General features: G+C 47.9%; 3 protein-coding genes across 3 annotated transcripts in view; 1 reads left to right on the forward strand and 2 right to left on the reverse strand.

Annotated features, from left to right (window-relative positions):
• Positions 1 to 7,428, reverse strand: part of LOC129345739 (uncharacterized) — a 13,775-nt gene extending 6,347 nt beyond the window's left edge. The window contains exons 1-2 of the mRNA XM_055002972.1: positions 7,327 to 7,428; positions 480 to 517 (exon numbers count right to left, since the gene is read on the reverse strand). Of these exons, the coding sequence (XP_054858947.1) occupies positions 480 to 517; positions 7,327 to 7,405 (117 nt within the window). The 5' untranslated portion in view covers positions 7,406 to 7,428. The remainder of the gene's footprint in view (positions 1 to 479; positions 518 to 7,326) is intronic.
• Positions 7,429 to 13,444: 6,016 nt separating this feature from the next.
• ANP32A (acidic nuclear phosphoprotein 32 family member A) lies at positions 13,445 to 31,695 on the forward strand. Its single transcript, XM_055002231.1, has 7 exons — positions 13,445 to 13,592; positions 23,570 to 23,719; positions 23,824 to 23,946; positions 25,781 to 25,982; positions 28,237 to 28,334; positions 28,603 to 28,663; positions 30,147 to 31,695. The coding sequence occupies exons 1-7, from the start codon at positions 13,539 to 13,541 to the stop codon at positions 30,206 to 30,208; spliced, it is 750 nt and encodes a 249-aa protein (XP_054858206.1). The 5' UTR covers positions 13,445 to 13,538; the 3' UTR covers positions 30,209 to 31,695.
• Positions 31,696 to 34,223: 2,528 nt separating this feature from the next.
• CORO2B (coronin 2B) lies at positions 34,224 to 119,745 on the reverse strand. Its single transcript, XM_055002880.1, has 12 exons — positions 119,590 to 119,745; positions 80,509 to 80,709; positions 63,089 to 63,205; positions 52,065 to 52,214; positions 48,065 to 48,229; positions 45,722 to 45,838; positions 42,466 to 42,570; positions 41,654 to 41,750; positions 40,648 to 40,760; positions 38,013 to 38,103; positions 36,795 to 36,934; positions 34,224 to 35,633 (listed from the first exon to the last, which is right to left on the reverse strand). Exons 1-12 carry the CDS (start codon positions 119,602 to 119,604, stop codon positions 35,496 to 35,498), a joined length of 1,449 nt encoding a protein of 482 aa, XP_054858855.1. The 5' UTR covers positions 119,605 to 119,745; the 3' UTR covers positions 34,224 to 35,495.
• Positions 119,746 to 121,896: the final 2,151 nt, after the last annotated feature.

Consider the following 121,896-nt stretch of genomic DNA (forward strand, 5'->3'; position numbering starts at 1 on the left):
ACTTTGAATATGGCATCAATTTGTTCCCCCCTCCACACACCCACACATTGATGAGAATGTCCACATAACAGTTTGTGCACAGAGACCTACGGGTATTGCACAAGCATTACATCAGAAAACTGGGGTATTGTTATCATATGGTTTCTGTATATACCTCTGGCCACTAACCCATTCTGGCCTACGTATGGACAATCATACATGGAGAATGGGGAGAACCAGCAATAGCTACCATGAATCTCACTCACATCAATACGTGAGAATGTCTGCACAGACCTAGCGGCCCCTAGACTCTGTCAGGATTAATGAGGTGCTGAAAATACAGTGTCTTAACAAGAAATGAATTCATCTTAATTGCACTGGCAGAGAAAAATGAACGCTGAACCATTTATGCCTACTATCCTGTTCAGAAAATACCTTGCATAAACTTGGAAACATCAGGAATATAACCCATTTCGCGAGTCTTTAAAATAAAAAGGTACCTGCATTAGTTTAACATTTTCATAAGTATGCTGCACACCTAAAAACAGAGAGAGAGAAATGTAAAATCAAAATCTGTCACTTAGCATAATGTCTGGATTTTAATCAATTTTACAATGGTGACACAGGCCGAGGATGTCTTTCTGTATTTCATATCCAACATAAGTCTTGGGTGTAAGTTGAGATACACCAATCCCCACAAATAGCACATTTTTGGGCATGTGCCGTAAACTAAGTTTGCAGATCTCCACGTCACCTCTGCCAAACTCTCAAACTACTGACAGCTCAGCTGCAATCTCAACATGTGAAATCATTCACCAAGTCAATAGAAAACCACAACAAAATTGGCGACCCACATAATTCAGTTGTTCACATCATTCTCCAGAGACAGAACAAAAATAATTGTTCATACCACAAAGTTATTTTGAAATATGAACATTATTTTACAGAGAGAAACATGTTCCAGTGAGAGGTTCCAAGTGGGAATTTAAAAAAAAATCAGAATTTGACGCAGTGTTCTTTAAAACTGGAGATCCTGCCTAAAGAAATCTTAAATGCCATTTTAAGATTATTAGTTATTAACTAACAACCCTGAGATCCAGTCAGAACATTGATTTTACCTATATAAATAAAAAATAAAATTAGCTTTGATGTTCAGTTTCATTTTATATCTTTTCCAAGTACACATAAAAGAGACAGAATTTTGAAAAGCAGTGTGATTTGTTCTGTAATTTTAAGGCCTCTGGCAAATTCAAGTTACACGGGAAGCTCATTTGGCTTGGTTAAATAACCAGCAGAAAGTGTGTGCGGGGATGGGTGACGGGGGTGGGGGTGGGGTTGTTACAAAAAGAGGTTGGTGTAACAAAAATCAGTTAACCCAGAGTGGGCATGAGATACTCCCAGCCAACAGCACGTGTTAGTGAATAAATCATGTTATTTCATCCTCTAAGGGGTGCAATATAGGAGATGTTAGCACCTATAGTGGGGATCCCTGGCCCCTCTTAAGCCCTAACAGGTGCTTTCTTTTTGTGAATTCTAAATTTGTGAATTCTAATTTAGCATTTCCGTGTCAGATACTATTTTACTTGTAGGATCAAATGCAAAACTGTTGATTTAGAATTCATTCACAAATTCAAGACAATGTACCCCCCTCCCCGACTGGTGAAGAGGGAACTTTGACTCCTTACTCAGTATAAGTGCCCACATATCCCTCCCCTTATAAAAGTTCTGTTTCACTATCTGATTCCACCCTGCATTAGATCTGATGTTTATTTTATTCTACTGTTGTTGGCTGGGAGCGATTCATACTTACTACGGACAAACTGATTTCTTTTTTCATTAGATCTTAGTTTACACCAGCCTCTCTTTGGAGAATCCCCTCTTTCCCGGACACACACTCACATTTTCTGTTGGGCATTTAGTCAGGCCAAACAGAAGTACATTTCTATGCATCTGTGGAAGGGAGGTCTGACAAAATTAAGAGAAATGAGAAAAAAGTTGTCAGCCAAATGTTCCTTGAAAACTAACACCAGAGGCGTCCTATAAAACTTCTTCCTCAGAACAGAGGGAAACACATTGATAGGAATATCCATAGGAATGCCCACATGTCTTCCTTCAATGTCATCTGCTTGTTATGGCCCCTATGTATGTCTCCTGGAAGAAATGTCTATACTGCAAGTGGGGTGAATCGTTGCCCTGGGTGGGGAAACGTGACTTGATTTTAAAAGCCCAGTCTACACGGGACTGTAGGTACTTGATCTTACAGCCTTCTGTGCAATTGTTTCTCTCCAAAAGGAAATGTATCTAGACAATGGAATGAACACAAGACACTGACCACTGCAGATCTTTCTGGGGGGGGGGGACAGGGATTTAAACACAAATTCAAATAAATAAGGTCCCAAAACTATCATAAGGGGATTATGAACAGAACCAAGGAAAGGGTGACTAATAGCGCAGTCCTAAAAAGAATTACTCCAGCCTAAGCCCACTGAAATCAATGAGTTTAAACTGGAGTAGGATTGCAGAGTCTTGTGGAATTGTTTAAACAAAATTCCAGTTTGCAAAGTGCAATGCCTCGTCGGTGATTGCTTTCTGATCTGCTCGTTCTGGAGGAAGGCTGTAAAAAGAAGATGACCTAGATGGCCAAGAATAAGCAGCTATCATCTTTTCAAATTTCTTCTGCACTGTTACAAGATAACAGATCGCATTGGATGGAAAACAGATCAATGTTCTTCTCTGTATTCCTTGCCCAGAAATCTACTGGCTGCCGTGAAACATCAAGTAAGATTTTATAAAAGAACATGCGCTGACAAAGAGCAACTTTAACTTTTTGGATGGTTAAAGGAACTGCTCCATTCCTGTACCAAAAGCGACTTAGTTTTAATGGAAACTGCCTTTGAACTGAGGTGGTGCAAAGATTCAATGTCTTCAGGAAGTTGACACTTGCCCTTTTATACAAAGATGCCCATTTCCCTTGTCTCTCAGCTGACAAGCCGTTACATGGCTGCACTTAACCTCATAAATCTAGGGCAAGTGGACAGGTTCTGGAAACAACTTACACTTAAATTACCACCATCTGTGACTGAGAAAGAGAGATCAATTGCAATTTTCCTTCCTTGATGTGGTTTTGTCAGCTGAGACCAAACAGTGATGGGAAACCAAGAGTTTTATTTATTGAATTTATTAAAACGGTTTAACTTGCTTTTCCATACAGTTCAAAACAGCTTACAAAACTACATAAAATACGCAATTTATCAAAATTGCACAGAAATTATTAAGCTTAAAAAAGTCACAACAGACCAATCCAAAATTTAAACATGTAGAGTAGCAGAAATCATTAACTTTCAAGCAGCAAAACCCAAAACATTTCTTCGGCAAATCATCGATGGAAGTTAGTCAGTTAAAGCTATATTAAAATCAACGAAAATCACAAATAGGAAGTCAACTAAAAGCTGAAACGAAACAGAAAAGGAGGCAGGCACACCACAGACAGCGAGCAAGTGAGAGAGAGGTTTTTAAGAGAAGAGACTGTCCACAAGATACTTATTTATTTCATTTACACCCAGGGCTTTTTTTCAGCTGGAACGCGGGGGAACGGAGTTCCGGAACCTCTTGAAAATGGTCACATGGCTGGTGGCCCCGCCCCCTGATCTCCAGACAGAGGGGAGTTGAGATTGCCCTCTGCCGAGGGCATTCTCAACTCCCCTCTGTCTGGAGATCAGGGGGCGGGGCCACCAGCCATGTGACCATTTTCTCCGAGGGCAACCCACTGAGTTCCACCACCGCTTTTCCCAGAAAAAAAGCCCTGTTTATACCCATCCTTTCTCCCCATTGAGGACCCAAAGTGTCTTATATCATTCTCCTCCTGTTTTATCCTCACAACAACCTTGTGAGAAGGGTTAGACTGAGAGTCTGTGACTGGCCCAAGGTCACTGTCAGGTTCTGGCAGTTAGATCCCCATAATACTCCCCTGCACACACTCCAGGGTATGAGTTAAAGTTACTTTATTAGAGATCCATCAGCATCAGCAAACACAGACAAGGGTATTGGTAGAAGTGAGCGTAAAGGTTTGGAGGGGTTAATTATAGGGCAAGTTCCCGCCTGTAGGATATGGACGGTTAGGATTCTGGTGCGAAGGAGCCAGGGGGAGGGAAGGGCTTTTGAGATAGGAGCAAAGAAGAACTGGAGGAGAGAAGCAAACAATGACGTCATTTTAGTTCCCAGGCCCAAGCCGGCTCTCAAGGACACATTTCTCAAGCGGCTGAGAAAACGAAAGTAGACACCACAGCTGGCACCTGTAAGATAAACAACTCCCAGCCAAACAGGCCTCTGATCTGTACTCTCAGAGGATCAGTGCAGAGCACAGAATACAGAAAAATACTCATGGCAAATATGTAAACAGACATATATGACAGTCACCCAGCAAGCTTCCGTGGCAGAGCGAGGATCTGAACCTCGGTATTCCAGATCCTACTCTGACACTCTAAACCTCTACCTCATGCTGCCAGGTATGAAATCCTGATACTGGAGGAACCGATGAGAAGACTGGGCAGGGGAAAGAGCTACTGTCCCCTCCTGGCCGTTCTCCCTTCTCTTGGTCTGATGGGCAGCCTCTGCTTCACCCCACTTCAAAGTGGGCATTCAAACGTAGTCTCAGGCTATATTGAGTTTCAAAAGTCCCTTTGAATTATGCCCAGAAACAAACCAGAAGCCAATATACACCTTTTAGCACAGGGAGCATGTGATTGCTGCAGCATGTGCCATCAACACTAGGTTATCAAACTAGGGGGGTTATCAAAGGCAGCCTCACAATCAGCACATTACAGTAAATCCGAAGAGCCTGTAACATTTCTTCCCAGAAAAAGGAAGCCACACGGGCATCCAAATTCAGAGCAGAAAAGTCTCCATCTTATCTGGTAGAGCTTCCGTTTGTTCAGTCTCATCCAGCCTGCCTCTGCTTCCAGGCACCTATTTATCCACAAGCCCAACCTAACTCAAATACAAAGGAGAAAAAGTTGAACGTCACCAGCATACTGGTGGCCAAGGTATCATGTTGATGACATCAGACTGATGTCAGGTATCATGTTGATGACATCAGACTGATGGTCCCTCAGCCCAGGGCCCCTGACTACCTAAGCAACCTGTTTCATGCAGATATTAAGAAGCACAGGGGACAAAACAGAACCCTGCAGTACAAGCCACAGGGGGTTAACGTTGCTTGCAACGACCTTCTGGAATCTGGAATTCTGGAACCTAGGAGCAGAACCACTATAGTACAGTGCCATGACCTCCTGATCGGTGTTTTAGAAAGATACTAGGATTGAGGGTATCAAAAACTTCCTCCTAAACTTTCACTTGGGAATGTCCAAGACATCAAGTGCACATATAGAGATGGTTCTTCTCAGTGATAGCTTTGCAACCTTCCTCTGTGGATTTCCAAAAGGCCTAGCTTGAGCAAGTGAACACCACAAATTCTTCAGGGTGGATTATAATATGTGATTTATATACCGCCCTTCAGGATGACTTAACACCCACTCAGAGCACTTCACAAAGTATGCCATTATTATCCCCACACAACAACAATCATCCTGTGAGATGGGTGGGGCTGAGAGAGCTCCTAGAAGCTGTGACTGACTCAAGGTCACCCAGCTGGCTTCAAGTGGAGGAGTGGGGAATCAAACCCAGTTTTCCAGATTAGAGTCCCGCGCTCTTAACCACTACACCAAACTGGCTCTCGTGACAGAAGGCATGCTTGCAGTATTTATAATGGATATAAGACTTACTAGCCACAGTCAGGTGCAGAGGTAAGTGTGCTTAACCCACTGAAATAAACAGACTAAGGTGTACTTAACTCTGCAGTGGATTGACGGTCATTACGGACACAGTTAGTCCTTAGTTTCTTGTGTGTGAACAAACTTTAACCACTACATTCTATTTCAAAAATATGTCTGTTTCACTGAAAGTGCTGGGTAAAGGGGTTCTAGGAATTGTTAACCTGTTTTCCAGTAATTACGTGGAAATTATCTGGGCACACATGACCCATTTGATCCTTAATCCTTTCCAATTCCACTTGTTTTTGCCCCAAACACAAGAAACAGTAACAATTGTGAAATTGACTACCAGGGGATATAGGGAAGGCAGCTAGGCTGGTCAGATGGGAGATAGACAGGTGGCCATGTTAGTCTCTCTGTAGCAGTAGAAAAGAGCAAGAGTCCAGTAGTACCTATAAGACTAACATTTGTGGTAGGATATGAGCTTTCGTGAGTTACAGCTCACTTCTTCAGATACCACTTTTGAAGAAGTGAGCTGTGACTCACAAAAGCTCATACCCTACCACAAATGCTGTTAGTTTCATAGGTGCTACTGGACTCTTGCTCTTTTCTGCTGGTCTGATGGAGGGCAGGTCCAGCTGTGGCCACTAGCCAGGGCCAGTTAGAAACACTTATGTATTCAGAGGCAGCAAACAGCTGAATGTCACTGTCAAGGAGGCAAAATCTTATCAGGGCCTCGGTCTCTTAGGCTTGGTCGTCTAGGGCGACTGTTTTGGCCGAGGAGTGAAGCAGGACTGGCCAGGATGGACCACACTGGCCGGGCACCAAGAAGGCGGTGGCTTGACAAGCCGAGTCACACTGGGAGGCAGCCCGCCCCCCTAGGGTTGCCAGCTCCAGGTCGGGAAATTCCTGGAGTCTTGGGGAATGAAGCCCAGAGGGCAGGATTAGGGGAAGGGAGGGACCTCAGCAGGGTTTGCCAGGTTCAGGTTGGGAAATTCCTGGAGATTTTAGGGGTGGAGCCCGGAAAGAGTGGAGTTTGGAGAGGGCCGGGGCCTCAATGGAGTATGATGCCATAGAGTCTACCCTCCAAAGCAGCCATTTTCTCCAGAGGAATTGATCTCTGTTGCCTGGAGATCAGTTGAAATTCCGGGAGATCTCCAGCCACCACCTGGACACCGGGAACCCTAATATAATACTATCAATTCCACCCTCAAAAGCAGCCATTTTCTCCAGGGGGAACTGATCTCTGTGGCCTGGAGACCAGTTGTAATTCCAGGAGCTCTCCAGCCACTACCTGTTGGCTGGCAACCCCGGGTAGGGTTGCTAACTTCCAGGAAGTAGCAGATCTGTGGTCGCCAGGCCACAGAGATCAGTTCTCCTGGAGAAAATGGCTACTTTGCGGGGTGGACTCTATGCAATTATGCCATGCCATGGTCCTTTCCCTCCGCAAACCCCACTTTCTCCAGGTTTCACCCCCCCCCAGACCTCCAGGAATGTCCCACCTTGGAGCTGGCAACCCTACCCCCCCCCCCGCCTCCCAGGAAAGGCCAAGTTTTCAGAGACCCCCTCCCGCACTCACTCCGGGCCGGGGCTCCCGGATGGAGGAAGCCGAGCAGGGCCCAGAGCAGCAGGAGGAGGCGGCGGCGGCGCCGCCCCATCCTCGTCCCCGGCGGCTACAGCGGACGGGCGACGGCGGAGCTCCTCATGGCGCGGCGAGGCCCGGCGGGAGAAGCAACCGTCGCCGCCCCTCCCCCACCGCCGGCCTCCTCGCGCGGCCGACAGAAGCCTTTTTAGTGGGGGGGGGAGAAGGCCGCCTAAGGCCCCTCGTCGCCCCCCTCAGAAGGGCCTGCGCAGCTCGCTCGAGCCGCGTCCCCCCAGCCAGCCCCCGAGGAAGGGCGGGACCGGCCGCGCAGGCCTCCCTCGCCATGGCCGCTCTTTTGTGAGGAAGGGCGGCGGCCTCGCATTTGCGCCTCACAATCCCGGGAAACCCATGCGGCGGAGAGAACGGGCTTGGGGGTCCCACGGGGAAGTCAGGCACGCTCAGCCCAACCTCCTCACAGGGCTGCTGGGAGGATTTAAAAAAATGGAGAAGAGGGAAAGATATAAGGTCGTTTGGTGTTGCCGTTGAGACGAAAAGTGGGCCGTAAAATGTATGTGTGACCAGGCTACGGCGACCCTACGAATGAAAGACCTCCAAAATGTCCTATCGATAACAGAGCCAGAGGACTTGATTCTCGAAAGCTTATGCTACAATAAAATTGGTTAGTCTTAAAGGTGCTACTGGACTCTTTTTGATTTTGCTACTACAAACACGGCTAACTTCTCTGGATCTAGAGCCAGAGGAGTGAGCCGTGTTACTCTGTAGTAGCAAAATAGTAGAGTCCAGTAACACCTCTAAGACTAACCAACTTTATTGTGGCATAAGCTTTCGAGAACCACAGCTCTCTTCGTCATATCTGATGGAGAGAGCTGTGGTTCTTGAAAGCTTATCTACAATAAAGTCGGTTAGTCTTAAAGGTGCTACTGGACTCTTTACTATCAGCAACAGACTTGCTCAGATTCAGAAAACTGGAGGACACGGCTTCTTTGATTGAGTCAAGCCATCTCGTTTTTTAGGTCTTACATAAATCAAGTACACAGACAATAAACAAGCTGAACCCGCCCCAGTTGTTGGTCCTCAGCTCCTGCTAGCTCCGCCTTGGCACCCCTTCTTCTCCTGACAAGTTCTATTTGGTGAATTTAATTTTTTGGCACCCCTCCCCTGCCACTACAGACCCTCACAGCATTTACTAATTTGGAATATATCAGTTGCAAGGCAAAACTGCTAGCTTTCAGTATATTTCAGTTAACCTGATAGTGTTTGGTAACAGAACTGTCAAAATTAAATGTGGAAGGGAAGAAGAAAATGGGATGCCGTTTATTAACAGCAGTGCACTTGTACTTAAACAAGACCAATTTGGAAGAGCCTCATGTTTCCTATTTCCTGCTGGATTCAACTTCTAATAAAGAATTGTTTATTTTGTTTACACAGCCTCCCTTTTTTTAACACTGGATTGCTCCTCTAAGTACATTTTATGTTGCATAAAATAATGGCAACGCTTCAAAAAAGGGAACTTAAAAAAACACAAATAGGGACCCCAACTCTACAGTAATAAGATACACAACATCAGTTTATTGATAATAGCCACACTCTGAAAAAGGCCTGCTTTAATAGTTTTTACCAGAGCTGATTTGATGTGCTCTTTTAGGATCACCACAACAGGAAAAAATCTTCACTGTGAACATTGATAAAAGGCAAGAAGGTTTACAGTATTGCTCAGCATGCCTGACAGAGGCCCCAGTGAAATGGAAGGAAAGCAGGCAAGATGGAAGATGCACCCACAAGCTGCCTTTTGGAAGGTAAAAAGATGTCAGGCAGGATCCAGGAAGATTTCCCACCTAATCTCATGTATGTCCCCTCCTTACTACAAACCCTGCCTCACATGGCTTTTATCAAGACAAGTTCCATGATTCTTCACCATAGATTGAGGGGGGGGGGAGTCAAAAGGCACCCCTCCCTTCTGCATCAAAGAAAAGCTGATTGGATCCAACCTAGTATTGCCATCACTTTTGTTAGTGACTGTAATCATCTAAAAGGATTTGGAATTAATATATCCCTTGTTTTTCACACTGGTTATATTACACTGAGGTTTTGAAATGTTCTGTTAAATCCACACTGAAATACAATTAACTATTTTAAGAACCAGTTATTTGCGGCTATTTGAGCTCTATGTGGTGCTCATGTGATGCATGATTTGATCATAAAACCTGTATATAGTGTATTTTCATTATCTGGGTTTCTTTCAGCTGGATTTAGAAAACAAGTTATTTCCCATTATTCTTTTGCAGCTTGAAATGCATTAACAGTTGGGAAAGGGTAAATGCACTTGTGTTTGGGGATACCCAAGATACCATAGAAATATGTGCTCCTTTGCAATGGCTGCAACAGAAAAAAGAGGCATTTCAATTTCTCATTGAACTCTGCTGCAACCACACTCTTCCAAAAGCTGTTATTTGCATCACTGGCGGCAAGAAGGCAAAATAGCAATGAGACTGTACAAGACTTGCAATGCAGATACAACGTGAGACTAAGAAAACTCCCCCTCCCCACAATATGCCACATACACCAACAGTTAGGCAAATGCTTCATTTGCACTAACACGTTCCAGAGATTTAATGTCAAATACCAAGAGCTGTATTTTATATTTAAGTGTTCTAAATATTTAAGTATTTGTTCTCAACAGCTGAAGGGTTGTGAAAGCCTTCTGTGTGCTTAAAATCGACACAGAACAGCAATAATCTTGTGATATTGCATAACACTCTGCACAGTAGCTCCACAGTAGACAACCTTGGCACCAAATAGAGGAAATAAACACATCAGCGGCTTCTTGGCGAACAACATCATTCTTAGTAGAATTATATCCTTCTATGTTTACTGAAGTCAATAGGCTTAAAGCAGCGCAACTCTGCTTAGGATGGCTCTGCCGTCTTGGTATCATCAGTGATCTTTGCATCTAATCTACAGAGGCAAATCTTTTCTGCTTAAAATCAAGGTCACAATCTGCTCATTGTCAGCACAACACGGACTGAATATCTGCATACCCAAGTAATGTGTATTCATGAATAGGAAATACATTTAGACTCTTAACTCCCTTAGACCTGAAAAGATCTCAGATTGCTTAGGCTTTTTCGTCAATTGATCTGGCCACCTCTAAAGGAGAGGGACAAAAGCAAGGACCACCATCTTTACAGCTGGGTTTTAGTAAAGGATTAAGCATGGCTTTTGTTCAACTCTGAGAAAATCCCAAGAGCCTGCAATGTCTCCAGAATTCCCCTACTGCATTGTCTGGACGGGGGAATGCTGGGATAACACAATCCCTTGCTGCTGCCTGAACCGTCAGCAAAGTCCACTGTTGGAACTGTTTATGCTGCCAATTAAAGCTGTCAAAACACTGACATTACGCCACCAACTTAAAAAGCACAAAACACAACTTGAATAGGAATTGACTAAGCTAAGATACAAGAGATGAATGACACGTGGACGCACACGTGAAGGGAGTTGCAAGTTAGCCAGGAAGCTGAGTTTTAAGAGATCAGAAGGCTTTGTCAATTTCCCCTCTCTACAGAGCCAGCAAAGAGCTTCTCAGAGGGTTTGCTAATTTCTTCTTTGCCTCCCCAAGGCTCTGTCAGTTTCACCTCCCCTTCTAGGAGGTGAAGAGGAAATAAACCCTTTGTTGGCTCTGTAGAGAGGGGAAATTGACAGAGCCTTCCAATCTCTTTTAAAACTCAGCTTCCCAGCTAACATTGCGACTCCCTTCATGTGAGCGTCCTCCTGTAATTTGTCTCTTGTAGTTTAGCTCTCAGGGGCTGTGTGCATCCAGCCAGTATTTCCAGCACCAACTTACAGCGCTAAGCCACAAGTGAAAATACAGAAAGCAAGCCCTCTGCTAGAGCACAAAATGTTCACATTAAGGAAGACCGGACACTTCTTGTACCACTGAACCAAAGTCTGTCTGTCTCTCTCTCTAGACCTTCATGTTTAAGCATAACCTTGTTTCAAGATGGACACTTCAAGCCTCCACAAAAGAGGAGACGCTGATTGCTGTGGCAAAAAGAACAGTAAAACAGTCTCTCCAGTTTCAGCAGGCACAGCGTAGCATGCAGTGTGGTCCAGCAGCACCACCTCTCCTGATCCTTCATGTTTACGCCCTGGAATTCCTCCAAAGTGAGTTTGCAAGTGCCAAGCATTCCTCTTACAAATACTCCAGTGTCTAGCAGGAGGCCTCTTCTCGACTCCGAGGAACAGTGAAGAGATGCAGAGGAAGGGAGACCTCTATCCCGAAACAAGACACTAGCTCCACAAGGGTGCCAACAACAGGCAATCTCATCAGACCAATGATAAAAGGACTGCCTATTCTTATACCAGGCTGCCTTACACCTCCTCTGAACTTCAGACAGAAGCATGGTCGCTATAGATTGCGCCCTCCTGCAGTTGCTTCAACTTCCCAATTTTTTGTCACCACACAGAAAGGAAGCTTGCTAAAATAATCAGCAGACACGAGCATGTGCGCAGATGATGTGATCTTCCTGTAGCAATTCTCATTCCACAGCCCTCACATGCTCCCCCAATGTAAGCATCCCAGTCCACAAATGCTCCCCTTTATTCCATGCTCCAAAACATGCTCCACATTCACCCCCAATGTTACTAACTCAAAAAATATTTTCCTTTATTCGGATTGAAAGCAGCACAGGTTACCGACCACCAGGAATTCCACTTATTTGTTTCAAGGCCAAGCTATTCCTGCCCACAATAATCTCCCTGAATGTGACCACCATCAACTTTAAGGTAGTCTCTACTCCCCCCCCCCCGCCCCACTTCTTGCAGGTGCTTCTTTGGCATTTAGGCACCCGAGCCCCTTCCTTTAAGGGCCAAACTTGAAATTCTGCTGTATCTAAAAACTCTTTAACAGGCATCTCATCCAACCTCTTCATAAAAATTTCTTTAAAAAGTGATGCTCCATTCTTCCTTGACAGCTTGCTCCATTGCTCAATTCCTCCTATGAGGCTCCCCCCAATACAACTTCTTGAAGTTTACTATCAATGCTTTTTGTCTTGTCCTCACTAGACAGGAAAACAAATTATTCCCACTTCTCATTAAAACTGTTGGCATATCCAAATGTTAGAAGTCAAAACAGAGTGCAGAGTTTCTTCCGTTCTTCAAATAAGAGGGCCTGCAGTCAGACCACCTTTTCTTTTCCATCTCAGGCTGCACGTGGTTCCCTTGCATTCAAAGCCAGTCTGCTCCTTCCAGGAACCGAACCTCCCTGCAGCTGGGGAAAAAAATATTTGAAATCCTAGGAGACAGCATTGCATTTCTAGTTATGAAAGTAACCTGGCAGCCTGGATTTCGTTCTTCCTCCTTATCACCACCACAGTCCTAAGGAAACTTATTTTTCCAGCTCACGTTCAAATATACTTTTCAGTTTATTCCCTCAACATTTCTCAAAAGCATCCCCCCCCCCAAACTCTTATCCCATCCAAAAGTTCTAAGCCCCAACACCAACTCCAAAGCTAAACCGATGGCTCCATCCTCTCAGTTCGTAAGGATCCTGAAAACTCCGCCCGTCGAAATCCTTTAGCGGGCATTCCTACCCGACAGCGGGCTGATCTCCTCCCAGGCATTTCCCCCCAGCCAGCATCCCTCGAGCACCCCCAAGCGACCACCGACACCGTCCCCCTCCCTCGCGTCCCAATGCCTCCGCCCCTCCCCACGCCGCGCCTCCGGGGCCGCCTCCTTCGCCGCAAGCGCTCCCGCTCTCGCCCCAGTCCGTCGCCTTCCGCGGCCAGCCCCGACTGCGCCTCTGCTCGCTCCTTCCCAGCCGGGCAGTCCCCCTCGGCCGGCAGCACGGCGCTCTCCCATTGGCTCGCGCCTCCTCCATCGGGCTCCCATTGGCTGCCCTGGGCATCCCTCGAGCGCCAGTTGGCTCCCTTCGCCCGTCCGTCACGGGGCAACTTTTTCTCCGCCAGCGCCCGCCTTCGCAGCGATCAGGCTAGTGTGCGCGCTTGTTGGCCGCGTTGGGGGATTCCGAAGCGAGCTGGTTGAGCGCTCAAAGTCCCTCTTGCCTCGCGCGCTGGCTTTGGTCGGGGGGGCGGGAGGGGGGGCGCTTTGGCTTGCTCCGTCGGTGTCAATACAAAAGAGGGAGCCCAGCGCCGCTCCGGGAGACGGGGCCAGCCTCCTGCGGAATCAGGGACATGGACATGAAGAAAAGGATCCACTTAGAGCTGCGGAATAGGACGCCCTCCGACGTAAGCCAGTGCAAGATGGGGGGCGGGGGGGGGGTACGAGAGGGATGGAGGAGGGGAGGGCGCTTTGGAGAGGGGGGCTCGTTAGGGGCCCGCGGCAAGAGGAGCCAGTGGCCGCGGAGAGCGCCGTCCGTGCCAGCTGCCGTCGCGGGTGCCGCCGCTGCCCTTGAGGTGCCCACGCTGCGCGTGGCTGTGCGCGCATCCACATGGAGGGGGGGGGGTTGCCCGCAGGTGCACGCCTTCCCGTCTAACCGCCCCCCCCTCCCCGCCGGGGCGAAGAGAGCGAGAGATGCCCCCCTCCGTTTCTAGGGGCAAGCCCGCTTGTTTGGTTGCCCGGCCCGGTGGCGGCAAAAAAGAACGCCCGGGGAAGGGCGCCGGGCGAGCCCCTCAGAAGCAGGGCCCGTCGAGGCGGCGTTCGGCGCAGAGTTTGCCGCTCCGGGGCGGGCGAGCGATCGGCGGCTCCCGCGGCTGCTTGGCGGTGGCTCGGGCGAGGGTGACTGCGGACTCCATATTTGCAACTTTGGAGTGCTCCTCATGAACGCGCCCTTTCTCTCCCGCCCTCCCCCTGCTCGCCTCTCCCCTCCCCAGATGCTGCCAGGCTGAAGCGGAGTTGTTGTTTTTCGCGCGGGGGGGGGGCGGGGGAGAGTTTGCCTTCGAGCTCCGAAGCCTTCAAAAGCTGGAGCGGATGCAAATCTGCTGGCCGACCCCCCCCCCCTTTCCCTGCAGCTGCATCCACCGCCCGCTCAGGGGAGGGAAAGTGGGGAAAGGGCGCACCCCCCTCTCCCCCGACGGGGCCGGCTGGCTGCTGGGCTCTTGCTCCGCGGGCTCCCCAACGAATCCAAAACTTTGTCCCGGGAGGGCACCTCGCAGTTCCCCGGGCAAACCGACCTCCGCCTGGTTTCCTTCGAGGGCTCGGTCCTCCCTTCTCTCCCCCCCCCCCCTACCCTGAAGCTAACCCTCGCGCGCCGGGCCGAGTTGGGGGCACCCGGCTCGAGGCGCTGTATCCCGCCGGCTCCCCGCTAGGCCGGGAGGGGGGTGGAGAGTCGGAGCGGAAAGGTGATGGCTCCGGAACTGGAGTGCCGCAGCTCCCCTCTGCCGGGAAGCGGCCTGACCCCCAACCCCACCCCGTTTGCAAGAGCGGGCTGTTATGTAAGGCTTTAAAGCCCGCGCAGCGATGGGGGGGGGGGCTCCCTTCGGCAAGCGCCTTCCTTCGGCAAGCCCCCCCCCGCCCCGCCGACGAGAGGACGCGCCTTAGCCGCCCCCTCCCCGGTGCGGCCGGGCAGGCGGGCTCCCTTCTGCCGGAGGCGCTGGCCTCGCCTTCCCTTCGCCTGGCGCTGCCGCCGCCCCTGAGCTCCCTCCTGGCCGCCTCTCCCGACGGGGGCAGCGCCGCGCGCTGGCGGCGGAGCAGGGACGCGGCGCCATCTTCCCCTGCCGACTTGCAGCGGCGAGGAAAGGCTGGGTAGGGAAGGGAAGCCGAGGCGGGGCGGGGGCAGCCCCGGGGCGCCGCTTTCGCGCGCGGGGGGCGACGTTTGCGCGGGGGGCCGCGCCGGGCCGGCGCCCGGTTCGCGCCCAGGAGCTTGGCGGGCAGAGGGCGCTTCCCTTCCCTGAGGGAGGGGCCGCGAGCCTCCTGCGCCGCCCCCCCCCGCTCCCTAGCACGGCCGCTGAGGCGCCCGGGGAGCCGGCGGGGGTCCCCACCCGCTTGCCGGAGCTGCCATTTTGTCCCTGGCCTGGGCGGGAGCGACGCCCGGGAGGCGGGCGAGGACGGCGAGCCCCGTGTCCCGCGCTCGGCGGGCCCGGCTTTGCTCGAGCTGCCCTGAGGGGGGACGCGACGCGCGGCCCCGTCGGGGTTGCGCCGCGGGAGGAGGGGGCTTCGCGCCCGCGCTGTCGCCGGAGGCTCCAGGGGCCCGGGCGGCCTCGGCTTCCCTGGGCCGGCCGCCGTGGCGCTCTCCCGCGAAGGCGGGCGGGGGGACGTGTTTGTCTCAAGATGGCTTCGTGTTATGCTGGGACTTGTTGGGTTCGGAGCGTTCCCTCGTGGCAGGGGGCGCGGAAGATGGTGGCGCTAATTGCCCTCGGGGGAGGGCGCCCAGCAAAATGAACGCCAGGCTGGCCCTCGGGGGGGGGGGCGGGAAGCAGGGGATTTGGAAGCCGGAGGGGGGGGGCAGCTGCTCCCAAGCTGCTTTCTGAGGCTGGCCTTTAAATATATACTCTTCAGAGGCCCAGCTTTCCCAAGGAGAGGCTGCAAAGATGTATACTCTCTGTAGACGCACAGCTTCCCCATCCAAAGGTTGCATAGGTGTCCAGCACAAAACAGATCCATTTCATTGACGTTTGGAGTTGTCCATTTTGTTGTTCTTTCTGAGGCTGGTCTTTAAATATATATCCAGAGGAGTTAGCCGTGTTAGTCTAGTAGCAAAATCAAAAAGAGTCCAGTAGCACCTTTAAGACTAACCAATTTTATTGCAGCATAAGCTTTCGAGAATCAAGTTCTCTTCGTCAGATGAGAACTTGATTCTTGAAAGCTTATGCTGCAATAAAATTGGTTAGTCTTAAAGGTGCTACTGGACTCTTTTTGATTTAAAAATATAGTCTCTGTAAATGTATAGTCACAGCTTTCCCATTGAAAGGTTGTGAAGTTGGTGTTTTTTTCATCATATACCTTTATTGGCATAACAACAGTCACAATATTGATAAGGTATCCGATCCATAACATGTAAAAACTTTCAACTGTACAAATCCATTCAGGCTACTAATTAAAATAAGTTTAAGAACTTCCACAAGAAATTTAGCAACTGCTTCAGTAAGGTTGCAAAGGTATATACTCTCTTCAGAGGCACCGCTTTTCCATCAAAAGGTTGCAAAGGTGACCAGCACAAAACATCCATTTCATTGATGCTTGGAGTTGTCCATTTCGTTGTTCTTTCTGAGGCTGGTCTTTAAATATATAGTCTCTGTAAATATATAGTCACAGCTTTCCCACTGAAAGGTTGCAAAGGTTTATTTTTTTCATGATATACCTTTATTGGCATTACAACCATCACAATATTGATAAGGTATCCGATCCATAACATGTAAAAACTTTCGACTATACAAATCCATTCAGGCTACTAATTAAAATAAGTTTAAGAACTTCCACAAGAAATTTAGCAACTGCTTCAGTAAGGTTGCAAAGGTATATACTCTCTTTACAGGCACCGCTTTTCCATCAAAAGGTTGCAAAGGTGACCAGCACAAAACATCCATTTCATTGATGCTTGGAATGGTCCACTTTGTGTTGCTCTGATATATTTTCCTGGGAAGGCAGGGAAGTAGAACAGAAATCGTTCTTGTTGGGAAAAGAGCAGAGATTGGGGGGGGGGGGCTTGCTCTCCAGGAAGTTCTCTGGTGGAGACCTTGCTGAAATGAATGGGACAAGTCAAGCTGGCAGTCTTTATAATTTAGAATGGCGCAGGATGTCTTTGGTATTAACACCCAGCATCCTAGTGAACTTGAATTCTGTGTGTTGTTGGGTGCAGCCTAAATATTTCATTTAGCAGACGACCCCCCCCCCCTCTTCTGCCGGTAGATTTGCATTAGAATTCCATAGGCTTCTCTCAACAGGAGTTTTTTTCCCAATGTGTAGAAGGGCTTGATACACAGTAACAAAGTTGGTTGTGTTCAGCCTTTTAAAATAGGTCCTCCTGTAGGCTTGCATTGCATTCGTTCCATAGTAGTACGAGTGCATTTTGGACCTGGTGTGGGTACCTGAGACTCTGAACTCCGTCACTACGCTGTTTGTTTCAGAGCCAAAGAATCACTAATTCACTTTGTGGGGTGATGAACCCCTGCCCCCCCCCCAGCTTAGAGCTGTAGAGAAGGACTGGAGGTGAGTGGGATCATACCTACCAAATAGTAAACACTGTAGGGGCCACAAGGATAATTCTTAGCTGACCTCCTGAGTCTGGAATTAAGGACCATCCTTGACCATGAGAGGGGCTTGGTGTGTCCCTGAAGCTCAGTGCCACATCAGAGACAAGACGCACGCGCACACACAGACCTGCCGCCATGTTGGTATAGTGTTGCAGCAACTGCAGGTTCTTGGCTGGCTACCAAGGTCAGCCAAGATGATCTGTGCCCCAAATGGGCTGATCCTCAAGAGCGTGGGGTAGTGTTGCCTTCTTGGTACCAGATGGTAAAACATGTAAAGTTAAAGATATCTTAACACACCCCACCTTTCTTTCATAATGAGATCGGAGGAGGCTTGCATAGTTTCCGGGGGGGGGGGCATCTCTTCTCTGGCTGATGAGACCCAGATCTTTGCTTCATTCAAGGGTGTTTCCTCCTGGGCCTTCAGGCTGTGGCATTGATAGACTTGAAAGTTACCTGCTGTGCCTTGGTAATTAAGAGCCTGGCATAAATTCTACCATGATTGGTTTTTAATTATATTAATTTTAACAAATTATTTTATTTGGGGAAAAAAATAAGTCTCAGACACAATAGAAATAAAACATATGACAACAATAGTGAAAATCTACACATAAGCAAGCATCCATAAAAGGTTTCCAATATCAAAAAATAAGTCCATCCACACTGTATTCCATACTTTCGAGTAGAGATAAAGTTGTCAAATCCTCCATCCATTGAATTATGAGAGGTGGGCATTTGTCTCTTCAATATTGTAATAAAAGTCTTAGCTACAGCAAGGGCACGGAGGGTCCATTTTCATTGACCATCAGGTAGGTTCTCTTCTCCCTTATTTGTGTAATTCCTACGTAGGTGGCTCATGGCCTGTTGGCCCTGTTAAGTCACTAGAAGTGATCTTTCTTTTCCTCCCTCCCTTTCTCTTTCCATATCTTTCCTTCCTTTCTTTCTCTTCCTTTCTCTTTCCTTCTTTCCATGTCTTTCTTTCCTTCTTTCCTTTCTTCTCCCAGCGTTTCAGTGTAGTGGCCTTAAGCAGACCTGTTTGTGAAATCGGAGACCAGTACGCAAAAAGAAATCGGATCCGCATGACTTGAATTCAAATTCTAGGTCAGACATGGGGCAGATAATTTTCCTCACTGCAGTGCTGTGAGAATAAACGGAAAGGCAGTGGTGGTTCTTTGGAAAGTCTTCTCTCAAGACCTGGCCTCAGAGCAGCGTGTCTGCGTAAGTCCAGTTAAGCCATGCCTCTGGATGACAAGTCAGTGAAGCAAGCATTCGAGAGGTATACATGTGCCGGCTTCACTTACCCTTGGGATGGAGGAAGTATGGAGGGCCTCCAGCAAAGACACTCTCTATTTTTCAGTGTTGGCTCTTGCCCACGGGCAGTCTGTTTGCTTTCACTTTAGAACATTTCTGAATAAGACCTAACACAGAAGCAACCCTCCGTTCTGCTTAAGACTGTGGTCTTATTGGATTGTAACGGAATACATGCTCAAGGGGATTCCAGAGGGAAAACCACGTTAGTCTGCTATAGCAAAATAAAATGAGAGTCCAGGTGCATAAATGTGGTTAGCCTAAGGAACCATTGGGCTACTGATTTGTTCTGCTCCCCCCTGGAACCCTGAAGACTATCAGCATTTAACCCATTCATTCATGAGACAGAGCTCACTTCCTCAGGTGGCCCAAAGGGGGCAGTGTGATCCTTACAGCATCTTAGCAGAGAAGAAAGATAATACATCTTTAGAGATGTTGAAAGGAGATGAAGGTCATGTCTGCTTTGGAGGTTATCATTAACACAAGTTGCATAAAAGGTGAGCAGAGTTGTCTCCCTGTCCAACAGCTTCCTGCGGAAATGCTTTCTAGACAAATGGGGCTGGTTCAGCAGCATTCATGTACAGCCCACTGATCCGTAGCGTCCCAGCCAGACATCTCTGACCCTTGTAGGGAGTATTTGTAAACAGGCGACTTCAGAAAAGCACGAACCCTGCTTTTGAAGAGTTCTGTTGCTGGTGAGGGGAGGTCACTTCTCTTCTTGGATGAATGGATCCTACCTAGAGCTCCTCTTTGGCCATTCCTCTGTGGTTCTCTTCCACCACTAGAGCGGAGTAGCTCTGAGATGTCTGAATTCAGCTGTTAGCCAGAATGCTGGACTTCTCATTGGGGAAGATGCTGAACTGATGGAAGGGATGTGCTTGGAAGCTTTTTGCTCTTGTAAGCAATGCAGCACCATGCTTGGCAGGAGCTTACCATGTTTGGGAGAATCGGTGTCCAGGCAAAGGGGCCGAGGTTCTTTCAGTGCCTGCATGCCACCAAAGGTCCTGTGTGTCAAGGACTCTGGGGCTTAAGCCAGGAGCTTCACTGCCTGAGCTACCTGGGACTCAGCATCCACACTGTGATTGGCAGGCGCTGTGAAGGCAGACCTGATACAAGCGTGAAGAGTCCAGCTGCTGCCTTTCCTTGCAGACCTCCTGCCTCCTTCACCGTTTTCATTTCCAGAAACTGACCTCTGAGCCCCTTCAGATTTATGCCGGGGTTCTTCCATCCCCAGCCCGGCTTTCATATCGTCAATTGGAGGGCAAAGGGGTGTGTGTGCGGTATATTGCCATTTGCTGCTCACGCTGGTCAGGCAGGCTAGTGGCCGATGGCTAGAAATTTGCCCTGTGCTTCTGTACCTTTTAGCAGGGAATTCAATTTCTTGCCAACGTGCTATTGTTGTTCAGTTTTCTCTCCAATAACCTTCCTTTTGCTGAGACAGCAAGGAGTCGCTGGCTTTGCTGAATGCAGTCGTTCAGCCATCTGGCCCCTAAAGGCTCTGCTGATGGGAGGGAGGGAGGGGTTCCTTCGGTACTCCAGAGGGAGAATCACATTCCTGCCTGGTGGAGGGTTCTCTGCTGCAGGCTTAAAAAAAAACACATTGATGTGAATTCTACACTTTTCGCCTGGTAAGCAGAGCCTGCCCACAAGAGGTGACTTCTAGTTTGTTTGTGCTTGGCAAACAGAAAATGGGGGGGGGGGCTTTTTAGCTGCAACGGCAAAGTGTGGAATCCTTGTGCCCCCTCCCCAAAAGGGGTTAACTGCTAACTTTGAACGCAGCTGGAGTAAAACGTAGTCTTTAGTATGATTTATGCAGCCTTAATGAGGGATTGTGTCTTGGTGAAATCTTCGGGCACAACCCATCAAAAAGGTCTCCCATTCAGTCTCACACTGGAGACCTCCCCTCCCCCCTCGATCCAGGTGGGGAAAGGGAGCTGCCGATGGACTGTTTTGCTCCTGTGTTGGTGGTTACAAAAACAATGCCCACCATGCCTTTCTGCCTGACATGAAACAACCGAGAGTCTGGCTACGTTTCTTAAAGACCTTATTCAGCATACTGCATTTCCTTAACCTATTTAAAGCTCTTGGTGGTAGGTTAGGGAAAGATTGGTTCCTTGGGCTGATCGTAATCTGGTAATCTTTCCCAGGCCCTGTGGTTGGTAATGCTGGAGGGGAGTTGTTGGCCTCTTCCTACCAACACGCAATTCCTTGACACTGTGCAGTTTGCCAGCTCCTGTGCTATGGAATTTCCCACCATGGATCCCTTAAAATGCATGGGAGTTGCACAGGAGAAACCAGCAGCTCTGACGGTGGTGGAAAGTGCTGTTGAGTCATAACTGACTTACGGTGACCCCTGGTGGGGTTTTCGTGGCAAGAGACTAACAGAGGTGGTTTGTCATTTCCTGCCTGTACAATCCTGGTCTTCATTGGAGGTCTTCCATCCAAGGCTGACCCTGGTTAGCTTCCAAGATCCGAGAAGATCAGGCTTCCCTGGGCTATCCAGGTCAGGGCAGCCAACAAGTGTAGCCTTCTGTGATTCCTTCTGTGATTCCTATCAGCAGAGGACTTCAGTGGTTTTGAGTGCTGGTGCAGATTCGCTAAAACCACTCAATGCTGTGATGCCGGTGTAGAGCATTGCACCAAGATGGTGACGATCATCTCCCCCCTCCCCATCCCGCAGGGATATCACATAAGTAGGGAGTGCCCCAAAGGGGCGTTTAATAAAGTGCCATTGTCAAGGGTTAGCTAAGGCTGATTAATGTGCTTTGAGCCACATAGAAGACAGGAAACCAAACATAGAGTGAAAGCAGTTTTGTTACTTGCTTAGCCCACAGCTCAGAGAGAGTGCATCTGAGAATGTGCGGAGTGCATATCTGCACCCCGCTGAATAACCACAGCCATAGCTCAACATACCGGGGTGTGTAGTGCCAGCTTTCCAAGTGCTGTTCTTTGGAGTGCTGCTCCCATCTCAGAAATGGTTTCATTGACCCAGAGCCCAGCCCAAGGAGAGCTGTTTTCATATGTCTCCAAGAAATCGCTCAGATCGGCTTTAGCAAACCTTTAGGAAACAAAAAGCCCACACACAACTGGGAAGGTAGCCGTTCAAGCTCCGTGAGCATCTTCGCTTCAGGCTGTGTCTGCATCATGTTCAGACATTTCCATGCTTGCCTAGTGCATTGCTATCCCTCTTCCAACCTGATGTGATAGTTCTCCCCCTCTTTATCTTCACAACCCTATGAGGAGGGTTAGGCTGACGGAGCGCCACTTGTCCGAGGTGACCCGGCAACCTTTCAGCGGCACAGAGATTTGTCCCCGATCTTCCCAGGTCCTGTTTCAGAGTGCTGTGTCACACTGGCATCCTTACAGTTTTATTGAAAAATGAGACCCATGCCGTAGGACGGCTGCAATTCCTCTTTTCAGTTGCGTAACAATAACCCAGCCTCTTGCTTTTTGTTTTTCCTCTTTGAGAAGTACCAGCACAGCCGAGCTGTCAGACGTGTGATTTCTCAATCTACTTGAAACTGGCTGTGAGGAGGGTATACGGATAAGGGCCAAAGGGGTCTCCTTGAGTATCAGCCTCCCCCAGTCAAAAATGCCCTGCAGCATTTTTTTTTGACCTGGAGGAGATGGCATGGTGGGGAGAGATCCTTGTAGGTTGACCCCCTGTGCATGCATGGAACTGGGGAGGGGTGCGGAGTCATGCAATAATCGGGTTATTTTGAGAGGTCAAAAACGGGACACGAGCAGCAGTAGGGCACCCGCTAAAAGGTCACTGCCAGGCTGGGCTCAGACAGGCAGGAACAAAGGGTAGATTCAGATGGTGAAGCCATGTGGGAGTGGCATGGTGTGTGTGCGTGCGCAGAGCTGTTCGTCTCCAGTGCATTCCTTGGTTGACGTTTCTCAAAAGGCTGAAGGAAAGGTGGGACCCTCCTGGCCCCGGCAAAAGCAAACTTCCTGGATGGAGTTCAGGGCAGGTTGTAATGAAGATCTAGCGGAACCAGTTTAGAAAGTAGTTTTTGGTTGGGTGAAAGAGTAGTATGACAGGTAGGTGGTGCCAGGACGCAGCAGCCCTTACAAGGCCTGGTAGTTCGCCCTTTCAAGAGAGGCGGGCAGCAAGTATGAACTGTTGCCAAGCAAGGCGAGGGTCATCCTTGAATCCCGTCAACTTGGGCGCTGCGCCGGAGTCACACAGGCCACTGTTTTAGCCTCCCTCAGTGCAACTAGCACCAAACGAATCCTCCAAGGACAGGCTTAAGGAACCGACTGCGTTGATCAAGGAGAAGAGACCAGACGTGTACGTTCCCGCTCATTTCAGCATCAAATGTCTAGATGCGCTCTCATTTCCCTCTGAAAAAACTGGACAGGCGACAGAGCTGGGTTTTTTATCTTGATCCTAAGTAGGCTGACTTGAAAGCAAGTTCCATTAGGGCTTGCTTTAGAGAAACTTGCTTGGGGTCACAGCCTTTGATGGCAGAGTGAGAATAGCCAAGGAGCTCAACACTAATAAGACACTGTCCTCACAACAGCTCGATTAGGCTGAGAGAAAGAGCAATTGGCCACAGATTGCCCAATTCATGGTTTAAGCCAGGGGTTGAAAATCGAGGGTTTTTGTATTTACTTTTAGGGCTAAATCAAGACCTAGAAGTTCTAGAACCAGCTCCTGCAGTTTGCAAGTACAGAAAAAACCTGAATATTGTTAATTGTTCTGTGATTGCTACTGAGGGTTATTTGACACCTAACCTTTGTGTGTGTTTAATTTTTATCTCCAGGTTAAAGAACTTGTGCTTGACAACTGTAGGTCAAATGAAGGCAAAATCGAAGGTCTCACAGATGAGTTTGAAGAGCTGGAATTCTTAAGTACAATCAACGTAGGACTCGCCTCGGTGGCAAACTTACCAAAGTTAAACAAACTTAAGAAGGTAGGCAGATGCTCTGTTTAAAAGGACGTTGTGCCAAATATTCAGGCTTCCTTGTGACAAAATAATTAAAACCCAGTTTTGGGGCTCAACTTTCTCCCTCTCAGCTCGAGTTAAGTGACAACAGAATCTCGGGAGGGCTGGAAGTATTGGCGGAGAAATGTCCAAACCTCACACATCTAAATCTCAGTGGCAACAAAATCAAGGATCTCAGTACAATAGAACCTCTGGTAAGTGTGTGCAAAGTAAGCCAACAGCTCAAGAAGATGAACATTTGGGCTCCTGTGGTTTTGGGGCGGGAGATTGTGTTGCCTGTAACTTTTTGAGGCTTGCAGTGACCCTTCTTGCCTTTTGGGTCCCTCCTCAACTTCCTTCCTGTGGTGTTGTGCTATTGGGGGGGGGAATGTCTTTGTTGTCTAGTCCCACTATTTAGGGTCCCCCCATATGCCCCTCCGCAATTACTCTCATTCTTTGTATTGTCGAAGGCTTTCACGGCCGGAGAACGATGGTTGTTGGGGGTTTTCCGGGCTGTCTTGCCGTGGTCTTGGCATTGTAGTTCCTGACGTTTCGCCAGCAGCTGTGGCTGGCATCTTCAGAGGTGTAGCACCAAAAGACAGAGATCTATCAGTGTCGACACTGAGAGATCTCTGTCTTTTGGTGCTACACCTCTGAAGATGCCAGCCACAGCTGCTGGCGAAACGTCAGGAACTACAATGCCAAGACCACGGCAAGACAGCCCGGAAAACCCCCAACAACCATAACTCTCATTCTTTCTTTGCCCTCAGGCCAATGGGTTCACAGTTGACTTACGACTGCCCATTTTTCTTGCTTTCTGATTGAGGAAACGAGCCCCGTGGCGCAGAGTGGTAAGCTGCAGTACTGCAGCCCAAGCTCTGCTCACGACCTGAGTTCGATCCTGGCGGAAGCTGGGTTCAGGTAGCTGGCTTGAGGTTGACTCAGCCTTCCATCCTTCCGAGGTTGGTAAAATGAGTACCCAGTTTCCTGGGGCTAAAGTGTAGATGACTGGGGAAGGCAATGGCAAACCACCGCATAACAAAACATCACAATGCGACGTCCCCCCCATGGGTCAGTAATGACTCAGCGCTTGCACAGGGGACTACCTTTACCTTTTACCTCTGGCTGAGGAAGGCCATGGAAGGTGCAATAGAAATGCTGTTTTCTGCCCCTACCCCGAGAAATTTGTAATCGTAAACCCCCAGCTTTGCCAGCAATTACGTTCGTTTTGCTGGCATAAAACAAAATATATTAATACATGTAAAACATCCAGTCAAGTTTTTAAGCAACTGCAATAAAGAGACAGCAGTCTGCAATTCTTAAATGAACACAATTTTGTCAGACCTGAGCTCTGCTCACACCTCTCAGCCACTGTAAATGCTTTCATCCCTGAATATTGGAGGCTGGGAATACTTTCTTAAAAGCTCAAGCCACAGTGGATTTCCCCTCTCCTTTTCTCTCTCTCTCGCCTTGCTGTGATTGTGTAACCGAGGGTGTCTTGTTCTGGATAAAGCAGCTGGCTGGCCACAGCTCCCTCTGGCGGACAGCTGAAGGATGGAATGAGAGGATTCTCGGTGCAGCCATTCTTTCCGATGGGCGCTTGAGATTTTGTATGCTTTGAAGCTGACAGTTGTGCAAAATCTCCAAACATCCATGGTTCTCAGCTGGAATGCTACATTGGCTTAAGTCCCCTGGGAATCTTAATAATAATAACATTTGACTTAAGTACCGCGTTTCAGGACAACTTAATGCCACACTCAAACTCAAAGTGTGTTATTATTATCCTCACAACCACCACCCTATGAGGTGGTTGGGGCTGCAAGAGCTCTGAGAGCGCTGTGACTAACCCAGGGTCACCCAGCTGCCTTCAAGCGGAGGAGCGGGGAATCAAACCCAGTTCTCCAGATTAGAGTCCTGCCACTCTTAACCACTACACTGAACTGGCTCTCTTGCGGCATGGAAGCCAGAGTAGCATCCTATATTGGGCTTATTTGTTTGGTGAAATTTGCCTCTGGGTACAGAGTTCAACCCTTTCCTTTTGTCTTTCAGGAAAAGCTAGAAAACCTGAAGAGTTTAGATCTTTTCAATTGTGAGGTAACCAACTTGAATGACTACAGAGACAACGTCTTCAAACTCCTGCCTCAGCTCACGTACCTGGATGGCTACGACCGGGATGACAAAGAGGCCCCGGATTCGGACGCTGAAGGCTATGTGGAAGGCCTCGACGATGAAGAGGAGGAAGATGAAGATGGTATTGGTTACTTTTGCCCAGGGCTTTTTTTCTGGGAAAAGAGGTGGTGGAACTCAGTGGGTTGCCCTTGGAGAAAATGGTCACATGGCTGGTGGCCCCGCCCCCTGATCTCCAGGCAGAGGGGAGTGTAGATTGCTGGAGCGGCATGGAGGGCAATCTAAACTCCCCTCTGTCTGGAGATCAGGGGGCGGGGCCACCAGCCATGTGACCATTTTCAAGAGGTTCCGGAACTCCGTTCCACCGCGTTCCTGCTGAAAAAAAGCCCTGTTTTTGCCTTGTCAGTGGGGATATCATGACACTGACAAAACCGGGGCACCTCCGCCCACTGACAAGCAACACCAACTATTATGGGAGGCAGAATTAAAGTCTAATTCTTAAATATTTGTAAAAATATTTTGTAGATTCTTATCAAAGTTTTAAATACTTAAAGTGCAAAGTGCTCAGTGTGGATACATACAAGGGTTCTAATACATAATACCAATATTACACAATTCCAATATACTCAATCAACGACCATAATAATTCTTAATCGTTTTTAACAGTCCAGCTGGTGTAGATATCAATTATTATGTTGTTATTTCCATTTTCAGAGTGTAGACCATCCTCCAGGTGGAAAAGGAGCTGTGAGCCGTCTTCCAAGAGCAGCCTACGGGTCTTATGCCAGCTGCTTATCAATTCCCGTTTCACAAAATATTTTTACAAATATTTAAGAATTAGACTTTAATTCTGCCTCCCATAATAGTTGGTGTTGCTTGTCAGTGGGGATATCATGGCAGCTTACAAAGCGTAGGAGTCAGAGATTGGGGACTAGGGTCTGGGAGACCCTGGGTTGAATCCCCGCTTGGCCATGGAAGCTTGCTGGGTGGCCTTTGGCCAGTCGCTCGCTCAGCGTAACTTACCCCCCCCCCCTCCCATCCTCTGGAAAAGCACGAGGGAGAGAGTTGGAGGTTTCCGGGGAAGGAGAATAGATGAAAGTGTCTCTCCCCCTGCTTTAGTGGAAATTTAATGTGGGATCCAGCCCAGCGAAGAGGTCTAAAGCATAGGATTGCCGTAGTGAATTCTACGGGTGGCTTTTTAACAGAGATTAGAAGATGAGCCTCTCATCAGCTGTTAGGCATGACAGTGAAATGGAACCTCTGTGCAGAGGGCAGTATACTTGGGTGGTGGGGAGTGCCCTCAAGTCATAGCTGACCTATGGCGACCCTTGCTGGGGTTTTCATGGCAAGAGACTAAAGTGGTTTGCCATTGCCTGCCTTTGTAGCCCTGGTCTTCATTGGAGGTCTCCCATCCAGTTACTAACTCAAGGCCGATCCTGCTTAGCTTCTCAGATGTGACGAGATCAGGCTCACCTGGGCTATCCAGGTCAGGGCATACTTTGAGTAATAACAATAATAACATTCAATTTATATACCACCCTTCAGGACAACTTAATGCCCACTCAGAGCGGTTTACAAAGTGTGTTATTCTCATGACAATCACCCTGTAAGGTGAGTGGGGCTTAGAGAGCTCTGAGAGAGCTGTGACTGACCCAAGGTCACCCAGCTGGCTTCAAGGGGAGGAGCGGGGAATCAAACCCTGCTCTGCAGATTACAGTCCTGCCGCTCCTAACCACTGCACAAAACTGGCTCTTGGTACTGGATTATGAGGGACAAACAGATCATGTAGGGGTGCTCTTGAGCCCTGTTTGAAAGCTTGCAGATGTGTCTGTCTGGCTGCTGTTGGGAATGGCTTTCTAACCCAACCATTCTGAGGCAGTTTGGCATGCTGAAGCCTGTTGATTTCAATGGCCTTATGGGAGAAAAGCAGGGGAGTAAATAAAAACAAAAAGACGTACCCAACTTTGCCTGTCTGCGATAGTCGTCTTGGGCCCTTCAACTGGACTTGAGTTCATAAGAATGCCAAAAGGGCAGAGATGCTTGAGCAAGACATGAATGTTCTCAATTTGAAGAAGAAAGGAGGCCATTGACAGAAGAGAAAGTCTAGTCTGAAGTTCTCTCACAGATGAGTCGGTAGGTGAGTTAGGAACAGCAGCCTAAAATGCAGAAATGAAGCCGGTAGAATGCCGTCCCGTCACACCGTTTCCATACCGGGGGATAGCTTCCCACCAAGAAATTTCTGCATTCTGGGCTGCAGTTCCAAATGCAAAGGGACAATAAAGAAAGGCCTGTTGCAATCGTATGGAAGCCCAGTGGGAAACTTGAAACTCCAGCACTGGGCAGCCAACTGACCTCATGACATTGCCTGTTTTTTGTAGAAGAGGAATACGATGAAGATGCTCAGGTAGTAGAAGATGAAGATGAGGAGGAGGAAGAGGAGGAAGGAGAGGAGGAGGATGTAACTGGGGAAGAGGAGGTAAGAATTTGATGTTCGGCATTGATGTGAATTTCTGGTAGTAGAACAGCCATAAATTCCCCGCAAGGGGGGCGTGACTTACTGCCTTGCATATTTTACTTTGAACTTTACCCTCCTGTGTAGAAAGGTTTTTTCCCCCCACCCCACCCACTGATGTGGGTTTTTCTCTTTCAAAATCAAGTTTCTTAATAGCTTTGCTTGTTTGGCAGAATCCCGGATGAGGAGTAAGCATTCCTTTCCCACTTTCTCTCTGTCTTCTCTTCCTCAGGAGGATGAAGAAGGTTATAATGATGGTGAAGTAGACGATGAAGAGGAGGAGGAGGAAGCTGGTAAGGACAGATCTCAGATAAGAGGAATACTCCCCTCTTTGTTGGCACTTGAAGTGCTCTCTGATAAGGCACTCTCTACACAATACTTCTGACACGTGTTCTTCACATGTCAGGAGACGCAATGTTTGCTGGGAAGCGTAGTTTTAAATGATAGAGCTGGCAGAGGGGATGGATTCTCTCACAGTCCGCTGCCGCCTCTGGTGTGCCGGACTGTCTCCCCTTCCAGAGCCTTTGCCCTACCGAAGCTTGGTTAATTCAGAGTTTTAAGCAGTGAGGGCTAACATTGCGTCTCCCGATGCTTGACGAACACCAGTCTTGTGCGGGCCCTTCTGTTGCTAATTGCGGGGCTGTCGAATTTGGCCGTCACGTAGCCACAGTCTGGTTTGTGGGACTGGGTCCCCGCTCCCCCAACTGCAAAGATAAACACTGGCCTTGGCTCTGTCGTGCACATAGTTGCTAGCTTTGCCATGGGACTTGCGGGGGGGGGGGTGTCCTGTGCTCTCCAACAGCTGTGTAGAAAGGAGAATTTCATTCTCCCAACATGCATGTTCCAGGGAGCAACAAACAGCATTTGTCAAAATTTTTCCATATTGCAGAACTAGTTATTGTGGCTTGGCCAGCATGGGTCTGGCAACACCACAATCAGTGTTCCCTCTAAGCTTTGCAGTGTTGTGAGCTAAAAATCTACTTTGTGAGCCGAAACAACAACTTTCATTAAAGTTTTGAGTGCACCTCCTTTAAAAATAAAAATTACAATCAAATTGTTTTGATTACAATCAAAACAATTTAACAATAAAAGCCATTAGGTGAAAGGGCCACAAAAATCAGAGTATACTTCTGTATGAAAATGGATATGTCCATGCTGATTACAAAGGGGTAGTTGTATTAGTCTGTTGCTGCAAAATAAAGCAGACATGCAATGGCACCTTAAAGACTAGCACATTTATTTCAAGATGAGCTTTTGTGAGTCAATGCTTACTTCTTCAGCCTCCTTCTGCACCAAGGCCAAGTTAAATGGGGCCTTCACCATGGTGGCGGCTGAGATGCCACCTCTCCTCCGCCCTCTGGGGCTGAGGGGATCCTAGTGATTTCAGGCTTCATGGGTCAGGCCAGACCCGATCACTCAGCTCTGCTCTGTTCCCCAGCTAGAGAGCCAGCAGTGGCTGGAGGCGCTCTCTGGCATCACCCTGGGGGCCAAACCAGCCACAGCCAGGAAGGGAGGAGAGAAGTGGGATGAGGCTCGATCCCTGCTCCATCCCTATAGGGCCCACCTGCAGATGCTGGCTGACTGGGAGGGCGGGGCCGCCTGAGGGTTAGTATCTGTGAGCTACATCTGAGAAGCTGTAAGCGGAGGAGTCAGAAGCCGTGAGCGATTGCTCACGTGCTCACATTAGCGAGAACACTGACCACAATGTGTCTTTATCGGGGGAGGGGGGCAGGTACCACAGCAGCCCCATAACCCACTGTGTAATTCCTTTTGCAGTGGAAGAAAGGGGGGAGAAGAGAAAACGAGAGGCAGACGACGAAGGAGACGAAGAGGATTAAGCTCGAAATAACCTATTTTGGAAAAACAAAATTTCCTATTGTGATTTGACTGTTTCTACCCTATATTCCCCTGCCCCAGACTTCTCCCCCACTCCCCAGAGTGTAATGTTGCTGTGGGGTTGAGAGAGAAATGATATTTGGGTGGGCAAGGGAATTAAAATATCATTTAAAAAAAATCCCTGCCACTCCTCCTTTCTGTTTCTGAAGAACTTCCTTTTGTGTCTGTCTTCTGCTTCCCATTCCTGCAATAGCAAATATAAGGCAAGTGGTAAATTTTCTTTCTTTTTTTGGAGTGGAACACTTTTGGACAATATTGGGTTTTTTAGAAAAAAAAGTTTTTTAAAGGTGAGCAAGAAGATTTCCAAGGGTGATGCAAGAGGAGTCTGAACGGAGATGGTGGCGAGATCTCTTGGGTCCTTAGAACTGATGGCTTTTGCCAGTCTCTGAGCATATTATAAGTATTTCCCCCCTTCTCTTCTGGATGCAGCAAAAGCATTCCAGCCACAGCAGCCGGTGTGCAAACAGCATCTTGATATATCAAGTGTTTTCTTTGTTGCCTATTTGTGAATGACTGCCATTTCCAGAAAAACAAACTTCCCCGTGACTTCCCGTAGGCAACTTTTTACTTTACTGTTTGTAAATAGTGACCAAATATATATATATTTCCTTTGTTATTTTTATTTGGTTTGAGGGTGACTTTTCAAATCTCTGGTGGGTTCCCCCCAGACTTTACTCTCCCTCCCATCTTTTGGGGTGCAGAAAAGTGAGGAAAGAGCATCTTGCATGGGGCGAGGGTACAAGAGCCATGTTTTTCCGTGCATTTTAGTGGGGCGCGGGCAGGCGAACCCCACATCCCCAGTGGAGTGTGCCCTTGCCTTATTTAGAGTATGCAGAACAGTCTTCTGTAAACGGCAGTCATTAAAATATCTATAAATATCTATAAAAAGTGTTTTGAATTTCCTGAGTTAACTGGTGACCTGAATTTGACTGTTGTAATAAAAAAAGGAAATGTTTGAACCCTTTTAACTAAGGTGTGTTCTATTTTGGTCTGTAAAATATTATATATAAATATATTAACACTTCCTTGATATTTTAAGTGACGAGGCTCCGTTTTGACTTGTGTTCTCTAATACTCTGAAGATTTTTACAAACCTTTAAATACAGGGGGGACACGGGTGCATGTCTGGCCCAAGGCGATTTCTTTTCATACACTCAAGCACGGAATGCGATTACGAAAAGTTGTATTTTCTTACGTAGTTGGGAAGCCAGTGAAGTTGACTGCAAAGTACATAGCTGTATGTACAGTTTTAATTTCATATCCCTCTTCAGAAGTGGCACTAGAAGCAACTTCTATGTCCTAGTCAATATCTCATCTGTATATATATAGAAAACAAAAACATGCAACCTTCCATCTCTCCTCATGGAGCCAAACTTTTGCGTTTGATGTCTTGTTTGTCATTGAATTTCAATAAATCTCTTTTATACAATTTTTCCCCCCCTGTGGCTTATTGGAGGAAAAAAATGGGCCATGTGACGATCTAGTGCTCGCCTTCAAATCTTACTTGTTTTTAAAAAAAATAAGAATTGGTTCCTGATTATTCGTAGCAACGTTTTAAATAACACTGTATGCGTTTTTTCAACGGTATAGCCACAATAACTAAAGGCCAGCGATATAGACGGGGGCAATATACATCTGCGCACCAGGTCCCAGGGCAGCCTCACTACCAAAGACCGGGACTGGAGGCGTTGGGAAGGAGACCTGGATGCAGAAAGGCAAGTTTGGCAGCAGTGATGCACAGTTGTTTTCAAGGCCACTCTTAGGAGCGGTTGCAGGGGAGCAGAGGGAAATATAAAAGGCTCGGCCCAGGGCTGCAGTGAAAAGCTGTTTTGCTGGGTACTAGCGGTTTGCCGAGGACACGTTTTGAAAAGAGATGAGGAACCTGCCCAGAAAAAAATACCCACCCCCTCTTTCTCCAAGGCTTCTGGACTTCTCTTCCATGCTTGAACCCCCAAGGTCCCAATTCCCCTTACTTTGGATGAGCACCCCACCCGACACAGAAAGTAAAAGAAAACACCACCACCAACTGGCTTGGTATCTTTTAATTTTTATTTTGTCACTATTTGTGTGGCAGCATAAATAATAAGCGAGTGAAAGAGCGCTGGGGTGGAGCAGAAGGGGGTCAGGTTAGCATTAGGCACAGAACACCATGTAAACATTGCCAGGAGTGGGGGAGGAAAGAGATGCCTGGGGCCTTGCCGGTGCTCGAGGGACCGAGAATACGCACTTCTGGCAACCCGGGTGGAATTTGGAAGGAAAGCAGTGTGGTGTGCCAAGTGAGGGCGACACAGTGCCAAGATGGCTTAGCTGGACCAAAGAGGGAGCTTTCTGCAGGGGCAACTTTTCTCGATCCCACGTCTCTTCCGCTCGGCTCTCTAATGGGATGCAAGCCGTATCTGGTCATGATCCACAGCTCTGCTCTGTAGCAGTAATCCGTTGCTGAGCCCAAGCGTGGGTCTGGAGTTGTATCATTCGGAGATGTATTTGCTTGCAAGTGGTTTCTCAGGACACGCCACCCGCCCTGCTTGTTGAGCTTATCCCCCGAGATGGATCTACTAGGAATCTTCTGGGGCCTATGTCCTTGGATCAGCTTTGAGGAAGTTGCATTGATCAATGACACAGGCAATGTTTCCATGTGAACAATTTTTGTCTTACAGCAGGCTTGGGCCGTAAGTTTGGCATTCCATAGGGAATCCCCCTCTGTAAACCCAGGGCCTTGTACCTGCTAGGCAATTTTAATTGCCTGGATTCCACAGGACTGTATAGTAGGGAAGACAAAAGTACGTTGTGGAAGCTTCATTAGATTGGTGACCAGCAATGGAGAGAAATGTGAAGCGCACTCCACTGGCAGTAAGCCCTACCCTAAGAAAGGCAAAATCAAATTCCTTTGGGGATGTTTCGAGATGACAACTGCAAGTGCTCTAGGAATCCTAAATCTATTGGGAAACACAGGACAGCAGTCAGATGAATGTAACCATCTCATACGTTTATGTGGAACAGGCGTCAGTTGGGCTTAGTTGCAAACAAATGCTCCGAGCAGGGCTCATTTCGAGGGGAAACGCGCAGGAACGCAGTTCCGGCAGTTCCCCAAAGAAGTCACATGTCAGATGGCCCTGCCCACCTGACTCTTGGCTATTTTGGGCCCGTTTCGTCCTGGATTGGGGCTGAAATGGCCTGGATCGGGCCTCTGACGGGTGGTGGATCACTCCAGCAGCAACCTGAACCTGACCATTTTGGGCCCCTTTTGGGCCATTTTCAGCCCCTTTTGCCATTTTGGGCCCAATTTCGACCCTGAATGGCCAGGATTGGGTCCAAAACAGCCAGGATAGGTGATGTCAGGGGGTGTGGCATATGCAAATCAGTTATGCCAGTGACATTTCTGGTGATGGAAAGGGGCGTGGCATGTGCTAATGAGTTCCTCCAGCTCTTTTTCTACGAAATGATCCCTGGCTCCAAGTTAAGCGCATCCTTATTTCTCCAGCTGAACATAACTGGGCTTAAAATATAGTTAATTTGACACGGCTTGTTCAGCTGGTACATTCTCAATTTGTTACGAGCGGAGGTGCACCTTAGAGGCTGCTTTACCAAAAGTTAGTGGGTTGGATTCTATGAACTAGAAGCAGAAGGCATTTACAGAGAGACGTTTTCTCCCTTTTCCCTGTACCGTCCCTGCTAAATTTGGCTGGATAAAGTTTTTAGCTCACCTCCATTTCACATTTTAGGCTGTTGGCTGATCTTTAAAAAATGGGCTCCCACCATTCAGCCAAAGCTAGGCACAGATTTAAAAAACCCACTGATTTCAATGAAGAGAGTGAAACATCTTTAATATGGATATGTTTATATGATCCATGGTTAACATGGATATAAATTGGGTTTAGAGGATCATAATTATCCCCACGACAATCACCCTGTGAGGTGGGTGGGGCTGGTGGAGCTCCGGGCGGGGGGGGGGGGGGGGGCTGTGGCTGACCCAGGGTCACCTAGTTGGTTTCCAAACTGGCTGGGTGACCTTGGGCAGGTCATGGCTTCTCGGGGCATTCTTGGCCTCGCTCACCTCACAGGGTGATTGTCCTGAGGATAACAACAACACACTTTGTAAACCGCTCTGAGTGGGTGTTCTGAGGGGCAGTACATAAATTGAATGTTGTTATTGTTTACACTGAAGCAGACCCTTCCTTGGTCCTTGTTGTCCATCACTGTAGCCTAGACTGGCAGCTGCTCTCCAGGGTCTTTGGCCTTCCCCCATTCCCTCGTCCCTAAGGGACTGATCCTGGTAATTAAACCTGGGGCTTTCTGCATGCAAAGCAGGTGCTATATAACGCAATCAGATTCCCCCCCATGGGACTTGAGAGTTTCCGCTTGATTCTCATACTAAGTTTGTGGGTAAAACTTCTACAAGGGAGTAAGTGCAAGAGAGACACATTGCAGTGTCTCTAGGGGGAAAAAAACACCCCATTTGTATAGTACCTGAACAGCCAGGGTGAATGGTGAGACACCAGCACTACATGGGGCCAGCATCACCCACTGCAAAAGGAGAAATTCCTGGTGGAGCTCGGTGGTGTTCCTGCATGCTTGTGACCAGAGAGGAGCTGCTTCGCTACAGCACAGACAGGGCCAGCCTGTTTGTGAGAGCAACCAGTGGCCCGTTGGCAAGGGCACCAAGGAAACAGGGCAGTTTACGTCGTCTCCTGCCTCCATCACCCTCTCCAGCATCGCAAAAGACTTTCTTCTTGCACTGTGCAGACTTTGGGGGCTCTCCCCAGGAGAATTAATTCTTTGCTGATCCTTGTACTTTTGTTGAATTCCAGTTTTCTACCCAGTGTGTTTTGCATAGGAAACAAAAGAATACTAGTAAATAAGTCCAGTTGTTTTCCTTACGTGTGTGTACCTGCTCCCCCACCCCCAGGAAGTGTGACGTTTACATTAAGAGCCGTGCCCTTTGGTTAATGCCGCGACTTACTTTCAGCACTGAGAAACAAGATTATTCTACTTACTCCAAGAGAAACTCTGGGATATAAATAGAAGCCTCGTACTGTTTCATGCCGTCATTCTCAGCTATATCTTAGAGGGAGTGTCTTTTAGTGCTAGTTAAAGACTGTGCAAGAAGCACAGACTTCCAGTGAACCCAGGGCACGTCGCACAGTCTCTGGCTCATATCTTGTGTTAAGTGCAAGACAGAAGAATTAAAAGACTGGGTAGAAACAGAGAGTTTGTTTAGAAAAAGTCCTTTTAGAGTTCATTGTTCTTCGGGCAATTGCGCAAGTTTTTCAGCTCCAGTTGCAGCTGTCTAATTTTGATATCCTTCTGGGAAAGTTCACCTTTCAGCCGCCGGATCTCATCCTGTTGTCGGAAGAACATTCGGAGGAGCTGGAGGTGGGGGAGAAAGAGAGAGAAGTTCAAGGCTGCCCTGTCATTTATAGGATGAGGATAGCTTGGAGCACTGGTGCTACAACAATATGTATCTCTGTGGCATCTGACACCAGTAATGGAGACATGCCATTCTCCCCTCTTTGGTAAATGTGGCACTGTGCCATTTGCAAAGGCAAGCGTGGGAAGAGGTGTGCTTTCGACACTGTCCTCTTGGCCCTGCAAAGTCCATGAAGATGTCCTCTCAAAGCCTCAATGGCCTGCTCAAAAAATCAGAGTGATTATGAATAGAAAACAGAATCATAGGATCATCGAGTTTGAAGGGCCCTCCAGGGTCATCTAGTCCAACCCCCTGCACAATGCAGGAAATTCACAACTACCTCCCCTCCCACACTCTCCCAGCGACCCTTTCTCCACGCCCAGAAGATGGTAAAAAACCTCTAGGATCCTTGACCAGACTGGCCTGAAGAAAATTGCTTCCTGACCCCAAAGTGGCGATCGGCATTACTCTGGTCGTGTGAAAAAGGGCCATGAGAACTAAGCACTGATGCAACCCTTCCTGCCCTCCCTCTCATGATCTGCTTAGGTTCACAGCATTGCTGTCATATGGCCATCTAGCCTCTGCTTAAAAAAGACATGATGCTTTATGCACCACGTCTAAATGCACCATCAGCGCACAGAGAGATTTGGCATCTGCCGGGATCCGTGGCTTCAGGTGGGACCCACTGCTGCCGACTCCCTCCTCACGCATCTCCTCTGGTGCCTACACTTACACCCTTCCACTGCCTGCTTGTGAGTGCTTTGCCACCTCTGCTCCCAGCTGCATATGCTGCCTAGCGCTGCTGGAGAAGGACAAGTGGGTGGTGCACAACGCATCAGTATTCCTGGTGGCTGCGGCCACGGCACTCCCATTTGCACCCACCACTCAGCATCATCAGAGAAAGGGCAGGCAGGCAGTGTGAGCAGCTGTGACTGCTGGTGGCGGAAGAGCTTGTGAGTGGCAAAGGAAGGACATGCAGGCAGGTGGGGGCACATGGGTGGGAGGACAAAATGGCGAGCACAGCAATGGGTATGGGGGACCCTGAGCGCTCCCTGCCCAGGGCCCCCCCAAATCCTGGAACAGGCCCTGAAACTAGAGACAACTGTTATGTAATTCCTTACCTCATTCTCTGTTCGGGGGGGTACGTTTTCCAAGAGATCTATCCCATTCACGACAACACTCTTTTTCTCTCTTACAGGTGCCTTAAAAATGGCTTTGGATGTTTTCTTATAGCCTTCCTTTAAAGACATCAGTATGGGATCTTTAAAAGAAAAATGAGAGAGATGTCCAAGATGGTGCAAGAAACTCTCTCTGCCTTTTCCTCCTATCTCAGATTGTTACTTTTTAAAAGTCTGTTGGGTTCAGCACCAGGACTGAAACTTATTTGAGCCAGTTCTTGCTAGTCTGTACTGTTTGTACTAGCTGGGTAAATACTAGCTGTTGGAGGGCTAGAACAAACTGCCCAATCTGAGAAGTGCATTCCATGATTCTGGAGCATGCAAGTGGGACCAAGTCATCTTAATTTCCCTGACATCACAGCAGCTTACCCTGTTCTGCTCTTTAGTGCCACCAACATAGCTGGCCAGAAGGTGGTACTGCAGCTCCTTCAGCCTTCCAACCTATCTGGAAAAGCTAACAAGCCCCAGCTTGGTTCCTCATCCTATTTTTTAAACACTTTTCATCCCATTCTTGGGTTTAAATGGAAACCCTTTGTGTACTAGAACATAATTTTCAATATTGTTACATTTTTTTAAAAAATCCGCAAGGTGAAACATTCACAGAAGAAACCGTTCAGCATTTCCTTTTGAAGCTAATGTTCAAACAATAAATATCCAAATATCCCATTTGAAAATGTTTGGGATCTGCCACATAGTTTGAACTTCGGATCTGAAGGCGTGTATCCAATCAAACTCTACCAGAATGCATAAGGATTTCCTCTGCATTCCCTTCTCCCAGACGGGTTATGCATGGAGTTTCAGGCTATATCTGGGAAAAGACTTTGTGGGTCAGACAGGCTGCAGCGAGATGAGGAACTGGGCAAAACTGCCCCCCCCCGTCTTCTGCTTGTGTGTTCTGTGATTCCACGCATCATCTTCCCAGGAAGGGAAAGGAAAAGGGAAGGAGAAATACGGAAAAGGGAACACAGAGAAATTTGTGTCCGCCACTGCATTCCGCTAGCGGCTGGTTGGATACAACTCCAAACTCTGACAAGTTTAAAGATTACGGTTTTTATATCAGATCCTGAAGTTTCCTGAAATGAGCGGATACTCTTCACTCTTCAGCTCAGGTTAGGCATTTCTAAACGGCTGCACGGGGTGATGCGGTTCTGGCACTTTTACCCCTGTTGGTTCCGCTCAGCCATTCATCCGGATTGAGGGCTGGTTCTGTTCCTGGCGTCATGGGATAAATATCCTCTTGGTATGTTTCGGACTAAAATGACAGAAGAGAAAGGTATAGATGGCTATAAAGGGAGATCAGACAGATTCATGGAGCGCAGGTCTGTCGGTGGCTACTCACGATGCTGTCTAAAGGGAAACCTGCACGTTTAGAGGCAGCAAAGCTCTGAATCTCCGTGCTAGGGCAATCTCAAGGGAAGGCCGTGTCCCCTATGCCATTTGTGACTCTCCAGAATAACTAGTCGGCCACTTTGTGAAACAGCAAGCTGGACTAGATGGACCACCGGTCTGATCCAGCAGGGCTTTTATGTTGTTCTTATATTCCAGCTGCTCTGAAATAGTTAACCAGCAAAAGTCATTTTTTTAACACTACAGTAGGGGTGTGCAAAGGCACACCGTTTCAGTATTCTTGTTTTGGTTATTACTGAAACAAGAAACCGTTTCGGTAATCGCTAATACCGAAATGGCAAGCCGTTTCGGTATTCGCGATTCGGTAATCATTTCAGTATTTCGGCTTGTTTTGGTAATGCATTTCAATGGGAAAAAGCCTCCCCCAGGCTTCTCTGAAGCCTGGGGGAGGCATTTTCCCACCTAATCAAGCCAAACTTGGTGGGGACCTTCCCCTAACTCCTCTCTAACAACCCCCCAAGTTTCAGACAGTTTGGACTTTGGGGGGCCATGTTATGGGCCCCCAAACCAGGTCCCCCTATCCTCGCTTAAAAGGGAAAGGTTTTCGCTTGCTGCTGCTAATCTCTTATTTTGCGCTTGCTGCTGCTGGTCTTCATTATTTCCTATGGGGAAAAATGAAGAGGCAGGCTTGTCTTGCCAGGGGTGGCATTTTGCATGTAAAATGCCTCCAACCCTCAGGGGCCCTTCTCCCACCTTTCCCCCACCCCCCACCAAGGCTCAGCCTGCTCCCACTTGGGGGGCCTCCCAAAGTAGGTGCTCTTCCCCCCCCTTTCTCCATTATTTCCAGCTGGGAAATAACAGAGGCTTGTCTTGCCAGGGGTGGCATTTTGCATGCAAAATGCCCCCAACCCTCAGGGGCCCTTCTCCCACCTTTCCTCCCACCCCCCACCAAGGCCTCCCAAAGTAGGTGCTCTCAGCCCCCAAAGTCCACCCCCTACAGCCACACACATACCCAATTCCCCCCCCAGATGCCACACACAGACCCAGATCCCCACAATAGCCCCTCACAGACCCAAATCCACCCCAGTAGCCCCACACCCATAACCCCAGGAACAGGCTGGCCAGCCCTCTCCCTTTGTTCCCTATGCTGGGAACTTCTAAACTCTCTTTCCCAGGGCAATTCTGCACAGCCCAGGGGTGCCACAATGGTGGGCACACTTCTGAGCGCCAGCTGGTCCCTGTGAAAGAGCACCTGAACCACAGACACCCTCCCTCAAATTCCCCCACCACCTACAGAGATGGCTGGCCAGCCAGCCCCATTGTTCCCTATGATGGGAACCAACTGCACAACAAAGAATAAAACACGAACAACACAAAATAAAGTTTTTTAAAAATTATTTTCTCCCTTTCAAAGTACAAGTAGGCAAAGCATTATGACACATTACACCAGCAGTCCCCCACACAGAAAATTTAAAACACAACTCACTTAACGTCAGAGAATCACAAAACACGATTCCTGTCAAAAACACTTTATTTCTTGAACAGCTTTAGGATACACAGCAGGGGGGCGCACCAAAGGGCATGGCAGCAGTATCTTACACAAAAATAACACAACTCACTTAACATCAGAAAATCACCCCAAAATATTGCTGTCAAAAACATTTTTTTCTTTAACTGCTTTAGGTTACACAGTAGGAGGGCACAACAGGGCATGAAAGCAGTGTACTACACAAAATAATACAACCCACTTCACCGTTTTTGACAGCAATTGTGTTTGGGTGATTCTCTGATGTGAAGTCAGTTGTGTTATTTTTGTGTGTAATGTGTCATAATGCTTTGCCTACTTGTACTTTGAAAGTGAAAAAATATTTTTTTAAAAACTTTATTTTGTGTTGTTGCAGAGGCAGGCAATGGCAGACCACCTCTGTTAGTCTCTTGCCATGAAAACCCCACCAGGGGTCGCCATAAGTTAACTCTAACTTGAGGGCACTCCCCACCACCAAACAGCAAGAGCATGCACAAAAAAGAGCAGTTCTTTACCCCTGCAGAAGCTGAAGATTATCCGCAACAGACCCTCCCTCATTCTCAGAATGATGCTAACGTGGACTTTTTGACCAGTTGGGTGATCCCTCTCCCCGGTTTCTATTTGGAATGGAAATCATACCCAAACGTCCTCAGTTATATCAATTTCTCCCCCCCCCCAAGAGCCCGTGTTCCTGCAGCAGAGGCAGCTGCTCCATGTGTTTGCGGACAGAAAAGAGATAATCAAGGCAAGAAAAGGTTAACAGAGTCCTGGCCTTGCAGAGCATGACAGAGGAAGCCCGAGAGTGCAGAAAATGTACAAGCAGAGCTTTACACAAAATTTGAGTTTGCCTACAAAAGGTTGCTCAGAATTAGACATTTTAAAGGACTGATCTAGGGTTCCTTTCTGGAGGTGTCCTGTACTCACCCGCCTTGGGACAATCATGGAGATTGGCTCAATCAGCCCTTTTAAGGTAATGAGCTTGTAAAAGCGGAAGACCTCGCATGTGGACACATCCAGGCCGTGTTTTGGCATCACCCCTGCAAAAAGAGTTAAGGAAACGTGGCGTTTTTGTGTAAAGAGAGAGCCTTTCAGATGGCATCACCCCACAGCCGTTCTCTCTTCTTTTCTCCCCATAGATCTTCCCCTGGTAGGGTAGGAAGATCCCTCCCACCCCTGGGACCACAAAAGGAATCTAACAGTTTGAGAAATGCAGGCACTGGCAAGGAATGTTCATTAACATTCTGACTGGTGACAGGAAAGCCCAGCCACACAGTGGTGACTGTGACCCCGCTGTCAGAGAACTAGACTTTGTGTATTGTTACCTCTGCTGCATTTCCTCAGGGAAACTCCAGGCAGTATAAAGGGAAAGGGTTGTTCCAGGGGGAATCTCCCAGATGCTGGCCACATCCAGATTCACTAAGCTTCACCAAGAAGACGGCTTTGGGCACCAACAGACTCTATACTGGCCAAATGTGGCTGAGCGGGAAACCCAGGGGTTGGCAGGGCGGAGAGTGGGATACAGGCAGAGATAGTAAAGAGTCAGTAGCACTTTTAAATCTAACCTACCTTATTGTAGCATAAGCATTCGAGAACCACAGCTCTCTTCGTCATCTGACAATAGAGAGCTGTGGTTCTCGAAAGCTGATGCTACTGTAAAGTTGGTTCGTCTTAAAGGTGCTACTGGACTCTTTACTATTTTGCTGCTACAGACTAACATGGCTAACTCCTTTGGATATATGACCAGGCAGAGATAGGGAGGCTATGAGGGGCCTGATGCACTGTAGCTAGAAGAATGAGGAAGGGGTAGACTTGAGAGGTGCTGAGGGAAGGAGAGTTGGAGGAGAGGGTGCTGAAGAAAGGCAAGCCAGAAAGAGACCATTCCCACATCATGAGTCCAGGTCATATAGCACGACTCCCCCCCCCCCCTTACCGAGGCCTTTCTGTGGGGCCGGGGAGCGGAACTCCATGAGATAGGTGAGGTATGGCTTCTCTGTACTGATTTCGTAGTATCGGATATTGCCGTCTCCCTGGGGACAGAACAAGAACGGACTCTGGAATGGGCTGCGTCACACAAAGAACATCCTAAGTTACTTCTCAGCAACTCAGTCGGGCTTTCCTTAGGCTGACACTAGTAATGCATTTTATTTGTGCAATCCGGTTTTTCCTTACGCAGCATTATGAAATCTTTATCCTATTTCCATTTTACAGCTGAATCACTGAGGCAGGGTGAAGAATTTGCACTCAAAAGGTATAGACATTCATACATGTCTAACTGGTTGCAAGTGGGCCTGCATGCTTAGGATCTCCATTGCAAGATCCAAATTTTTAAAGCTATCATTTCAGAAGTCCTCTGATTAACCTCCCTGTTCAACTGAGAGCCAAGCTACAAGTGATGCCTGACACAGGTTGGACACTTGTCAGTTTACCTCAAGTTTTGATGGGAAATGTAGGCATCCTGGTTTTACAGCTTGGCTGTCCATTACAGCTGCAAGACCAGGATGCCTCCATTTCCCATCAAAACTTGAGGGAAGCTGACAAGTGTCCAACCTGTGTAAGACGTCACTTGTAGCTTGGCTCTGAAATTACTCAGATGGGGCTAGTTGCTTTGTTTCTAACTCGAACAGAGTAAATCTGGAGTAATATAGGATGTGCACAAATGCCATTTGGACTAGGCAGCTGAAGTACCAAGAAAAGATCAGGCTGCTCAAATGTCTGTGTTAGAAGCTGGTGACGGCAACACACCTTGCCAGCTAAGTACAACATGTGTGTATCGGCATCGTAGAAAGGGAACAGGAGCCCCGAGAGACCATCAATCTCCTCTTCTATTAAGGGCATGGAAAGATCTTCCTGGAAAAAGAAAAAGGGGGGTGTCAGCACCTTGAGATGTCCACCCTGCCTTATATGCCGCCTCGTCTAGGAGAGGCAGAATAAACTGCAAGCAGGAGCAAAATAAAAGAATCAACAAAGCCTATTAGAATCAAGAAATCTACTAAGATAAGCAATTACAAATTCAACTGTAGTTAACCATACAATCATAAACATCCATTAAAGATTCACATTTGCAGGCAGGCCGCTCCACAAAACTTTTTAACTTTTTCAGCCCAACAGGTGCAGTCCTCCTCTGTGATGTAGGAGTGTGTAGAAGTAAGTAGATCAGCCAAAGCAAACGGCACAAAATTATTATTCCTGCATTCCTTTTTTACAGGTATAGTGCCAACCTTTTCAGTCCAACAGGTGCAGTCCTTCACAGTGATGTGGGCGTTTGGTGATTGAAGGGGGCGGTGCCATGTCGGCCTCCCACCTTTGGGGTGGGGAAGGTTCTCCCCACCACTGCACCTTGTTAATTTGTTTTATTATTTGTATATTGATTTTAGTTTTTGTTTTTATCGATTTTAACTGTTCACCGCCCAGAGCCCCTGGGGATGGGCGGTATATAAATTGAATAAATAAATAAATAAATAAATAAATAGATCAGTCAAAGCCAAAAGTAAAGAGAAATGATTATTCCTGCATTCCTTTTTATACACGTATAGTGCTCCCCCACCCAACAACCTGGGCCGGCTATTGCCAGTTGTTTCGTGTGAAACGCCTCTTCAGGGACGGCAAACAAGATCACCTGTGTTCATAGCAACAGCTTCAAGCAACAGTTTCTTTCTTTTCTTTTTTTTTAATAAAACTTTTAAATTAACTTTATAACATACAACATACAAACCAGCAAATAGAATACTCGCTATAAAAGACAACCATAATACAACAGAAAGAAAAATATACCAAGTGAAGCTGAGCAATCTTCAACTATGATAGAACAATAGTAGCAATATAGCTTTGAGGAAAAACAGTACTATTATTTAACAAAACAAAACAACAACAAAAAAGATAGAAAGGAGGGAAGTTTATAGTACATTAAATAAATGATACTAGGGCTTTTTTTCTGGGAAAAGAGGTGGTGGAACTCAGTGGGTTGCTCTTGGAGAAAATGGTCACATGGCCGGTGGCCGCGCCCCCTGATCTCCAGACAGAGGGGAGTTTAGATCGCCGCGCAGAGGGCAATCTCAACTCCCCTCTGTCTGGAGATCAGGGGGCGGGGCCACCAGCCATGTGACCATTTTCAAGAGGTGCCGGAACTCCGTTCCACGGCGTTCCAGCTGAAAAAAAGCCCTGGAAAGGAGGGAAGTTTATACGTACATTAAATAAATGATACCAAGCTACTTAAAAACCTAAACTCAAGCAACAGTTTCGGTCCGTGGCTACTAACTCAGTGCCCTGATGGGTTTGGTGCGTGGATGTTCTTGGCTAAGTTCAGCTGGACGTGAGTGGGGGCCTGACTTCAGTTTGACAGGCTTATTAAATCTGCAATTCCAACACTTGGCTGAGCAAAGGTGTGCAACGAAGGGTTAAGACAGTCACTTCTGACTTCTGGCACGTTTCGAACATCTCTTTATCCACTGACCCATCTGCATTTCTACAGGTGAAGACTTCCACCCCTTTCAAGGTTCTGCTACCTCCTGGATGTACACACTTCTGCTTGAGGGGAAGCACACAAAAAGCCCAGATGGGGGGCCATGCAAATTTAAACTCATTTTTCTCCATTGCTCTCTAGCCAATTAAATCCCAGAACAGCAACCATCTCACAAAGAATCCTACAGCCCCGTAAAGACCAGACTTGTGTGGTGTAGTGGTTAGTGTTAGACTAGGATCTGGGAAACCCAGTTTCAGGTCCCCACTCTGCCACAGAAACTGGCTGGGCAAGTCCCTCTAGCTCAGCCTAACCTACCTCACAGGGTTGTTGTAGTGAGGATCAAAAGGAGGAGGGGAGAACGGTGTTGTGTGCTGCTTTGGACACCCACTGGAGAGAAAAGTGTGGTATAAATATCTAAAGAAATAAATCATGAGTGTTCGTTGGGAAGAGATTGCTTCTAGATTCCTGAGCATTCCAAACTGCGATCCCATCATATGGACAACTTCACAAAAGACAGCCCTTCAATAGCAATGCTCACAGCACAAGCGAAGCAATGCAGCCTACATCCTGCCCTTCTCGGTGGCAGAGAAAAATCTTCCCCTAACTCTGCTCAAGTTATACTCTGAACCTCCATTGCCTCTTGTCTGGCTCTCCCACTACCACACCACGCTTAAGAGCTTCCTGACTTGGTGAATTAATAATTGTATTTGTGTCCAAAAAGTCTTTGCTTTCTTACAGGTCCACCACATATGATAAAATTATCCTTCATCTTGAACACATTTCCAGATTAAAATACAATTGAAATCAGACAATCAGAGGGCCAGTTTGGTGTAGTGATTAAGAGCGGCAGGACTCTAATCTGGAGAGCCGGGTTTGATTCCTCACTCCTCCACTTGAAGCCAGCTGGGTGACCTTCTAGGAGCTCTCTCAGCCCCACCCACCTCACAGGGTGATTATTGTTGTGGGGATAATAATGACATACTTTGTAAACCGCTCTGAGTGGGTGATGTCATTTCAAAGGGCAGTATTATAAATCAAATGTTGTTAATAATGGATATTCAGTTGGAAAGAAGCTATGGAGTTTTGTTTTTATATATGATTACAGTAGTAAGACTATTATATGCACAAAATTGGAAGAGCCCAAAGGTGTTGGAATGAGCAAAGATGGCAAAACTTCAAATATCAGGGAGAAGACAATAAGTTTGTTGTAGAACAGAAACCCCTTACTGAATTTTTTATATGAAATAGACAATAATGATTTGATGAATTGTGGATTTATGGATTAAGGAATTTGGACATTAGAAAATGAAAATTTTTATTTTTAACACAGTGTAAGAGAAAATGTCCAAATACTAATACTTGTGGAGAAAATCGGAAGCTTCTTTTTAGTTTATATAGTTTTTCTTTACTCTTTATAATTATTCTTTCTTCTGTTTGTATGGTTTGTTATTTTTGTTTGTTAGCCAGTTTTTGTGTAACTGTATCTTTACGTTTTTTTATTAGATAAAACTCCTAATTTTTTTAAAAAAGCTTCCTGACCTGGTCCCAGAGGGCAATCTGCCTCGTGTTCCACCGTGAAACTCCAGTTGTGAGAAGGCGCTTTATATTCCCTAGGAAGACCACCCGGTTCACACGATGATTCTTGCAGTTTGCTTCCTGCAAAGATAAAGCAACACCGCAGCAGGAGGTCAGCTTTGGTTGGACCCAGCCACGCAATCTGTACACTCTTTAGTCCAAACCGAGGCTGGCAATGTATGTGGGCTCGGTTCTAAATACGCCGCTAGAAGTCATAGGACTCCAATCAAACGTCATCTGAGACAACATCTGATTGATTCAAGAGTCAATCGCCATCCCTGCCTTGATTTACTATTTATTTATTTATTACTTTCGACTTTTATTCCACCCTCCCCACACAGGCAGGCTCAGGGAGGATTACATCAAGTTAAAAACATTTATATAAAACTTACGCCTTAAAACAGTTTAAAAACAACAACAGCACAGCAATACAATATAAGTTTAAAAATGTACAAGATAGCAGCGATCAGCTAAACGGAGGCAATCAAACTGCTACTTAAAACTGCTACTTAAAAAACTGGATGGTTGATGCCTCTAGTAGGAAGGGATCATCTTCCCTTCTCCTCCTCTATTTAGGCCGGTGGAGGCCTAGCCTAGCCTCAACCATACGCCTGGTGAAACATCTCTGTCTTAGAGGCCTGGCGGAAGGACAGCAAATCCTGCCAGGCCCTGGTCTCATTAAACAGAGAGTTCCATCATGTTGGAGCCAGGACTGAAAAGGCCCTAGCACTGGTCGAGGCCAGGAGGTAGGGTTGCCAGTCTCCAGGTAGTGGCTGGAGATCTCCTGGAATTACAACTGGTCTCCAGGCCACAGAGATCAGTTCACCTGGAGAAAATGGCTACTTTGGGGGGTGGGTTCTATGAAACTATGCCCTGCCAAGGTCCTTTCCCTCCCCAAACCTCACTTTCTCCAGGTTTCAACCCCCAGATCTCCAGGAATTTCCCAACTTGGAGCTGGCAACCGTACCAGGCGGGCTTCCCTGGGGCCAGGGACCATCAATAGTTGTTTATCACCTGATCGGAGTGTCCTCTGGGGCACATACGGGGAGAGGATTACAGCACACAGTGAATTCCTTTCATTTTCTCAGGTTACATTTTGCTTTTCTGAAGGTAAAACTTTTGTTTGTGCATTGAAATATTTTTACCAAGCTATTAAGGTTTATGTATGGCTTATGCTTTTTCTGTGAACACTCCTCATATAGAAACTTGCTTATATAGAAAGTTCCATAAGATTACTTATGGAAAAGTTTATATTATCTGAAGAAGGGCAAGTACATTCTTAGCAATCGACTGCAACGTTTTAAAAAACCTTCCCATCCCACTCTCTGTCGCATCTCCTATGTAGGGTCTAATTTATACACCCAACATTAAAGAAATGAAACACTGGAGTGTGTAACTGAACAGATGAAGCAATCTTTAACTGAGCCAGAATAGTCACCATGCTAGATCAGTATTGCCTGTTCTCCAGAGAAACTTCTCTCCCAACACTTGAGTTTTGGTAAGTAGAATTGCCAGGGACTGAGGGCCAAGCTACACATGACGAATGACACTTGAACGGCAAGTGGATTGAGTGGAGGGCAAGTGAACAGGGAGAAATACACTTGCTGTTCAAGTGTCATTCGTCATGTGTAGCTTGGCCCTGAGACTTCTGTATGCAACACAGCTGCTCTACCAGTGAGACACTCGCCTGCTCAGTTAAGAAGAAACAACCACGCTGGCTGGAAATGCAGGCTAATACTATACACTTTGTATCTGATTTCTGTAATCCTAGTCCTAATTTGATGCTTATTCGATGTCTCATCCTTTCGATTGCATTGATTTCTACTGATAATCTGCCTTATGGTATTCCCCATTACTATGTATGGATGTGAAAGCTGGACAGTGAAGAAAGCGGACAGGAAGAAAATTGATTCATTTGAAATGTGGTGCTGGAGGACAGTTTTGCGGATACCATGAATGGCCAAAAAGACAGATTTGGCTGTCCTAGAAGCTAAAGTGACAAAGGTGAGGCTATCGTACTTTGGTCATATCATGAGAAGACAAGATTCTCTGGAAAAGTCAATAATGCTAAGAAAAGTGGAAGGCAGTAGGAAAAGAGGAAGCCCTAAAATGAGACGGCTTGACTCAATAAAAGAAGCCACGTCCTCCAGTTTGCAGGATCTGAGCAAGTCTGTTGATGATAGGACATTTTGGAGGTCTTTCATTCATAGGGTCACCATAGGTCGGAGGCGACTTGATGGCACATAACACACACGCAATCCACCTTTAGTGAAAAAGGTGTGCTATAAATAACATCAATCGAATTACTTGGAGGACTTTGCCAGACCGCGGCTCGATGACCCGCAGCTTCTTGTCTTTGCAAGTGGTGGCGAGCAAACTCCCATCGGTGTTGAAGGACATGCACAGGATGACGTCGGAGTGGCAATCGATCATCTTCACAGGCTCGCCGATGTCCAGGTTCCAGATGAGAACCTGAGAACAGAAGAACACAAAAAAGAGCCCTGCTGGATCAGCCCAGTGGTCCACCTAGGCCAGCATCCCGTCTCACACATTCGCCAGCCAGTTGCCCTGGAAGGCCAACAAACAGCACAGAAGCCAAGACCCTTCCCCTCATGGCCCCTTCTTACAGGCCCAGGCTAATGTGGATCGCCACTTTGGGGTCAGGAAGCAATTTTTCCCAGGCCAGTTTGGCTGGGGATCCTGACGGTGCTTTGCCATCTTCTAGGCATGGAGCAAGGGTCACTGGGGGTGAGGGGGAGGTAGCTGTGAATGTCCTGCTTTATGCAGGGGGTAGACTAGATGACCCTAGAGGTCCCTTCCAACCCTATGATTTATGATGTGGCCTCCGAGCAATGGCATTTGGAGGTCTGCTGCCTCTGCATATGGAGGTTGCATGGCTAGTAACCATTGATGGGCCTCTCCTCCACGCATCACTCTAAGCCCCTTTTAAAGGGGGGAGGCATCGCTCCATCCACTGGCAGAGAATTCCAGAATTTAATGACTTCTTGTGTAAAGAAGTATTTCCTTTTATCCATCCTGACTCTTTTGCCCATCATAGGGCATAGGGTACCCCTGAGTTCTAGTATTATGGGAGAAAAAGGAGGCAGACCACAGGCGAACCCCCTCCGCTGCTAGATTTTGGGCACACTGTTGGAACTATTCATCGCCTGCCTCTGCTGCTGTCCGAGGTCACGTAAGCAAAGGCTCCAATAAAGCAGCCAGATTCCAAAACAACGTTGCTGAAGGCAGCATCTCCATGAAAAGATTTTGCAAAAACCAAACGAGTCAACAGCCCCTGTTGACTCTCAGTCCCCAAAACAGAGAGGTTGGCAACGCAGCTTCTTCTTCCCAAAGATCAGCACCGCTGGTGGATCTCTTGTGGGGGGGGGGGACTTCCAAAGCCTTGTGGCTGTCACTAAGCAACCTGTTGCCTCTCTGGAAGAAGGCCTTCACAGCTGGAGCTACAGAATGCCCCAGAAAGACCCTTTCCAGTGCTTCAGCACAAGCCTTTACGCTGAACAGAATAAGACCGTCAGCACATCTAAGGCCTTGGGGCTGCTTTGAGTATTTATTTTCTTTCTTCCTTTTATTTACTTCATGGATACCCCGCCTTTCTCCCCAGTGGGGCCCAAAGCGGCTGCCATCCATCTCCTCACCTCCATTTTATTCTCGTGACAAAATTCATGTGAGGTAAAGTAAGCTGAGAGAGTGTGACTGGCCCTACGCCACCCACTGAGTTCGATGGCAGAGAGGGGATTTGAATCTAATAATAATAACATTCGGTTTATATACTGCCCTTCAGGATAACTTAATGTCCACTCAGAGTGGTTTACAAAGTGTGTTATTATTCTCACGACAATCACCCTGTGAGGTGGGTGGGGCTGAGAGAGCTCTGAAAGAACTGTGACTGACCCAAGGTCACCCAGCTGGCTTCAAGGGGAGGAGCGGGGAATCAAACCCTGCTCTCCAGATTACAGTCCTGCCGCTCCTAACCACTGCACAAAACTGGCTCTCAGTACTGGATTATGAGGGACAAACAGCTCAGGTAGGGGTGCTCTTGGGCCCTCTTTGAAAGCCTGCAGATGTGTCTGTCCGGCTGCTGTTGGGAATGGCTTTCTAACCCAACAAGACAACTCTAAGATGGCAGTCTGAGGCACCAAACTGGCTCTCCAGGGTCTCCCATGGCCTTATTTGACACCACTCAAATTTCACTGTGGCAGACCAGCTTTCCTGAAAGATAGCTTGCCCCCCAGTATGTGCAGCCTCTGGGGAAAGTGGGAAATGTTCTGGGGCTGGCCTTCCACATGTGCTTGGCCACAGCTTGGATGGCAGCAGCACACATGCCGAAACAGGCTGCAAGGGCCAGACTTTCTGTACCAGACCTGCAGCCGGGGTCAGATTCTGACCTGCAGCCGGGGTCAGATTCTGCCATGCCAAGGCTTTAAGCTCTATCAAGTTTAAGAGATCCCAAAGCAGTATCCAAAAAATGAAGAAGAAAAAACCCTCCCCTCAAGTCATAGCTGACTTATGGCGACCCCTGGTGGGGTTTTCATAGCAAGAGACTAACAGAGGTGGTCTGCCATTGCCTGCCTCTGCAACCCTGGTCTCTGTTGGAGGTCTCCCATCCAATTACTAACCGAGGCCAACCTTGCTTAGCTTCTGAGATCTGACAAGATCAGACCTCCAGGTCAGGGTATAAAACTTGCTATGTACTTATTTCAAAACTGAAGGGCCCTTCATAATCTGAGGCCACCAGCTGTTTCTTGATGAGCTTGTGTATAAATCTGGCTCTGCCTGGAGAGTTTGCTCAGCAGAAAAAAAATGGCTCTGGATATGCTGCCTGAGTCAGAAAGTTGCTCCACAAACCTAGTAGACACACAGGCCCTACAGGTCAAGGGTTGAGCACGTCAACTTTGCAGGCATAAAACACCAGGCTGATGCCCCAGCGCCTGTCCTGGAAGAGTTTCACGCACAGCTGGACAGAGCAGACCATACTTTGCAGGGAAAGAAGTAGCCTGACTCTGGATAGGGCAGTTTCATGGTGCACCATCCAGCCATCCCATTGCTCTTTCCATAAATAATTCTTTATTAAGCATTTGAGGTAAAGCTGGCCCATGCTCAAAAAGACACCCATCAGTACTGCTCCTCCCTTTGCACTGGGATATTCCTTAGGCTGTGGTTTGCATGTGAATTACAGAGGCTGGTATTCGCTAATAAGGAGGTAGAAGCGAGAACTTGTATAATGGCCTGTGCAATATGACTGAGGCAGAGAAACACCTTCTGCCCTTGGTGTGCACCAGGATACTTCTTCTTTTTTAATTAAAATTTTTATATAATTAAAAACAAACCTTAAAAAACTACAATTACACATACTAATAAACGGGTCATTTCGTAGAAAAAGAGCTGGAGGAACTCATTAGCATAACACATTAGCATATGCCACACCCCTTGCCATCACCGGAAGTGTGTCATTAGCATAACTGATTTGCATATGCCACACCCCCTGACATCACCTATCCTGGTTGTTTTGGACCCAATCCTGGCCATTCAGGGCCAAAATTGGGCTCAAAATGGCAAAAAGGGGCTGAAAATGGCCCAAAAGGCGCCCAAAATGGTCAGGATCAGGCCGCTGCTGAGTGGGAGAGTGATCCACCACCCGTCAGAGGCCCGATCCAGGCCATTTCGGCCCCATTCCAGGCTGAAATGGGCCCAAAATGGCTGAGAGTCAGGTGGGTGGGGCCACCTGACATGTGACCTCTGAGGAACTTGAAGAGCCAGGTCAGAATGGGCAGCCCCAGGTAGAGAGCTCCAGGTGACCAAAGAAACAAACCAAACAGGGAAGGAATGTTGCAGCACCCCAAGGTGGCCAAGACAGGTCGGTGCCTTTCATGAAGAAGAGGAGCCATCAACTACTCCATTAGGTGATGAATTATGGAAGCCACTGAAGAAGGAGCATGAACTCAGTATGTGGAAAACGCCTACCTGACCCCAGCAGTCCACCATGTTGTTAAAATAACAACAAACATACCCAAATTCGGCATGTTTGCACTGAATTTCCACCTTGGGGCTCTAAAGCCTTTTAACTACCATTCATCCCCGACTTTCAGAATCTTGGTGGAAAGCAGTTGGGTAAAATACTGGGAAGTAGCCCCTTCACCCCTCTGTCCCCAGAACTGCAATTTGCAGACCAACCTGGGAAGAGCAGATGAATCAAACTGCTTTAAACCTGCGCACCATTTGATCTTCTCAAAAAAGCACATGGCTTTTTTACAGGTCTGCCCTGCCAGGGAATCTTTGCCCCGCTCACCTTGTAGTCGTATCCCGCACTGAAGAGGATGTTGTTGGTGGTTGGGTGCCATTCAACAAGACCGACCCGCCGGCTGTGGCCGTAGAGCTCCAGGACCGCCTCTGTCATGTTGCGCTTCAACCCCCCGTCTGGGATTTCCCATATCCGAACCTGAAGGGGAAGGAAAGTGACAGGTTGTGGGGAAGTCGAAAGCTGCCCCATGCACGTCCATTCTCTGCTGTGGCCCCCACCTTGTGGAACGGCCTGCCCGAGGAGGTTAAGGCGGCTCCCACCCTTGTGGCATTTTGCAAACTATGTAAAATGGAACTGTAAAGGAAGGCGGTTTTAAAAAGTGATTTGGGCTGCTGGATAATGGAACGAGTCAGGAAAGTGCTTTTATATTCTTGATTGCAAGAATATAGTCTATATTCAAGAATATATAAGGCAAATTATATAAAGCAAGTTCTATATAGGTATGTGGACAGATGGCATGATTTGAATGACTTTATGTTTATGTTTAAATGTATATGTTTAGTTTATGTTTTATAGGGTGGTTTTTTATGCTTTAAGTAGATAACTGTAGCAGGAGATGTATTTATTTATTTACTTTATAGTCTGCTCAGCGGGCTCAGAGCGGATTAACATCATAGATACATAGATACAAGCAACAGTTAAAAACATTTAACAATGTTGGTCCTAGCAATCACAAAGTTCAGCATTTAACACAAACACGACTTTCAGAATCTTGGTGCATCTGACGAAGAGAACTGTGATTCTCGAAAGCTTATGCTACAATAAAATTGGTTAGTCTTAAAGGTGCTACTGGACTCTTTTTGATTTTAACACAAACACGGCAGCTCATAATTGCATCCTATGATCGTATGATTTAGGTGATTGTATGATTCTATTTTTGAGTTCATTAATTGAAATTTTAAAAAAAATTAAAGGAAAAAAAAGGGAAGTGCTTTTATAAAAGGTATCAGGACCGTGGACCTGCTTTTGGTATCTGCATTATGGCTGTCTTACGCTGTTCTTACTTCATTTGAATGCAGTAGTTCCGTTCACTGCATTGTTTGACATCTCCTGTCTGATCCTTCTTTGCATTGTTTCGCATCTTTGAAATCCGATGTCCTAATTGTATTGCTTATTAGAAGCCTAGTGCAACTTTACTGTGATTTATACTGTACCATCCGCCTGGGCTCTATGTGAGAAAGGCAGGCTATCAATCAAGTAAATAAATAAATGAACACTCGGACACCTGCCTGCAAAGAGCTTGTGCCTACACAAACGAGTAAGTCTTACAGGCACAAGGAATAGGTCCTTAAGATTCCCTGGTGGCTTGCTGCAGCAGACCCAACTCAACCACCTTCTGGAATTTGATGAAACATTACAGATCAAGTAATACTTGGCGAACATGGACATCACAGATGTTGACATGAAGTTAGTAAGCATCAACCCTTCACTGCAGGACAGCATTGTCCGCACATTGCAGAGATTGTACAACTTCATTCATATGCGGTCTTCGATAAATACTACAGAGAAGTCTAACTCAGGCCTGCCTTTCCTGTCTCCCCTGCTTCTCTCTTCCCACCCCATTGTTTAGAAAGGAAGATCAAGTGGAGCGCAAGTGAATGGCAAGTGAACAGGGAGGAATACACGTGAGTCTGTTCACTTGCCAGGCAAGTGTCATTCGTCACTTGTAGCTTGGCCCACAGCCAGCTGCCTCCTTCCAAATCCTGAGAAGAAATCATTTTGGAGACCTTCCTGAGAACCAGCATGGTTGGTCAGTCTCTTTTCAGCCCTGTCCTCAAGTCTGAGACACCCACAGAGGTCTGATCAGCACCGTCCCTGCAGGCCTTCTGTTCCCACTGGAAGGCATTTCTGTTTCGGAAACCCCTTGAGCTGAACTAATAGATCGTGGGGTGATTACTGTGATTTTGGTGCCCCTGATGTTTTTACTGGTTTTTACAGGATTTTTGTTTTAATTGTTCTAATTTAATTATGCAAATAATTATGTAATTTATTTAAATCACTGTATATTGTGGGTTTTGTAGTTAACTACGGGGGAGAAGGGCTCTTTCGCCAAAAAAGGTGCATACAAAAGCAGTAGGCAAGCAAACCAATAAAATCAGGGCTGCTTCCCCCTCCATGGAAGTTTGTCTCTGCTTTGGCTTCTGAACCGGAGCGCTTTTTTGGAACATCCGCACCACATCCTGTTCCCATAATCCTCTTTCCAAGTTTTCCCCCATCCTCAAATGCTCTTTCCCACACCTGCTTTAGGCCAATCTTTTTGGAAAGACTGCACCCCGACTGCATTAGCAAACTGTCTGGAAGGAATGGTGCACATTTTCCTGCTACGAAGGTCCAACCCATGTTGGTGGGATTTCCCCATTGTCAGTTCCTCGTGGGTAGAAAAGAAGGGAGGCCGCACCGAGGCTAAACGAAGGAAAGAAGGCAAATGGTGCAGAAGAAAAAGCCTTTAGAGTCACTCTGCTATAGTGTGTACATGGGAAAGACACTAAAAGGAATTTGGAAGTTCCCCCTGATGAAACTTTTGCAAAACACTAGGGGTCATGCAAACATTAAAGACTCTTCCCTTTGCCCTTTTCTCTTCGTAGTCCTTCATGGGTGCCGTTTCCCAAACTTTTTTTCTTTTCTTTTTTTGTTGCTGTCATGCCACAACAGGGCTTTTTGCAAGTTTTTAAAAAACAAAAATTACTATTGGTGTACAGGAGTATAAAGTCTGTTGTCTATTACCATTTCAAACTTTAGTTCCGGTATTCATTTTTAAAAACCCTTTTCCATTGCAGAGATATAAGAGGAAAGGACTGGGTCCTGTTTTAGCCCAACTGCCTGCAAAGGGGTGGGGAGGGAAAGCTGCAAGACAGCTGGAAGGGTGCTCTCCGTATGATGGCGCTGCGCAACGTATCTCTAACAATCTATCGCCGCTTTTCTATTTGAAAATTTAATAGTATCGTAAGAGCGCTATAGCACGGGCATGAAGAAAAGAACAAAAAATGGCCAGCAAGTTGCCACGGCAGCCATAATGCCCACGCCCTCCAAGAGCTGCCGCAGAACATGTGTGGAAGGAAGAAGTTAGGAAAAGTAGAGGGAAGCACACAGAAAACTCCTGTGTGGAAGCTGTTCACCAGTGTGCATGCCTCTGAACTTGCAGCAGCAGTGAAAGCGATGTGGAAGCCTTCCAAGAAAGAAACACCCATCCCAGGAGGCAATACCACAAAGCGCTATGAACATTTGGTCCCCTTGGAAAGTATCTTCTTTGTTCTATAGAGTCGTGATGTCTCTGGCCCTTGACAGCAATTCAGTAGCAAAAAGGTCTCTGCCCACACAGAGCTTGCTTGCTCTTCCTGGCACAGGATGACTGATAGAGAGAAAACGCAGACTTCAGGATTTGGAGCGGGCTGTCTTGGAGGTGGGATGTGACAGGACAGGCAGATCTTCCCACAGGAAGAGTGCCTGGATCTCAGAGCCAAGCTACAAGTGACGCCTTACACAGGTTGGACACTTGTCAGCTTCCCTCAAGTTTTGATGGGAAATGTAGGCGTCCTGGTTTTACAGCTTGGCTCTCCATTGCAGCTGCAAGACCAGGATGCCTACATTTCCCATCGAAACTTGAGGGAAGCTGACAAGTGTCCAACCTGTGTAAGGCGTCACTTGTAGCTTGGCTCTCAGCCTCTTCCTCCTCTCGTAGGGGCAAGGAAAGGGACCGCAACCTGGCCAGGACTTATTGCGGATGCCGAGTGATTTCTATGACAGATTGATGGTATGCACATCCAGAAATACTGGAAATTTAATACCAGATTATAACACCAATGAAGAGTTTTATGTGAGCACAGTTACCACGTCAAGGGATAATTCACATCACGCCACACAATACCGGAGATAATATCAGAGCAGAATTGATACATACTGGTTTCTGGACGTGTGGGTTTGTTTTTTGTAAAAGTGTGTATTATTGACCACTGAGGAAGGACCTTGGGCTGAAATGTGTATGGCCTCGTGTTGGTCATTTGACATGTTTTTCAACTGTATTTGGAAAATGCTACAGTTTACCTGAAGCTTAACCCTGACCTGGATAGCCCAGGTGAGCCTGATGTCATTGGATCTCAGAAGCTAAGCAGGGTTGGCCTTGGTTAGCAATTGGATGGGAGACCTCCAAGGAAGATGAGGGTTGCTGAGGCAGGCAATGGCAAACCACCTCTGTTAGTCTCTTGCCATGGAAACCTCACCAGGGGTCGCCATAAGCCAGCTATGACTTGACGGCACTCTTCACTACCACTCCATCTAAAGCTTGCTCTGATTTTTTATGTAGCCTGACATTCAGGCCCCATGCGTTTAATTTTATTATTGTGCACGCTGTATAATAAATATTTATTTTGAATATATTTTAATTGTTACAGCTTGACCCTTGTAGCATCTCCAGTCCTTCCTCCTCAACCGCACAGCCTGTCGAGTGAGCTGGGCTGATCACTCTTTCTCTGCCTAACCTGCCCTACAGGTTGTGGAGAGGATAAAATGTATGTATGTGGCTCATGAGAGAGCGGGCAGGAAGGGCTGCATCAGTGCTTCGCTCTCGTGGCCCCTTCTTACGTGCCCATTGGAAGACAGATTGCCACCTTGGGGTCAGGTAGCTATTTTCCCCAGGCCAGTTTGGCTAGGGATCCTGACGGTGTTTTGCCATCTTCTGGGCATGGAGCAAGGATTACTGGATGTGTGTGAAGAGGGAGATAGTTGTGAATTTCCTGCATTGTACAGGGGGTTGGACTAGATGACCCTGGAGGTCCCTTCCAACCCTATGATTCTATGAACTCCGTAGAGGAAGGCCAGTATCAAAATGTGACCAGAGAAAGAGATTAGCTTCATTAATGTATATACTGACACGTTCAACCTGTTTTAAGCACTGCAAACTTCAGGAAAACCAGTCTGACCAGAGACAATTGCGAGTGCCCCCCTCCCCCCACGCCGTACAGTGTCTTTCCTATTTTTGGCCGGAGGATGCTGGTTGTCAATGGGCTTGTTTGTCTGGACTTTGGGGGACGGGCACCTGTGGGGTTTGCTCACAAAGCCCACCAGCATCTCTGATCGCCATTCCCGCCCCGCCTTTCGATGCCTCAAGCAAGAAGAAGCTGCTGGTTGGGGGGGGGGGGGGCGCTCGCCGCTGATCTGCAGCAGAAGCTATAAAAAGAACCTTATGACAGCAATCAATGACATCATTTCAGTGGGAGGGGGAGCCACGGGCGGCGTCTTTACATCCAAGCACAGAAGTGGGAGGGACACAGCATCTTCTGCCCGCTGCAGAAGTTTTCACAACCCACCCTGAAAAGGGCTTTTTAGTTTAACAGAAGTCACTTTGGAAGATCATTGATATGGGATGGACGGGAAGCAGTGTAGGAAAAGGATCTATCAGCCACGATATCCACATGGAACCTCCCCGTCCAGCAGCAGTATACCTGGGATGGGCGATCACCTTCATGCCTGGTTCATGAGTGCCCAGAAACACATGCCTGGGCGCTGCTGGAAGCAGAACGCATGACTAGATGGTCTCCAGGTCCAATCCAGGACTTTCTAGAGAGCGGGAGATACACAATCAGTGATTTAAGTGGCACTTGTGGGAAACGGATACAACTTGTACCCCTTTCCTGTCTTTGCTAAGAGCAAACTGCTGACCAGCAGGTCTGCCTGCCCGAAACTGCCTTTGCTAAATGGCTCCTGCAAGCTGCTACACAACTGCGCAGACCTCTCTGTTTCCTGCCTCCTAATTACAGCTGGCCCATCCCATGTCAAGCTCGGCTCTCGGTCTTTAAATAAGGCGCAGAGTGCCTTCCCCTCTCCACGAGGGGATCATATCCATCCCTCACACATCTTGGGTGAGAGGGCAAGAGCTCTGCAGCCTTGCGCTCTGCCCCCCCCACCCGCCCCCATTGCCTGCAAAACTTGTGGGCTTCCTAGGAGGATTCTCCCAGACCCCTCCACACACAACCCCGTCTTTCTCCCCTTCACAACCGGCCCCGGAGAATTCCACCTCTCCTTTCTACAACTTTCCCAAGCTCTGGGCATCCTGGACATATTTTTCAAGAGAGACGGAGGATGGCCCATTCTGCAAAGGAGGGGCAACGGGCGACGGATTGGGAACTCTCCGCTGCGCTGCTGCATGCTTCCCCCTTTCCCTCGGTTCTGGCACAAGCATCCCCCTCCACCTGCATGCGCCAGTCTGTGCCGCCAAGCTCCACCCTCTCTCTGCTGCAGGGATGCCGCTGACCTTCTGAAGGTCAAGAGAGATTCACAGCGGCAGATCTACAAGAGAAAGGGGGAGAGGCTGGCCTGCCTCGCCTGGCCTTTCAGCAGCAAAGGTGAAAGGAAAAGGAGGCAGAGGGGAGGAAGGGGTCCAGAACAGCAAATCGCTTACCCTTAACCCCTAGCAAATGTCTAACAAGAAAGGGTTCTGGGAGCTACGGCTGAGTCACGTTTTTCCAAACCTATAGGGTTGCTACGAGGGCACCGGATCAGACATTTTGCAGGGCAAGATTCAGACTGGGACCACAGCTCATGAGGACAGTGGTCTTCAGTCCCCCCCCCCCCCCGCCATTGCTGTTTTCCTGACTTGAAATGGCCCTGGGTAGCTGCTATTTGCTTCCAAGGGAAAACTCAAATGCAGCTACCAGTGCTTGCTACGTTTCCCCACCAGGCTAAACAGTAACTCCCAGGCCCATTTCAGTCCAAGAGCCCGATGGGGATGCTGAAGCTCCCATGCATCACAGCCCCAATCCTAATCAGGGCTCGGTGCACCGGGGAATTGAGTTTTCCAGCTCAGAGCTACATGGAATCCGTTGACAGACCATGTGCCCACATGAACTTGGTCTTCTATGGGCCAAGCTACAAGTGACGAATGACACTTGAACGGCAAGTGAACAGGCTCACATGTATTCCTCCCTGTTCACTTGCGCTCCACTTGCACTCCACTTGATCACGTGCAAGTGGAGCGCAAGTGAACAGGGAGGAATACATGTGAGTCTGTTCGCTACGTGATCGAGGAGCGCAAGTTAACAGGGAGGAATTCATGTGAGTCTGTTCACTACGTGATCGAGTGGAGTGCAAGTGGACAGTAAGTGAACAGGGAGGAATACATGTGAGTCTGTTCACTACATGATCGAATGGAGTGCAAGTGAAGCGCCTACCAGCTCTCTAGCACTGGTCTCCATTTTAATTTTAATTTTATTTTTGCTGTGCTGCTGGAATCATTTCAAAGAGAATTCGTGCCTAAATCTTGTCTGGATACATGTTTGATACTCCTTGAATTTTCCTTTCTTGCCACACTGCCTGTGTGCGGTGCCAGGGATCTCCAGCCAGGGGTCTGGCACCCCACCTTTCTGGTGCTTTGCTTCTTGTGCCACACAGGTGGCTGGTGCATTTTGCAAGTGTGGGACAACAGTCAGGAGCGGCACATGTTCAAGCATGTGCTCCTCATCTGTGCGGACACATCACTCCAGCATAGCTGCGCATTTTCACTGCGTGTTTGTGTATAATGTTGGACATCTCCCTCTCCTTGCTCCCAGTGAATAATCACAACCATCCGTACCCACAATTTGCCAAATGAGAAAGCACATTTTCCTCTGCATGAATGAATAACCAGAAACATGTTCCTGGGCCATCAGGAACCACGGACCCAGGAGGGAAAGCCAACACATTGTTAACGTTACAGCAGCAAAAAGATGCTGCCTGATGCAACATGTCTGGCAGGGAAAGATGTTTGTTTGCTACTCAGCACCTTCCTTCATCTGACTTCTGTCTCAGAACTGCACAGTCTTGTTGGAACTGCCCCCGTCTGATTTAGGTCAAATCCACATTACTCATTCTAAGTTGCATGTTCCCCGCATTCCCCACGCAATCCCGAGTGCCGGTCACATTACCTCATTAAACAGACGCATTTCATTCGCATTTCTCCCGAATATGTGGTCACAGGTTTTCAACGGGAGTTTCACGGTGGCCGTGAACGGGCCAATGCGCAATTTATGCGTTTTTTTAAAACCCCCCCCCACTTCCTGTCTCTCCGGCCGTTCTGAGAGTTCCTATTGGCTGATTCAACTTGCAAGTGCTCCGTAGTCTGCAAAGACTGTTTTTGACTTCATAGCATTGGATTTATTGATTATGCTGTTTCTGAATCAAATCTGGTAGTTTGAAAAATCATTTTGGGGTGAATCCATCCTCAGAACGGACTCGCGAAACTTCCTTTTTAACTGGTTTTTTTTTTATATTACTGTAATATCGAAATTATGAAATATCGAAATAATGACACTCCAAGGAAGTGAAACTTCAGTAAAATTCAGGCACTGAACTGTCCTGCATAGGAAATGCCCACGAAAGCTTCCCACATGCTTCCAAATTTCCAAAAAAGAAACGGGAGAGAGCCATCAGTGCTGTCAGTGGGGGAAAGAGAGGCACCATTATCTTCAATGATGTTTCTTTATAAGGCAAGATCGAAATAATGGAAAAGTGTGCTAAAAAAAAATTTAAAAAAATGGGCGGGGAAAAAAGGTCCCGCCCAAAAAAGCGGTTTTCGAGCGGCCGTGTGACCGGAGGGACGCGCGAGAAAGACGGATTGGAAGCAGGAATGTGAACGAAGAGGAAAAAATCGCAGATTGGAGGCAAACGGAAGATATCCGATAAACATGCGGGTAATGGGTGAATGTGGATTCGACCTTAGAACGGCTTATTTTGTAGAGAAAGTGCTTTAGAGGACTCTTTGCAGGCAGAAGGAATGGCCCGCCTGGTCAGTGCTGCTTTGAAGCGCCACCTCTGCAGGTGGCCAGACGGTGCAGTTGAAATTTGGAACCCAGCAGAATCAGGTGACCCGGAAGCCAATGAGGTCCGTTCTGGACTTCTATTTATATATTGTTTAGCACATTTGCACCCCACCTCTTCCTGCTCGAGGAATCTAACAAGTGCAAAAGAAAGAAAACAATAAATAAAGGGGGGACGTGTTCCCCTCTGGTTCTGCTGCCTTATCAATCGACTACCCTGCCCCACAGATTTGTTGATACTGAAGGGCTGTGCAATATGCGCGCTGCTGTTTAAATGAATTTTATACTGATGTTTTTATTTTATGCTGCCCTGTTGATTTTATATCTTTTTGTTATAATCCGCTCCGAGCCTGCTTGCAGAGCAAGCGGAATATAAATCTAATGAATGAATGAATGAATGAATGAAAGAAAGAAAGAAAGAAAGAAAGAAAGAAAGAAAGAAAGAAAGAAAGAAAGAAAGAAAGAAAGAAAGAAAGAAAGACTTAAAGATCTTGATCCAGGACAATTTAATGCAGATTGGGAGAAAATGAAACAATATCTAGAAAAAAAATGGGACGTGGAAGGGGAACTGTGGCAGTTCGAGAATTATTGAAATGTAATAGAAGAAGAAGAGAGAAGTGACTTTACCGGGAAAGGGGGAATATAATTATAGAAATCTAAGCTACCATTGGGGTTATGATAAAAGTAAAAATGATAGAGTATTAAATAATAGATGTTTTACTATGGATATATAAGATATATAAGATTAAGCTAGCTAGATATTATGTACAATGTATAGTTTAAGTAAAGAGTATATAATAGATATTTGAGTATAACAGTTACCTTATAGACTTAAAATAAGCTCAGAACAAGAAAAAGTAAAAGATGGGTGTGTAATAGAATATTAGAGTTTAAGTTAATATTAGAATCAGGAGGATTGTGGAAAGTAAAGAGTTTAGATAATCGGAAAGTAAAATGGATGTAATGTTATATTTTTAATATCTTGATTGCTAATATATATGATTATGCTAGCATTATTTTAGGTAGAATATATGGTTTACCTGAGGCATTTAAAGGGAAACTTGTACCATAGAGATATAGAGATATTTTTAGTAGAGATTTAATAAGCTTAGAGAAAAGAGTATTAAGTGTGTGTTTAACAGGGTATATGAGATATTAAGTAATTAAGTAATAAAATAGACTAAGGGTTGGAAAACTGTCAGAAGTCAACTAAAAAGGGGGGAGGAAAGGGAGGGGGTTAGAAATAGACTTACAAGGGGGTAACGAATGTGCTGAATGATATTATAATCTAATCCAATAAAAAAAATTTAAAAAGAAAGAAAGAAAGAAAGAAAGAAAGAAAGAAAGAAAGAAAGAAAGAAAGAAAGAAAGAAAGAAAGAAAAGGCAAATTTGAAGAAGTAAATCAAGCAACTATTCAGAAGCAGCAATCTCCCGGTAAAATGTGTTAAAACCAGCTGCCAACACAACTCAGCAGCATAAACCAGACTAGAACATCAACGTAGACCATAAAAACATCAACAGGTGGAGAAAACAGACCAAGAACATTAAAATGAGGACATAAAATTTCAGTTAAAAGCACCAGGGTGGATCAACATGTTTTCCCTTAGTGAATTAAAATGTTTTCCTTTAGCCTAAACGCTAACAGAGTAGGTGCTAGGTGAGCATCAAGGGGGAAGACATTCCACAGATGGGGCTACCACCAACAAGCCCTTTTTCCGGTCACCGTTTGTCTCAATTCCACAAAGCAGGACTGCTGCAAACTGAATGAGATGAATAAAATATCTTAATAAATATAATGTTACTTCGGAAAATATACAGTACCTAATAAGTTTAATTCAATCTACAATGAAAATGCAATCATCTCCATAACATGTCTTGATTTCATACCTATAATAAAAGGCTGGCCACTGTCTGAAATACCTCTGTTTGCCCTTCTCATTCTTTGAGGGGAATAAATGCAATTTTTTGCCCTTTCTGCAATTAATTGTCCAGCAACTTAAGCCACCTTTCTCTTGGTGAGGGAAGCTGCAGGCCCCACCATCATCCAGCAACTAGTATCTTACCAAGTCTCTTTTTTTGCATCTTATCCCAGCCAGCCAGCCTCAATGGATGCTCAAGGGGTCTCCAAGAAAGAGTTAGCCAAATATCTGTTTCCTGATGCCTATAATGTCTCAGGATGAGCAGAGACAATTTCTCAGTAGTTGCTTTGACGGCTTTCTACTTACCGAGGTATCTTCCGAGCAGGATGCAATGATGTTTTCAACAAAAGGGTTCCACTTGATATCCAGCACATTGCCTTGATGGCCACAGACTTTGGGATAGTTTGGTTCAATCCGACCAGTCTGTTAAAAAAAATAATGTAAAAAAAAAAAAACAAGAAAAAAATGAAGTTAAAAACCATACAATTAAAGTGCGATGCCAATTGTTTGCTATGAAACTGCATAAGTCTATAGTTTAGAAACATTTTACTGACAATAGTTAGTGGATTCCTTTTTTAAAAAAAATCTGTTTTCAGGGGTGGGCAAATTGCGGCCCGCGGGCCACATGCGGCCCACTACAGAGTTTTTTGTGGCCCGCCAAGACAGTCAGAAAAATGCAGCTATAGATGATATGAAATTAGCACAATAAATAAATTGAATAAAACTACCACTATTTTATTTAATTTATATTTATTGATTTTTATGATACAATTTATACCTTTTCTGAAATGCAAAGTTAACTAATGAATGCAATCATTTTAAAAGGTGCGGCCCTCCGCTAACGTCCGCTCCCACAAAGTGGCCCCCGAGCCAAAACAATTGCCCACCCCTGGTTTAGATCATGATAAGGTCTTGAGAGAAATCTTATAAAACAACTTGCTATTTTCCTGATGTCCACCAGGAGGCAGTGTGAACCCTTCTGGACACCCCCCCCCCCCAATAAGGGATTTAAATGGGAAGAAACTGGCTTATGGGAGAGGCATGTTAGAATTCTCTGCAATTATTAAACATTCAGAGTTGCTTTGCTGGAAGAAGCTGAAAGTCCGTTTAATCTGATACAGAGCAACAGTCTGCAACGTCAGCAACCCAGATCCTGTGTGTGTGTGTGTTATATGCAGGGCTTTTTTCTGGGAAAAGAGGTGGTGGAACTCAGGACCGCACAATGACGTCACTTTGGGTCAGCTGGAATAAGGGGGGAGTTTTTAAGTTTAAATCGCCCTTGGTGAAAATGGCAATCTAAACTCCCCTCTGTCTGGAGATCAGGGGGCGGGGCCACTGGCCATGTGACCATTTTCAAGAGGTGCCGGAACTCCGTTCCACCGCGTTCCAGCTGAAAAAAGGCCCTGGTTATATGCTAACAAGTTGCTTCCAACACGGTGATGGTAGAGAGATGCACACTCCCCCCCCCACAAGTATTATCTTCTCGCCTCTATCCTGAGATTTTCTTGCTACATAACTGGCTCTCTAGAATAGGATCTCACCCCTACCGCTCAGCTAAACAAACCTCTGGACATTGCAGGCCTCCGTGTGAGCGGTCCAAGAATAAACTACCCTGGAGTCTTGCTATCCACGGTCCATTTTAACCTCATCTGATTCTGCCACTTTATTATGCCCTTGATTACCAGTGACGAGGGATCAAAGAGTGGAGGAGGCCTGTCTCCCTGCCCTGTTGGTGAGCTTCCCAGATGGGTTGAAGGGACCCACCATGTCAGGCTTCTCTTATGTTCTAAATCCTCCCAGCACCACAATGAAGAGATCCTGTTTTTGCTGTGGAATACGCCTTCAATGTAAATAGACATTTTCTGATTTGGCCTGGTTGGGGCATCTGACGACAGAAGAAAGTGCTACATTTATTTAGAAAGAGAGCCACCCCCTCTATGCTTTCCTGAAATATCAAATCCCAAAGGTACCCATGTTAAACAGGGATATATAAAACACATCCAGCTACATTTAAATTGTGAAAAGTGACTTGCAAGTGTAGAGACTCACCAGCAGGGGGCACTCGGGCCTCCCAGAATGAGTCCAGGCAGGCCAGTAACTCTCAATTTATTTTTTATTTATTTATTTTTATTTATTTTCGATTTTTATTCTCGCATTACAACTGCTCTATAAGCTTTTGCTTCTTTCCACTGATCTTGTTTCTGTGTCAGCATCAAATCCAGAGAAAGCGATTTCTTATGGCAGTTTTCTTGTGTGTAATGAATCACAACCTTTATCTCCGCAAATGTTTATTATTTAGTACAGCGTTCCCCAACTTTTTCGGCATCAAGGACCGGTTTTGTGGAGGACAATTTTTCCACGGACCAGGGTGGTGGTGGTGGTTTCGGGATGACACAATTGTGCACTATTTCTATTATCACATTATTATTATTATTATTATTATTATTATTATTATTATTATTATTATTATACATTATATAATGTTGCGGCGCAGCAGGCGGGGAAGCGGAGAGGCAAGCGGGGAAGCGTGCTGCCTCGCTGCTCGCCTTCCCGCCCCTTCACCGGCGCTGCTGTAGAGTAGACCACATTATGCCGCTGGTGCAGCCCGGTTGCTAACAGGCCACGGACCGGGACCAGTCCGTGGCTCCAGGGTTTGGGGACCCCTGGTTTAGTACATTTTGATCTTGCTCCTCCTCCAAGGAGCTCACTCTCGCCCCCTCTATTTTATCCTCAGAACAGCCCTGTGAAGTAGGTTAGGCTGAGAATGTGTCCAAGGTCCCAAGGTCACCCAGCCAGCTTCCGTGGCAGAGCAGGGATTTGAACTTGGCTCTCCCAGATCCTAGTCTGACACTCTAACCACTACATGGGACTGTCTTCATTTCCATTTGCACCCATGAGGATGTCCTGCTTTTGAGCTGGCCCAAGACCTGAACCTATGCCTCCAAGGTCAAAATCTAGCCCTCACCCCACAGCCAATGGTTGAGTTCCCTTGCAATATCCATGCAAAGCAAGCCTGGGTCCCCACTTCCCCACAAAGTATGCACCCATGCACCATTCGCTAACGTCAGGGCACCAACCCTCTTGGGTTTCTAGACTCCTGTGAAGTGTTTATTTCACAATGGCGTCTAAGACTCTCTAGCAGCATGCGGAAAATGTAAACGACGGGAAATGATGGAGGGTCTTTATTAAACAGAACAGAATGTGGTCGTTTCTTTCTCCAGAGAAAGCCAAAAATAATGGGAAGCATCTCTTGGGGAACAGAAAGAGAGAATCTCTGCCGACTTCATTCTGCACTCTGCTTCAGGACACCGGAACAGAGTTCGGCTGACCTCAGTGGAGACTATTTCAGCCACCCACTTCCAACAGCGCTTTCCTTGGCTGCATCTGCCGTCCTGACTTCTTGCCCCCCAAATGAGCCATTCAAGTGAGAAATGCCTGGCAGGGAGCAAAGAGGAGGCTGAGAGAAGGCTTCGGGGAAAAGCTTCTCAAACTGTGCAAGGCTGAAGCTGGTCCCCCATTTCTTCGCTGTAGTCCCTAGAGGCACCCCCAAATTATACAGCTGTAGACCCTGAGAACTATATTCTGCAAGGGAACACAGACTGTTCCCGAGGGCAACCCCTAGGTTCTAGGCCAAGGGCTTCAAAGACGAGTGGCCCCAAGAACTGCAAAGGAGGTACGGACAACTGGGAAACTGATGCAAATGCCGGTGTGGTGTGTACTGGTTAGTATGTTGGACTAGTATCTGAAAGAACCGGGTTCAGATTCCTGCTCTGCCGTGGAAGCTGGCTGTGGGTGACCTTGGGCCAGTCTCACACAACTTAAGCCTATCCTATCTCAGAGAGTTTATGTATGTATGTATGTATGTATGTCATTTATAATCTGGCTTTCTCGCTGAGAGTCAAGGCAGATTACACAGTACGAGCTTAGTATAATCAGTATCAAGTACATTTCCATAAACAATGTCATAGGGCAGGGGTGGGCAAATTGCGGCCCGCGGGCCACATGCGGCCCGCTACAGAGCCACATGCGGCCCGCCAAGACAGTCACCTACCGGGCGCCTGGCACCGAAAGTTAACTAATGAATGCAATCATTTTAAAAGGTGCGGCCCTCCGCTAACCTCCGCTCCCACAAAGTGGCCCCCGAGCCAAAACAATTGCCCACTCCTGCCATAGGGTAAATAGATACAAGTTTAAAAAGACAGAGCGTTAGCAAAGAATCCAGTACAAAATAGAAGAAAATACTGAGACAGAACATAATCACTTCTAGGATTGACATCAGAGAACTTAAAGCACAGGTGGTACATAGGAGTACATATTTAAAGCAACAGATAATGCGTCAGGCAACATAGTGGTGAAGCCTATGGTCCCTAACTCATTAGCGAAGCATCTGAGACCCCCCTCCCTAAAATACAGCCCTCCCATTCGAGTTGTAGAGAGGATAAAAATAGAAAAGAGGAGAATGATATAAGCTGTTTTGGGTCTCCACTGGGGAGAAAGGCAGGGGTGTAAGTGAAGTAAGTAAGTAAAATTGTGCCTGGCTGCCACCGCCCTTTCTGATTCTTTGGATATAGCCAACCATCTCCACCCAAATTCCAGTTGAGAGGACTGCTAGTCTCGCAATCTCACTTTGGGCGGAGAGATTCTGCTGACGAATATGCCACAGGGTTGTTTCCCTTCAGGGGTGCAGGGAATACGCTGGGGTCTTTGCTTCTGAAGGCAGAAATCAGCTGTGTGCAGCACCGAATGGTCAGCGCCAATGTCATCAATGCTCCTGCCCTCACCTCTAGTGAAGTACTGAAACTTTTTAAAAAATCGATTGTGCTTCTACAAAGAAACAGGCAGATAAACGTCTAAAGGAATCTCTCTCCTGATATGCCTTCTGAGCACAGCCTTCTGAAGGGGCTACCCTGCCAATGGGCAAGATCAATTGTGCCCTAGTTTGCTCTGTCCTTCCTCCCATCCGTGGGCGGTAATAAAACGAAATTGTTCAGGAGGACCCTTTGACAAAGGGACAATTTGGTGGCACTCTTTTACGCATTCTTCTTGCACTGTAACCCTATTTTGGCATTTCTTATGACTCTTGTCTTACACTATTTTTACCGCTTTGTTTTCTAACGCTGTAATCCAATCTTATTGCAATGTGTATTGTATCTTATGCTGTTCCTATTTGTTTGACATTCTGTAATCTGCCTCGAGCCCCGGAGAAAAAGGCAGACTATATAAATAAATAGTGCAGATAGCCACTGGGAAGTTCAGCCATTCCTCCCAAGTTCCAGCCTAGAAACACTATAATAGAGATGCAGGCAAGTAACAGACCAGTTTGCAGTTGAGTATTTAATGTGGCTCCATAAGACAGGTCTTTGGAAGGGCCTTCTCTGTTTTTCCTCAGCTATCTCATGCGGCCAGGGACTCGCACTCAGCACTTCAGCTGTTGCCTGGCCCTTCTACAAGATCAGAAAGATCTTTGTCAGAGCAGCAGGAATACCCGCTGCCCAGACATCCTTCCACCGATCCCTTTGAATCCTGCCAGCCAGAGAATGAGGCCCGTGGCAGCAGCGATGGAAACTGTGGCTCACCGAGTGATATGTTGAGCTGACTTCCTTGCCACAGCTGTGAGGAATGCCATTGCATTCTTCACTGAGAACAAACTCTGTGACAGCGTGCCTGCATCCGTGGCACATGCCACCAAGATGGAAGGAGAGAAAGGGCGCTCCTTCCCTGTGAGCTGGCCGCTGTTCATTGCATGGCTTGTTAGCCCTGGAAGAACACCTGTGGGCTTCCCTTCTTCCTTCTCCAATGCCAGCTCCATTGTCTCATTTTTATTCCTTATTTTGCTTGAAATGGACTTTTCCAAAGGCTGGGATAAAGGGCTGAAGCTATAGTAGTATTGCAATCACTACTTTTAAAGTCTCTGCTAGAACATGGCTGCTGACAGAGGAAAGTACATAGTGACAGCCATCATGGCATAGTGGTTAGAGTCTGGACAGCCTAGGATCTGGGAGACCTGGGTTCGAATTGCCACTCTGTCATGGGAAGCTTAGCGGACTTCCTTATGCCAGTCATACACATTTAGCCTAACCTATCTCACAGGGTTGTTGTGAGGCTAAGGCAGAGAAGAGGAGAATAATGTGAGCTGCTTTGGGTCCCCATCAGGGAGAAACACGGGGTATTAAATAAAGTAAAAAAATAGATCCAATTTCCCGTGTGGATTCTCTGTTGCCAATGCAAACATCTCTGCATTTGCAGCAGTAATGCATGCAAAACAGAGAATCTTCACCATGTTGAACCAGCCCCAATGATCCCGCCTGTCTCTTTGAAAGCCACCGGTGCACCTCCTGTCCTGTTCCTCCACCAGCCTCTTTGCCAGGCATGCTCTTCCCGGGATACTGGAAGGTCAAACTATGGAACATTGATTATATATTGATTTTTTATTATTATTTCATTTATACCCCGCCTTTCTCCCCAACGGGGATCCAAAACAGTTTACATCCTTGTAAACTGTTTACATGCCTTATACTGAGTCATATGCTTGATCAATCAATGTTAGTATTGTCTCGTCTGACTGGCAGCAACTCTCCAAGGTCTTAGATGACCATCTTTCACGTTGCTTCCTTTTAACTGGAAATGCCGCGGGGAGGGGGGTTATTTTCTTTGTTTATGGCCTACCTTTGTCACTGAGACTCAAGGTGGATTACAGAATACAAAATCAATCTTGTGCAATCAAACAGCACAAGACAACGAAAAACGATGCAAAAATGAATGATTCAAAAGGACTTTTTACTCCAACAGAAAGGCTGTATTGTAAGAAGGGGGTCTCAGATGCTTCACTAACAACTTAGGCACCAACTAGGCACTAACGACTAACCAACTTTACTGTAGCAGAAGCTTTTGAGAATCACAATTCTCTTCATCAGATGCATCGTCAGATGCGCATCTGATGAAGAGAATTGTGATTCTCGAAAGCTTATGCTACAGTAAAGTTGGTTAGTCTTAAAGGTGCTACTGGACTCTTTTTGACTTCGGCACCAGAGACTTCACCACTATGTTGCCTTACGACCTATCTGTTGCTTTAAGTATGTGCTCCTACATGCTACCTGTGCTTCAAGTATGATCCTACTGGATAGTTCTATATTGTCCAACGTCAGTCCTAGAATTGCTTAAGCTCTGTTTCACCATTTCAACTTTGTATTGCTTTTTTGCTTATGTTATGTCTTTGTAAACTTGCATTTATTCACCCTGTGGCATTGTTTATGGAAATGTCCTTGATACTGATTGTAGTAATCTCACACTACGTAATCCGCCTTGAGTCTCAGTGAGAGAGGTGAACAATGAATGAATGAATGAATGAATGAATGAATGAATGAATGAATGAATGAATGAATGAATGAATGAATGAATGAATGGTGCAATAGGATTACAGAATTACATAAAAATGAGAACAAACTAAGGCAAGGGTACTCTAAACTATACAGAAAGTGGAATTACGAGGCAAAGACGATGTGATAAAAGCCAGTGATACCTTCAGTAAAAGCAAAAGGAGGGGCTGTGGCTCAGGGGCAGAGCATCTGCTTAGCATGTAGAAGGCCCCAGGTTCAAGCCCCAACATCTCCAGCTAAAAAGACCAGGCAGCAGGTGATGTGAAAGATCTCCAGCTGAGACCCTGGAGCCAGTCTGAGTAGACAATACTGACTTAGATGGACTGAGGGTCTGAGTCAGGGGTGTGCATGCATGTCTAGTTCATGTGTGTTTGTCCCCCATCCCCATCTCTGCCACTAGCTGCTGTTAGTTTGTGCGGCTCACAGTGAAATTAATCCACAGACTCAGCCACGAGGCTTGAAAGTAACTTTATTTTTCCAGAATTGGGGAGGGGGGAGAGAAACCCACATTTTAAAGTAAAATATGTTTTTCTCTTTCTTTCCTCTATTTATAGAAAGCCACCCCAGCAGCAGAGGCGTGCACGGACAGAGCTCCATTTCCCCGTCAGCTGTCACGCAAACACTCACCCATTGTTACAGTCCAGGAAGGGAGTCCAGAAGAAGCCCCACGGGAGAAGCTCCCCCCCACACACACACATAGGAAAGGTCATGCCCATCACAGCACAATGGCGGCGGGGGGGGGGGGGATGCTTCTGCCTCTGGGCAAGTTCCCTCCTCCTCAACAGCCACTTGGTGAATCTGACGGGGTCATAAGACCAGTGGCCAGGCTATGACACAGCACTGGGGGGAGCCAGAAGCAGCCAGAAATCAAGTCAAGTGAGTGAGTGAGTGAGTGAGTGAGCGAGTTTGTGTGTGTGTGTTTGTGTGTGTGTGTGTGTGTGTGTGTGTGTGTGTGTGTGTGTGTGAGAGAGAGAGAGAGAGAGAGAGAGAGAGAGAGAGAGAGAGAGAGAGAGAGAGAGAGAGATTTAAGCTGGATGTAGCTGGCTCTTGGCCACATCCTCCAGGCCTCAAGCTCCTTTTCAGTCCAAAGTTTCCAAGCTTCCTCTTTGGACTCGGTTTCTGAACAAGCCTCCCTTCTTGAGCCACAGCTCCCTCTGAGCCACCCTTCCACCAGTGAGGGATAAGAGCTGGATCCCTTATGGGACAGCCTGGCCCGATCCGTGGAACTGGGCTGGACACGCTTCACCCCTCTTTCAGGGCCACCCCTGGCAGCTTCCTTTCCTTGCAGCTGCTGGTGCTGGACTGCATCTGCCCCCTGCATGTCCACAGGAGACCGACAAAGAGAAAGAAAGCTTTTGAAATAGACCTCAACTGGTTTTTTCCTCTGTGTTAAGATCTGTGTGTAGTGCTTAGCCAAGCAATCTCTCTGTGCAAAACCTTTGCCTTCGTACTCACCAGACGCCCAATGAGAGCCCAGTGAGCACCTCAGGGTGCCCCTCTCAAAGCAGGCCACTAAAATGGCAGACAGGGCCACTCCGTGGGTCGAGGAGAATGCTGTGTGCCTTCAGGGAATTCTGTGTCTCTCTACACAAGGCGCCTTGTCGCATGTTTGTCAAGTGTCCAGAGCAGAGCAGGCAAAGAGCAGAGAGTTTGTTAATTTCATCTTCCCCTCCCTGAAGGCTCTGTCAATTTCACCTCTCCAGTCTAAAACTGTGTGGGATCACAACCAGAGGGCAGCGAGGAATGGAAATGGGCTGGAGCTGCCTTCCAGAGCCGGGCTTGGACCCAGAGAAGTTATAATGGACTGAAGTTTCCCTTCTGGCCTTTCACAGACCCTTCACACAGCTCCAGTGTATAGAAAAGCCTTTGCCCTGCTGCTGGCTCTGTCTTTTTAAACTACCCTTCCCAGCTACCATTGCATCTCCCGACAGGTGTTCTTCACGAGTCAGATGTCTCATGTAGAGAGACTCACAGTCTGGAGCCAAACAAGGTTCACGTCATCTGAGTCTCTCTGAGCTGAGCGGCTCCCACGGCACTGCCTGCACAGCTGGTAGTGCCGCTGGAGCTCAGCTCGGCTTGCCAGGACAGTGGCCCTCCTGCAACCTTCCTGGCCAGTTAAATCTCTTTCTGCACCCAGCAATAGCCAGAGCTGGACTGCACTCGTGAATGGTTGCTATCGCGATGCCTAGCCTTGATCATGGGCATGGCAGCTGCCATGCTGAGCCAGACCCTTGGTCAGTCTGGTCTACTCTGGCAGCTTTGTTCCGGGGTCTCCGGTGGAGGGCTTCACTGGAGCTGCTGCCACGAATTAAACCTGGGATCTCCTACATGCCAAGCAGACGCTCTCCAGCTGCACGACAGCCCTTCCCCAAGCCTCCTTCCTTTCTCTGTAGGCCTGAAAATGTCCTCCGTAAAAATAAAACGCTCTCCACTTGCAAGCAGGATCTCTTTGTCAGTCTCCATAAAGGAAGTTGTCTGGATACCTGCCTTGATGCTTGTATGTCATAAAAAGTTGCTATGGGAACTGGAGAGCAAAATTGCATTTGACATCACTTGGCAGAGACAAGCAGCGCCTTGCAAAGTGAAAAGGAATCCACAATGCTACCCGGATTGACAGGAAGGGCCTCTCCCAGACGGGAGCTCAGAATCGCAGGGTGGAAAGTGCTTACCTTGCACTGTGGTGTCATGCACCCAGGGAAGGCTTGAGCCACTGACCTCCTCATGCGCTACCTTTGATGCTGATTTCAAGATGCAGAGTTCTTCCCTGTGGCCTCACTCACAAGACAGCCCTGCAGGGTAGGCCTCTCCTGTTCCTCTTCTGCAGATCTGTCCCCTGGAATGACCCCCACCCCCAGCAGCCTGGACAGAGTGGCCTCAGAATGGACTTGAATGGCCAGGCGACTCACAGTGGTTCCATTTGGTTGGGGACAAGGTAAGGGCCGTTTTCACACTGCTTACCGGCCACGGAACATCGCGCCAAGGTCCTGGAACGACAGCGTCTTCCGGGCACGATTTTGCACGAGAACTTGTGTTCTCAGGCAAAATCGTGCCAGGAAGATGCTGTCATTCCAGGAGCTTGGCACGATGTCCCGTGGCCGGTAAGCAATGTGAAAACGGCCAAGGTGATTCTTGCTGAACTGGAATACTCAGACATTTCCGACATGCCTCTCACTCGGACTATGATAACTTGTTTAGATTGCACTCCTTTGTCCGGACTGTGACGATTTTGTGGATGGCTGGACAGAGCCCCTCTCCCCTCTGGCTTTGCAGTCCTCCTCGGAGAGGAAAGAAACCAACTGGGGCCTGGGGAAGTTTGGAAAGGAGGCGCGGCTCCTTCTGCTGGGTGTTCAGCAATGCGGCCTTTGCGGCAACAGTGATAAGTGACAACCAGCTGGTGGGTGGGGGGCGGCTTATAGAAAGCAAAGCAGATGGAAAGATGTGGGGAAAGGAGAGCTAATGAGGATATCAGAAGGCGGTGGAGAGCCAGCCAGACAGAGGGGTGCCCCCGCCTCCTAGTCTGCTGTTGCCCAAAATGTCTGCGAATCCACTGCTGTCCTTTCAAGACAGGAGCCCAAAGGCAGACGAGCAGGGAAGAGTCCAGGCAAGGGTCAGAAGGTCGGCCGAGTGTATGTGTGCATGTGAGAAAGTGCGTGCATGCGTCGATGTGGGGGGCTGGTGTCTGCCCAAGGCACGAGGCTGGAATAGGACAAGACTTCCAGCTTTGGATATTCCCTCGCCAAGTTGCCCTCAGTCTGTTCACGGCTGATTCCAGGTTTGGGGGGTTCTGGCAAGATAGTGCAGGGGACCCCTCCTTCCTACCACCCCCAGTCTGCACCCCTTCCTATCTACCTATACACCCACAGGTCCTTCCCCTTGGGAGTCCTCCCGCTTCCCAGGATCCAAGTCATGCGCATCACCCACAGGCCTCTCCCCCAGTGACTCTGGGCAGCTGTGTGGGCAGTGGGGCAGTGGCAGAGGGCACTGTCAGAAGCTCTAGGCCTTGGCAGCTGCCCCACTTTGGGATACATGACACCACCCCTGAGAGCTAAGCTACAAGAGACGAATAACACCAAGAGGGGCACATGAAGGGAGTCACAATGTTAGCCGGGAAGCTGAGTTTTAAAAGAGATCGGAAGGCTTTGTCAATTTCCCTTCTCTACAGAGCCAGGGAGATCGCTGCTCAGAGGGTTTGTTAATTTCCTCTTTGCCTCCAGAAGGCTGTGTCAGTTTCACTTCCCCTTCTAGGAGGCAAAGAGGAAATTAACAAACCCTCTGAGAAGGGATCTCCCTGGCTCTGTAGGGAGGGGAAATTGACAAAGCCTTCTGATCTCTTTTAAAACTCAGCTTCCCGGCTAACATTACGACTCCCTTCATGTGCCCCTCTTCGTGTAATTCGTCTGTTGTAGCTTGGCTCTGAGTCTCTTTGTCAAACATGGGCTATTGCAAAGACACAAAAAAAGAATCGCCTGCACTCTCTGGGCATGCAACTTCCTAGTCAAGTTATCTGCCATCTGACTCCAAGGCAGATGATCATTCTCTGACTTTGTAGTTGCAATAGAAAAGAGCAAGAGTACAGAAGCACCTAGAAGACTAATCGTGCAATCCTAAACAGTTCCTCCAGTCTAAGCCCATTGATTTCAATGGACTGAGAATGGAGTAACTGTGATTAGGATTGCGCTGTAACAACATTTGTGATAGGGTAGGAGCTTTTGTGAGTCACCGCTCACTTCTTCAGATACAGCTAGGATGTGAGTCCATCTGTCCTTCTATCTCGGAGAGTGGAGTAATGTGAGATGGACTCGCATTCTAGCTATATCTGAAGAAGTGAGCTGTGAGTCACGAAAGCTCAGACCCCACCACAAATTTTGTTAGTCTTAAAGGTGCTACTGGACTCTTTTCTACTGCTACACAGACGACTTACCCATCTTGATCTATCTTTGTATTAATATTTTATGATTATTTTTTATTTCAATTGTTTTTTAAAATTTTATTCTGTTTTTAAATTTCATTCCATTTTAAGCCCTCCTTCCCCGTGAACAGGCCCAGGGCAGGTTACATCAAAAATAAATATGATTTAAAATCACAGTAAAATCAAACAATTATCATATCCATAAAATATACAGTCTGCAATCCCTGAGATGGCAGGTCCTCAACCTTAACATCCACCTGTTTATCGTAAACAGGGAAGAAGGGAAGGGAAAGAGGGGGCAACATTCGTGTTGGACAGATTCATATGGGGGGGGGTGAAATGATAACACAGCCCCCTCCCAATAGGAGACTGGTAGGGAGGCTCACCAGATAGTTAAAAGTTAGAAAGGTTGAAGGTCTGAGCACCAAGCAGGTGATGTCAGAGGAAAGGTGGGATGGGGAACACCCAACTGCTCGATTTTAGGAAGCCAGAAAGCTTAACCGTTTGGTTCGGCTAACAACAAACATGCTCCCATCTGGTGGTGTTATTAACAGTACAACCTATACACCATCAGAGGACAGATCAGATACTCTGTACACATCATCCATAATTGTTTCCGCCCCCCCCCCCCTAATCCTTTCAAATCTCTGCGCAGCTCCTACCGAATCAAAGCTCTCAGATATTCCAAGATCAGAATTTATTTAATGATTAAAATGGTTTGGGTATCTGGGGAAAGCTCTAAAGCGAGGTGTCCTCGCAAAAAGGGTCAAATGCTTCGACCAGAGGCAAGTAGCAAGCATCTTTGCATACACATTAAAGATACTTCTCCCTCTCTACCACGATGAACCAGAATTTAACTTGCTTCAAGCTGGGAACACAGTGTGCAAACAAAGCACTATCTTCTCCATTGACTCAACAGGGTGCAAATAAAACGTTTTCCACCAATAGCCATGCGTGGGGATATATACCAACACGTGTAAGAAACCTATATATGTCAATGCATTAATGGTGCAATTGGGGTGGAAGCAGGGAGGGGGAACCTGCAACGCAGCAAGCTCAGACAGGCTCCCTCTTGGCTGACAGTGGAAGCCCACTGGGAATTTTCCTAGGTATGCTGAAAACTTTGCAGTGCATTTGTCCGGCGGGGAAACTGAAGCCAGCTGAAGATGACCTGGGTGGAGCATCAACCCTTCCCTTCCTTCAAGGCAACTTAAAATCTGACCCTGCACAGAGGGGCAAGCCCTTGGCTCTTGGTCTGTAGCTTTTAGCCCAGTGTGTACCATGGTGGAAGAACCATCACCAGCTCGGGATAGACTTAGAATCATAGGTACCTCCAGGGTCATCTAGTCCAACTCCCTGCACACGGCAGGAAATTCACAACTACGTCCCCTGCCACACACACCCCACCCACCCTACACACACACCCACACCCACACACTCCCAGTGACCCCCTGCTCCATGCCCAGAAGATGGCAAAAGCTACAAGATGACTTATAGCCCAGTCCTTGCTGGGGGGGAGGCAGGGGAGGGGTCTTATGGGGTGTGTATCCGTTTTTGTAAATTTTATTTCTCTCCTTTTGTATGCTGCTTTGAATTGGAGGAAGGCGGGATAAAACAAACTCAATCAATAAAACAGCATTTTTGACAGTCACGATCACTGTAAAGCTGAGCTTCCAACCGGCTCGCTTCTCCTTTGCCTGCCTCAAGCGCCGTGCCAAGGAGCTTTCAAGTGGCACAGAAATGGTGGTGGTGGAGTTTTCCTTCGGTCTTGCAGCAGCCTCCGCACCTGCATAATAGGTGAAATCAGTTCTCCCCCAGGGGCGAGGTTGGGGCAGGTAATTAAATGGTGCCAGGGTGGCAAACTATAACTCTCATCAGACCAAGTGACAATGCGCATGTGCAAACTGCCGCAAATCCAGAAGACGGCAGCCAAGATTTAATGTTCTTCCTTCAGCCATTTTATCTGGCAGATTTCATGGGATTCCTTATTCTAGCAGGTGTTGTCCTTGTTTGATGGGCTGTGTTGAAACTGTTTCCCATGTTCTTCTCCAGTGCTCTTTTTATCTGGCGGCACCCCGGGATCTTCTACATCCTATATTAGCCCAACTTTCAGAGTTTTCTGATGATTTTAAGGTTCAGTTTCTGCTTGACAACCCAGATGGGGAAATAACTGAAACAGTAGCAAAGTTTCTCTACAGTGCCATGGCTATCCGCCCCGACAAGTAATATTCTATACTGATTTTGCTGTACTGCTGCCCTGTTCCTATCTGTGATTTTAATCTCATTCTGTATGGACTCATTTCTGTATTTAAAATCTTATATTTTTATATATGCCAATAACGGCTTGCTTGCTATTATTATTATTATCAGACCAAGTGACAATACGCCTGCACAAACTGCCGCAAACCCAGAAGACGGCAGCCATTCATGCTGATGTCTGACAGTTTCCGATGAACATCAAACTGTGTTCGTGGTTGTTAGAAACCAACGGGCGAACATGTTGCTGATCTAAAAGGTACATTTCTCTTACACAGGAATTTCAAAGGGAGGATTCAATGCAAAACTGCTGAATTAAAATTCATTCACAAATTCAAAACAATGTACTTGCAAGAGGTGAACAGGGACTTGGGATTCTTCACTCCTTACAGGTGCTAAAACCATGCATGTTCCACCCCCGACAGGTTAGCGACTTCTGCTACAGCCTTCCAACTTAATGTTGCATCTGCTTATTTCACTTCATCCTGCGTATGTGTTGACTATCCAATAATATCTGGGAGTGTCTCATATCTATTCTGAGTGAACTGATTACTCTTTGGATTGGATCTTGTTTCGAACTGACCTCTCTGGGCAACATTTCTCTGTCTACCACCACCTTTCTGTTTATATAAATCAGCCTTATGAATATACATGCCTCTTCTTCAGTGAGCCAGTTTGGTGTAGTGGTTAAGAGCAGCAGGACTCTAATCTGGAGAGCTGGGTTTGATTCCCCACTTCTCCGCTTGAAGCCAGCTGGGTGACCTTGGGCTAGTCACAGCTCTTCCAGAGCTCTCTCAGCCCCACCCACCTCACAGGGTGTTTTGTTGTTGGGATAATAATGACATACTTTAAACCGCTCAGAGTGGGCATTAAGTTGTCCTGAACAGCGGTATATAAACCGAATGTTGTTGTTGTTGTTATTGTTGTTGTTGTTGTTATTATGTTATTATTTAAATGACAAATGAGCTGACTTTTTAATGTGCATGCCCCTTGCTATTCCAGTTGCTAGTCCACCATATGTTTGCAAGTCGGGGTATGCCACTTTGGAGGGCAAACAGGTTGCATTTGGGCCAAGATGCATTAAATCTGCTCTGGTCTGATCCTGCTTCAGAACTCTTCCAATCCCTTCTTCTCCTGTACCTGAAACCCTATTTCATTTTCCCAATTAAGCCATTCGTTCATTCCCCAGATGTATTCCGCCCCCCCCCCCGAAGTTGCTTCTTTAATTGAATCGGCTGCAGATGGAGAGGGACTGACAATCAGCATTTTAATTGTCACGCACAGCTTGTTTCTTATTCATATTCCAAAAAACAAGGACATTTCTCTGAGCTGCAATTTACAACTACCCTCCCTTCTCTGTGCTGCGGAGTCTCTTGTCTGTAGTTATAGGAATACAACCACCCAGAATTTTCCCAGCATCTGTAGCCCTTCAGCTGTTAACCCCTTGTGGCCAGAACAGAGCACCAGAGGACAGGCGGCCGTCAGGTTAAATTTCTACCTTAGACAGTAAACCTCAAGACACTCCACAGCACTACATCAATCCAGCTAACTGATGGGGTGCATCTTTTCAAGCTGTTTTTATGGCATGTGTATAGCCAGAGGACCTGTTGTGAGGACACCTTTTGTAGATTGCTGCGAGTTGGTTTTTGCGTTGTTTTTATGCCCTGCATTGTTTTAAAGATCTGGTATGGCTTAACTATGAGCCGCCCTGAGCAGCTCTCTGGAGGGGCAGCACATACATTTTCTAAATAACTAAAGACTGGCGTCTTCCCCTGCTCTTGAAGCAAAGCTCTGTGGCCTGCAGAGCTCGGCCGGAGCAGTGCTACAGTCACCGGCTGATGCTACGGCTCCAGTGTTATGCGCGGAGCCAGAGAATGGAACCTGGGCTCATGAGCTTTTGTGGACTGTGTGCGCTCAGCTGCGTAGGGCTTCCTGAGAAAAGGACATGCAGCAACAAACCTTGCGACTAGCAGGCAGCACAAGACCGGGCTGGCTCGGCTGGGCCTCTGCCCCCATTTGTTGCCTTTGCTATTTCCCCACCAGAATTACCAGCCCCCCCATGGCAGACAACATTCTCTCCCAGGCGTCTTTTTTTTCTTTTAGTTGGACTTCGTGTGCTGAGTGGGAGTTTTTTGGCTTCTGGGAAGGACAGGGCTGGGGGTGGGAAGCAGGTTTTTATCATCAGCAGCTAAGATTTCTGATCTGCCAGCATGGGAACATATGCCTGGAGAATATGATGTACTGGAGGGTGGAAGAAAGTCGTTCCAGCAAAAGTCAGTGAGGATATAATCGCAAAGACGAGAGAGAGTTTAATCTACTCTCCTTAGTAGTTTCTAGGTTACTTTAATTTATTTCTGCTAAATATGGAAACCTATTAATTAGGGGGCTGCTCGTTTTGAGAGCTTCTCGTTGATTGCCGAGGAACTCTACGGTTCTCTCAACTTGTCCTCTAATGAGAACCGTGAAGCCCAATATGGCCCCAACTCACCTTGGGGAAATCTAGAGCTGGATATGGCTGGATTATCGACTGTTACGTGCCGTTTGGTTGATCCTAATAAAAAGGTATTAAGTGAGTTGTGGTCTTTTGGGGGGGTGGATTTTTCTTTTGGAATGGCTCATCTGACGACAATTTTGCTCTACTTTTCTGGATTATCAACTGCCCGTGTAGGGACTGTGTGCGATGGAAGAATTCAAAGCACTGAAATGTTCGGAAAGAAAATTAAGCCCCCCCCCCCATCCCATTCTGTTGGCTATGGCTATCCTCCAGAGCTGTAGCCACACACAGGCCCATCCGGTAGATGCGAGAAAGATTGCAAACTGCAAACATCACCGATGGGTGGGTTTGCATGCTCCCAGAACCCCAGTGGCCGAAGGGCAATTAAATGGCTTGGTGGTTAACACTGTACAAGCCAGACTTTCGAGTTTAATTTTTAATACATTTTGAGGAAATCCCAGAGGTAAATGTCTGTCTGCACCGTTATTTGTAGGAGAAGGGGGGGAGGCCAGATGTTTATATTTTCATTATACTGATACCATTTTTCACATCCTTGGCCTGGGCTACTGTCCGCATCAGTTGGAGAACGGCTGAGAAAACAAGGATGGTTTCTCCCAAACCAAAAGACCGGCAAGCTGGGAGGAACAAAAGTTTGCCCCAAGAATAACTGACCAAACAAAGAGCCACTTACTTGTTCCAGCGGAATGACAAGAAAGGAGCCCCCGCCAGCGCTTTCCGTTACTATGGCAAGGAATTTGGTGTTGACTGCACAGAAGTGGTTGTCATGGACGTTCTTGGTGATTGGGATCCCGTCGAAGCAGTGCTCTCGGTTGGCCGCTTTGCCGTACACATTTCGAAACTTGGAGCTGCGATACTGCGGCCGCCATGACATCTGCAGAGCAAACAGGCAGAGACGTTCAGCGATGTTTTACTGCAAAGAAAGTCTGACATCCCCAGGCTAAAGACCCCCAAAGGGACAGAAGACCAAGGTGTACTTAATCTCCGCCCCCCCACACACCCCCAAAAGTAGTAGTCTAGTAGCACCTTTAAGACTAACCAACTTTATTGTAGCGTAAGATTACGAGAACCACAGCTCTCTTCGTCAGATGCATGGGGGGTAAGAGGGTAAAGTGGGTTAGTCTTGAAGGTGCTACTGGACTCTTTACTATTTTGCAACTATAGACTAACATGGCTAACTCCTCTGGATCTACACCCAAGAAAGGCACCCATTCAATCTGGGGCCAAATTCACACTTGACTCACGTATAGAAGGCACTGCCAGAGAGAAAAGGGCTACCATGCACACGCTAGAGCTTCTTGGATCTATAGCCCTAACGAAGCAAAATAAAACAAAATATAAACAGCAAAGATTTGTTCCGTGGCCTGCTGGTGCCCTCAGTGACCACAAGAGTGGAGACGTGTGCTGGCCACTGCAGAGTTTGACGATAACAGCTCTGAAAATTGTTAACTTTGGTACTGCCAGTCAGAAAGGTCGAGGAGATGCCACCTCCCCCACCCTTGTTTTCAGAGACTGCTTTTCAGAGTTGAGGGGGGGCCTCGAGGGTTGTTCAATCCAGCCCCCAGTGAACAACAGCACCTCAGCACCCATGTCTGAAAAGGCCATCCTTAGAAACATGGCTTGATGTACAATCAAGAGAGAGATGTCCAGGGAATTCCCACTCATACATCCCAAACCCAAACATTGGTCCAAACTGCTCTTTCAAAGATGCAGGCATCCACCATGTCACCCTTAAAAGGAGGCTACGTGCCTGCCCCAAGCCACGACTTTATTATAATAATAATGAATGAATGATAAATTTATTGTTTGTGGCCAATGGCCATTACAATGATACAGATATAACATATAAAACACTCTAGCATGTAAACATATGTACAAATATTAAAAAAATGATCTAGGCAGAAAATGCCAGATAATAATAATATTATATACCACCAGGACAACTTAAAGTCCACTCAGAGCAGTTTACAAAGGGTGCTATTATTATCCTCATGACAATCACCCTGTAAGGTGGGCGGGGCTGAGAGAACTCTGAGAGAGCTGTGACTGACCCAAGGTCATCCAGCTGGCTTCAAGTGGAGGGGTGGGGAATCGGACCCAGTTCTCTAGATTAGAGTCCTGCTGCTCTTAAGTGACTGGCCTAAGGTCACCCAGCTGGCTTCAAGCGGAGGGGTGGGGAATCAGACCTGGCTCTCCAGATTAGAGTCCTGCTGCTCTTAACCACTGCGCCAAACTGGCTTCCAAAAACTTGCTCCAGAATACAGCGGCATAGGGCTTGCCACACAGAATTCTGCACTTTGATTTTACGTCAACTTCTAAGGCACCTGGTTAGTTTCCACACTCACTTCAGTGTGCCAAGTTTTTGCACTTGAAATCCCAAATGGTCAGGAACCAGAATATCTGAAATTCCTGACTCCTTAGATTATTGTTTAAAGCCCTGCCTCTCCCCACCAATGGAAGTGTAGTAGCTATGGGAGATGGGCCTTTCCTGTGGCCGTACCGGCTTTGTGGGGCTCCTTCCTGCCCTGAGCCCCATCGCTGGAAGGGTCCAGACATCAGGTGAAGACGCAGCCTGCTTCAGAAGGCATCTGGAACTACATGCCCCGGGACTTGGCTATGTTGTCTTTACCTTCAGGAATGTATTTTATTTTACTATGCATGTTCTTGCTGTAAGTTTCCTTGTGGATCATAAAGATGGATCAACGCGGAATCGGTATCAGATATACAGAGATAACGGAGGCCTGCTCAATAAAGTCAGCCACTGCACTCATTTTTTTCACATTTTGGCTGCTTGTGCTAAGATCCCACAGTTGCAAACGTCCTACTTTTGAATCTCTATTGCTTAGTGACAGGGAGAGAGATCACAACCCAGCCAAACTCTCTACAATATTCCCATTCTAAAGAGCGGACGCCAGCTATAAGAAACCCATGTGAATTTTCACAGCAATCAGCAGGGCTGGTGGTGGAAACGGGTCGGAGGGAAGGAAGGAGAGAAGGAAGGAGGGAGGGGGCTACCTCCCCTTATCCTTCTTGTGTTTCCTGTAAACAACTCCAGTCCTTTCATTCCTGGGAAATGCAAGTTAGCATGGGACTGCTTGCTAGGGCAGTCACAGCAGGCGCAGAAGCCATTCGCAGGCTGGGCGGGGGGAGTGTCTTTGCATGGGTCTCCTTCCACAGATGAATGGCTCAGTGAGGAGCCAAGAGGAAGAAAGTTCACACTGAGCAAAAGGGGCTCTTGGTGTCATGCGAGAGTCTCGAGACTGCAGCTCTCACACATCAAGGGAGCAATTGCCGGGGGGGGGGGGCTTGTGTGTTGCGGGGGAGTGAGTCATCATCCCTGCATGCCACAAACAAGAGGAAGGAAGGACCCTCTAGGACTATGACTGAGCACAGAACTTCCGTTGGGTTCCACGTTGGTATTGTACAGGCGAAATGTGACGTGTGCAACTCAGCCCCCTTATATCAAGTCATTTGATGATTTTCAGGAGAACTTCGCTCCGAGTCCCTTACTTTGGAAGAGTTGGGTTCTTCTCATTTTCAAGTATACAGACTGGGCTTCCTGTTGTTTTTGCATTTTCCTCCTGGGGATGGCAGTGTTGTTAGCGTTGCCAACCTCCAGGTGGGTCCTGCAAATCTCCCAGAATTACAGCCGTTCTCCGGATGACAGGGATCAGTTCTCCTGGAGAAAATGACTGCTTTGGAAGGTGGGATGTTTGCAGGGGTCATTTCGTAGAAAAAGAGCTGGAGGAACTCATTAGCCTAACTCATTAACATATGTTACGCCCCTTGACATCACCGGAAGTGTGTCATTAGCATAACTGATTTGCATATGCCACACCCCCTGACATCACCTATCCTGGCTGTTTTGGACCCAATTCTGGCCATTCAGGGCCAAAATTGGGCCCGAAATGGCAAAAAGGGGGCTGAAAATGGCCGAAAAGGGGCCCAAAATGGTCAGGATCGGACCACTGCTGAGTGGGAGAGTGATCCACCACCTGTCAGAGGCCCGATCCGGGCTGTTTTGGCCCCAATCCAGGCTGAAATGGGCCCAAAATGGCCGAGGGTCAGGTGGGCGGGGCCACCTGACATGTGACCTCTTTGGGGAACTGCTGGAACTGCATTCCTGCATGTTCCCCCTCAAAATGGGCCCTGGATGTTTGGCATTATACCCTGCTGAGGTTCCTCCCCAAATCTGCCCTTCACTCCCAAATCTCCACTAATTTCCTGGTCTGGAATTGGCAGCCCTGAGTGATGCTCACCAAAAGCATTCAGAAGCGACGGCAGTAAGAAGCGAGACACACAATCTTTCCCTTTACACACCATGGCTAGAAGCCACTGGCTAGGACCTCTCCTCCTTTAATCTGACCACCCCCCCCCCCTTTTAAAGCCATCTGTACGCATGGCTATTAATACATCCACTAGCCATGAATTCCATAATCTCATAAGTCATGGAAGAAAAAAAAAGAATCTGTTTTGCTCCTGAAACAACATAAATTCAGAGTTTCTCTACACAAGACATCTTACACGGGGACGCTCAAGCGTAGGGAGACGTAATGTTAGTTGGGAAGCCAAAGGCTCTGTCAATTTCACCTCTCTACAGGAGGGTAGAGGGGAGGTGAAATTGACAGAGCCTTTGGACAGGCAAAGATGAAATTAACAAACCCTCTGAGGTGAGATCTTCACTGGCTCTGTCTTTTTAAACTACCCTCCTGTAGAGAGGTGAAATTGACAGAGCCTTCAGGTCTATCTTTTAAAATTATACTTCCTAGATAACATTGTGTCTCCCTTCACTTGAGTGTCCCCATGTAAGGTGTCTCATGTAGAGAGACTCTAAACATTCCAGGCTAATGGATTTGCAGGTCTCCCCGCTCTGCACTCTTTCCACCCCCACTTCTATAGCTCGGCCCTGACAGACCCAACCCTTGAGTCTCACTGAGAAAGGTGGACTATAAATAACGTAAATAAAACATATGAATAAATATATCGTAACAGAATATTCATTGCTCTGCAAATGCAGAAAAGTAGCTATTGATTTCTCCACCATCCTTGGGCTTGCATGAAAAGAAAATATACTTGGATTTTGCTCTTTCATTAATTTTTCATTTTGCTGATGAGGCAACAATGGAAGATTTAGCTGAATTAACAATTGGTAGAAGCACAGCCCATTCAAAAAGATTACAGTATTTATTATTCAAATGAGTACCATTATAAATCATTTCTGCTCGGGGAAGGCTAACTGAACGCCAGTGATCCTAGACCAATGGAAACCATGGTTCCACATCACAGGGATTTGCTGACTCCAGGCTCATGGTATACCACAGAGTCAAGGGAAAATGGAAGTCCTAGAGTGGCATCCCATTGCCGCCCTGGGCACTGCCTACAAATTCCCAGGAATTTCTCAAGGCAGAGCTGGCTCACAGTCTGCCCTGCCTGTGAAACTGGCAGAGCCAAACAGCCCAACTTATTATAGAGCCAACCCATATGGTGTGACTCACGAAATCTCTGCAGTCCAGTCGGCTGCCAACTCCCAAAAGGCTGGCTCAGACGCACAGGAGAACAGCTGGGCCCCCAGCCCTTTTGTGGTTGACCCAGCAGGGCGGTATTTCAGCAAACGCAGCTTTTCCTCAACCCCCGCCCACAAACATGGCAAATGACACCCACTAAAATGGGCTCTCCCAAGTATTTTTTTTAAAAAGCATCAGCGCTCTTCTTCCCATGTCCAACAAAAGGGGTTTTCTAGCTTAAAAATATCCCCAATTCTGCCCGAGGAGAATCCAAGTCCTGAGACTTCTGAGAGCAGAAGAGAGATCTATCCAGGACCTTCCCGTCTGGCAAAGTTGCAAACATGTTCCAGATCTGGCACATGGAACCAAGATCATTCCGGGAGAGAGCGAGGCAGACAGAAGTTTGCCCTCACTTGACACAAAAGAGCCCGTCAATTAAAGTCTAAGTCAGTGGTCAGCAGTGGGTCACCAGAGGCCAAGTGTGGAAAAGATCTATTGCTTGGACTCATTTCTGAGCTATTCTCACTCTAGTAAACAAGAAATATTAACACCCAGTCGGAACCCTGCGAGGCAGAAATCCAGATTATCCCCCCTCCCCTGTAGCTGGCAAATCCCCCAGGAATCTGGGCTGTTTACAGTCGAAGGCTGCATGTTTGCTTCCTTTTAGAAATCCCTAAACCAAGCCCCAGATGGGAAGGCAGCATGGTATACCCTGATCTCTCTAAACAGGGTCAGCCAGGATCAGAATTTGGATGGAAACTTCTGAGGAGGACTGGGGGTGCTCTGCAAAGGAAGGCAAAGGCAAACCCCCTCTTCTCCTCACTTGATGGCACTCATGTACATATATAAACCAAGCCCAGAAAAGCTCAAACTCTGTAACCTGAACAAATTGTGCATATGAGCAGGGCTTTTTTTCTGAGAAAAGAGGTGGTGGAACTCGGTGGGTTGCCAGCACAGGGGGCAACTCTTGGCAGGAGGTGGTGCCCCTGGTACCACCTGTGCGCGCGCAAAGTGCACACATGCTCCCAGGGCCAATGACGTTACTTTGGGTCAGCTGGAACAAGGGGGAGTTTTTAAAAGTTTAAATCGCCCTCAGCAAAAATGGTCACATGGCTGGTGGCCCCGTCCCCTGATCTCCAGGCGCGGAGGTCAATCTCAACTCCCCTCTGTCTGGAGATCAGGGGGCGGGGCCACCAGCCATGTGACCATTTTCAAGAGGTTCCGGAACTCCGTTCCCCCGCGTTCCAGCTGAAAAAAGGCCCTGCATATGACACAAAGATGCATTTATTTCTTTTGCATGGTTTCTTCCTCCTAAAACATTAGTAGGGACCAATCAACCCCGCCCCCCATCTCTGACTGCTGCAAGTCCCACCCTGACTTCCTCCAGCTTCTCAAGGCAGATCTCAATATTACAAGGAGGATCCATCTGGCTTAGGCCAGAGTTGTAAAAACTAGAAGCCAGTTCAATGTTTTATAGCTGACATAAGAGTCAGGGCCCTGCCCTGGATAGCCCTGGTGATCCCGTCAGATCTCAGAAGCTAAGCAGGGTTGGCCTTGGTTAGTAATTGGATGGGAGACCTCCAACGGAGACCAAGGTTGCAGAGGCAGGCAATGGCAAACCACCTCTGTTAGTCTCTTGCCATAAAAACCCCACCAGGGGACACCAAATATCAGCTATGACTTAACTCCCCATAAGATTCAGGATGCCGATTTGGACACCTGATACCTATGGTGACGTTTGCCTATCAAAGCCAGAGCCCTTTGCATGTTTCATCTTCTTGCCCGAAACATTCAGCCACCATCCTGCCCCGCAGACACGGGAACTCCTTCCAAGTGGTTCTGAGCTGACCAACCCACTGAAAACAAGTTTGAGGGCCAAACAAAATCTGCCCAGCCCAATTGGAAGTGGCTGAGAAAACCATTTGGTTAGTGTTTTGCGAGACTAGAAATGCCTGGTACGCAGACAATTCTGTTAAGTGGCTCTCCACGTAGGGACTGCTCCCCTCCTCAAAGGACACACAGAAAACTGCAGTACCTCTGGGACTTGCCAGCAACTGCATGTTGTGGAGAACAGGCTGAATTCTACAGAACCATTCAAAAACGGTGGCAGCACTTTTGGGCAAGGAGTATTTCACTGACTTAACAGGTACTCTTGCACCAATGGAAGGCTCCTCACAGCGGGGAAAAGTGCCACCATCCATTCTGGATCCACAGTATCCAATCCCGGGTCTTGTGAGATCTCCCCGAGTCTAGAAAGCCCACTTCTGTCAAGTCCTGCGACAACGGGATAAACAATGCCTGCCAAACTTCTGGCTGTTATAAAGCCCTTCAAGGCACGCAGGTCTGGCATTTATTTCAAATGTTTCTAGCTCATGTTTCTCGTGAAGGACTCAGAGTGGAGTGGATCTCCCAATTCTAGGCACTGAAAGAAATACTGAACAACGGGAAGGCGAGAGAGCAGCAATTGTTGAGCTCTCACAATCCAAACCAACCTGGTGTTCTTCTCTCTTGGAGGGTCTGTTTCTTTTTAAGCAGTGCTTTCCCCTACATCCTTCTCAGCAGGTTTCTAGCGATTCTTAATGAATGGCTAATTAACAATGTTTTAAGAATTATATTTTTTTGTTCTCCTGCAAGATCTTTGGAGTTGCTGATATTAAAGAATGCACGTGTGATAATATTCTGTCGGGTGCATTTCATGGCTGCCAGATAGGGTCCACTCAAGTTTCGGGGTGAGGCAAACATCCCTTTCTGGCATTTGGTTCAGGCTCCGCTTTGTAGGAGTTGACAACTCCCTTGCCAGAGTTCTGCACTTTCAACTTCCCTTTTATCTTGATTGTTTTCTCGATTGCTTTCTAAGGTCCTTCCTTGTTTCCGCCTGGACAAAAAGGCCAGAGTGCTTTGTCTCCGGGGGAACACCTCAAGTCTCAGGAATGTTAATTAAGGGACGTAGGGGGAATTTCCAATTCTCCCTCCCCCTTGGCTGATCCTTTCACACACTCGGTCTTCTTGCAAGCACGGAAATGCTGGCATGGATTTTGCGTTTGACTACAGAGTATTTCTGCCTCCTGGATAACAGAGGCGACAGGGAACACGCCACGCTTATTGAAAAAGCGTTTCCTTTCTTATGGCTCTGAGTTCCCAGAGGAAGAACTGCTCCTGGTTTTTCCCTGTCTCTAGCCCCTCTCTCCAGATGCCATAACAGGACACTCCCTGCAAGTAATAGCAAGGACTAGTTTCCCACCACCACCACCCCCCTAGCAACTGCCTCTGCCTTCATCTCTTCCATTGGCTGAGGCCAACACCAGTCCAAAGGCAGACCTTTGGCATGCAGCCTCTGGAGATAATGGGAAGGTCCCAGTGGATTTGATCCCATGCGCCTTCCACTTTTCAGCAGGAAAAAAGAGGGATGCATCAGGTGGCAGGAAAAGGAGAATAATCAAAGAGAATGTAGGGAGGACAGACCCGTTGGATAGTAGCGGGACAAAGATGTCATCTGAACAAATTCCCTAGAATAAACGTTCCTGAATGTTGGCTGCTGCGGAATAAAACGCTAGGCTGGGCAGCCCTTCTGAGTTGGTTGGACCTGCTTTATAGTCCTCCATTCGATCCCAGGAAAGACTCCAAGGCAGGCTGAAGCCCCGCCCAGTCACCTTCATCCCTTTCCCTGTAAAAATCAGACATCGAAGTCACGGTCCAGCTTCTTCCTGTCGAGGCACTGGAGTCCCATCTTGCTCTCAGGCTTGATACCGTTCCAGGTCCCCACATTCTCCCTTCAGCGCTCAGACTTTCGCCTCTCACCTCTTAGGGACACTGCTGTCATTTTCATATTGCCATTTGCTCAAAACTCGCCTCCAACCGGGCTCTAAAATCTTCATTCAGTTCAGTTGGATTTTGCTTTGGGCAGAGGGCATATAACTTAGACAGGATCATAAAACTTTTCTTTCCGGCAACTGCACACAGAAGATTTTCCATTTGCAGCTCACCTCCAAGGCTCCCCATTTCTAACACCCCTCACAGAAGTCTGAATCCGAGGATCAGTTGTGCTTTTAAGAGCCGTACAACAAATTCAGCAGAAAAACCACATCGCCCTTGGTCTCCTGCAGGTGCCACCCTGCACATGGGTGAAATCAACAGCCGCCTGTACATGTGCATTCTCTGTGGTGGCCCCTGCGCTCTGGAATGGCTTGCCTGAGGAAGTCCGGAGAGCCCCCACTTTCCTGGCCTTCTGCAAACGATGCAAAACTGAATTGTTCCAAACAGATAGGAGGGCTGTATTGCAGGGAGATGATCTCAAAGAGGTCCTTCACTAAGGAGTTAAGGACCATAGACTTGACCACTATGTGGCCTTACGTACTATCTATTGCTTTAAGTATGACCCTACTAGGTAGTTCTGTGTTGTTTAACATCAGTCCTAGAATTGCTTATGTTCCGTTTCAGCATTTCTTCAGTTCTGCATTGGATTCTTGCTAATGCTACGTCTTTGTAAACTTGCATTTATTTACCCTATGGCATCGTTTATTGAAATGTCCTTGATACTGACTGTGCTAATTTCGTTCTATGTAATCCACCTGGAGTCTCAGTGAGAAACGTGGGCTGTAAATGGCATAAATAAATAAAATGGATAAAACCAGTGGCTCATCAAGGTCAGTCTCATCCACCGTGACCGGCAGTCTCAGGCCAAGGTCTTTCTCATCACCTCCTACTGGACCCCTTTAACTAGAGACGCTGCCGGGGACTGAACCGGGGATCTTCTGTAGCATTCCCTGTTATAGCAGCACTTTCCTGGGGCAAAGCTGCACTTGTAGATTTCTTGTTTTAATGTAATTTTTGAAAGACTCTGATTATCCGTTTAAAAAGGTAGTTACGAGCCACTGCCGGGGACATACACCCAAAACCAAGCCAGACACAAATGAGGCGGTGGGAACTGCGGCTTGGATGAGGCCCCCAAACTGCGCCATTTAGCTTGGGGAGGAGCTGCAGAGATTTCTGGGCCGAACTCTCCTTTCAGGCAGCCCTCCACAGAAACCTTTCAGATACCGAGAGCTGGACATGGGACAGCTGCTTCCTCCCCACAGAGGACGCTGTATCCTCCAAAAGAGCACTCTACGAATCGATAAGGCCTAAATTATTCATTGTTCGAGGCCTCCGGCTTTCCAGCAAGGGCAGCCCAGAGCATGGCTAGGCCTTCCTGCCACGGCAAAGGAAAAAGAGAGGCTCAGCATGCTAGAAAGAGAGATTTGCTGCTGTCTGGCTTCTCTCCGAGGCTGCAAGGCCCACGGAAATACTTTGGAGTCTGGAACTGAGAATTCAGATTTGGAGGGCATCCTGCGGTTGAAGCAAAGTCATTTTCCATCAGGAGGGGAGATCAATACTGTCTGCGTGTGGCCTTTGGCGTATTGATTGCCTGTTAAACCAATGAGCAGGGACGAAGGGGAACGACTCACGTGAGTCAAATTTGCAGTGGGCCATCAACAGAAAGAAAGAGCTGCAGGGACAGGTCAAGTCTGTGCCTTGTTTCTGGCGGCTCAAATATGCCCATCTCACCCCGTTGCCAATGTTGGTCCATGGCTCCAGCTGGATTAAGCCAGTCCTTCAACCAGCCAAACGGCCAGAGACCAACTGTGAAATCTGCCCAGGGTTGGGCTGTGCCATCTGCCCACCCCAAGTGCAAATCTCCTGCCTATTGCCAACAGTTTCTGATCCTTAGCCTTAATGGAAACTCACAGCCGAGGAAAGTTCAGCGGGAGAAATTCTTCAGCCTCTCACCACTGAATAACGCTACAACTGTCTTCTCAGAGCTAAGCTACAAGAGAGGAGGAAAACGTGAAGGGAGTCGGGGAAGCTGAGTTTTAAAAGAGATCGGAAGGCTTTGTCAATTTCCCCTCTCTAGGGGAGCCAGGGAGATCCCTGCTCCTCTTCGCCACTTAGAAGGGGAGGTGAAATTGACAGAACCTCAAAAATGCTGTGTCTTAGTGAAAAGGTGAGGTGCTGTGGGATGGCCGATGCTTCTGGGTTATCTTTAAGGGAAGCCACGCATACATGGAACATCGTAGTAATCCGGCCTCAGTATTACGGCAGCATAGATCCATGCGGCCACATCAGGCGACTCTACCTAGCAGCTGATTCTGCACACCAGACATAGTTGAGAAAGAGCACTTTCAGCAGCGGCAGCTTTCTTCTCCATCAGCACAGCTAGAAACAACATGGTGCGTCTTGTGAAAAGGCGTTGAACCAACGAAATCCAATACAATCGCTTAGGGTCCCGTTGGAACGCAGAGCCCCGCTTGTAAATATCAAGACGGCTTCTCAGAACACCCACAGAAAACCTCCATAAATTCAGTTGGGTATCATTTCCTGACTTCTTTCTTACAATGATGGGATACCACAGAAAAGCAGAAAGTCATTTGGATGGAAGGAAGACGAATGTTCTCAAGACTTTTCTCTTTGTTCTGTGTTCCAGTAAGGAAGAGAGATCTTCCAAATACAGCCCCCAAATACACACACATTAGGACCAATCAATGCTTCCACTTAAAGCATGCTAAGTGAGCCAAAAAGAAACCTGCGCACAGGCAAGAAAAATTGGTACCTGGTTAAATAAGAGTTAGAACACAGAACAGCTCTACTGGATCTGACTAGTCAATCTAGACTAGCGTCCGGTTTCACATGATGGCTAAAACAAGAGCCCTGAAGGGCCAATAAACAGAAGTGCTAGCTAGCACTCACAGACATACGATTTTTCATGGAGTTTCTTACCCGTCTCCAGGTTAACAGTTTCAACAGCTTAGCAATAGCAACCCAGAGCCTAACAGTGCAATCCTAAGCAGAGTTACACCAGTCTATGTCCACTGATTTCAATGGGCTTAGACTGGAGTAACTCTTCTTAGGATTGCACTGTGAATGCTGGCAGCGTTTGCAAGCCATATTTTAGGACCAGCCTATACCTCCTGTTTTCAGTAGCAGGCTTTCTTTATTTTAGATATTTATACCCCACTTTTCTACCCCAAGGGGGACCCAAAACAGTTTCAGCATTGTTCTCCCCTCCATTTTATCTTCACAACAAACCTGTGAGCAAGGTTGGGATGAGAGAGACTAGCCCAAGACTCAGGATAGGTAGCCGTGTTAGTCTGTCTGTAGCAGTAGAAAAGAGCAAGAATCCAGTAGCACCCATAAGACTTAACAAAATTAGTGGTAGGATGTGAGCTTTCCTGAGTCACAGCTCACTTCTTCAGAAAGTGAGCCTGTAATTCACAAAAGCTCATACCCTACCACAAATTTTGTTAGTCTTATAGGTGCTACTGAACTCTTGCTCTTTTCTACTGGCCCAAGACTGAAGAACTTCTACGGCAGAGTGGAGATTCAAAAACCTGTCTCTCCCAGATCCTGAAATCTGAGCAACAGTAACATAGAAGTGTCTGATTAAACGGCTTTTAGTATTGCCCAAACCTGAAATTATCATATAGAACATGCCAAATAAAAATCCAAGATAGAAGACTGATTTGGGTTGTTAAGCCTCTCCAGGCCTCTGTGGAATTATTCAGAAGTGGGATGGAGGGAAAAGGTATTCACTGGCTGCTCAGAACAGGCTTACGCTGGGCCCCACCCTACCTAGTCAATTGCCATTTTTGCAGGAAAATGTCACATTAGATGAATCAGGCTTATTGGCAGGGAACTGAAGGGCAGGCACCCGTGGCGTTGGATCTGCCTCTCAGCAGACAGAAATCACTCTCCATCCCACCACATTATTATCCCAGGGGAGAGACAGCTTTTCAGCTTCTACTTTCGGCATTATAATTACGCGCTGCCACCCACTTGCCTTTCAAACAGGTGGGAAAGTAATTCCGACATAAATAGCTGTCAGGCCGGGAACCATTAGTGAAAATTGCACAGTGGGCCTCTGCCGCTTCTATTCATCATCTCAACCAGAGCAGAAGGTATCAGGAACTTCCAGCCTGACTGCTTCGGTGCAGTTTCTAGGCTGGTGGTGAACCAAGTGTTCATGTTGACAAGTTAATAAAACCATCATCAAATTTCCAAATAAATGGTCTCCAACCTGGCTTTTGGAGCAAAAGTTGGTGGGCAGGTGCTAAATGTGAGCGAAGAATCTTCAGTTCATATCCAGAGAATTATAATACACTGCCTTTTCCCATCTTCGGCAAGCCAGGCAGCTTGCCCCCTCTCTCTCAACCCATGACCTAACGACAGTGATCCATGCAATGGTCACCTCCAGATTAGATTACTGTAACTCGCTCTACGCAGGGCTTCCCTTGGGTCTGATCCAGAAACTGCGGTGGGTCCAAAATGCTGCTGCTCGTGTCCTGACAGGAATTTCTTCCAGGGCACATGTGACTCCAACTCTGCGGCAGCTGCATTGGCTCCCCGTGGAATTCCGGATCAGGTTCAAGGTTTTGGTTCTGACCTATAAAGCCCTAAATGGACTGGGACCAACATACCTGAGGGACCGCCTCTTCCTGTATGTACCTCCGAGGGCTCTTAGGTCTGCAGGCAAACACCTACTGGTGGTCCCTGGCCCCAGGGAGGCTTGGCTGGCATCACGCAGGGCCAGGGCATTTTCTGTCCTGGCCCCAACCTTTGGAACTCTCTGTCGGAAGACATTTGGGCCCGCCAAGATCTTGTATCTTTTCGACAGGCCTGCAAGACAGAGACGTTCTGCCAGGCATATGGTTGAGGCCAGCACGGGATCCATCTAATTAGCCTCCCTGCTGGTCTCCTACCAATGGGGGCGGTGTATGGTTCATCTACGCCCCCCTTCATGCTATGCTTGGGGAGTTAAGAGTTTCACCAAACCACGCCTCCACCCTTTTCTTCCTTGGTATATGGTGGGCAGGGAAACGGGGAAGGGTGCCCCATCTGGAATACTGAAATTCATGTTTGTACTGAGAAGTTATTTTATTGTTTTTATCCATTGTAATTTATTTATGACTGTAACCCGCCCTGAGCCTGCTTGTGGGGAGGGCGGGCTAAAAATCTAATCAATCAAATCAATCAAATCACTTCTCTGCCTATCGAATGTGAAGGAGCAGGTTTGGGGTGGGGGGAGCTCTGGCCTTACCCCAACAAGAGGCAGCTCTCCGAGGCAATCAGCACCCTTCCCAAAGCGATTCAAAGTCTAAGGAACACCAAACTTTGGAAACGTTGTTTTTTTGCAGAGGGTTAGAAGTAACTGAAGGACAGACGGTTGCTCGTGGTGTGTTATGTCCAGACCATTTTTGATCCAACGGGGTTTGTGGGTTTTTTTACATGGGCACAGCAATCTGAGGGACCAGTGGAGTAAAAGGAAGTACAATTCTGCACAGAGCTGTTCCAATCCAAGCTCCTTGATTTGAATGGGCTCGGGTGCGCATAAGGTGCTGTCAAGCCACAGCTGATTTACGGCGACCTTGTAGCGTTTTCAAGGCAAGATGTGGTTTGCCGATGCCCACCTCTGCAGAGCAGCCCAGAACTCCCTTGGTGATCTCCGTCACGTACTAACCAGGGCTGATATTGTTGTGCGTCCGAGATCCAATGTGGTCGGGCCGGTCTGAACGGACTGAGACTACAGTAACTCTGCATAAGGCTGCACTGCTAATGGGCAGGCCTAAGATGACTCACACCCCTCTGAGACAGAAGTCTTAGAACTGCATTGGCAGCCTCTCAAACAACAGTCACTTTTCATCCAGCGCAACTTAAGCAAACTCATCTCAAGCACGTAAGTTAGCGTTGCCAGGTCCCCTTACCCTCCCAGCGGGAGGGGCGGGACCCGGCACTTACCTCATGCCGTGGTTGTGTTTCTCTTCGCATGCATGTGCTCCTGGCATGGGCGTGATGACATCACTTCTGGGAAGTGACGTCATCACGCCGGCTGCAGGTGTGCTCCCACGCTTTGCACAGGGCTAATTCAGGGGCCAAAACTGACCCCAGGGAAGCAGAGGAGCAGGCCTTCAGGAAGTGATGTTGTCACACCCTCCAGGAATGCGTGCACTGCGTGAGCTCCTGGGATACCTGCCGGTGATGGGCAACCTCTGGGGGGCTTGCCACCTCCTGCTGGTTGCTGGCGGATCAGTGGCAAACCCCAAGGAGTTTGCGTGCCACTGGTGGGGACTCGGAAACCCTAATATGAGTAGTTTAACCAAAATTAGGCGGCCACTACACCAGGGCTCACAGTCATGTAACCCCACTGAAATCTTCCTGCGCACTCAAAACAACAAATTAACAGCATAGTAATATCCTTTGGGGGGGGAAAGCTTTGGTCACAGCAGAAGTAACTGTTTGAAATAATATCAAACGCTTTAAAACCTACCGTGCCGCCTGCTCCCACAACATCCATAGTAATGCCACCTGACCGATAAAATATGGCAATAATTCCTCCTGCCTGTGATAATGCTTGCGCATGAGCCCATGTAGGGAAGGCCCCAGTCAACACAGGTAAGCAATAGGAGGCACTCAAAGGAGAAAAGGTAAGGTCCCAGACAAAAAGACTCTCCTCTTAAATTTCAAACATATAACAGCAATTTTATACTAAGATGTAAATGTGCAAAAGTGCCCTCAATCATAAATATACAAAATATTATTCCGATTACATATATCACAGTCAGTCCTTTCTAGAGTTAACGTATACGAACTGCTGTAGAAACATATTGTCACTTTGGTAACGACTATACTGTCATATAGACTGGTGTACTGGGACATTTGGTTTTGTATTCATTTCCAGATTTACTGGTTATGTAAGTGTTTATTTAAGAATGTGGATTCTGGTTGCCTTGTATTTTTGAAAAATTGGTACTAGTAACAATATCTGTGCGTTTAGAAAGGACTGGCTGTGATATATGTAATCGGAATAATATTTTGTATATTTATGATTGAGGGCACTTTTGCACATTTACATCTTAGTATAAAATTGCTGTTATATGTTTGAAATTTAAGAGGAGAGTCTTTTTGTCTGGGACCAATCAACATAGGACAACGGCACCTGGACCCCGCTGCTAACCCCCCCCCCATGTCCATGGGCTGCTGTGAACAGCGTTCTGCCCGCTTCTTGTCAGGGGCCTCCACAGCCCAATGAGTGAAAGGGCTACACGTGATGCCACCGCAAAGATGCTGAAGGCAGCTTCCAAGTTGACACAGAACAATACATAGAATTACACCTTGATAAAGCAACTGATAACCACAGTGGGGAGGGAATCCCATTGTCCTCATTGCCCCATCTTTGGTGGCTGCCTTCCCTTCTTCAGAAGACACGGCAGTCACAGCACAGCCTCCAAGAAAGGTGATGTGGCTCTCTCTTCCTCCACGGCTGAGACAGTGGCTAAGCCCACAGTCACTCAGCGAGTTTCAAAGCTCAGTGGGGATTCGAACTCGTATCTTCCCTTCTCCGAGACCAACACTCTAACCACTATACTATACAGGGTCTCCCCAGGCATTGGTCTGAACCCAAACCCAGCCAGCAAAAGAGCCAGGGCCGGGGATGACAGCCTGCAAACAACCTCTGCGGACATGCAAAGCAGCTCACGATTAAATTACAATTTAAAAGTTACAGTCCTGATGTGTCAGGTGGGCAGCCCCGTCGGTCTGCAGCGGAAGAGCAGGACTCAGGTCCTGTAGCCCCTTAAAGACCAACACCCGGGATATCTAGTACTGACGTAACTATAACAATAATTAATACTAAAATGCAGCAGCAGCGATTAGAACAACACAAATTAAGAGGCAAGAGCAGCACAGTTTCCATTAACCAAAGGGCATCAGGAGAGAAACAAAACCTCTCACCCCCCAAGATTAGACTTCAACGTGGCTCCTGAAATATATAACAATGACGGTGCCAGGCAAACGTCCCCTGGGAAGGAGTTCCATGAATGGGTGCAACCACTAAGAAGGCCTTCTCTGATACCTGCAATTTTTAGTTTATATTTAGATATCAATACCTTGCTTTTCTCCCTCATGGTGCCAAAGCAGCTCACGCCATCAGCCTTCCCTCCGTCAAGAACACAGACAGTGCATGCAATGTTTTGCCCCAGTCTGTAGCTGGCACTCCAGTGGCAAAGCTGTGAGCAAGTGCCTCCAGCAGCTGGCATTGCTCTGCTCCAGGAGGTCTCGGAGTGCTCTCCACCTTGACCTTGGGCAGCTCTGATGTTCTACCATTACTGGATCCAGACCCTGCTGGATTCCTGCCTTCTGCTGCAGAGGGGTAGGGGGGGCCAAGCATTTTGCCCTTGCTTTCAACCAGAGTCTGTAAGTTGGCTCTCTGGCAGGAGAAACACTCAGCTGATGATGAGTCGAGATTGGCGCCTGACAGAGTCAGGAAAGGAGTGTAACTAAGAGTCTCTCTACACGAGGTGCCTCGGTGCGTGTTGGTCAAGTGTACGGAGAAGCCATGTTAGCTGGGAAGCGTAGTTTTAAAAGACAGAGCAGGCAGAGATCGCTGCTCAGAGGGTTTGTTAATTTCATCTTCGTCTCCCCAAAGGCTCTGTCAATATCACCTCCCCAGTCTAAAACTGTGTGGGATAGCAATTAGCAGGCAGCGAGGAATGGAAATGGGCTGGAGCTGCCTTCCAGAGCCAGGTTTGGAACTGGAGAGGTTAGAATGGGCTGAAGTTTCCCTTCTGGCATTTCACAGTCCTTTCACGTAGCTCCAGTGTAGAGCAAAGCCTTTGCCCAGCTGCCATCTCTGTCTTTTTAAACTACTCTTCCCAGCTACCATTGCATCTCCTGACACGTGTTCTTCACATGTCAAAGGTCTTGCATAGAGAGAGACTAAATTCTACTCCTCTCTGCCATGTCCCCAGGACCCCCCTCCCTGGCCACACTGGCAGAGCCTTCATGGAGCAAGGGGTTCAGGGGCAGGGCTTTCCCATCCAGAGGGCATAAGTTGGGGGTGGAGCAATGTGGATGTCCATGCCGGGTTTTAGAAACGTAGAAACACAGAGCTGGAAGAGATCCTGAGGGTCATCTAGTCCAACCCCCTGCACAATGCAGGGAATTCACAGCTACCTCCCGAGGTGCGTTTGGGGCTTAAGAGTATTCCCAGCCCTGAGAACAGCTCTGTGAACCAGCCCTCCCTGGCAGAAAGGATGGGCATGTGCTGGCTGCCCTGCAGCAGAGCCACTCTGGAGCTCATTGTGCAGAACAGTCTTGGTTTCTCGCTGCCTGACAGTTGCTCAGCGTCTGAAAAGGGTTCCCAGCGGAGCAGGAGAAGGATGGACGCTTGCTGAAAAGCTGCTTTGTGTGCATGATGCCAAGGGGCTCCTTGTGTTTGAGAGGGCCAAGCACGCACCCGGCCATGTGACGGGAGGGAGACAGCCATCATTCAACGATAGCTGCAAGAAAGGCAATGCAAACCGCAAGCCGAGGTCGGTCATTTGGCCAAGCTCCCCAAGTGACTGCTCGGGGGGGGACAACACGGCAGGCACGGAAGGAGGGCAGGAGAGAGACCTGTCGCAGCAACTCCAGCTGGGTCCAAGCCAAGGCCCTGTGGGGCTAGTGGTGGTGCAGCCCCATAAGGGGAGGGGTGCACCTTGCTTGGGGTGCCCGAATACCTCCGTTAAGAGCTACCACTGCTAAGGACAAGAGGTGGGGTGGCATGGACCTGCTTGCCCTTGGGCTCGTTCTCCAGGCCCGACCAAGGGCTACTGCAGAAGACAAGACCATGTCACCCCTCGGGCTGGATTAGCCAGGATCAAAGGAAGGAAGCCCTAAGGCGGCAGATCCCACGGCCCTCTGCCAATCCCTGAAGACGCTGGATAGGCCCTAGAAGTTGCCAGGAGCTTTCAGAAGAGCAGAGTCAGGCCAAACGGACTGGAGTTGACACCCAACAGGGGGCAACTCTTGGCGGGAGGTGGTGCCCCTGGTACCACATATGCATGCGCAAAGTGCACGGATGCTCCCAAGGCCAATGATGTCACTTTGGGTCAGCTGGAACAAGGGGGGAGTTTTTAAAAGTTTATTTTTATAAATGTTTTATTGATTCTCCATACAAATAGAAAATAAGAAAAAAGGAGAAAAAAGAGTGAGAGAGGGAAGCAAGAGGAAAGAGAGGGGAAAAATACACACAGAATTCATTAGGCTTGCTTATATCAACATTCCAGTTCTCCACATCTCATACTTTATCCTAATACATAGTTGACTGTGATTTTTGATATTTCATATCATATTGCCTTACTATGTTTTAGTCTCTCTATATTTATCTTTAATCCATTTGTAGAAGGGAGTCCATGGCACAAAAAAGTCTTCCTCCATTTGCCCTTTCATTAATGAAGTTAGCTTATCCATTTCCGCCCTGGGTGAAAATGGTCACATGGCTGGTGGCCCTGGTCCATGCCGAGTGGTGCAGAGGGCAATCTAAACTCCCCTCTGTCTGGAGGTCAGGGGGCGGGGCCACTAGCCATGTGACCATTTTCAAGAGCCTCCGGAACTCCGTCCCCCCGCGTTCCAGCTGAAAAAAAGTCCTGGTTTCAGAATACGAAAGCATCTCTGCTCAGTACTGCAAAAGGGCAACTGAGTCAGGGAGAGCAACTGGGCCCTAAGGCACTAGGAAGACGCAGCATGGGACTTTCTGTGCAATCCTGAGCACAGTTAAGGCCTTCTAAGCCCCCTTACTTCTGCAGAAGGACGTAACTCTATTTAGGATTGCACCTAATGATGTTCAGTGCAGCCTCATGAGCAGAGCAGGACAGCTGCTGCCCTTCCATTCTGGACTCTGGACACAAAGGAACTCCATTGCTGAGGGAAAGAGATCATGCATCCTCTTTGCCTGGACCAAACAACACCAAGAATCCAGCTGGCAGGCCATGGGAATTCACAGCACTCCTCTTGCCAAAATAGTAAAGAGTCCAGTAGCACCTTTAAGACTAACCAACTTTATTGTAGCATAAGCTTTCGAGAACCACAGCTCTCTTGGTCAGCTGCATCATCAGCTTTCGAGAACCACAGCTCTCTTGGTCAGATGCATCATCAGCTTTCAAGAACCACAGCTCTCTTGGTCAGCTGCATCGTCAGCTTTTGAGAACCACAGCTCTCTTCATCAGATGCATCTGATGGAGAGAACTGTGGTTCTTGAAAGCTGATGATGCAGCTGACCAAGAGAGCTGTGGTTCTCGAAAGCTGATGATGCATCTGACCATGAGAGCTGTGGTTCTTGAAAACTTATGCTACAATAAAGTTGGTTCTTCTTAAGGGTGCTACTGGACTCTTTACTACTTTGCAACTACAGACTAACACGGCTAACTCCTATGGATCAATGACCTCTTGACAAAGCATCTCCTCAGGGTGCCCCACTTTGTGTTAAATCCTAAAAACATGTTACTATATATCTTACCGAGTAACATGGCAAAAATACATCACAATCTATTTAAATGTATGGTGATAGTGGTGAGAGTAGTATAATGCAACAAGAAAGGCAGAATCCTGTCCAGATTTGACAGAATGGATTAATAAACTATATGAATGGCAAAATTAACATCTTATATACATAATAGGCCAATCCAAGAATTTCAGGAAAAATTGAAATCTTTTTTTAAATTATGTAGCTGAAAATTAAGAGAAACTATGAACAATTATCAGTACAATGGATTAATTAAATTAGTAATTTCAAACGTTGAATATAAAATGTTGAATGTAGTGTATTTTAATGCAAGTAAGTAAAGGGCGGGAGGGGGAAAACACCCTGCCGTTTATACATTCTGTTGTTTATAGTTGCCTCTGACATATAATTATGTTATGTAATTCCTTGTTTCCTTTTTCTATCATTTCTTACTACTATTTTGTTTTTCCAAAATAAAATATATTAAAAATAAAAAGGTGTCCCGTCCCCATTGATATCAGGTGGCCAGCTAAAGAGAGAGAGACAAGCCAGGCACGTCTGACTTGGTGGGGGGCAAAGTGGAGTCTTCCGTTCTAGGGGAGGAAAAACCACATAATCACTGCTGGACTGAAAGCAATCTCTTGCTCTCCCCCCCCCACAAAGGGGAGAATTTTATCCGGTTAGATTCACAGCCAGCGGCAACTCACTGGCCTTTGCCCACTGCCAAGCGGTGCCCACCGCTGGCTGATTTTGCTGTCTGTTGTGTATCAGAGTTGCTTTCAGACCAGCGGAGAAAAGCTCCTTCTGGGATTGTTTGTCCCCTGCTTACATTATAAGCTGATCAATGAGAGAAAAAGCTTTTGAGAGGCCAAAAAGAAGTGTTTTTTTTAAAAAAATCTGGCTTGATGCAGTGAACAGACTGGCCTGTTCCAGAAGGATTATCTTATTGCCACCAGGAGGGAAACTTGCCGGAGGAGACAGAAAAATAGAGTTGGTGCAAACAGACCGCTTATCTGCATCTCTTGAATTCAGATTGGGGCAGCCGCTTTAAAAAGCACCATGTGCTTGGGAGGATTGGCAGGAAATGGAGAGGACTTATTTATTCCTCCCAAATGGTGGAAAGAAGGCAAGATAGAAATTGGGGGAATAAATAAACACCCCATGGCAGTTAAAAAACTCCCAGGCTGCTCCTGCCACGCACATTTCCCCCACGTAGTTTACTGACTTCTTTTGTCTATATGCTGCTTGTCTTCCCAACTAGGACCCAAAGCAGCTTACAGCATTCTCTTCCATTTTATCCCTGAGAGGTTGGTTAGGCTGAGAGCACGTGATTGGCCCAAGGTCCCCCAGCATGCAGAGCAGGGATTTGAACCTGGGTCTCCCATATTATAGTCCTTGGAAAGACACACACAGACCACGGTGATGGAAGTTTGAAATGCCAAATTGTATGCCCTCCAAGGCTTCTCAAGAGGGAAAAGGTACACTTGTTTAATGGTCGGGATTAGAGATGGGCACGAACCGGGGAAAAACCGAACCATGCAGTTCGTGGTTCGTCAAATTTCATGAACCACAAACTTTCACGAACCTGCCCCTGGTTCGCGAACCGGTTCATTTGGTTCGTGAAAACGTCACATCCAGGTCAGAAAATCATCACTTCCAGGTCAGCAGAAGGTCACTTCTGGGTCAGCAGAAGGTCTGCAGGAAGTCCATCCCGTGTTGCCTAGGAAACTGATTAACTGGCACCAGGCTGGCTGCAGTCATGAACCAAAAAACGAACCAGCCTAAAAGTGTGTGGCAGTTCATCAGAAATGGGATCTGACGAACCATGGTTCACGAACCACAAACTGGCTTGGTTCGTGCTTAATTTTGGTTCGTATTTCGGTCCATGCCCATCTCTAGTTGGGATTTGGAGAGTGGAGAGTGCCCTCAAGTCATAGTTGACTTTGGGCGACCCCTAGTGGGGCTTCCATGGCAAGAGACTAACAGAGGTGACTTGCCATTGCCTGCCTCTGCAACCCCGGTCTTCGTTGGAGGTCTCCCATCCAATTACTAACCAAGGCCGACCCTGCTTAGCTTCTGAGATCTGACAAGCTCAAGCTCACATGGGCTATCCAGATCAGGGAGAATTTAGGGTTGGCTTATAGAACAGTTGCTCTCTATTGCCATACAGTAAATATCCTGTGTGTTTTGGTTGGAAGGCCTGAGCTCAGAACACATTCAGCCTCAAGAGTTATATTCTGGAAATATAAAGCTCACATATATAACAGGGCCCCTGAGCAGGTACAGAGTATCTTTCCCTCAGCATTGGATATGTAGAAGGAGGCCCACACACCAGTGATTCAAGCCCAGCAGGTGCTGTTCCAAACTCACGTGACCTGAGGCGAGCCACCTTCTAGAAATCAAGCACTGCTTTGCGCCCTCCGTTGCCCCAGAAGAGAGGACAACAAATTCCTCAGGGATTTGTGATGTGACAGCCAGATGCTCCACCAGCAGGAAGCAGACGTGACCCAGTCTCCAAACCCCACCCTAGCTTGAAAGTCTCTGCAACCAGGCCTGCTGTTTCTTCCACGTGAGCACATGGCCTCGAGTGACCAAGGGACCACACAAAGGAGGCGTCTTCTGGCATGCTGAGTGTTATCACCAGGGCTTTTTTTTTCAGGGGGAACGCAGGGGAACGGAGTTCCAGAACCTCTTGAAAATTGTCACGTGGCTGGTGGCCCCGCCCCCTGATCTCAAGGCAGAGGCGAGTTTAGACTGCCCTCCGCGCCGCTTGGCCATGCTGCGGGAAAACTTTGGGGTGTGCAAGAAAAGGCTGAAGCAGTTGAGAGACATCCAAGAGATTTACAAAATCAAGCATGGGGTGGAAAAAGAGAATATTTTTCACTCTCTCTATATTTTGGGCTCACCCTATGACATTAACCAGCAGTAGATGCAGGAGAGACCCTTCCCCCAAGCCCCATAATCCAAAATTAACCTGTAGAATTTACTGCCACAAGGTGTGGCTGTGCTTAACACGACGAGATTGGCCCTAGTGGCTAAGAGTGGATTCGTTCGGTATTATCCCCGTCTCTTTATTAACATGCCCCTGGCCCGGTTTTGGAATCAGCTAAAAGCTCAACCGGACTTCTTATCATTCAGCGTGAGCAGAATTTACCTCTCTGCCCTCCATTTCTGCCTGTCTGCGTAATCATTGAACGTCAACCTTGAGGTTCCTGAAAATGGCGTAGAGGCATAGACTATATTCACGCTATGTCCCTTGTTCCATTTACATGTTCCACTTTTCAAAGTGCTTCACTTAAAATTACCCTTCGCTAGTCTCCCTGAATGCCCTGACCTGGATAGCCCAGGTGAGCCTGATCTCATCAGCTCGCGGAAACTAAGCAGGGTCGGCCTCGGTTAGTAATTGGATGGGAGACCTCCAGCGAAGACCAGGGTTGCAGAGGCAGGCAATGGCAAACCGCCTCTGTTAGTCTCTTGCCTTGGAAGCCCCACTAGGGGTCGCCAGAAGTCAGCTATGACTGGACGGCACTCTCCACTACTTCAATCTCCCTGAATAGCACTTCACAAGCCCGTGCTTTAAGGGTTCGCTTTGGGCAGGTCTAGGAAGTAAAAACGGCCCTGGGGCAAGCCAAGTGGAGGGACCCCTGCTGTGCTACAAGTCAGCACTGGAAGGGCTCACCTAGTGCATCCCCCCCCCAACTGAAAGCAGCCCAGGAGACCATTGGTGAGCTGGCTCCACTTACTGGGGCTGGTGAGAGGGATGGGCCAAGCAGGGCCTGAGGTTCAGCAGAGTTGCGGGGGCTCAGCTCCGCTTGCCCCTGGCCCCTTGGGAAATTCCCCTGCAAGTTAAATAGCCAATGCTGCCCCAGCTTCAGGGTGGATCAGGGTCTTATCACAACCCAGGGGCAAGGTGAGGGACCCCTGTAGCACTGCCAGAGCTTAGCTTGGCATCCCCTTGCGAGAACCCACCAGGATTTCCTTAGAAACTCAGAGACCAGCCTGCCTCTGGATTGCAGGACCCCAGAGAATCTAGACACCTTCCATCCATCCTTGACTGCTTCGCTGCTTCAAGGGCAGGACTCAGTAGTTCATATCTCCCTCTTCCCCTCCCTTCCTGATGCCAGCAGGAATATCTCCAAGCAAGAGGCAGAACGGGCAAAATGTACTCGGTACCATCTGGGGCCGCACAAAAAGCTTGAACTGGGACTTTGAGACAAACAGACACATACACACACACACACAAAACCTTTAGCAATACCTTTCTATTGCATTGTCTTATGGTTGATTCATGCATAATACCTGCGATGAAGTCAGCCAACTGCAGGCCAGCAAGCATTCAGTATTCAAGAGACATCAAGTATGAAGTGGCCTGAACCGTCTAAGGAGGGAATGGCTCCTGCCAGATTCTCTAGTATTCTTATAGCTTGGGAAAGGGACAGCGCAAAATGGTATTCTCAACTCCCTCGCGCACCCTCCTGCTCCTGGGCTCTTATTTATTTGCTTTGACTTAAAAAGAGAGAGCACGTAAAGACCGATGCCAAATCCTCGGCGAGATCTGAGATTCTGAGCTTGAGCCATTGTGTGTAGAAGAGAGGAATATGAATGGCCATCAGCCCGATTCTGATCAATCAGCTCCTTCCCTTGAAACTAAGTAGTGTGTTTATTCCAGCTGAAAAAATGTGCAAATTAGCAGAGGCACAAAGCCCGTGTGTGTGTGTGTACAAACTGATTTGCAACTGCTTAAAAATTTAGAGAGGAATATGAGACCTTGGCTGTGCAAGACAGGCACCGGTTTGCTGTTTCATTCGATTCGTAAGCCACACACTTCCTTTTTAATATTTCACAACAGAGGGGAGAGATTGGACAGCTAATGCTATTATTGTTGCGCACAGATAATCTTAAGAGAAATCATTTTTAATTACTCCCCCACCCCACCATCACTGCTTCCCTGCAGGTCTCTTACTCAAGCAATATGCAGTGGACTGTTCTATTCTTCTGTCCCAAAGTTGATCCTTTATGGGGAGGGCACTGGGGCAGAGTTCTGGTACACTGGCGTGGGTTGTCCACCCAGCCCCCAAATGGGATCAGACAGATTAATCATTACGCTGCAAATGCAACAGCATAAGGCGTAAGGCTCATTAGGGTTTCTACTGCGACGCACTTATCCGGCAGCTCCCCCATGCACAAGCTCCCCTGCTGTCCTTCCATCTAGATAAGACAGATGTGGACACCTTCCTCAGCCCAGCTCACCTCCTCCATCCCGGTCACCTTCGTCACCATCGCCGAAGCGCACAAACCCCAGTGTAACTGTGTCACTTGCACAGCCCCTGGAACACTGACTTCTGTGCTCCAGAGCTCCTGAGCCAGTCTTGGGCTCAGACCCCAGCCAGTGCAACTCCCCAGCCGAAGGGGCTGAGGATGGGAAAACAGCCCGCCCCCTCCCTTCTTGGCGCAGGCTTGGTGGATTTCCTCCACTCCTGGACAATGTTTGCATTTTATTCCCTTCCCTTCCTGACCATCCCTCTTGTAGATGTTGTGAGAAGGCCTGCAAGGATATCCCATGACCTCATCCTCACTTCTGAAGCTGCTCCCTCCGCTCCAGTTGGCTTAGAATTAACTCAGCACTTATTTAAATGAGCTGGATTTGCATACTTGCAAATCAATCCCAAGCTGGCCAAAGAGGTTTTCGAGTCAAGACGTTCAAATGCCGTGCGTGCTGGGGGAGGTGGGGGTGGAGAACGCAGCAAGGGAGACAATGAGTGGATGGTTGGCTGGAGATGTTTTCTGGGTGACAGCTGTGGGCAGCTAGCAAGTGCCAAGATGGGATTCTCTCTTCCGCCTATCTGGTGCAAGGTTGCCCGGTTGCCCCCAATTCTGCAGCCTTTGGCACTGAGTGGACCGTTCCTCCACTTTCCTCAGCCAAGCTGGGGCACGGCATGGGTTGTTTTGTGCACTGAACACCCACAAGGTCAGAGATGCTCGGCTAGAACACACACCTTGCATCGAAAGGCATGAAAACAAAAAATCTCCTCCCAGGGACTTTGCTTTTGGACTGCACAGAAGCGAGCCAAGGATTGTCCTTTGGAAAGGAACACAGCAGACCCAAGACAAAAACGTTGCCAGCCAGCAAAAAGCATCATCCCACACAGCCCAAGTGGCTGGGGCAGCCATCGTGGCCGAGAGGTTGTTGCAGAGTTCCAGGTAGCTGCCACACAGGGGGCCAAATACCCAAACACGACCTCCGGCCTCACAGAAATAGCCTTCTTTCATGTATGGAGCATGTTTGCATGGATCAGGGCCCTTTGGTGCTTAGTGGCTGTGAGCCAGGAAGCTCCCATTTCAAATCTTCCCTCTGCTGTGAACTCAGTAGGTGGCCTTAGGAGCACACCACGGTTTTCTCAGTCCTCTGCCCCTTATTTGTACTACAGCATGACACTGGCCTGCCTTACAGGGCCGTTGGACAGATTAATATAGAGATAATTTCCACGCCAACTATGATCATCACTAGTGCTGACCTAAGTAGACCAATCCAGGTACTAAAAGGTGTTCACTCCAACAGAACAACTCCCCACCCATCCCCAAAATTGGTGATCTGCAGAGGGCCAAATAGCTCAGCTTCCAACTTCATCCAAGAAAGGACGCACATTTATTTCACATGTTTATTTGTGTTGCGCGGCATTTCCCCCCCTCCAAAGTGCTGCCCTTCTAACCTTCATGCACTGGGTCTGTGACAGAGTTAATGAGGATAATCGGTAACCCAGTTCCTATAGCAACGCTATGACTTGGCAGCCGAATGCACAACCACGCTCAGAACGTGGCCTTCTGCATCTCCAACCTGAGCAGAGCCGTGGCTCAGTGGTAGAGCACCTGCTTGGCCTGCAGAAGGTTAGCAAGCAGAAGAATTCAAGACCACCTAACGACAACCACTTCACTTGTAAACATTCATATATTCAATACAATAAATATAAATTGCCAATATTTGTGCAAATCATACAATATTCAATACCCATTCATTATTCAATGTTGTATCAATACATTTATACAGTCTTCATTGCAAGACCCATAAAGTGCCAGAGAAGCAATATAAGTGGCCAGGGAAGCACTATAGGTCATGCAGCCTTCGCTCGATGTAGCATCTGACATTAATGCAATTGATGGTTTAAGTGCAAGTCAAAAGTGGATGAAGGAAACGTCGGAGTGTATATATACCATCTTTGAAAAAGGGATTCCAGAAACAGGATTCTTCACCGGCTTTCCCGTCAGATGGATATTGCTCTTCTCATGATTCATGACCTATAGTGCTTCCGTGGCACTTTATGGGTCTTGCAACGAAGACTGTATATATGTATTGATGCAACATTGAATAATGAATGGGTATTGAATATTGTATGATCTACACAAATATTGGCAATTTATATTTATTGTATTGAATATATGAATGTTTAAAATTGAAGTGGTTGTCGTTAGGTGGTCTTGAATTCTACTGCAGAAGGTGCCAGGTTCAATCCCCGGCAGATTCTCCTGTTAAAAAAGGAGTCGGGTAGTGGGTGAAATAAAAGATCTTTCTCTCTGAGATCCTGGAGAGCTGTGGCCGGTTAGACTAGACAAAACTACTTGATAGACTGAGATTCAAGTGTAGTAGCACCTTAAAGAGTTTCCAGGATAGAAGTTTTCAAGAGTCAAGCTCCCTTCATCAGATACAAGAAGGCATGCGGATCCGAGCCTTTTTATCCCTGTCAAAAGTAGTAAGAAGTAAGATAAGATGCGGAGGTTCCGTGTGAAATGCAAGTAGTTTTGATTAGAGCCTGATAGACCAAGGGCCTCATCCAGAAGATGGCAGCTTCATGTGCTTCTGTGTGTGTCTAAGGAAGGTCCACAATCCACATGACACAGCACAGGCAGCCACTCTGGTAGCAGGACAAGGGAAGGCATCTCTTCTCCACCAGTGGGAGGCCCCAGAAAGAGCTACGGCCTGGCTCAGTACAAGCACTTCCAGAGGTTCATCTAGCTCAGGAGGTCTCACAGTAACCTTCCCATGCATTGCAGCCAAGTGGTGAAATGGCACGACTAGGGTTGCCAGTTCTAGGTTGGGATACTCCTGGAGATTTGGGGCTGCTACCTGGGGAGGGCAGGGTTTGGGGAGGGGAGGGACCTCAGCAAAGTATAATGCAATAGAGATCACAACCCAAATCAGCCATTTTCTTCACGGGAACTGATTTCTGTTGCCTGGAGAGCGGTTGTAATTCCAGGAGATCTCCAGCCACCACCTGGAGGCTGGCAACCCTAGCTCGAGGATTTCTGTTGTTGTCTATAGTATACCATAGAGTATGCCCTCCAAAGCTGCCATATCCTCCACGGGCCCACGGATCTCTGTAATCTGCAGATCAGCTGTAATTCCAGGAGAACTGCAGGCCGCCTCACTTGTGTCCAGGCCCCAAGGCTAACAAATTTCTGCCAGTGTAGATCTCCCCTACTGTTAGGGAGGATTTTTTTAAAATAGTACTCTGCTTCCAATTTATAAGTTCCCTACCACCACTAACCCATATATATTTCAAGACACCAAACACGTTGAATACAGAGGAAAAATTGGTTTATGTCTTACATGGAATAACCCCAGACTCTGCCTCCATTAGGGGGATACATGTATATAGACTAGTAGCAGTGGAGGGCCTTATATACCTTTCAGTACTGATTGTTTACAGAATAATTGCTATTTGTTTACAGAATAAAAGATCAGAGGTTAGGATGAAATCCTGTCAAAATGATGCATTTTCTCAGAGAACATGGCATCTGACAAGTTTGAATGATAAATGAATTATACAAACAATTGAGAAGCTGGAGCCCTGTATCTGATATTTTCCTTGGGAAGGAATTCATTCAAGGTTAAATCTTACTTTATTTAATTAGAATAACCAAAACAACAGTATGTTTATATGTTGCCCAGTGACCTGTCTCACCCAGAGACAGGATCTTAACACTAGAACAAGGCCTTTCTTTACTTGTTTACATTCTTCTGTGTGCTGGTAGATAGAATGTATGCTCAGAATAAGATTTTATGAAATGGGGCCTAAAAATTCCCTAACACCTATACTAGCCAGTATCTTGCTTAGAGCTGCTCTAGCACTGTGGTTAAGTGGTTTGGCTGTGAACCAGCACTTTATTAGTTCGAACCCCACTACTGCCATAAACTCAGTAGGTGGCCTCGGGTAAGCCAGTCCTCTCAGCCCAGCTCCCCAGAGGTATTGTGAGGATAACAACACTAACTTGTTCATTGCTCTGGGTGGGGCATTAATCTGTCTAGAAGAGCGGTATATAAGGGCAGTTATAATTATTATTGTTATTGTTGTTATATGAATGGAATATGGTTTGCAATTCGTTTGGTTGCACAAGCAACTCTTTGCAATTTAAGTCAACCCTTTCACATTCGTCCATGCACTTACTAAAGGCTGAAAAGGAGAGAAACAGCCAATATGGGGCCAATGCCATCCAATCTTGCAGTGACTGAATGGCTTCTTCCACAAGCCCAGCTGGGGATCTGGGCCTCACCGAAATCAGAACAAGTCAAGCGTTGATACGTTTAGCAGCTGGCAACAGGAAGAAAAATGTCCTTCCCCTTTGAAAAAAAGTTCTCTTTTGGAAACGGTTTGGTAAACTGTGCTAATGATCCACTCATTCAAAAAAAAAGCGTGCGCAGTCTGGCAAGTGAAACTGCTGCTGTGGCAACGCAGGAGGCAGGAAAGGGTTAACATTACGGCCAGCACTGAAGACCTTCCTTTGAACGGATTGGTTCAAAACTGGGCATGTAAAAAACCAAACAGGGGAAAATATAAGATGAAAAGGGGATGGTGAACCACTAAGGATATTGTCTCCCAAGCCAAATGTAACATTCACAGCATGCTTATAAGGCGCCCCAAGGCTGGAGGGCGGAGGAGTGGAGACAGGTGACAATTTCTTTCCAGGCTTTTGAAGGCGGTATGAAGAAGACTGTCGCTCTCCCAGGTATTCAACTTTTGCCTTTTGGCAAACAGGATTAGCAAGTTATCAGCCTGATCGGACACTAGAGTAGGGAAGAACAAACATGCATGGAAGTCACAGTGCTTAAATCAGCACCAGCTTGCTAAGCACACACACACACACACACACAATTATTTGCCTCTAGCCACAGTGACCTTATTTTCAAGGGCATCCACAAAGCAACCACATATAATCTGACAGATGCCCTTCCAAGATCATGTCCAAGAGAGTCATTCCAGCACTTCCTGATTGATATGCAGCAAGGGACCATGGGGCACGGCTCTCGGAAAGCACAGCACATCAGCTAGGGATAGTAAAATGTTTTTCCCGGCTACAGTCTGTTGTATTCCCAAAGACCACAAAGTAAATTACAGGGAGCAGATCTTAGTGGATATTACACATTTCACACTCCAAGGCCACACCGTACCCCAAAGCTGCTGTTTATAGCACGCTGGCACTTGGAGACTGAAACATGTGGATACAGTAAAAAACACATGGCAAGCCACGTCAAAAGCATTGTGAGAGAGAGGAAATGGAGGGGAAGGCGGAAGGGCAGAGGGGGCAGTCACCCAAGTATTCTTCCCCAACACCTGCAGAAGACAAATGCCTTTGGGAACTGCAGGATCGACCCCAGTCCCTTTCCTTTGGGACAGAACTCTACCAATTTGCAAAAAACTAAACCCAGAGCATGCAGGGAGAGACGAGCGCATGACAACCGCATGGGATCCATGTCAGTTCCCACATGGAATGTGCACTTCAGCTGGCTGCATTAGACGAAGCCAAAATTTAGAGTGGAAAGGAGCAAGAATCCAGTAACACCTCTAAGACTAACAAAATTTGTGGTAGGGCGTGAGCTTCCGTGAGTCACAGCTCACTTCTTCAGGTATCTGACGAAAGCTCATACCACTACTACAGACAAACACAGCTAGCCATCTTGATCTATCTCCAAAATTTACAGTACACACATGAATGGATGGAGCTGCCTTGTACTGCCCTTGGTCCATCTAGGTCAGTATTGCCCTCTCAGACTGGCAGAGGCTTGCCAGGGTCTCAGGCTTTCTTATCACGTTCCACCTGGTCCTTTTAATGGGAGATGCCAGGTAATGAACGGGGTAGGGGGCCTTCGGCTCTGCCCCTGAACCACAGCCCCTCCTCGCAGTAGCCTTCTAGACATTTCCCATTTTCCCTGCTTGCGCGCACATCCCCAGTTAACCCCAGGCAACGCCATTTCCTTTCTCCCTTCTACACATAAAAGTTCATAATAAAATCTGAACAGCCCTGGAGAGAGGAAGGAGAATTGTTCTGCCCTGTGAAATATTCTGCCCAGAATGTATGGGGAGGCATAAACGCCCTGTGGAATCTGGGTTCTAATCTCTGCCCGTGTCTAAGAGCTAAGCTACAAGAGACGAATTACACGAGGACGCACACGTGAAGGGAGTCACAATGCTAGCCAGGAAGCCAAGTTTTCAAAGAGATTGGAAGGTTCTGTCAATTGCCCCTCTCTTCAAAGCCAGCAAAGATCCTTTCTCAGAGGGTTTGCTAATTTCCTCTTTGCCTCCCCAAGGCTCTGTCAGTTTTACCTCCCCTTCCAGGAGGCAAAGAGGAAATAAACAAACTCTCTGAGGAGTGAACTTTGCTGGCTCTGAAGAGAGGGGAAATTGACAAGAGCCTTCCTATCTCATTGAAAACTCGGCTTCCTGGTTAGCAGAGCCAGTTTGGTGTCATGGTTAAAAGCACGGGACTCTAATCTGGAAAACCCCCACTCCTCCACTTGAAGCCAGCTGGGTGACCTTGGGTCAGTCACAGCTCTTCCAGAGCTCTCTCAGCCCCACCAACCTCACAGGGTGTTTTGTTGTGTGGATAATAATGACATACTTTGTAAACCGCTCTGAGCGGGCATTAAGTTGTCCTGAAGGGTGGTATATAAATCAAATGTTGTTATTACTTTTATTATTATCTGTCTTTTAAAACTCAGCTTCCCAGCTAACATTGCAACTCCCTTCACGTGAACGTCCTCGTGTAATTCGTCTCGTGTAGTTTAGCCCTCAGGTATAGAGAAAGCTGAACAGAGGCCTTTCTCCACGCAGTCCCTCCCCCACTTTTGCTATACAGCGAAAGGCTGTATAGCAAAAAGGCCTCTCCCAGCTGAATGGGAGTGCATTGATTCTCTTCCCAGGGAGAATGCTGTCGCCCCAGGAGACAGTGTGCCTATTCTCTGAAAATTCACAATGGTCCAGTCAGGGCCAATGAAAGAGGGGCAAGAAGTGAAGGATTGTACCAGGTCCCCTAAGCACAAAGTCCTGCCCTCAGTGCCATAGGCAGGCAGGTGCTGAGACAGGGAGCGGAGTTGCGATTTGTACCTCGCACACAGATCTGTGCATTATCACCTCAAACCAACTCTGGTTGCTCGAAAAACCTCCTAGCTATGTACACCTTTAAGCTTCATCGTTGTCTCTAGGCCTGGCCTTCTGGGAACAGGTTCTGTACCAAACCCCGTCACCAGTAGAATCTCCAGGTGGACACACCCTCAGGCTCAATATACAGAAATCAAGCAAGGCAGGTGTGGTAGAAACATTCAGATGGAAGCAAGAGACCGCCCCATCCATCGCCCGCCATTCAAATTCACAGCTGGAAGAGTTAGGCTGAGAGTCCATGGCCTGGAGAAAGTCACAGATGTGCGACATTACCAATATCTTTGGGAGGGGCCACAGCTCAGTGGCAGAGTATCTGCTTGGCATGCAGAAAGCCCCAAGTTCAATCCTCGGTGCTGGAGAGTGCCCCCAAGTCATAGCTGACTGATGGCAACCCCTGGTGTGGCTTTCATGGCAAGAGACTCACAGAGGTGGTTTGCCATTGCCTGCCTCTGCAACCCTGGTCTTCGTTGGAGGCCTCCCATCCAATTACTAACCAAGGCTGACCCTACTTAGCTTCTCAGATGTGATGAGATCAGCTCACCTGGGCTATCCAGGTCAGGGTTCAACCCCCGGCATCTCCCGACAAAAAGACCACAAAGTCATTTGATGTGTAAGACCTCAACTTGAAACTTTGCAGAGCACCTGCCAGTCTGAGTGGACAATACCGACCTTGACAGCTCAGTGGTCTGATTCAATCTAAGATAGCTTCAAGTGTGTGCTCACAGGTGAACACACAAGTTCAAATCCTTATAGCTGGAGTGAGTGCAGAAAGAGTAAACTTTCTACACGGTCTGAACTGTCCATGCACTGGCCTGCATCAGTCAAGAAACCAAAGGAATTGAAGTCAGCTGATTAGATAGACATATTGAGATATTAAAGAGTCCAGTAGCAGCTTTAGGACTAACCAACTTTATTGTAGTGTAAGCTTTCGAGAACCACAGCTCTCTTTGTCAGATGCATCTGACAAAGAGAGCTGTGGTTCTCGAAAGCTTACGCTACAATAAAGTTGGTTAGTCCTAAAGCTGCTACTGGACTCTTTTCTATTTTGCAACTACAGACTAACACGGCTGACTCCTCTGGACATTGAGCTATTAACAAGGTAGTCCTAAACAGAATCACTCCCTTCTAAGCTCCCTGAGCTCTGATCTAAGTAGCCCAGGCTAGCCCAATCTCATCAGATCTCAGAAGCTAAGCAGGGTTAGCTTTGGTTAGTAACTGGATGGGAGACCACCAAGGAAAATCAGGGTGACTATGCAGGGGCAGGCAATGGCAAACCACCTCTGTTAGTTTCTTGCCTTGAAAACCCCAGCAGGGGTCGCCGTAAGCCAGCTATGACTTGATGGCACTTTCCACCACCAACTCCCTGAGTTCAATGGGCTTAGAAAGGCATAACTCTCTTTAGGATTGTCCTGCAAGTACTGCATCATATCCATGGAACTACATTGTGGAGCTGTAAAGGAGAATGCTTCTTAGGACATAGGGGTTAAGCCACGTCTGCCTCGAGCAGGACTCCAGAGCAGTAGCACCTAAAAGCCCCAAACAAACAACCTCCTTCCTTCCATAAGGAGAGATCCAGCAAAGCAATGGCTCACTCCTCATGGGAGTAAAAGGGAGGAGCATCTTGCCCCTAAGGCTTGCTTCTCGAGCTTCTGGCCTGCAAAGGAAGAGCATAGCATGCTATCTGTTTTCTCAACAAGAGACCAGTCTACTTTTTAAAATTTATTGCCGGATCTTGGCCACAGGCAGAGAATCACCACTGCCCGTCATCCGTGCGAGATGCATGGCCGCCTGATCGTCTCTAGTCAAAAGCCTTTATCAGAAAGAAAAATTATTCTTTGCACTTGAAAAGGAAAGCTGACCTGCCTAAGGCTGTAGATATGTTGGGTTTTTTTTTAAATGATGCTGTTAGATCAGCTCAGTGAGCAGATAGACATTGATGGATTCGTACAACTATGGGGCAGACCGTGATGTCACATGCGCGGTTTCTCTGAATACATTTTCCATTCACGTGAGTCACGGTATGGATCCCCACGGTAACAAATCCGATTTGACATAACTCGGCAAGCCTCTTTGTTCCATCTGATTCCATCTGACGTGGGGGCAACATGGGCCAGATGATTTGGTGGTGGGCCCGGAGCAGAGTTCTTGTCTTTGGATTCCAAATGTGTTCAACTATGTCAAAGCAAAGGCCCGGTTTGGAGCCGCTTCTCATCCCAATGACTTGCATGTGTGAATGGACTGCACATGCAAAGATATAACACTGCAGGCTTTTCAAGATAGAAAAGAGCAAGAGCACAGGAGCACCTAGAAGACTAACAAACTTTGTGGTAGGGCATGAGCTTTTGGGAGTCACAGCTCACTTCTTCAGATAACAAGAGTCCAGTAGCACCTGTAAAACTAACAAAATTTGTGGTAGGGGATGAGCTTGCGTGAGTCACAGCTCACTTCTTCAGATACACCTAGAACGTGAGCCCATCTGTCCTTATATCTCAGAGAGTGGAGAAATGTGAGATGGACTCACATTCAAGCAGTATCTGAAGAAGTGAGCTGTGACTCAAGCAAGCTCATCCCCTACCACAAATTTTGTTAGTCTTACAGGTGCTACTGGACTCTTGCTCTTTTCTACTGACACAGACTTTTCCTTTATCTTCTCCCGTCACCTCCAAGCCAGTGCTTTTCAGTTGGGCTGCCAGTCCAGCATACTGAGTCAGAGTGCAGAAAAACCAAGCCGTGGGTGTGAACCCACCCTGGTGAGAAACACCTGCATGTGTGAACTTGATGGCGCTTGAAGCCATGGAACAGTTCTGGGGTAGCCTTTCAACGAGGGCAAATCAACGCTTGGTGTTGTAAGATATGAACATGCACGGGAGAGCTAGTCTCTTCCCCTCCCCTCTAGGAGGTTTTGCCAACCCAACAGTGGGTTGAAATCTGTAGTTTGTATGAGCCAATCTGCGAATTGTCCTTCAGCCTCCCCCATTCTCGCGTTGCCATACCAACCATCCCTCCCAACAGCCGTGTTTCCCTCGGCAAAGTGGAAACCGACTCCTTTCTTTTCCTCCCCCCCCACCCCCAAATGCTGCTCTTTCCTAGGAGATGCAGGACCGTCCACGGTGTCACAGACTTCTTTTTATGCCCTTCAGAGAAATCCGCAGCTGGAGAGTGAGGCGCCTGAGGGATCGTGGATGAACTCAGGGGCAGGCGGCCTGTTCTCCTCACCCCTTCCCAGCCCCGGAAAGATCTGCTTCACAGATCTGTGGGTTTCCGCAGCAGCCATCTCGACCCTGTCAGCTCTGCCTGACGCCCGAATTCAGGAACAGCCTGAGGGGAAGCTGTCAGGCAGACTGGCCGCTGAATGGAGCATTTGATAAGGTCGAGTTGGAGGCGGGGAGGGGGAAAGAGAAAAGATCGTGGAAGGAAACCGCTGCTGTTGGGAAGATGGAATTGTAGAAGAAAAGCCACGAGGGTGCAAATCTTTCTGGAAAAAATCCAGGAGCTCTTCCCCTAATTCCTCCAGCGTGAGCAGGAGGCGAATTAGCTCTGTCCCATCCTGGAAAATATCTGTGGGTATGAAGGCGAGGCTGGAGAGGAGGATTTGCACTGCTGACCAGGCCCAGAAAATCTGTGTCTAGAAGGAATATGACAGCAGAGCAGCCACACGGATATCAGGCATAATCCTGCACCTCCCCCCACCGTCCCCCCAATGGTCCACATTTTCCTACCCCCATTCATGTCACACGAACATGTTAGAATTATCGGGGTGGGGGAGGGAAAGATACTCTGCACATGGTCTGGGGCCATTTCATCTAGCCTTTCCTATAACAGCTGCCCAGAATGGACTCTGGAGAGCCCAGAAGCACCCGGGCTCTGCAGAGAGCATTCAGCGGCTCCATATATGGCATGACGTGGATCGCACATGCAGGATAAATAATCAGATGGTTCTTGCTGGAACCTCTCCCCTCCCGCAACCAACACAGCCGCTGCCATTTTTTAACTTCGGAGATCTCCTCTAATGAGCTTCCGCCGCAGCCGTTCTTTTGTGGTAGGAGATTCCAGGTAACGCCAGGTATTTTTAGCACCTGCACTGTCATCCCACGGCCAAAGCTGGATTAGGCAGCACTGACATCAGTGGCACCTCGACCTCCTTTCACCCAAGGGAAGTGTTGCAGTGACAGCCAACGGATGCCCACCCAAGTACTTTTTGTTGTGTGCCCATTTGGTTCAGAAAATCAAAATCACAGTGAGATGCTACTGGGGACATCGAGGGCCATTCGTCGTCTCCTTCTTTTCTGTACCCAACCGGGTCTATGCCAAGCGGCCAGCAGTAGCAGCAGCAGCAGCACAGGAGCAGGGGATGGGTGACGTTGGGCACGTCTGGTTCAGTGCCCCCGGACAGCTCTGGGCTACGCTGCTTGCTTTGCCCCTGGGACTTTCTGATGGGCCAACCCACCCCTGGCAATGGTTCATAAACCCTCCCCTCTCAAGCCACAATGCTGTGTGCAGTACTTTGTAAGGAAGACCCATGGGACTCAGTGAGCCTTCTAAATAAGATGCTAAGAGCAGACCGGCTATAAAAGTGTTTTCAGTTAAGGAACTTGCCATACTCCAGTGCACCAAGCAGCAGCCTGTCTGGATAAATATGAACTCAAGAATCACCGTTTAGAAAAAAAAAAAGTAAGCACCTGTATTTTTAGCTTTTCATTTTGTGCATTCAGAGTTAGATGGTGCCTTATAACCTCAAGGAGAAAAAGCGTTCCCAGAGGTCCGCCTGGGAAGGAAAGAGTTAATGCTTGCACAACATTTTGGAAAAGAAAAACAACATGGAAAATGACCACTTCTATTCAACAAGGAAATCCTTACAAGTCAGCCTATGAAATGCCTCCCTGGGTTTGGCATTGCAAACGGGGAAAGGAATCAGGGCCCTTCTTCATACAGAAGGATTGCATCTCTACTCACGAGCAAGACTTAGGGTATAGTGCACTGGGAAGTTCTCCTGCACAAATAAAGAGGAGATGTGCAAGAATGATCAGAGCATCATAAACCTTTGGGATGGAAGGAGATGTGAATGACCAGGCACGTCCAGCGAGCCGAAAGGAACACAGCACACCTCTTGAGAGGCAGCTCATCTCATCCTCCCACCCCTAGCTCCCACAGGCCAGAAAGCAAGTCCGATAGGTCAGGCTCCAAAATCAACACGCACCCTTCCTGCAGGCCTGTTAAGCCATTCTCTTTGGCTGGGAGTTATTTTAATTTCACACACACACACACACAGAGGACAAGATGAGACACAAGTTTAAATACATCAATCTGTCTTTGCATTCCTCAATTCGGAGCTTTCCATTTTCCAAATCAGGCTAATTTGGGCAATTCTCTATGCCTTCTTGGGGAACAAACACTGCGTGATGTGTATTATATTTACAGATGAGTGATGATGAGTGATTTACATATGAGATTGCCACTCTAAAAAACTGTGACAATTATGTTGGCCCTCCCCACAGGCTTTTCACCTTAGGAGGAACCCTTCAAAGTCATTCCAAAGGGTGCACTGGGCAAAAGAGCTTGAGCAATTGTATCTCACGTGGGATGCAGCAGGTGTCTCCCCCTGGACAATCCAGTCTGACCCACAGATGCACATTATAGATGCACACAGGCCTTAAGCGCATGATTCTGGCAAGGGGTGCTGGGTCCTTCTCACGGGCAGGGGAACCCCTCGATCCTACCGGGGTGCTGCCCTGGAGGGTACCCATTACCCAACATCTGGGGAACAGCTCAGCCAAACCTGTCAAGGCTTCTCGGTTTCTCTCGAGTAGACCGACCGGCTCCATTTATTGCCTCCCCCCCGCCCCCCCGCCCCCCCGCAGCCTTCCTCCAAGCAGCTGGAGCGGCTCAGGCGGTTCTGGCCTCCGCTGTGTTATTATCCTCACAACAACCCTGCGGGGCGAGCGCGCCCGAGAAAGAGCGCGGCCGCTTTCCACCCTCGGGCCGGCCACCCTCCCTGGGGAGAAGCTCCGCTCCGATCGAGGCCCCGGGGAGCCAGGCAGCGCGGAAAGCCGGGCACTGATGGCCGGGGACCTCGGCCGAGGCGCCGCACCGAGGCCGGCGAAGGCGCCGTCGCGGAGCAGCCGGGGAGGTCGGAAGACGCGCGGCGCCTCCACCGAGGCGCATCCCGGAGACGGCGGGGTGGAAATGCCCCAATGCACCGTCGGGGGAACCAGCGACCAAAGCGCGCCCTCCGAGGGGCGCCGAGCGGCGCTTCCCACGTGCGGCGAGGCTGCAAGGGACGCGCGCCCGGGCGCCCCTCTCCCCTCGCCCGCCTTCCACCTGTGGAGACCGCCCGGGCATCGCCCCAGGCGGCCGCCCCTGGTCCGCAGCGCAAAGGGTTAAAACTGCAGCAGATCTACTGCGCAATCTGCGCCCCTGCCCGGGCAAGCCCGGCCCCTCCCGGCGCAGCGCGGCCGAGCCGAGCACAGCCAAGCCGGGCTGCAGGCAGAAGGCAGAGCCGCGCCGCCGCCCGCCCTCGCCTTCCCCGGGCTTACCTTAGTGACAGTCATGCAGGCGCCCGGGGAGGAGTGCGCGCTCGGCAGAAGACGCGCGGCCGGCCGGCCGGGCGGGCGGGAGGGCTGCTGCCTGCCTGCCCCCGATTCAAACCAGAAACGGACGGGCGAGGAGCGGCCGCGGATTGGAGGGGCCGGAGCCGGAGCCGCCCGCGAACGCCGCTGCCGCCGCCGCCGCGCCTGGAGTCTCCCCGCAGAGCGCGCGGCGTCAGCGCTTCCAGGAAGCGCCAAGGACCACCCTCCGCCTTCGCCTCCCGCCTCCGCCTCCGCCCCGCCTCCCGCGCCCTCCGCCAGCCGCGCCAGCCGCATGCGGGCCCGGGGCTGCGGCCGAGCCGGCCGGGCGTCCAGCCCCGCCCGGCGCCGGGGAAGCCACCTGCGCGCCTGCGAGGGAGCCCTCCGCCCTGCGGGCTCCAGGCCCGCGAGGAGAGGCCGGCCCGCGGCCACGTGTCCGTGCCCCCGTGCCTTCTCCAGGCTCGCAGCAGAATCGGCGTGTGAGTTAGAAAGCGGGTTGCTGCGAGAAGAGCGCGCGTGTGAATGCGCCGGCACGGCCCCGCGATTGCAACCCGCTAGAATCCTGTGCCTTCGCTTTTCCGAACAGGGTATAGCGCACATGGGCTGTCTCTGTGGTGGCCCCTGCCTGAGGAGGTCAAGAGAACGCCCCCCCCATCTCCTGTCTTTCCGCAAACCATGCAAAAGTGGATTATTCAAAAAGGATTTTGTATTGTAAGGAAAGGGGGGGGGTGTCTCAGATCTCTGCTGCTGAGTTAGGAGCCATAAACCTCACCACTATGTTATATTGGATTCCTGCTAGTGAACTTGTATCTATTTACCCTATGGCGTTGTTTATGGAAATATCCTTGATATTGGTTGTACTGATCTCACACTGTGTAATCCACCTTGAGTCTCAGTGAGGAAGGCAGACTATAAATGACATACATACGTATATATATATAGGGCTTTTTTCTGGGAAAAGAGGTGGTGGAACTCAGTGGGCAACTCTTGGCGGGAGGTGGTGCCCCTGGTACCACGTGCACGCGCAAAGTGCACACGCGTGCTCCCAGGGCCAATGATGTCACTTTGGGTCAGCTGGAACAAGGGAGTTTTTAAAAGTTTAAATCACCCTCGGTGAAAATGGTCATATGGCTGGTGGCCCTGCCCCCTGATCTCCAGACAGAGGGGAGTTTAGATTGCACTCCGCGCTGCGGCACAGAGGGCAATCTAAACTCCGCTCTGTCTGAAGATCAGGGGGCAGGGCCACCAGCCATATGACCATTTTCAAGAGGTGCTGGAACTCCGTTCCACCGCGTTCGAGCTGAAAAAAAGCCCTACGTACATACGTACGTACATACATACATACATACATACATACATACATGAGAGGGCAGGCATTTAGAGGAGCCTTGACTCGCAACCTAATTGGCAGAATCCGAGGGTTGGGTACAAAGAGTGAGAGGAGCCAAATCCCTGTGGAAGGAGCTGGTTGTTGGAGTCAAGTGTGCCGCCTTTCCTGCGGGATGGAGTTAGACCAGCTAGCTAGTTTCCAAGCAGCACTGATTGCCCAACCTGTTTCAGGACAGCCCTCCAAGCCTGGCTCAAGGTGTGCCTGGATCCACGTATGCCTGGCTCAAGCATGGCAGCTTGGTTCATGGTGCAGCAGTTCTGCCCATGCCCAGGCTGAGAGGGGCGGGGCTAATGGCTTCAAAGACCCTGCTGCTGTTTGGCCCTGTTTGAAAGCTGGCACCTTAGCCTGGTCTCAGCGAGCAAGTCTGCTCTTGCCAGTTAAAAGCTAAGGGAGCAGTCCTAAGAACATCTCTTCAGATTTCCCATTCTATTCAATGGGGCTTCCTGGAAACTGTTCCAAGAATTGCAGCCTTGAGAGTCTCTCTATACAAGATATCTTACACAGGGACGCTCAAGGGAAAGATCTTACACTTGTTCTCCCATTGTGGATACACACGCACTGCTAGGGAGACAGAGGGCCAAGCTAGAAGTGACGAATTATACTTGAATGGCAAGTGAACAGACTCAATGTGTATTCCTCCCTGTTCGCTTGCACTCCACTTGCACTCTGCTCAATCACTACGTGCAAGTAGAATGCAAATGAACAGGGAGGAATACATGTGAGTCTATTCACTTGCCATTCACGAGTAATTCGTCACTTCTAGCTTGGCCGAGTATACTTGAATGTAAGACCACACAGAAAGGAAGTTACTTGAGTGTCCCATGTGAGATGTCTTGTGTACAGAGACTCATCAGCTCAGTGGAGAGCCTCCATGATCAGAGGGGACG

The sequence above is a fragment of the Eublepharis macularius genome, chromosome 18, assembly GCF_028583425.1.
Source record: "Eublepharis macularius isolate TG4126 chromosome 18, MPM_Emac_v1.0, whole genome shotgun sequence".
NCBI classification, from domain to species: Eukaryota; Metazoa; Chordata; class Lepidosauria; order Squamata; family Eublepharidae; genus Eublepharis; species Eublepharis macularius.

Coding starts and splice junctions, on each gene's coding strand:
- ANP32A (XM_055002231.1), top strand. CDS start 13,539: ATGGACATGAAGAAAAGGATCCACTTAGAGCTGCGGAATAGGACGCCC. Junction 13,593..23,569: donor GGAATAGGACGCCCTCCGAC/GTAAGCCAGTGC, acceptor TTTTATCTCCAG/GTTAAAGAACTTGTGCTTGA. Junction 23,720..23,823: donor AGTTAAACAAACTTAAGAAG/GTAGGCAGATGC, acceptor TCTCCCTCTCAG/CTCGAGTTAAGTGACAACAG.
- CORO2B (XM_055002880.1), bottom strand. Junction 63,206..80,508: donor TTGTCATTCCGCTGGAACAA/GTAAGTGGCTCT, acceptor TTTTTTTAACAG/ACTGGTCGGATTGAACCAAA. Junction 41,751..42,465: donor TGTTGTACTTAGCTGGCAAG/GTGTGTTGCCGT, acceptor TTCTGTCCCCAG/GGAGACGGCAATATCCGATA.